The sequence below is a fragment of the Triturus cristatus genome, chromosome 1_2, assembly GCF_964204655.1.
Source record: "Triturus cristatus chromosome 1_2, aTriCri1.1, whole genome shotgun sequence".
In the NCBI taxonomy this organism is placed as follows: domain Eukaryota; kingdom Metazoa; phylum Chordata; class Amphibia; order Caudata; family Salamandridae; genus Triturus; species Triturus cristatus.
In genome coordinates, this window is record NC_140580.1 from 907,450,066 (window position 1) to 907,594,244 (window position 144,179).

Genomic DNA, 144,179 nt, shown 5'->3' on the forward strand with positions numbered 1-144,179 from the left:
GCACGGGTCCCCAAGCGCAGACGCTTCCCTTTCACCGCCGCAGCCGAGTTAGGGCTGTTGTCGGGTGTTGGTCGCCATATTGGTGGAGGAGTGGGTCGGCAGACTAGTGTTCGCCCCTCCCGCCAATAATCAGTATAAATGGACACACCCCTTAGGAAGCGCAGCGGTCGAGCGCAGCGGGCGCGCTGACAGCGCGCCGAAGGTGCGCCTAAGGTAAGCCCGTCTGCGCCCGTCCGCACCAGACCGGGCCCAGGGCCTAGGATGCCGGTATTTTCCATTCTCACACCAATTAGCTATTCGCGAAAGAGCCTTCTCCAACTTAGGAAGCCCACTTTGGACCCATGCCTCCACTCGATTTCCCCAACAGAACGACACACAAGCTGCCACCACTGTCTGTTCAGCTTGAAACTCCCCACTCCCCCCAAAAAACTTTGGGCTAAGATGGCTCTACTCAATTGTAGATCCCTCCCCAGACATAGCGCTGAAATTAACCTACTCCTGTTGGAGACAGACCTGGAGGTTCTGTTCCTTACAGAGACTTGGATCAACACTACCTCGGATCCTGATATAGTACAAGCACTGCCACCGGGATATCTAATCAAACATCATGATAGACTATCCGGGATAGGGGGGGGGAGTTGCCATCATTTTTAAATCACATATATTCTGTCATTTTCGAGACAGCCCGATTCAGGATTGCGAAAATATCCACTTTTCTATCCACCTTTCCCCACTCAAAACACTGTCAGGCATCCTTATCTATCGGCCGCCGGGACCGCAAGGTCAGTTTGCCAATTCTTTGGTGGAAACCATTACGTCTCTAGCTTGTCTCGCCCCTAACTTCACGGTTCTAGGAGATCTCAATGTCCATTTTGATGACCTGGAAGACAAACTAGCGATTGACCTCAAGGAAGATTTAATCTCCCTTAATTTTACCTTGAAAAATCTTCACCCTACTCACATCAAGGGACACCTCCTGGACCCCATTTTTTCAAACATCCCTGATTTGATTGCAACCGAGTCCTTACCGATCCCTTGGTCAGATCATTACTTGATCCCCTTCAAGTATCTGATCTCCATGGAACCCACTAATAGACCCCCCCTCAGGCCCCATCCCGCCCCTGGTCTAAACTGGATACAGACGTCTGGATCGATATATTACTATCCACCACTCCTCTCCTCGACCCAGACCCATCTGTCGCAGACCATCAACTCCGCTCCTGGATCGTTAAATCCCTCGACGCAGCTCTTCCCAACAAATTGCTTCCCAGTAAAAAGGAAAAATTAAATCTCCATGGTTTACACCTGAGCTGCGCGAATTAAGAAAGAGCTGCAAAAAACTCGAGCGCCTCTGGAGAAAGGACTGGGAAACAAAGAGCAAAGGAGAGTATAAATCAGCTATGAAGCACTATAAAACCTGCCTAAAAAACACCCAGGCCTCCTATTACGAAGGTAAAATACAAGCCGCAGCCAATTCCTCTAAGGAAACCTACCGGATCATCCGCTCCTTGATGAAAGCCCCAGTTCCCCCGCTCACCACTGATCTCTCAGGCTCTAGATGTAATCAATTAGCCGAGTTTTTTTCCTCCAAAATCACAAAATTTTTAAAAACACTCCCTTCTCAGACCACTCCGTTGGACCCATTATGTTCTTCCATTTGCCCTGATGCTCCTTGCCTCAACTCTTTTTCTCCAGTATCCACAGAGACATTACTTACCACCTTTACCTCAATAAAAAGTGGAGCTCCCACAGATCCAGCTCCCATGAATAAATTAAAATTGGTTGCCCCCATTATTTCTCCTCTACTTACCAACCTCATCAACGCTTCCCTTATCCAAGGTATCGTCCCTACCACATGGAAAAGAGCCATAGTCCGTGCCCTTTTAAAAAAGCCCCTTCTAGACTCCTCCGATCTGGCGAACTTTAGGCCAATCTCTCTCCTTCCAGACATTAGTAAGGTGGCGGAAATAACAACCTCCTCCGTCACTCCCAGACAGGGTTTAGACCAGGGCAGGGTACCGACACCGCCCTTCTAGCCGTGACCGAAGAAGCAAGAACTATCCTGGATTCAGGAGGATCAGTGGCAGTGATCCTCCTGGACCTAAGTGCTGCATTCGATACGGTGGACCACACCATCCTGGTCCACCGTCTCTCCAGGGCAGGAGTCACTGGCTCCGCACTGGACTGGCTTAAATCCTTCCTGGAACACAGGACCTTCGAGGTGGCTGACGGAAATGTATACTCTAGACCGCTTCCTCTTCAGTGTGGGGTTCCTCAGGGCTCCTCCCTGAGCCCCACACTCTCCGTGTACATGTCCCCCCTTGAAGATATCGTGGCACCTTTTGGAATAAAGGTAGTCAAGTACGCAGACGACACTCAATTGGTCGTCTCATTAAATCAGTCAGCCCACTGTATGGAGAACTTGGCCTCTTGCCTTCAGAGCATATCCACATGGATGTGTGACTCTCGCCTTAAACTTAACGGAGAGAAATCTGAGATACTGTTACTTGGCGATTCTCGTAAACTTCCCATCTCCCTCTCATGGCCGCCCTGTATGGGGGTCCCTCCCACGCCAAAAAAGGAAATTAAGAGCTTGGGCATTTGGCTGGACCAAGATCTCAACTTCAAAGCCCAAGCAAGAAATACAGCCGGTACCTGTTTCGGCCTTATGCGGACAGCGAGGAAGATCTTTCCCCTAATCCCTCCTCAGTCCAGAAAGCTTTTGATTCAAGGCTTGATCATCTCAAGACTGGACTATGGAAACGCCCTGTATCTAGGTGCCCCAATCTCAGTTATCAATAAATTGCAGCATGTCCAGAATGCAACCGCCAGGCTCCTTACTGGGACAAAATCTAGATGCTCCGCAAAACCTGCCCTCAAATATCTTCACTGGCTTCCAATTCAGGAACGAATTGCCTTTAAAACCCTCTGCATTACACACAAAATATTCCATGGCAGAGGCCCACCCATATTGAGACCTCTCATTAAGCCCTATCAATCCATTAGGCAGCTGAGGTCAAATACTCTTTCCCTGGCCAGTTCCCCTAGAATAGGAAGAGCACGCTCAGGAGGCCGTCTTTTTGCATTTAACGCTCCTAAACTATGGAACGCCCTTCCCCTTTCCATTCGAACGGAAACGGACTTGCTGTCCTTCCGCAAGCGCTTGAAAACCTGGTTATTTCCCTAATTGTACTCTTTTTCCTGACACTCTGACCTTCCCCACCCCCTCCCCTCTATTGGATCTGACAGGTTAAGTTTCAGCGCTGGGACGCCCTCGGGTAGCTACGCGCTTTATAAATCCAGAAAATAAATAAAAATAAATTAAATAAAATAAATCATAAAGTCTTCACTGTAGGGTCACTCTAGTGCTTGAACCTTTACATTGGTGATACTGGTTCTCATTATAAAGTCTTCACTGTAGGGTCACTCTAGTGCATGAACCTTCACATTGGTGATGCCGGTTCTCATTATAAAGTCTTCACTATAGGGTCACTCTAGTGCTTGAACCTTCACATTGGTGATGCCGGTTCTCATTATAAAGTCTTCACTGTAGGGTCACTCTAGTGCATGAACCTTCACATTGGTGATGCCGGTTCTCATTATAAAGTCTTCAATGTAGGGTCACTCTAGTGCTTGAATCTTCACATTGGTGATACCGGTTCTCATTATAAAGTCTTCACTGTAGGGTCACTCTAGTGCTTGAACCTTCACATTGGTGATACCGGTTCTCATTATAAAGTATTCGCTGTAAGAACACTCCACTTCTTGAACCTTTGCTTTGAAGTTCTCATTATAATGTCTTCACTGTAAGGACACTCTGTTCAGATTCAAGATTCGTGCTGAGCGTTCTCTAGAGTCGGATTTGAGAATGAGGATATCTTGGTGCGACTGTCACATTTGACTCTTTATGGCCGAATCAGACTTTACCCAGAAAGTGGGTAGCAGTTAATCGGGTAATAGTAGTTGTGTTTAAATGACAATTCAGTTAGTAGGGTGCAAATAGTCGCTACAATAAAATACAATATGTATTATTATCCCGCACTTAATCCAGGTCGGTTGCTTTGAAGTGTGAGATGAACAATCTTCTGAAAATTGCAAAAAGATAATTCATATTATTTTTCATCTCTATTCATCTCCCCTTTTGATCTTTTTGGCTTTTCAAGCTTGGCTAATCCTGTTGTGTTCAATGAATGTATTTAAAAACTGCCGTTTGATTCAGCAAAAGTGTCTCAGGCGGATCACAGGTGTCCCCGTCTAACTATAGAGCTGAGTTGAACTACAATTCTTCCAAATTACTGCGAGCCGGGAACTTGCTAAATGGAGCAAATATTGAAAAATGCAAAAAGCAAATTCCTCCTTCAGGATTTATGGAATACTCAGTGGTACTAATGTAACATTAGCCAAGAAAGTGTACATACAGAGGAATTTCACTGACTGATCTAGGCACAGGTGCTCCAAAGTTACATAACAACATCATAAACTAAAAGTACTGTCTCTTTGACTGGGATCTGTGAGCAAAATATTAACACCTCTCAAAGATGTTCAGGGATCACTGACATGGTCTCTCCTGTATGTTTTCACATTGATCATTTTGAATTGTGAAAACTGACACCAATTTGAGTAAGAACATATGTGCAATAGAAAAAATGCATTTCCTACACATGTGTATACCTGTTCTGTATTTATCACAGAGTTTCAACTCTGGATCTGAAACGTGGGAATTATAATAAGTGGTTTGATTTCTCTACAGGGCGTCGTTTTATATTTGTAGGGACGTGGTACACTAATTTAATAGCATCACAGCAGTTATTACCATTTAGGAACCATGTCTTAGTGAGGAAATGAGGCGACTTCCATCAAGTAAAATTAATATTTTGCGCACAAATTAACCTAAAGTCCTTGTCTTTGTCAGAAAAGCAAATTTCCCAGGTAGAAACAGGAGAGAATATATATTCTATTGAAAACCTGAACTACAGGAACCAGGGTGCATTGCGTTACATTATCATACCACCGTGTCTCATCAGTCGACTTAGCATACCTCTGTAGCTCGTTTCAACTACCTATTTACCGGGACTTAAACTTATGCTAAATCACCTTGATTATTGATAAACTTTGCAACTGCCCCGAAATCTAATTTAAATGACTGAAATTAACTACACTTTACCTGGAGACAATGCCAACAATAAGTACCTGATTATGGGTAACTTGTTATATTCTGGCCTGTGCATAAACCCTTGTTTACGCACAGGTTTGCAACACGTGTCATAAGGTATTTAATGCATCTGATAACTATTGGATGCATTAAATACCTCAAGCTTCGTTACATTTCGGCAGATCAAACCTGCCTGAATTTGACAGGGAAAAAGTGTACGTATTTTCCACATTATGCATATTTTGGTATGTTAAACACCAAAATATGCATGTTATTCCCACACATACTCATGATAGGTGTTATTCATCGCATCCGATAAATAATGAACCCCGTGGTATCGTTATTTATCAGGGGTTATAAATAGCGTCTCAATTCACAAACAGGCCTTAACCCCTTCAGTGCCCCGCCCTTTCCCCCTCCTGTGCCGGGCGTTACATTAGCGGGCGGGGTTCATGACGAGATAGTCTCGTCATGGGCACAGCGCAACCGTGCTCCATGACGAGACTATCTCGTCATGGGCACAGAAGAGGTTAACTCATTATAGTTGTGATTTATCCCACCTATTAAATAACGAGCCACGCGGTATTGTTATTTATCAGGGGCAATAAATAACGCCTCAACTCGTAATCAGGCCCTAAGAAAATTGTGTTTCGGCCTGAACTAATATTACAGAAGCCGGGGCTGTCCAGCTCTTCCTACAAGTGATTTTCAAACACTGGCCCTTCGGTTGGACTGACTCAAGCCTGGTGACTTGCATTCATTCAAAACTGTAGAGGCAGAACGGGCTACAGGATAGTCATTGAGGCTGTGCAGGGGAAGAGACAGTCACGTACCAGGCCAGGGACATGACTGACTCCTCCCCAGCCCAGCAAGCCCTTTAGAGGCTCTGCCAAGCAAGAAATGTGCCAAACAGCCCTACCAATGGATAATTGTGGACTCTGTTTTAAGGAAAGATCCTCGCCAGGCATGGTTCTAGAGGGTGAGCAAGGCCCTCCCAAAATAGCTCCGTGGCCCACCCAAGGCCCATTCTCAAGTAGAAAACAATCCTTTGTTCTTTGACCTAATGAAAAAGTAACACAGGACTGCAGCCTCGTATCAAAGCCTAATTGTGCAGCTTTTATGTATGATGTCAATGCCTTGGGCTACTATGAGTGCCGGGGACAGGGGTGAGGCCAGGGGGGTGTTTGCTATTACTGTGCAGGTGTAAATAGAAGGAGCATCAGAGAGACAGTAATTAAGAGATGAAAACAGATTTATGGCAGAAACAGTGGGAACGATGTAGCCATTTCAAGAAAAGTAAAAAAACATCTGCAAACAAGCAGGATATATAACTTTATTTTCTTTCTGCTGTGACATTACATTATTCCTAATTGTTGGCTAGGGACACTCTAATTATGCGGGGAAAACCGGATTACACTGCAGGAGTGACTAAATTATGTGGCAAGAAAAGGCAAATTGTGCTGCATAATGCGGCCCCATCTTGTGATAGTATTACTTCACTGTTGTAAAATGTTTATACGTTAACACTGTCTTGGCAAAGGTTACAGTTCGTTAGTACCAGTTTAACACTAAAATACAGCAATAGCAACTAAAAAGTGATTAGTCAACCTTTGTGAAGAAACTTCCACTGCACAGCAACACGTCACTGCATTTTAGGAACTTGTGATTTGTTTGAGCTAGATTTTTTTTTTTGTTAAACTGTAGATTATGCAGCCGATGACGGATTATGTGACAAACGTGGCAAATCCGTAATCATGAGGAATGCACTGCAGCCACAGATCTGCTAAATTCCAATGGCCCTGCTTATGGCACCATATTAAGCAACCAAAATACTGACAATGGCAAGGTTTTGACTCATCTTAAGTGAAAAGACTTGTCAAGTTTCACTAATACAACACTGATAGGGAATGGGAAGGAGCAGTGCAAGTGTCTTCTGCAAAGAAAAGTACAAGCAACAATTGCAGCACTGCCAACATATGTTGCCACATTCCTGCCTTGTCTCAGTATCCTGAGGTGCTCACAGAAGGCGGAGCTCGCTAATATAATTAGAACAGACATCCCATTTTGGGGTGCCAGTGACTGTGCACATATTTTCTCTCAACAAATTCTCTAATTTTGACCCATAGACAAAAATGGGCTATAGTGAGGGCCACTGGAATTATGCAATTCTGAAGTTGCAGCGTTTTAAGCGTAATTATGGATTTGTCACGTTTGCCACACAATCCATCATCAGCTGCATAATTTGCACATTTTAACAAAAAGCCATCTAAAATGGATCTAAAGTTCCTAAAACTGCAGTCACGTGTTGCTGCGCAGTGGAAGGCCCTTCGCAAAGTTTTACTCGTCACCTTTCAGCTGCTTATTGCTGTACTTGCGATATAAACTGGCACCAATGAAGTAAAACCTTTTTTCAGACAGTGTTAACGTGTAAAAAATGACAAAATAATAAAGTAATTCTACCTCACATTACACTGCAAAATTGAGTCAACCCTGCTACATCCGTGCTACATATAATTCCAGCCGCCCTGATTATAGTGCTGCTGTTACTCACTAAGTCCTAAACTGAAAAGATATAGAATGAGGGTGAGCAAGGGTGAAGGACAGAGAAGAGGGTGAGGGACAGAGAAGAGGGCGAGGGACAGAGAAGAGGGTGAGGGACAGAGAAGAGGGTGAGAACGACAGAGAAGGGTGAGGTGGAGAGGAGAAAAGGATGCAGTGGAACTAGAAAGGTGATGTTGAGCAAGAGTAAGTTGATGCACATGGTGAGGTCAGGAGAGAGAAAGTAGGATAATGCTGCAAGAGAGGATGGGTGAGGTGGGAGAAAAATTAAGGTGAATTGGATAAAGAGATGGGCATAGCATGGAAATAGGTGGATAAGGTGGAGAGAGAGTAGGATGATGTCAAGAGAGTGAGGTGGAAGGAAGTAGAGGGTGAGGACAGCGGAATAGCAAGGTGAAGAGGACAGAAAGAAAGAAAGGTGAAGTTGGGAAAGCGGAAGGTGAGACAGAAAGGAGGATGAGGTGGGGAGTGCAGAAAAGATTAAGGCCATAGGTTTAAAACTAGAAATATACAGTCTAAACTTGTAGACAGATCTTGCAGTAGGTATGGCATGCAGCTCACACCCCTACAAGACCATCCAGCATGCCTAGACCCAGCTCTCAGGCGCCTGGGAGTCTCTGGACAGCCCCATTCACCGTTATGGCCCACCCATGCTTCTCCGTGACCCTCCCTATCTCAAATCCTAGGACCAGACTTCTTCCCCTCACACCTGCAGATCTATCCATTCGTGCACCTCCCCCGAAGTGAAGAATCCCCGAGCCACTGGCGTGGGCGGCCCTGGATGTTTCTTGTCAGTCAGTCGTGTTTACGCTAAGTACTGCTCCTGGCTGAGAGGAGGTGAAGTGAGAAATGAGGAAACACCAGCTCTTCAACCCGTCACTGCCTCGGGTGAGGACTGAGCCTCTCCCGGGGACACAAACTTAACCTGTTCCCCTGCATGCACGCGAGGCGGGCCGTCCCGCCCAACATGGCTCCGAAGCAACCCAGAAGAGCTGGCGAGGCCAGCCCTCTCTTGTTCCCGTAATCGGCGAACCTCGCCGGCACGTCGGACTGGTGGAGCCGGTTCCAGGCGGCCCGGCGCGGTGCCAGGGCGCCTCTTCCGGCTGCCCCCAACTGCAGTCTGTTTTCGACAGAAGAGTTTCAGAGCAGCGTCAAGTCTGGGCAGGTTCCCACCGAGAACGTTTGAGCGGGAATCCCAAGGGGAGAGATGTTGGGGATTAGCGCGATGAATCAGCGAGGCTGCTGAGGGCGAGAAGAAAGGAGGAGGGCGGTGGGGGGAGGGCGAGACAAAGAGCTGAAGAGCAAACAGGCCCCGCTGGAAGCTGCGTGACTCACCTGCGGCCTTTAGCCAGCACCAAGCCGATGCTTGGTGCATGGGTGGACAGGGCGTCACCGAGGCCGACAGAGGGGCAAGCACTTTAAAAACAGCAACTGATAAAAGGCACTCAATTTATAAATCTGAAGTTGTTGGAAAATGGGTAACAAAGAGCAAACCACCCAGTTTCTTGAATCTCCAAGGCAACATAGTTTGGGGTGGTGGTAATAAAGGAAATTCAGAGGCGAACCATTTTTTGGGAAACTGCGGGAGACAGCTGGTCCCTCTGAAGTCTAAGGCCTGTGAGTTGAGGATTTCCATTTCCTTACAACTATAGTAGGGTCATGTGTGTCTGATTGTCAGCTCCCACTCATGTAATGAAATGGCCTTGGGTAACAATAACGGAAAGTGTCTACATGCGCCTGCGGAGAGCACCATCTTCTGCACTGCGTGCAAGACCTGTGCCGCTTAATTTGAGGGTGACCAATGAGCATGTTGTTTACAAGAAATATACATGCACAAGCACACAGGTCCACGGCCGAGAGGAGCAGGGGTTACCAGGGATTCCACTTCTCCCACGGCAGGTGTGCGGAAGATTATCCTGAATTACTTTTCCTTCATGTATTCAGGTCGAATTTGCATGGAAATTTCATTTGTGGCCACTGATGGGAGAAACAGATCTGTGTGTCACAGGTAGTAAGACATGCCAGGGGTCATTAAAAGTTACCGTTGTTGTGGCTTGTTTGAACTTCAAGGTCACCTTCAGAATTATTTAGTATGCCACACTGCCTCGCAGTTAATATTCTTTTTCCTGGCTGTTTCATAGGGTTTGGGCGTTTTTTTTCCGTTGCCTAAAGGGTACTTGTTTAGTGTTTTTATTCATTATTCAATGTTTTGATATTTTTTTGTAAAACAAGAATCATCTGTCGGATCATTGTACTTCTATTTCCTGATTTAAAGTGTCTGATTGTAATGATTTTAAATCAAATAATACTTTTTACTTGGTGCATCTGCTTGCTTATTGTGCTCCACTGCAAACCGAGCTAGCAAGATAGTCCAGCATCATTCTATTGTCGGATTGTATCACATTTAATTTGTTTAGTGTAGGTCAAAATTATTTTAGAAGCGCAGTAGATGGCCCTCAGTTCCAGCATGTTTCTATCACACAATTACTCCTTATGGGAACCCTGTCTGGATTTTCAGGTCACCAGAGAAGCGTCCTCACCATAGTAGCAAGACATTTGTCACTATGATCTGAGGTGCAAGCGGCTTTTAGAGTAGCCGCAAATCATGTTTTCATTTTCCATCCACCATGGTAAAGCCTGCAAAGCTTTTACAGACAGCATCAATTTGGTTTCTATGCACTCTTGCTGAGGTTTGATATGTAGTCTCACATTGGGAAATGCAGAAATGAGTTGTGGGTGTATGTACATTTGTGGAACAACTTAATTTTTGGCTGAGGAGTGGGGAAGTTTGTGTTTTGGGAGATGTAGGTTTGTGTATGAAAAGCTGTTGAGTTTGCCTCTGAGTGTTTCATTGTTTTTGTTATGGAAACAAGTTTGTGTCTGGGGACTGAATGGGTAGTCAGGAATTAAGTAAATATTTGTGGAAAGATTCAGTTTGCGATTTGGAAGAGAGAATTTTTTGCATCAGGAAAGAAAACGGTTTTATTTGGGGAGTATATCACTGTGTTTGGGAAATGGGATATTTTTCCTGTGGAGTGGATAGGTTTGTGTTTGGGATTAGGTTTTGTGCTTGGGAAGAGTGTGTGTTTAAAGTACTGCTAAAATGGTGTTTGGGGAACTGGTATTTGGGGAGTGGTAAGTCTGTGACTGTCAAGTGGGTATGTTTGTCACGTCAAGAAAGCAAGCTGGTTCACCTCCACGCGTCAAGAGTCCAGATGCACTTGTAGACGGCTCAAGAAGACATGGAGGAACAAAACCCGGAAGCCCAGCCCGCTTTCAAAACAGCCACCACCGCACACCTCCACCTCATCAAAGCCACAAGGAAGAAGGCCTTCCAAGACAGAATCACCAACAACGTACACAATAGCAAGGAAGTCTTCAGTATCATCGAGGAGTTTGCCAAACCCAACAGCGACGCCATAGACGTCCCACCCTCCCAAGACCTCTGCAACAGACTCAGCACCTTCTTTAACCACAAGATCAAGACTATCTACGACAACTTCGACACCCAGGACCACTGCACCAGCAACCACCACAGCCGACCCTGACCCCGCCCAACTGACTCTGCACAGCTGGTCCCCACTCACCACCGATGACACCATAAGGACCATGAAAAGCTTCCACTCTGGAGCACCTTCGGACCCCTACCTACGCCATATCTTCCACATCAGACCCGACCTATGCCGAACCATCAACTGCTCCCCTGGGATCACCACCTTCCCCGACGACTGGAAACACGCCGAGATCAACCCCCTTCCCAAAAACCAGTCCATGGACCTCAAGAACTTCAGACCCATCTCCCTACTCCCCTCCCAACCAAAGTCATTGAAAAAGCCGTCAATGCCCAGCTTGCTGACTTTATCAAAACCAATCACGTCCTGGACATCTCCCAATCCGGGTTCCGAAGAATTCATAGCACCGAGACCGCCCTCCTCGCCACCACCGACGACATCTGCTCCCTTCAACCAGGGCGAAACCGCGGCCCTCGTTGTACTGGACCTCTCGCCATCCCTTCAACACCGTCTCCCACTGCATCCTAGCCACAAGACTCTACGACGCTGATATCCGAGACAAGGCCTTCAACTGAATCTGCTACTTGCTCGCCAGCAAAACACAACGGGTTAGACTCCCACCATACCTCTCGAAACTGACAGAGAACAGCTGCGGAGTACCCCAAGGCTCTTCCCTCAGCCTCAACCTCTTCAACATCTACTTGGCCCCCCTCACAGTCTTGTCAGGAACCACGAGCTCAACATAGTCTCCTACGCCAACGACACCCAGCTGATCCTCTCCCTCACTAAAGAACCCACTGTCACCAGGAGCAAATTCCATGAAGAAATGAATGCCGTCGCCGCCTGGCTGAAGGACAGCTGCCTTAAGCTCAACTCAGTCAAGACAGAAGTCCTCATCCTGGGAGCCTCCCCCTCAGTTTGTAACAACTCTTGGTGACCCCCTGCTCTAGAAAGTTCACCTACACCCACGAACCACGCAAAAAACCTCAGCATCGTACTGGACTCCTCGCTCACAATGAACCGCCAGATAAACACCGTCTCCTCGGCCTGCTTCAGCACACTCCGTCTGCTTCGAAAGACCTTCAGATGGATCCCTACCGAATCCAGGAAGACAGTCACCCATGCCCTCATCAGCAGCAGACTCGACTACGGCAACACAGTCTACGCTGGCATCACTCAGATACTCCTCCAAAGACTCCAGAATGTCCAGAACGCCGAAGCAAGACTAATCATCAACACCCCCCGTCGCAGCCACTTCACTCAACACCTCCGCGACCTCCACTGGCTCCCAGTCGACAGAAGAATAACCTTCAAACTCCTCACCCACACATATAAGGACCTTTAAAATGCCAGACCCAAACACCTGAATCACCGCCTCAAAATCCACGTACCCAACAGACACCTCCGCTCCGCCCGGCTTTCCCTGGCTACTGTCCCACGAATCCGCAAGACCAGAACCGGTGGACTGTCCTTCTCCTACCTCGCCTCCAAGACACGGAACACCCAGCCCATCCACCTCAGGAAATCACCCTCGCTGACGCTATTCAGGAAGGACCTCAAGACCTGGCTCTTTGGATGAACTCAGCATTTAGTCTGATACGCTTAGCCCCCGCTCCCCACAGCGCCTTGAGACCCTCATAGGTGAGTAGTCACGCTTTACAAACCCTGATTGATTTGTCTTTGGGGTTTCAATAAGAGTGCCTCTATAGAAAAGTCTTTTATGACAGTGAGCAACTTTGAGTCTTACTTAACTCAAACTTGCAAACAGCAGCATGCACTCAGACTGCCATGACGTGATGGTGGGGCAGAGGCTCAAAGCATTTTTACTTTGTGTCCCTCTGGAGATGGAAAGAGCAATGAAGCAATGAATCAAAATATACCAATATGAAGATGACATAAAGCTAGAGCTGAAAGTTTAACTCCAACTCAAAGAAGACAGCACACCATCAAACATGCACGTCCAGAGCCTGCCTTAAGCTAAAGTAGATGACATAATAATTATTTAATTGCTTATGACAGGAATCTCTCTCTTCATGATAGTTGCAGTCCACAGATCTCCAATGACGCCAAATCACTTGATTTGTCCTCGACACTGAACTCTTTTTCAGTACTTATTTAGCCTAGAAAACCCATTTAGCCAGATATTATGTACAATCCCATTGAAGATTCACTCTTTACTAGCCGACAAAGACTTCACTGTCAAATCTTTGTTCTTCTCCCACTTTGATTAAAGCAACAATACCTTACTCACCAGCATTCCTCATTCCACACTAGCTTCACTGATCAGTATCCTTTGTGTGCTAGATGGGTCAATCAAAAGTCTGGAAAAATGCTACCACCCCCCTAAATCTTAAAGATTAGAATGGCTACACCCTAAAATCTACAGCATCGCATAAAAGGTAGTAATGACTAGGAAATCACCACATCTGGAGGCCAACAACACATGTATCGATAATACCACCAGGCTTTAAAGTTATACACGTGAAAAAGAGAAAAACAGAAAACGAGCTATCTCCAGCTGGGCATCCAACATTTGCATCTTTACCGATGTTACAAACCCATACACACATATCAAACTTTCCGCATACCTCCTGCGTTTCAGAAAGGAATTTGACCTCTTCTTTCACTCCTTTGTTTCTTCTGCATTCTTCCGTATCTATCCCTTCTCAAATTTTCACTCATCTTTGCTCCATTTCTCCTTCTTTTCAGCCCTTAAATCCTTTATTTACCTCCATAACTCCCCTAGCCTCCTTTCTCTATTTCACTGTGCTCCTTTTTTCCCTTTCTTTTTCCCGTACAGTTCTTTATTTCCTTCAAGACTGCCACTGCCTACTTAAGGTCCGGCATGAGCCACAACCATTTTGAAAAAAAATAACAGAAAAAAATCTTTAAAAAATACATATGTGTATATTCATAACTAGAGCGGCTTTCAGAAAGCCTTCCTTCTCTACTGGTAAGTTGTAGTGTCATTCACAATTTTGTCCACTCACTATAGCCTACAGCACAGGGCAGTGGATCTACCCTTCACTCACTGGCTATCACTAGTACAACTGATGGCATGGCAGTGTTGCCCCCAAAAATTCACTTGTGGGACAGGACCTTCTTTATGGGTTTTTTCCCCTCACATATATATTTTTTGTTCATTTATTGTTGTGAGGGCACAGCAACTCCAAAAACACTCCTACTGGGCTCTCACTGCCACAGGTGTGTACTATATCCTGCGCGGCCACTAGCTAGTGAGGGCTGTCTTAAATTGGCATTTAAAAACCATTCCAGCATGGCCGTGAATAGGTGTGGACACAAGGGTGACTATCATAAAATAATTTGTGTTACATTTTATTACAAAAAAGCATTCCAAGATGTCTGCCTGTGCCTGTATATACATGTGGAGATATGGGTGGTCATCTTTTAATTTTTTAGTTGTGCTTTATGACAGAAAGCATTTCAAAACGGCACTTATGCACGGCAGCTTTGAATATTTTTGCCTACCTAGAACAAAAACCATTCCAAAATGGAACACCCTTGTGTCGCCAGCATGCGCAGCCATGGGAAGCTATCTTGTCTTTACCATACTGGTGCATTGTTAACCTTCCCAGTTGGCTTCCATCCAAGCATGTCAGCTATCTCGGAACGGTACAGTTACAATAAACAATGGCTAAGGAAACAAGAATCTACAGAGCCAATAGCTCTGCAACCAGCCCAAAACCTAGGTCTTTACCAATGCTGCTTTTTCTTGTCTTTAACTCGGTTTCTTCTTCTATATCTTTCACTCCATCCCACTTTCTACTTTGTTGCTCTATCTGCTCACCTTCACCTCTTAATTTGCTGCATTTACCATCATTTTTCACCTTTATCACTCCTTCATGTCCTCCATCTCTGGCCCCTGTCTCCTTCCTTTAGGTCATTGAGTCTCCATACACCATCAGTTTCTTCCTTCCCACACCTTCCTGCCTGCTTGACCCCTATCTCTCGTTTCACAATCTCCAACCCACCTGAGTGGCATCCTCCACCCCTACACCTTCTGTCTCTGCCTACACCATTTTCCTTATTGCTGCACACTGCAGAGATCCCTTAGTCGATGCGCCTTTTCCCTTGCCATCTCCATTTGTCAGGTGACCAAGGTCATTGCTCCACAGGCATGTCACCTACCTCATTTCCACGAGAGCCAGTCATCTCTCCCTTCTCCTCTTCCCTCTCTGAGGCTCCAGCCTTGGACTTGCTAACCATGTCCACCTCCTTTCTCAAGTACCTCTACCTCAGTTCTTCCCCTCCTCAGAATGGCAGTGCTTTCTCGTTCGACACTTGTGCTCTTTCTGCCCCACCCATCCCATCCCTTTACAGTCATTCCTTTCATGCCAACCAGCCTCTGTACACAGGTGAAGAGCGGATGGGTACAGGGTTATTCCCCATTACGGAATTAGAGGGCTTGAAAAGGACGTAGGGCTAGAACCCTTGCCCTTTTCTCTACATATTCCCTCCCTCTTAGCACTTCCTTTCATCCTCCTGATCTGGATATAGTCGCCACATTAGTCACATGCCTCCTAACCTTGGTCCTTGTATCACCTACTCCTGCAGGCAGAACCAACCTGCTCTCAGGTAGACCCAATGACAAATTCTGCATCCTTCAACCACTTTCTTACCGCAACACAAAGTCTGTTGCTCTCAACACCAATTCCCTCCAAATCTACACCTATATTCTGGGGTGCACCAGATACTCTTTATGGGTTTCATTCTATCACTTTAGGGGGGACTCCTCAGGTATTACACTCTGAGAGTTTGAAGCCACACTATCCTGTTGGATGCCTCTCTGTTGCTCCTAGTAGGCACTGTATTATTAAGTTCGTATTTAAAACATTGTAAATCATTACTAACCACCCTATTGTAGTCTTTGAGTGCTTTGAGGAATAGAGATATATAAGTGGGAGCACCGTTTTACATTGACAGGGACGCAGAAATAGTAAGCTAGTCAGACAAATGGTATAAAGCTGAATAGACTTAAGTACGAATGGATGGGATATGTTTCCAAATGACATCAAATCCAAGAAAAAAAGATGGCGTCCTGAGAAGCATGGGTGGAGAAGGCCTTGCTAAACCTAGGCATCATACTGGACTGGATGTAAGGACAGATGGGGCTGTAGAGAAAAAGACTACATTACCCAAATGTCAAAGTTAAAGAGTGGTCTGTGCAGATCTTCTGAATTTGAAACAGTCACTATCCAGATTCAACTGTAGAGGTAAGGCACTCAACATGAAGGAGCCCTGAACAAGGAAGGATTGACCTCCAAATGTATTATACGTAATTAATTGGGTAGGCAGAAGACACCAGTTAGCAGATGTAAGGCTTCTGGCAGGAAGGTAAGAGGCAATCACATTTATATAGTGATTTAGTGACCAACCAAGGAGTGCCTTGTCTATGGGGCAAAGAGTTTTAATGGATTTGCGTTTAAATGCACCCAGCAGCAGGATTTAAAGGCTGGGGTGATATGGCTGTTGTATTTCCGACCAAAGAACATTGTTTTGGATTCCCTGATTTTTTGAGAGAGATAGGTTTGGGATGCTAGTGAATTGGCTCTTGCAGTAGTCCAAATGGTACATGACCACAGCAAAGATCATCTTAATTTTCTCAGAGCAGTGGAGCTGTGACAGAACTCCTGTTAGTCACTGTGAATAGTGTGAAGATGTTTAGAGTTTGCTTTATTTTGGGGGTGGGGGAGGTGAGTGATAACTTCCTATTAAAGAAAGCAGCGGAAACTAAAAGAGACCCGTTGCTGCTATGTGGCTGAGGAGAGGATATGCATGATGTTGCTCTATGGTTGGAGACACAACAATATACATACATGCGGTTGCCCTATCTTTGAGAAAGAGGGAATAAGTGCCTTCACTCTATGGCTTAGGATTGAAAGAGATACACCTCATGACTAACTGCCTGCTGAATGAGATGCATGTATTTGCGCTATGGCTGCAGGCATAAGACTATGCAGGTTTTATGCTCTGTGGCTGAAAAATGAAAGGTGATGCATATTCTCACTCTGTGGCTAGGCTCTAAATAAAAGCATTGTCGTCACTGTATGGCCGGAACTGATAAATTTACAAGTTACTGCTCGGGAGCAGGGGTGTCCCAAGTAAGCTCAGTATCACCAGATCTTTAGAATTTCTAAATGTGTGTAAAGGGAACCTAAATTAAACTCACAGAGTCACCAGTTATACTGAAAGTCTAGCATGGATCTGATCTTTCCAAACCTACATCGGGCACTCATGTTATACAGGTATGGACTAAAGAAGGTATTTTGCCATGCGACGGGTGAAGACAGAGATAAATCTGGTCTTTCTATCACTGGTTACTCAGGGAATACCAGCTTTCGTAAGAGAATAGAAGGCGATACACATAGCCCGAGGCTCTCGTCTGACTGAAAAACACCCTGTAGTTGGAAAATACAAGAGCTATATTTCACTCTATGGATTTGAAAAGAAGGAGATGCATTTTGTAGGTTTATAACTCTGGATTCTTGTTGGCTTATGGTGAAAAACTGCAAGAGGTGTTGTAGGTCAACAGCTATAGACTCCAATACACAAGTCACTCACTCAGGAGGACTGAAAGAGGAAGTTTGTCATTCTCTACCTGTCAAATGAAAGAGATAGCTTGTGATTCTCCATCTGTCAGCTGAAAGAGATACAGTTTCGGTTCACGTCAATGAAGTGAAAGAGATACATTTTCTGTCCAAGTCTGTGAAACTGAAAGAGATACATGTGACCACTCCATGACTGAAGCCAGAAGGAGTGTATTGTCGATCATGTAATGGTCATTGAAGCAGATACATACTGTTGCATATGGATGCAGACTGAAGGAAATACCCAGATTTAGTACTACTGTGTTGATTATTGGAAACTAAGTTATGGGGTTATTTTTGCAATGTATGTATTTGTCATGTCCACAGATTTATGCGATCGATTTACAAAATGAACATATTTTGAACCTTAGAACCACTGTTTTAACTACCACAGTAGGTGTTCTGAGATTGAATCGCCAATTATAATCCAACAACTGTGAGGTTGGGGATGCTATTGCCCCCCAAACATCAGCTCTTTCAGCTCCTCTTGATGACCTGCTGTGGAAGCTCTCGCAAAGGCAGTGCTGCAGCAAAGGGGAATACAAACTTGCAAATGCCCCCAGTAACTATTCTTAATTTAATTAGAACATCCATTTTTCAGGATGGAATGTTCTAATAGTGTGTCTGTCTTTTATCAAGGTGGTCAATATACTCCCATTACAGGCTCCTATGGGCAGTCTATAAGAACCTGTGTAGCCATGGTCTGTCAGGTTCGTCCTTATGGGAACCTCTTTTTCTGACTCCGGTGCAGAGATGTTTCCCGGTTCCGAGTCTTGAAGGTTCTGGTCTGTCCGAGTCAGGAGTGACCCTTTCCGGTAGCCATGATGCTGCTGATAATGGAATACCAGGGCAGACAGTTCCCTCCAGAAGGAGACCCCAAGAGGAAAAATCTTGAAGGGAAAAACACCTCAGGCTGAAGTGGAGACTCCAGGAGTGAAAAGAAGACAACAGATAACCAGGGCACAGGACCAGGCAGAGGATAGATAACCAGCAAGGAGAGATCAAACCAGGAAATAGAGAAGAGTCCAACAGGAATCAAGGTCTAATGGAATTCCAAAATAAGAATGAGATGGGCCAACAGGAACGAAGATATACCAGCAGGAGTGAGGAGTGTTGAAACGCTAGGAAAGGAAAGATTCAGCCCCTTATATACCCATAAACAGGAAGTGATGTGACAGGAAGTTAGCAATCACCATCTTGGATTGGGAAATAGTGGTGAAAAAGATATGAAAGGTCGCCATGTTAGAATAGTGGACGACAACCCTTCCCAAGGCATTCTGGTAATAAGGCTGTGGAATCATGGGAAGAAGACATGCAGGAAAGTGGGCCAAGGGGCAGGATAATGTCTGCTTGAGACACTAGTATCTCTGCCCCAGGCAAGAGTATTGTGCATCTTAAAGGGATCTACGGTTCCAAAACTGGAACTGTAGCCTACCCGAGACTCTGTAAAAAGAATCACGGGCCGCGGCATGAGACAGCAGCGTGCCTGAGGGGTGGAAGGAGGTGCCGCAGGCCGAACCGCAGCCCGCAGCGGAACAGATGAAAGCTTAGCATGCCGAAAAAACAGCTTGCAGCGTAACAATCATCAATGGACAGATTGTACGTTAAAATAGTTCATGGTGTGGAGATGTCCGGGTGTGGTATCTTGTGGTACTTTTCACATCTTTTCATTACTGGATTTCAGTAATGCGTTTCATTTGCTTTCTTGAGACAGTCATTTTTTTGCCACTCCGCCGTGCTATCATTGCCCCTTTTCACACCTAACATAGGTCTGGTCCCCCAACCTCTTTTGACATTTCATGGGCACCTGCCCAACAGGACATTCCACCTATGGAGGTAGCGCAAGCAAACCTGGAAACCAACACATCTCTCTTGAGAAGTGCCGGTACACTCCCTTCAAAATGAAAAAAGTGCCGATACTCCGTACCGGACAGTACCGCAGACTTTGCAACTGGGGACCAGGTTGGAGTTTCTGCTTCAGCTCGACATTCTGTGATTCTGGTCAAATCACTTAGTCTCCCCATGTCTACAACCAAAATGAATTTGTTCTTGTGTGATGTAACCAATGCTCATGTAAAGCACTCCAATACCTGACAAGTCTGCACTATATAACACTGCAAAAACACAAAATAATAAGTGTTTTGCACACTTCTGTCATTGGGCTATATTTGGGCTACATCTGGGTGATTTTGGGCTACATTTGGGCTCTTTTGTCTCCGGTGCCATTTTGGGAGATTTATTTGTTATGAAGTTTCCTAATTTCCTCATGTACTGCAGTCTCCTCAGTAGGAAATGCTTTCAGTTTTTTACTTTGATTCCATCATGAAGGTATTCAGATATGTCACACATTTGCCATAAATTCTGAATGTTAGCACTCTAGTTGCTCATTAGATCACTGTAGTAAAACTACTGTTCACCATGGAAGTCTGCTCCTGGTATTAAAAGTGCATGTTTCAGTCTGCATGTCAGAAGTTTTTAATGAAATAGAAGAGGATTTGAGAAGTCACTCAAAATGTGCCCTCATTTTCTTTCTTCAGCATTAATCATAATTTCTATGGCAAAATGAACCCCCTCATTGTGTTCCTTTTTAAATTGAATGTTTTAAGTGTTACCAGTTTATTCCAATCAAGATGGCTTCAGGTGTGACATACTTTTGTCATAATGAAGACAGTAGGCGCTCTAGTTGTTTTTAACAACACTCTGGGACATTCTGTCATTGGGCTATACTTGGGCTACATCTGGGTGATATTTGGGCTACATTTGGGCTCTTTTGTCTCTAGTGGCCATCTTGGGAGACTTATTTGTTATGAAGTTTCCTAATTTCCTCATTTACTGCAGTCTCCTCAGTAGGAATTACTTTCAGTTTTTTACTTTGATTCCATCAAGAAGGCATTCAGATGTGTCACACATTTGCCATAAATTCAGAATTTTAGCACTCTTTTTGCTCATTAGATCACTGTAGTAAAGCTACTGCTCACCAGGGAAAACTGCTGCTGGTATTGAAAGTGCATGTTTCAGTCTGCATGTCAGAATTGTTTAATGAAATAGAAGAGGATTTGAGAAGTCACTCAAAATGTGCCCTAATTTTTCTTTCTGCAGCACTAATCATACTTTTTATGGAAAAATGAACCCCCTCATTTTGTTCCTTTTTAAATTAAATGTTTTAAGAGTTACCACTTTAATCCAAGCAAGATGGCTTCAGGTGTGCCATACGTTTATCATAAGTAGGACTGTTAGCGCTCTAGTTGTTCTTTGGAACACTCTGGGAAGCTGCAGTAGAACACAAAGGAATCAACTGACAGTCTCTGCCCTTGTTGGATGTACATGTTTTACTGAGAATGTCAGACTACATTCTCACATGACTGAGAAAGATAATGTGAATTTACAGAAAATATGCTCTCAGTTTAGCTTATAGATCACCTTCCAAACCTCTGTGGGAAAAGCATGAGAAAATATTTTTCTCTCAATCATGATATCCCAGCAGAAGGCTTTTTCACATGGTGAAATCACCTTAGAACATACCACAATTCCTAAAATTAGTATGGTACCATCAACAAATGATTTATAATGTAACTAAAGTCTTAAAACCTTCTATTAACTGCAATGCTTTTTAATGAGGTGCTATCATGTATATTGGTCCCAAGATGGCTGCCAACACTTCTTGGATGAAGTGCTGACAGCCAATCAGATCTCAGGATGAGATGTGTGGTTAGGCTCCGCCCACATATATATATGATTTTACTTTAGATTTTCTCAGGAACTACTGAACAGATTGACACCAGACCTGCAAAAGGCACTTCCCTGACCTGAGGACTACCTCTCTGCCAAATTTCAAGTAATTCTGTTCAGCCGTTCGGGCTGTACCTTGGACTAAAGGTCCCTATAGAAAAATGCATGGGGAAAACGTGTTTTGGGACCCCCCTTTTTTCTCGGCCCCCGCTTGACGAATCACCCCGAGACTTTCAGGGTAGGAGCGGAGCGGAGCGGAGCGCCCCACCTATTTTGAAAATTTTGCGAGGATTCGTCAACCGGCGCCAAAGTTATTCCAAATAGAATGTTGCGGATATCCTATGGTAACACGGTCCTAACTATAACTATCTACTGGAGACCGCCAGTAGATAATATATATATATATACAGTAGATAATATATATATATATATATATATATATATATATATATATTAAGGGTGGGCGTAGTGGGCGTAGTGGGGCTACGTGAAGCAGCACGTAGTGTGCCCAAATCTACGCACACTACGCGCTTCGCGTAGCCCCACTACGTGCCACCCACCTCCCGCCCGCCCTCCTTTTAAATAATATCAGCAATGTAAAATAAATTAAAGTAAAGAGACTTACCTTAAGCGCGGCGTCTCCGGGGCTCCCTCTTCTTTGTTTCTAATTTCTTCTGACAAATGCGCATGCGCGGACGCCCGCGCATGCGCATTTCTCGCAAGAAATGCGCATGCACGGGTGTCCGCGCATGCGCATTTGCCAAAAGAAATTAGAAACGAGAAAGAGGGAGCCCCGGAGACGCCGCGCTTAAGTTAAGTCGCTTTACTTTAATTTATTTTTCATTGCTGATATTATTTAAAAGGAGGGCAGGCGGGAGGTGGGTGGCGGGTGGCAGGCAGCTACGCTTCGCCCTCGGCGTGTGCGTAGCGCTGCCCTGCTTGGCCTACTTCGGAAAGTGCGAAGCAGGCAGCGCTACGTACACTACGTGGGCGAAGCGTAGTGCTACGCCCGGAGGTAATATATATATATAAATTCACTGAAAAAACCATAGGTTTCTGGGGTGTTATAGTTAGCTGGACATTTCCCTCGTACAAAACCCTAGAAATTCCCCCGTTATAGTTAGTTCAGCTAACTATAACTCGCGCCCCCTCAATGCACTGCTGATGATGTCACATATTACATCTCTCATGACATGGTCAGTGACACCACTGATGACATCACTGATGACATCTCAAATGACATCACTGATGACATCACTGATGATGTCATCCAGTGAGTGTGTGTTTCTGTAAAGTTTAAATATGTTTAATATATATAGGGAAAGGTCTATGGAAGAATGAGTGGGTGTATAAGTGTGTGAATGGATGATTTAGTAGGCGTGTGACTGACTCTATAAGTGAGTCATTAAACGTACCTTACTGCAGACTAGTGACTAAACTGTGTGAATTATGTATCTGTCTGTCTGTTGGTGTATAAGTGGCTGCCTGGTTTTGTGAATAGCTATATGAGTGTCTATATGGGTTATTGATTGGTTGTCTGAGTATCTGTATGGGTGCCTGAGTCTTTGTGTGGGTGGAGTGTGTGTGACTCTGTGCATAGATGTGTGAGTGGGTGATTGTATGGATGCATGGTTTTAAGAGTGCATCTGTGATGATTGTATGGTTGGGTGAGTGTATGTATGGGTGTGTTAGTGAGTGAATGTATATCTCAGTGGTACATGTGTGAGTAACTACATATGTGAAAGGCAGTATATATGTGTGTAAGAGTATATAACTGGCTATATGTGAGAGTGTGTGATTGTGAGAGTGGCTGTATGGATGACTGTGTGCTTGTATCAGTAATTGTATAAGAGCATAAGAATGTGGTAGTATTTTTATGAGTAAGTGAACTTGTGTGTGTATAACTGTATAGGTGAGTAAATGGGAGTGTGATTAATTATTTGCATGACTGACTAGGTGTGTGAGTACCTCTATGGATGATTGGTGGTGTGTGAGTGTCTATATAAACGCACCAGAATTGGTGGGCGCTCTTTTTCGTATCTGGCGCCCTCACTCTGGAATTCGCTTCCTATCCCTTTGCGTTCTGAAATGTGCTATCTTAAGTTCCGCAAAGGAGTGAAAACTTGGTTGTTCTCCTTATAACTCTCTCTTTGTATCCTCGCCTGCTCTTCATTGCTATGCTCCAGCGCCGGGAAACCTACGGGTAGCTGTGCGCTTAATAAATCTATATATATATATATATATATATATATATATATATAGGTATATAAATGCATATGATTGTCCTGTACTGAGTGACTGTAAGTATGAGTGACTGTACAGGTGAGTGAGCGGATGTGTGTGTAGACCTAAGAGTCAATGAGTGGGTATGTAGTTATTGGTATTGGAGTATCTATTGTTTTGAGAATGGCCATCTGAAATTTTGAGTGGATGTATCAAAGGTTATATTTGGGTGTGAGAAGATGCACTAATTTATCACATGGATGATGTCATCAGTGATGTCATTTGAGATGTCATCAGTGATGTCATCAGTGATGTCACTGACCATGTCATGAGTGATGTAATATGTGACATCATCAGCAGTGCATTGCGGGGATGCGAGTTATAGTTAGCTGAACTAACTATAACGGGGGAATTTCTAGGGTATTGTACGAGGGAAATGTCCAGCTAACTATAACGCCCCTGAAACCTATGGTTTTTTCAGTGAATTTCTAAGGTTTTTTAAATACCTATTCCTAACTATAACGTGCATGAAACCAAAGGTGTTTTCAGTGAATTCCAAAGTTTTTTTAAATGCTAATTCCTATCTATAACTTATCTCTAAAGCTATGATGTTTAATGATTTTCATTGGATTTCTAAATTTTTCTATTTCAGTGTGTCAATTCGTTTAATTATGTTTTTTTAAATACTTTTTTATCACCATTTTTGTAACTTATTTTTTCAATTAATTCTTTTAAAAATTAAAAAATATTTGTTTTCAATGTTTTTTTAAAATTGTAAATGTAAAAAAAAAAAAATTTTTTTTATATTTTTTAAAATATTTTGTAAACGATATTTTCAATACTTTATTATTTTTTCTCCAGTTTCTTGGGGATTCGCGCACTCTATGCGCACCGTTCTCGATCCCTGCGCGAAAGCATCGTCGTACGGTATGCGTTGGGTTTTTCAGTTTTTTTCCTTGGATCCGCGCACCCAACACGTTAGGAACCGCGCACCCAACACGAGAGAAACCATGCACGACTCCTAATTTTACCCTAAAAAAAAAATAGCCCCTATCACTAATTTTTATTATCCCCGGGGACCCCATCACCCGGGGTTTATTAAAAAATTTGGGGGACCGTGGGGGGAGCCCAACGCCCCCACGGTCCCAGCCGGCTCCCCGCGTCCTTCGGGAGCCGGCATTGCTTTTCTACATGGGTAGCTGCTAACATGCAGCTCCCCGTGTGGAAAAGCAATATTGTTTGTATTTCTCTTTCAATATCCAAACGAAGTTTGCTATGGGAGGGCGGGAGACTCCCGCCCTCTCATAGCAAACAACAGTGTCCTGGGGGTGGGCACCCCAGGACACTGTAGGAGCCGGCCCTGGGGGGTGGCGGTCCCCAGGGCCCTCAAGGGCTCCAGAAGGGGGGGCCACGCTGCCCCCCTCCCCCATTCATTTTTAAAGATTTTGCCCCCGGGATTTTGCCCCCCGGGGGCTACTTATTAACGAAGCGCGGAAGCCCACGGTTTGGGGTTTTTTTTTTTCTGGCCGGATCCGCGCAGTGTACGCGCATTTCTCCTTTAAAAAAAAAAAGGGGGGGGCCCTGGGGGTCCTTCTGGGACCCCCTAAGCAACACTAGAGGGTCAGAGTATTTCTACCCTGCCCCCTTTACATCTTTCACACACTTATTTCCCTTACTTAATCAACCTCGCTTCTACCAAGGCACAAAATGGCTGCCAACAGTTCCTGGTTTCGAATGTAGACAGACACTTGACAGCCAATTAGCATTCAGCGCGTGATCGGGAGGGTGCGCGCTCGGTTCGCAGAGGGTGCACTTAGGGTGCGCATAGGGGGCGCGGACCCTCCGAGGCCATAGATATATCTATCTTTTTTCCTCTAGTTTTCTCAGGAACTACTGAACAGATTTACACCATTTATGCAAAAGGCACGAGTCTGAACTGAGGACTACCTCTTTGCCAAATTTGGTGTAATTCCGTTTAGCAGTTCGGGCTGTAGCTGCGTCAACAGGTCCTATGGGAAATTTCTTGGCCCCGCTTTACGAATCACCACGAAACTTTCAGGATAGGAGCGGACCGGAGCTGGCCAAAAGTTTGGAAAATTTCGCGAAGATTCGTCAACCGGCGCCAGACTTTTTTTTTTTTTTTAAAAACCTTTATTTGTGCATAGCAAAAGAACAAATACGGGCCTACAACCATCAGGCCGGCCACAAAACAGTTAAGCACTGAGACAAACATTACATCCCCTGTGCATCAATGGTCAAGATTGGCAACGATTCAGGAGTTATACACTGGAAAGATCCTTGACACCAGGGGAAGGAGAAGTGAAGGTTAATTTTAAGGTTTTCAAAATAATTTTATCGAGGAAAAAGTCAGTAGAGGATAGAACCAAGGAGATTCGAGTCCGCAAGATGGCTCCATCACACGGGAGAGCAGCAGCATCATTAAAAACGGCCATAGAAATCTCAGACAGTGAGGCGATGCAGTTATATAACAGGATAGTCACATGAGTAAATACGCACCCCTCCAAAGCCGCCCCCACTCAATCCACCCCACACCCGGACCCCGAATCGGAAACAAGGACAGCGCAGAGACATAGAAGAAAAGGCCCATAGAACTAAAAAGAAACAGTAAATTACCCCCCCACCCTACACCAATGCGGAGGCTACGGCCTGCCCCCCCCCCCAGCATAGTGCCTGTCGCCCAATGAACCCGAAATATAGACAAGAGAGAAAGTAGGAATAAAGGAAAGAAAATAAGAAAACAAAGAAGAAAGCGGGGAGGAGCCCACGTAACCTCGGAGCGCCCGAAACCACCGGCCAACTACGCCTCCACACACTGAGAACCCACTACGCCCGAAGGCGGTCGTGTGAAGATCACTTGTCACAACAATATAATGAAGGCAGACAAATCGCGACGAGTGCGCACAACATATGCAGACAGTTCCAGTCCCAGTCCAGCCCATCCGTGAAACCATGGTGATAGAAATCAATCTAGCCCTGGCCCGATCGCGGGCGTAAGATTAGACTAGCCCCCACATGTAGGCCCCGCAGCCCGTGCAGACAAAGACAATATGGCCGCTTGGGAGAAGATGGAGAAGTAGAGTCACAAAATGGCCGCCGATCATCTATTGAGGACCCCTTGTGCACCATATAAAATCCAGACCTGGCCTGTAAAGTACAGGGGTTCCACATAAAAGAAGCCGTAGGCCACCGTGAACGGTTCCTCGAGGACGTCAGGTGTCGCTCAGCTGGATACTCTTGCGGGCGCGGTGAGGCAGGCAACAACAAAGCAGGCAGCAATGAACGGGGAAACAAAGTGTCTACAATTGAGCAGGAGATCGATTGATCCTGGGTGCCGGGAAAGCCAGATGCAGACACCAGTGTAGCACGATTATACCCAGTCGTTGCGTCCCCGCAAGAGGACAGAAGCACTGGCAGACCCACGTCTTGTTGAGAACCAACGGGGCGCTCACGACCCGCAGCCGACAGTATGGAGTCGAACCGCTCACTCAGCGTTTGCAAGCCAACACACAATTGCAGACGAAAGTCCTGCAGGGCAGCCAGAACGGAGCCGCATGTCAGCGGAAGCTGCGCCCCCACATCGGCAGCAATCCGGGACGGCACTGTGGAGCTGGAGTCTGGTAGAGGGAGGGCGAAGCGGGCAGCGGGCGAGACCGGAGCATCACCCCCCAGCAGCGAGCAGGCAATCAACGCCATGTTTTACCGCTGAACGGTACAGTGGCCAGGGGGGGGGTCGTAACAAGGAGGCAATTCCCCGCAGGTCTGCGCCGCAACAGGTGAAAGCCAGCAGTCGCTTCCCCTCCCTCGGACTCTCTTTGCAGCCGACTAGGCAATAGAAGAAGGGGGTCTGCAGCCTTCCACAGCGCGGGCCACAGAGCGGGGCAGGAGACCCGCCACACCGGGGCTTACCCTATAGCTCCAGCCCGTCAGGTGAAAGGTGAGGGAGGTGTCCGGGCGTCTCTCCCCCGGCTCGTCTGGCGACAGTCCGTGGTGTGAGGCGGGATCGGGGCCGCGGGGCTCAGATTTGCGCCGGGGGTCCAGTGACTGCGGAGCTTCCAGGGGGCCGGCCAAGGCCACAATGGAGCAGGGGTCCAGCGCGGAGAACAAAGGCACCAAGAGCTCCGGCATCCGGGCGGGCTTAGACTCCGGGAAAGCGCGGTCAGCGCGTCGTCGCGCACGTTGCACCTCGAAAATCGGAGAGGATAGGAATCAGGATGATAGTCCGAGGCCAAGGGCCGGCGGAGCCGGGCGCTCAAGCGTCTGCTCCGGTCGCCATCTTGGCTCCTCCCCAACCGGCGCCAGACTTATTGGGAATAGAATGTTGCGGATTTCCTATGGAAAATAGGTCCTAACTATAACTACCTACTGGCGACAGCCAGTAGGTAATATATATATATATATACACACACACACACACACCAAAGGTTACAGGGACAGTATAGTAAAGAAATTCATTGTAATGGGCCAAGTGCTGGCGTCCCCCCTGTTTGCTGCTTAGTTGACCCTGAGGTGCGATACCATGTCCACATGCTACAATATTTGATAAGTAGGGACCACCACATTACCATCATTTCATTGGCCTGCCTGCCTCCTCTTTCCCATCATAGCTCATAGACTCACCCTTGCTAATACCCATCAATACCAATACCTTAACAAATAGATAGTGGACATACCTCATGGTGGCTAGTTGATCACTCCGACAACATACATCAGAACAACACCCTGGGTAAGGGTGACCTCAAGCAGCTGAAACTCCTGGTCGAGATGGCCAGACAGTCAAGCAGGCATGACGCTACATCAGACGTGGAGGAGGAGGTGATTGGAGGCGCAGTGGAGGTCTGCTCAACTGGCAGAGTCATTATGGCAGAGCTGAGGGCTGGGTTCCACTCCATTGATGCAAGCTCTGACACTCTTGGATCATATGGGGGAAAGGATAGAGAAACAAGAAAAATAGGAGAAAAACGGAAAAAGAATCCGAGGTAATTAAGGCAGGTATATGGAAACCTCCAATGAGGAAAAAGTTCCCATCACCCACCGAAGGTGGTTTCTCATCATTTGGGAACTGGGGGCATACTCAGGAGTACCAATCACTCTGGGGATCGTAATGGTACCCTGGTAGTCCCAGGCAACCGTGCCAAATTGTTACCAACGGTGGGGTGAAGAAAGCAGTGCGAAAAAAATATGAAAAAAGCAACTGTGCGGTTAAAAATGACTACCAAGACACGGTATACTTTATTCTGGTGCTATCTCAGTGTCACATTAAAAACAGTGTGACAGTTTAAACAAATAACTGCCAGTTCTTGGGTCTACATGTTTCGGCTGAGGACATAAGAGTCCAAGCTCTCGTCAGGACCATGTAAACGCTACTGCAAAAACGTGATTAAATGAACACAAATAATGATTGTAAGACAATGGCCTGAATCAATGGTTAATATCCAGATACAACCTGATGAAGTCCTGTGGTTTATATAGGATCAGTTATAGGCATTGTCTGGTGATGAACCTTAGAATCAAAAACAAAAAAGTATTCTAATAAAGGTGTTCTCCATAATCATTGTTAATCAACAGTATTAATCTCTGATCAAGCAATGTAATATACACTGAATAGTGAATATGTAATTAAAGATATAAAAATATATCAATGTACTTAATGAGACACACAGTGTAATTAACACCCGTATTCATGTGCACTTACCCGACAAGGAGTGGGTACGCACCTCGCCTCACCTGGCATCCGCTCAGGCCTTTATGAGGCACCGCTCTAAAAAGGAAATTTCAAAACAAGGTATGTAATGCCTGTGAGCCAGGGGAACTCTCCTGACTAGGCTAGCGGAAGCGAAAATCCTTTGATTGGTACTAATGGGTACTAACGCTAAAACCATGGCAGAAGGAATAAAATAAACGACTCTAAAAGCATCAATCAGAGTCAAAAGTAGACAAGACAGGCTGTAGCGATCTAACACAGGTTGAGAAAGTAACAGGAAAACAGCTACGGTAAAGACCTGATGGATAGTGTAATACTATCTGAAAGCACGCTGACTTTTATCAGACTGAACTATAAATACTCAGCACATATTGTTATCCTAATGTTAAAGTCAAGAACCGCCAGAATGGCGGACAGCAGCAAAATTCGCTTACCTTTCCGTCGGTACCCCGCTTCGAACGCCGAAGCTGGAAGGGGAGGTATCCGGCGGGCGGAAATGGAGGAATTTTATTGGCTGTTGATGTGCATGTGCCCGTTTCTACAGCTACGGGTCGCGCTAATGGTCAAAAACCGGAACAATGTCAAAACCGGTTCCAAAGCTCCCTGGGACTCGTAGTCAAGACAGGTTTAATCAAATGTTCGTAATAGTATGAAAAAAGGGGCAATAACGGACCTGATGAATATGAATATAGCAAACTCATGAATGTGTGAAGAAATTGTGTAGTTCTAATCCGATTGTATGAAAGGAACCTCAAAATTGTTCAGCAATGAGGAGGCAGGGTAAGACCAAGAAAGGCAATAATGTCTAGTCCTACAGGGGTGCACAGAAGGGCTGCAAAGGGATGAAATCCTACAAGAAAGTCCACGGGATATCATCGTTAAGACCCTGTTGGTCACTCTTGAGTCTAAAAACCCATTTTTGTTCTTTGATGAACAGAAAGCGCTTGATGTCAGTCACATGAGTAGGAATAAAAGGTTGTTCCAAAACCAACCATTTAAGATCTTCAGGTTTGTGTTTCAGTTCCAAAAAATGGTTGGTGAGTTTCGTAGCCTGTCTATTACATCTGATGGTGCTTTTGTGCTCATTGATGCGCGTTTTGACCTTTCTAGTTGTCATGCCAACATAGCGCAGAGAGCAGGGGCATGTGATCAGGTAAATAACTTTCTCGGTATTACAATTGGTGTGTCTTTGCAGTATCCAAGGTGTACCTGTACCTATATCGACTGATTTCGTCATCTCAGTCTGTGGGCAGGCAGAACAATGGCCACACGGAAAGTGGCCTTGGACTGGCGGTAAATTCCATAAGGTGTTCGTCATACCAGAAGATCTGCTTCTTGGTCTGGTGTGTACGAGGTTATCGCGCAGATTAGACCCTCTCTTAAAAGCAAAAAGAGGGGGTGGAATAACCTCATTCCCTGTATTCAGTATGCGCCAATGCTTGCGCACCGTCTTTTGTACTTGATTAGACCATGTACAAAAAGTATTCACAAAAGTCATTCTGGACAGGGGGGGCTTAGGCATGGGAGGTTCCAGGAGAGCCTCCCTGTTGTTGTTCAATGCTCTCTTTAATGCCTGTTTCACCAGTCGTCTGGGATATTGTCTGTTACTCAGTTGTTTCGATAAATCCTCAGCGTGGTGATTGAAGGTGGTAAGATCCGAGCAGTTCCTACGAATACGTAAGAACTGGCCAACTGGAAGGTTTTCACGAAGGGATCTGGGATGATGACTTATAAAACTGAGTAAGGAATTTTTGGATAGTGGTTTCCTATACAGTTCACTCCCCAGTTTACCTTGATCAGGTACTATCAAGATGTCAAGAAATGGAAGGCGTTGTTTATCGAATGCAATAGTAAAACGCAAAAAAGCATTCTTGGTATTGAGCCATGTGTGGAATTCAAGTAGTGAGGTCAGAGATCCTCTCCACACCACCAAAATGTCATCAATGTACCTTTTCCACAAGGTAATTTGTTCTCTGAAAGGGTTTGTTTGGATTAGTACATTGTTCTGCTCGAAGAGGTGGACATACAAATTCGCCAGGCTGGGCGCAAAAATGCTGCCCATCGATGTACCTGAGATTTGTAAATAGATGGTGTCTTCGTACTTAAAGAAATTTTCCATCATAGCCAGTCTGGCACACTCCATGATGAAATGGACAGGTGTAATAGTGTCCAAATCTCTTGCATCTAAGAGGCTTCTGATGGCCTCTAGAGTTTCCATTTGTGGGATACAGGTGTAGAGAGATTCCACATCCAGACTGACCAAAAGGTCTGTTTCTGTATCGAAACTGATGTCAGGGAGCAGTCTGAGTACATCTTTGGTGTCCTGCAGGTAGCTGGGCATTTCCTTTACAAGTGGCCTCAGAAAGAAGTCCACGAAAGTAGAGAGCGGTTCTAGTAAAGAGCCAATGCCAGAGATGATCGGCCGCCCTGGAGGTGGTCTTTGGCTCTTATGGATTTTGGGCAAGACGTAAAAGTATGGCATAACAGGATGTAAAGTTATGAGAAATTGCGATTCTTGCTCAGTAATCCAGCCGGAGGATTTTGCCTCTTCCACAAGGTGGGTTATTTCCCTGGATAGCCGTGGAGTAGGGTCTGTGGTCAAGGGTTTGTATGCTGACCGGTCTTCTAGTTGTCGAAGACACTCTGTCCGGTAGGAAATCGTGTCCAGAATGACAATTGCGCCGCCCTTGTCAGCGGGTTTGATGGTTATAGTTTCATCGTTCGACAAGGCTTGTAAGGCTTTTTTCTCTCTGAGGGGCAGATTGTAGTATATTTTATTCGGTCTGGTACTGATGTTGGTAATGTCATGAATGACAGCTTGTTCAAAGACTCTCACTCGATCCGGTGTTAAATGGGCTGGGGGGTTGAAAGTAGATGGAACTTTCAGGCCCGTGTTTCTATCTGAAAGGGTTTCAAAGGAAGATGTCAAATCCTTGTCTTTGAAAAAGAAGTGCAGACGGATTTTTCTGAAAAATTTGGCTAGCTCGCAGCGCAGTTGGAAAGGGTCTCCCACATTGGTAGGGACAAAGCCTAGGCCTTTGTTGAGCACCGAGCATTCATCTGGTGTAAGGATTCTTGTGCTCAGGTTGACCACTAGCTCATTGTGTCCGTGCTTGTCCCTGCTTGGGGTTGTCCCTTCCTGCTGCGGGTGTTGGGTGGTGGTTGGTCTGCCAACCAGTGAACTTGAGGCTGTCCTCTTCTTCTGCCCCTGTTGCCCAAAATCCATAAGAGCCAAAGACCACCTCCAGGGCGGCCGATCATCTCTGGCATTGGCTCTTTACTAGAACCGCTCTCTACTTTCGTGGACTTCTTTCTGAGGCCACTTGTAAAGGAAATGCCCAGCTACCTGCAGGACACCAAAGATGTACTCAGACTGCTCCCTGACATCAGTTTCGATACAGAAACAGACCTTTTGGTCAGTCTGGATGTGGAATCTCTCTACACCTGTATCCCACAAATGGAAACTCTAGAGGCCATCAGAAGCCTCTTAGATGCAAGAGATTTGGACACTATTACACCTGTCCATTTCATCATGGAGTGTGCCAGACTGGCTATGATGGAAAATTTCTTTAAGTACGAAGACACCATCTATTTACAAATCTCAGGTACATCGATGGGCAGCATTTTTGCGCCCAGCCTGGCGAATTTGTATGTCCACCTCTTCGAGCAGAACAATGTACTAATCCAAACAAACCCTTTCAGAGAACAAATTACCTTGTGGAAAAGGTACATTGATGACATTTTGGTGGTGTGGAGAGGATCTCTGACCTCACTACTTGAATTCCACACATGGCTCAATACCAAGAATGCTTTTTTGCGTTTTACTATTGCATTCGATAAACAACGCCTTCCATTTCTTGACATCTTGATAGTACCTGATCAAGGTAAACTGGGGAGTGAACTGTATAGGAAACCACTATCCAAAAATTCCTTACTCAGTTTTATAAGTCATCATCCCAGATCCCTTCGTGAAAACCTTCCAGTTGGCCAGTTCTTACGTATTCGTAGGAACTGCTCGGATCTTACCACCTTCAATCACCACGCTGAGGATTTATCGAAACAACTGAGTAACAGACAATATCCCAGACGACTGGTGAAACAGGCATTAAAGAGAGCATTGAACAACAACAGGGAGGCTCTCCTGGAACCTCCCATGCCTAAGCCCCCCCTGTCCAGAATGACTTTTGTGAATACTTTTTGTACATGGTCTAATCAAGTACAAAAGACGGTGCGCAAGCATTGGCGCATACTGAATACAGGGAATGAGGTTATTCCACCCCCTCTTTTTGCTTTTAAGAGAGGGTCTAATCTGCGCGATAACCTCGTACACACCAGACCAAGAAGCAGATCTTCTGGTATGACGAACACCTTATGGAATTTACCGCCAGTCCAAGGCCACTTTCCGTGTGGCCATTGTTCTGCCTGCCCACAGACTGAGATGACGAAATCAGTCGATATAGGTACAGGTACACCTTGGATACTGCAAAGACACACCAATTGTAATACCGAGAAAGTTATTTACCTGATCACATGCCCCTGCTCTCTGCGCTATGTTGGCATGACAACTAGAAAGGTCAAAACGCGCATCAATGAGCACAAAAGCACCATCAGATGTAATAGACAGGCTACGAAACTCACCAACCATTTTTTGGAACTGAAACACAAACCTGAAGATCTTAAATGGTTGGTTTTGGAACAACCTTTTATTCCTACTCATGTGACTGACATCAAGCGCTTTCTGTTCATCAAAGAACAAAAATGGGTTTTTAGACTCAAGAGTGACCAACAGGGTCTTAACGATGATATCCCGTGGACTTTCTTGTAGGATTTCATCCCTTTGCAGCCCTTCTGTGCACCCCTGTAGGACTAGACATTATTGCCTTTCTTGGTCTTACCCTGCCTCCTCATTGCTGAACAATTTTGAGGTTCCTTTCATACAATCGGATTAGAACTACACAATTTCTTCACACATTCATGAGTTTGCTATATTCATATTCATCAGGTCCGTTATTGCCCCTTTTTTCATACTATTACGAACATTTGATTAAACCTGTCTTGACTACGAGTCCCAGGGAGCTTTGGAACCGGTTTTGACATTGTTCCGGTTTTTGACCATTAGCGCGACCCGTAGCTGTAGAAACGGGCACATGCACATCAACAGCCAATAAAATTCCTCCATTTCCGCCCGCCGGATACCTCCCCTTCCAGCTTCGGCGTTCGAAGCGGGGTACCGACGGAAAGGTAAGCGAATTTTGCTGCTGTCCGCCATTCTGGCGGTTCTTGACTTTAACATTAGGATAACAATATGTGCTGAGTATTTATAGTTCAGTCTGATAAAAGTCAGCGTGATTTCAGATAGTATTACACTATCCATCAGGTCTTTACCGTAGCTGTTTTCCTGTTACTTTCTCAACCTGTGTTAGATCGCTACAGCCTGTCTTGTCTACTTTTGACTCTGATTGATGCTTTTAGAGTCGTTTATTTTATTCCTTCTGCCATGGTTTTAGCGTTAGTACCCATTAGTACCAATCAAAGGATTTTCGCTTCCGCTAGCCTAGTCAGGAGAGTTCCCCTGGCTCACAGGCATTACATACCTTGTTTTGAAATTTCCTTTTTAGAGCGGTGCCTCATAAAGGCCTGAGCGGATGCCAGGTGAGGCGAGGTGCGTACCCACTCCTTGTCGGGTAAGTGCACATGAATACGGGTGTTAATTACACTGTGTGTCTCATTAAGTACATTGATATATTTTTATATCTTTAATTACATATTCACTATTCAGTGTATATTACATTGCTTGATCAGAGATTAATACTGTTGATTAACAATGATTATGGAGAACACCTTTATTAGAATACTTTTTTGTTTTTGATTCTAAGGTTCATCACCAGACAATGCCTATAACTGATCCTATATAAACCACAGGACTTCATCAGGTTGTATCTGGATATTAACCATTGATTCAGGCCATTGTCTTACAATCATTATTTGTGTTCATTTAATCACGTTTTTGCAGTAGCGTTTACATGGTCCTGACGAGAGCTTGGACTCTTATGTCCTCAGCCGAAACATGTAGACCCAAGAACTGGCAGTTATTTGTTTAAACTGTCACACTGTTTTTAATGTGACACTGAGATAGCACCAGAATAAAGTATACCGTGTCTTGGTAGTCATTTTTAACCGCACAGTTGCTTTTTTCATATTTTTTTCGCACTGCTTTCTTCACCCCACCGTTGGTAACAATTTGGCACGGTTGCCTGGGACTACCAGGGTACCATTACGATCCCCAGAGTGATTGGTACTCCTGAGTATGCCCCCAGTTCCCAAATGATGAGAAACCACCTTCGGTGGGTGATGGGAACTTTTTCCTCATTGGAGGTTTCCATATACCTGCCTTAATTACCTCGGATTCTTTTTCCGTTTTTCTCCTATTTTTCTTGTTTCTCCAGTATCTATTCTGATCTTAGTTCATTTCAGACCGACAGTATATTTTGTGAGTACAGTATTTGATTTGGGGATTTATACTGTGTAGGTCTTTAAATTGATCCCTTGGACCCTCTTATACTTTTGCTTGTTTGCCATATTTAGAGCAGCTACGGCTGCGGGTTCCCCCTTGTTTTTCTAGTCTCCCTCAAGTGGGTTGATTTTTTACACCGCCTCTACTTTTTGGTCAGCGGTGCTTTGCTTCACCATGGCAGAATTTACTGGTCTTTCTTTTGACGACAATGTCATACAATCTATTCTTAGTTCTAATCCAAGCATCATAGATACCCTACCTTCAGTCACAAATAACACACAGGATGATTGGCAATCCTTACTTAGCCTCAAGAATTCCCACTCTCGCACTTTCATTCATGGGGCTATCATGACTGAATACCTCAGAAGCAATAGTGCCCCTATGGGTCTGATTGTAACTAACTCTCCTAGACTTTTTCTCACAGATAAAGCCTTCATCAAGGACTGGTCACTAATCGCGTGGCGCTGCACACGCGATTGGTTGATCTTGATCATTAACACGGCGAAAAGGGTGGCAGATGCCATACTGGTAGAAATTCAAACTCTGGAAGGGCAAATTAAGACCACCATCTCTAGCACGGTATTTAAGAGAAACATGGAGGAAACGAACAAATCCAGCAAGGACCACAAAGATACAATTCTATTTACCAAAATTGAAAAATTTAAGAAGGATTTGTTACGTTTCTCCCTAGAGAAAGTCTACCCTTATACTAGTGAACAGTATGTCCCACCAGAATTCAATAAAAGAGGCAAAAGATACGGTTCCAGCTATTCCTCGTCAGGGTCAGATACCAACTCCACTGATTCAGACACACAGAACAATACATACCCACCTTCAAGAGGGAACGGACAACGATTCCGATCAAATCCTAGACGAGGTATGCCTAACCCATATCACCAAGGAGGCTCGTGGTGGCCCCCAGCCCCATGGGGCTACCCCTTTCCCCCTCCTTACATGCAGTCCCAACCACCCTTCGGCCAACAACCCCCTTTCTTTGGGCAGCCGCCTTTTTTAGGAGCAGGTCGTGGACGCAACAGGGGCAGAAGAAGAGGACAGCCTCAAGTTCACTGGTTGGCAGACCAACCACCACCCAACACCCGCAGCAGGAAGGGACAACCCCAAGCAGGGACAAGCACGGACACAATGAGCTAGTGGTCAACCTGAGCACAAGAATCCTTACACCAGATGAATGCTCGGTGCTCAACAAAGGCCTAGGCTTTGTCCCTACCAATGTGGGAGACCCTTTCCAACTGCGCTGCGAGCTAGCCAAATTTTTCAGAAAAATCCGTCTGCACTTCTTTTTCAAAGACAAGGATTTGACATCTTCCTTTGAAACCCTTTCAGATAGAAACACGGGCCTGAAAGTTCCATCTACTTTCAACCCCCCAGCCCATTTAACACCGGATCGAGTGAGAGTCTTTGAACAAGCTGTCATTCATGACATTACCAACATCAGTACCAGACCGAATAAAATATACTACAATCTGCCCCTCAGAGAGAAAAAAGCCTTACAAGCCTTGTCGAACGATGAAACTATAACCATCAAACCCGCTGACAAGGGCGGCGCAATTGTCATTCTGGACACGATTTCCTACCGGACAGAGTGTCTTCGACAACTAGAAGACCGGTCAGCATACAAACCCTTGACCACAGACCCTACTCCACGGCTATCCAGGGAAATAACCCACCTTGTGGAAGAGGCAAAATCCTCCGGCTGGATTACTGAGCAAGAATCGCAATTTCTCATAACTTTACATCCTGTTATGCCATACTTTTACGTCTTGCCCAAAATCCATAAGAGCCAAAGACCACCTCCAGGGCGGCCGATCATCTCTGGCATTGGCTCTTTACTAGAACCGCTCTCTACTTTCGTGGACTTCTTTCTGAGGCCACTTGTAAAGGAAATGCCCAGCTACCTGCAGGACACCAAAGATGTACTCAGACTGCTCCCTGACATCAGTTTCGATACAGAAACAGACCTTTTGGTCAGTCTGGATGTGGAATCTCTCTACACCTGTATCCCACAAATGGAAACTCTAGAGGCCATCAGAAGCCTCTTAGATGCAAGAGATTTGGACACTATTACACCTGTCCATTTCATCATGGAGTGTGCCAGACTGGCTATGATGGAAAATTTCTTTAAGTACGAAGACACCATCTATTTACAAATCTCAGGTACATCGATGGGCAGCATTTTTGCGCCCAGCCTGGCGAATTTGTATGTCCACCTCTTCGAGCAGAACAATGTACTAATCCAAACAAACCCTTTCAGAGAACAAATTACCTTGTGGAAAAGGTACATTGATGACATTTTGGTGGTGTGGAGAGGATCTCTGACCTCACTACTTGAATTCCACACATGGCTCAATACCAAGAATGCTTTTTTGCGTTTTACTATTGCATTCGATAAACAACGCCTTCCATTTCTTGACATCTTGATAGTACCTGATCAAGGTAAACTGGGGAGTGAACTGTATAGGAAACCACTATCCAAAAATTCCTTACTCAGTTTTATAAGTCATCATCCCAGATCCCTTCGTGAAAACCTTCCAGTTGGCCAGTTCTTACGTATTCGTAGGAACTGCTCGGATCTTACCACCTTCAATCACCACGCTGAGGATTTATCGAAACAACTGAGTAACAGACAATATCCCAGACGACTGGTGAAACAGGCATTAAAGAGAGCATTGAACAACAACAGGGAGGCTCTCCTGGAACCTCCCATGCCTAAGCCCCCCCTGTCCAGAATGACTTTTGTGAATACTTTTTGTACATGGTCTAATCAAGTACAAAAGACGGTGCGCAAGCATTGGCGCATACTGAATACAGGGAATGAGGTTATTCCACCCCCTCTTTTTGCTTTTAAGAGAGGGTCTAATCTGCGCGATAACCTCGTACACACCAGACCAAGAAGCAGATCTTCTGGTATGACGAACACCTTATGGAATTTACCGCCAGTCCAAGGCCACTTTCCGTGTGGCCATTGTTCTGCCTGCCCACAGACTGAGATGACGAAATCAGTCGATATAGGTACAGGTACACCTTGGATACTGCAAAGACACACCAATTGTAATACCGAGAAAGTTATTTACCTGATCACATGCCCCTGCTCTCTGCGCTATGTTGGCATGACAACTAGAAAGGTCAAAACGCGCATCAATGAGCACAAAAGCACCATCAGATGTAATAGACAGGCTACGAAACTCACCAACCATTTTTTGGAACTGAAACACAAACCTGAAGATCTTAAATGGTTGGTTTTGGAACAACCTTTTATTCCTACTCATGTGACTGACATCAAGCGCTTTCTGTTCATCAAAGAACAAAAATGGGTTTTTAGACTCAAGAGTGACCAACAGGGTCTTAACGATGATATCCCGTGGACTTTCTTGTAGGATTTCATCCCTTTGCAGCCCTTCTGTGCACCCCTGTAGGACTAGACATTATTGCCTTTCTTGGTCTTACCCTGCCTCCTCATTGCTGAACAATTTTGAGGTTCCTTTCATACAATCGGATTAGAACTACACAATTTCTTCACACATTCATGAGTTTGCTATATTCATATTCATCAGGTCCGTTATTGCCCCTTTTTTCATACTATTACGAACATTTGATTAAACCTGTCTTGACTACGAGTCCCAGGGAGCTTTGGAACCGGTTTTGACATTGTTCCGGTTTTTGACCATTAGTGCAACCCGTAGCTGTAGAAACGGGCACATGCACATCAACAGCCAATAAAATTCATCCATTTCCGCCCGCCGGATACCTCCCCTTCCAGCTTCGGCGTTCGAAGCGGGGTACCGACGGAAAGGTAAGCGAATTTTGCTGCTGTCCGCCATTCTGGCGGTTCTTGACTTTAACATTAGGATAACAATATGTGCTGAGTATTTATAGTTCAGTCTGATAAAAGTCAGCGTGCTTTCAGATAGTATTACACTATCCATCAGGTCTTTACCGTAGCTGTTTTCCTGTTACTTTCTCAACCTGTGTTAGATCGCTACAGCCTGTCTTGTCTACTTTTGACTCTGATTGATGCTTTTAGAGTCGTTTATTTTATTCCTTCTGCCATGGTTTTAGCGTTAGTACCCATTAGTACCAATCAAAGGATTTTCGCTTCCGCTAGCCTAGTCAGGAGAGTTCCCCTGGCTCACAGGCATTACATACCTTGTTTTGAAATTTCCTTTTTAGAGCGGTGCCTCATAAAGGCCTGAGCGGATGCCAGGTGAGGCGAGGTGCGTACCCACTCCTTGTCGGGTAAGTGCACATGAATACGGGTGTTAATTACACTGTGTGTCTCATTAAGTACATTGATATATTTTTATATCTTTAATTACATATTCACTATTCAGTGTATATTACATTGCTTGATCAGAGATTAATACTGTTGATTAACAATGATTATGGAGAACACCTTTATTAGAATACTTTTTTGTTTTTGATTCTAAGGTTCATCACCAGACAATGCCTATAACTGATCCTATATAAACCACAGGACTTCATCAGGTTGTATCTGGATATTAACCATTGATTCAGGCCATTGTCTTACAATCATTATTTGTGTTCATTTAATCACGTTTTTGCAGTAGCGTTTACATGGTCCTGACGAGAGCTTGGACTCTTATGTCCTCAGCCGAAACATGTAGACCCAAGAACTGGCAGTTATTTGTTTAAACTGTCACACTGTTTTTAATGTGACACTGAGATAGCACCAGAATAAAGTATACCGTGTCTTGGTAGTCATTTTTAACCGCACAGTTGCTTTTTTCATATTTTTTTCGCACTGCTTTCTTCACCCCACCGTTGGTAACAATTTGGCACGGTTGCCTGGGACTACCAGGGTACCATTACGATCCCCAGAGTGATTGGTACTCCTGAGTATGCCCCCAGTTCCCAAATGATGAGAAACCACCTTCGGTGGGTGATGGGAACTTTTTCCTCATTGGAGGTTTCCATATACCTGCCTTAATTACCTCGGATTCTTTTTCCGTTTTTCTCCTATTTTTCTTGTTTCTCCAGTATCTATTCTGATCTTAGTTCATTTCAGACCGACAGTATATTTTGTGAGTACAGTATTTGATTTGGGGATTTATACTGTGTAGGTCTTTAAATTGATCCCTTGGACCCTCTTATACTTTTGCTTGTTTGCCAGGAAAGGATAGAGAGACATGGGACCCGCCTGGATGGAGTGGAGGAGCGCATATCAGGTCTGCAGGATGGCGCCACTTCCATTACGAAATGCTTAGACAAGATGGAGAGACTCTTTAAGACTGTTGCGATTAAGAATAAAGATCTTGAAGCGTGGTCACGCAGAACAATATATGCATTACAAGAATTGCAGAGTCCACGCATATGGAACGTCCAGGCCACTTCGTAAAGCAACTCCTCACTGAGCTCTTTCAGCATTAATGTTTCACAGATAACTTCATTGTGGAAAGGGCACACAGGTCGTTAGGTTCCAGGCCACCGCCCAGAGCGACCACTCGTCCCATAATCGCGCCATAACCGAATTTCAGACAAAAGGGACACAGCACTTCGACAGGCTCGTGAACAGGAGTCCCTGCACTACTAGGGCTCCGCCATGCCTTTGTACCCCGATTTCACTCTGGTGGTGCAGGAAGCACATTACAAGGTGCTGCTCACGCAAGAAGGGTTTGAAATATGGGATGTTATATCCAGTCAGACTCAGGGTGGACTTTGAGGGCAAGACACAAAGCTTCAAATCTCCATCGGAAGCACTAGCCTTCTGAAGAATGCTAAAACCCTGTGTGAAGCAGTGTCCCCTTGGTCCTGTCCTGATTGTATGTCGTTTAACCTGCAGAACCCCCAAGACACAAACCATCTCCCAACTGGCTAATATTTCACCTTCAGACAAGTATCAAGGTCCTACTAGGACAGCCGCATGGGTATTACCTGCCTGTCATGCTTAGTTGCTCTGCTCCGGATAATTGACTCACTAACTGCCTGTATTCATTCTTATTACCATTGTACCTTCCTTTACATAAGGCCCGAAGACCGCAGTGTAGCCTCACCCCATGGTGTATACCAATATGTTAATTGGGGTGTATGTTGATTTCAGGGGTTCACAGGGCAAGCGTTGCTCTGTGTAGGTGGTGGGATCTGTTCCTGGTTGGGGCTCTTTGTCTTTATTTCTGTTCTCTTTTTTTGTTTCTTGAACCACACTCGGTCGCAATTGCATATATACACACAAATACAAACCCACAACCATGTTGTGACCCATGGCGGATGAAATGGCAAGATGGAGCCCAATAGCTGAGATCACTTCTTTAACATGGAATGTACGGGGTTTAAAAAACCCTTGTAAAAGCAAACAGGTACTGCCATATCTTCAAAGATACGGGGTAAAATGTGCTTTTCCCCAAGAGACACATCTATCATTGCAAGATTCCCCTTTACTTACCAAATCCTGGGGTTCACATAGGCGCTTCTCAGTCTTTAGTACTTATTCTAGGGTAGCTTGTATCCTTATCCATCACAGTATCCCCTTTCAACACCATGCAAGTCATCTAGATAGGGAGGGGAGGTATGTGATCATAGTCGGACGACTAGCGGACCACGAAATACTGCTTGTTAATGTATATGTCCCCAACATTGACAGCCCTAATTTCTTTCATGATCGCTCTTCGGCAATGGGCAGATTTGAATCCACCACTGTCTTGATGGGAGGAATTGGTACAGAACCCACAGCTGGATTCTACTGGAGCTCATACTGTTAGCAAACCACAAGCTTTTCAAATACTCTGTGACATTATGGCCACATATACGTGGAGGGATACATGGAGACATTTGTACCAGAACAAGTCAGCATACACCTTTCACTTTGCACTGCATGCTGTCAGGACACGCATTGACTACTGGTTCATGTTTATGGATACTTTCTTGTGGTTCTGGAATGTACGACATTTACCACACACACTCTCAGATCACTCTCCTGTACAACTCACTCTCAAAATTCCATTTGTTTGTGGACTCGAAACCAGATGGCACTTCCCCGGCACTGCTCTTATGAATGCGGAATTCCACTTGGAGCTTAGAGATGCCATATCTGAATATTTTGACTTGAACAGGGACGCGGTGTCGCATCGGGCCACCCTGTGGGATGCTTTTAAAGCATACATCGGAGAGCTATGTATCGCAAAACATGCGGGTGTCCTCTGTGACATTCGTAATAGTCTTAAACGCATAGAGGATGATCTTAGATAACATCCGCACACAACACCCAGGTGGTGCCAACCTACAACGCCAATCAGTACTAATGGACGAATGATGTGACTTGGCGCAGTGAGAAGTAAACTACCTGGGCAAATATGCCGGTTTCTGCTGTTACGGAGAGGGTGAGTGCCCAGGCCGTACACTGGCTTGCCTCCTCCGTCCACATCATGGTACTGCATACATACCAGAACTAACACTAGATAATAACTGCAGGGTTACCCACACCGTTGCAATTACTGATGCATTACTTAACTACTATGAATGATTATACTCCACCAAATTAACGGGGGATGACCATGCCAGAACAAATTACCTGAATAGGGTCACGATGGTGTAGATCACAGATGCACAGAGTCAATTTCTGAGTTAACCTTTCTCTGCTGAGGGGGCGGCGCAAGCCATAGATGCGCTGGATGGCTCCAAGGTTCCGGGCCTTGATGGCCTTACAGGTGTTTTCCATAAAACATATAAGACCATTTTGATCCCCCATCTTTTAGATATGTATGCAAAAGTCCTGGAGACCGGAGAAGAGCCGCCCACATTATGAGAAGCAGTGATTACGCTCTTACTTAAACCAGGTAAAGACCCCAAGTAAGGTGCGTCCTATAGACCTCTGTCCTTATTCCATGTTTATACAAAAAGTTTATACAAAATTATATCTATGATATCTATTATTTCCCCTGTCCAATCGGGGTTTGTCACACATAGATCTATCTCTCAAAATCTTCCTACAGTATTTGCCGTTTTCAATAGGGTTTCACCTGGGGTATCTGCGGCTGTTGCTTTGCTCGATTCCAAGAAGGCTTTCGATTCACTGGAGAGGCTATTGCTATGGGCGTCACAGCGTAAACTGGGGCTCCCTATGGGATTCATAGCACTCATCAAGCTCATATAATCCCATCCATTGGAGCGGCTCCAGGTGATTGGCTCAGTTACATATCAATTTCCTGTTGCCAGGGTTACGCGACAGGGATGCCCTGTCGCCATTACTCTTCATCATTGCCATGGATCCATTAGTACACCAGGAGAAGTATCTGCACCAGGCATCAGGTTTAGACTTCGCCCTCTCCTCATCTCCAAGTATGCAGATGATATTCTACTATTTCTTCGTAAACAGCTGATAATCTGGCCCCTGTTGTTCGGGAGGTTATTCAGTTAAGAAGCTTTTTCAGGCTATCAAATCAACTGGGCAAAATCAGAGCTGTTCCCGCTAACCAATTCCACTACTGCTGTCCTGTGCGAGTTTTCACTTCAATGGTGCGATGAGACAATTAAATATCACAGCATTACTCTCCACAGAAATAAGGAGCAAGTGGTTTACCTAAATTATGGGCCCGCTGTAGAGAAGCTTACGGTACAAGTTGAGAGATGGATTAGACACCCCTCTCCATGGTGGGTCGGATAGCAATAATTAAAATTTTAGTGTTTCCTTGCTTTTTGCATGTTTTTAAATATTCTGATCCCTTTTCCCAACTCATTCTTTGACACTCTCTGGGGACTTCTACTGCGATTAGTAACAGCAGACTGGTGCCCACGTATTCGATGGGACACACTTGTGCTCCCTTATGACTGGGGCAGTTTCGGTGTACCTGATTTTTTAGATTTACTATTTAGCAGCTCTGGGGCAGTTTGTCTCCCATTGGTTTCACCCAGATGCTAGGCTCTCATATTCCATACCGGAAAGAAACCAACCAGAGGATATTCCATTAGTAACCATCCTGCCTTTAGGACTTAAACTAAACCCTGAGATATTCAGACGCTTTCCACCACGTGCTGGGCATGGAAGAAACTTAACCGCCTATTAGGCACAGGCCCCCTTTATTCATCGCTACTCCCGGATGCAAATAACCCCTGGATTCAACCGACGCGTGAGCGAGTGGTTCAACGCATGCTCAGTAAATTTCACTTGCTCACACAAGGCAATTTCTTCCCAAATGGACATGCTTTGTCCCATACTGAAGATACACAATTCTCTCAGGCTACACAGATGGATCTCTTCTTCATGTGTGCATGCATTTTGCTCTTCGTGCCTGCAACTGTACAAATCCCCTAACCCCAGACGACTGTCCTTCCCTGACCCCGCTGATCTCAACCCCGGAGGGAGGGACACTGATTTCAAACTCTATAAAGCTTGCATGGCGCTACGGCCTGATCATGATGGGAGAACCAGGGAGCATTGGGAGAGGGACCTGGGTCGGGAGCTTACTGAAAGGAAGTGGCAGTACTGCTGGGCACAAATTGGGCTAGTCTCCTCAAATCATAAGACACAAATTGCTACAACTTAAATTCCAACACAGGGCCTATGAGACCCCCTGTACACTTGCTCAAATAGAACCTGCCAAGACCTCTCAATGCCTGAAATGCAACACTCATGAAGCTGACTTTGCACACCTCATGTAGTCTTGCCAGTATATTTGGGTCTATTGGAATGCGGTCTTTGAACGCCTCTTTAATAATGATTTATATTACATTGCATCCGGATCCTCTCCTGGCACTACTAGGCCACGTAGCCGCCATCCCCAAGCATGATTGTAGGTATACCGCAATAGCATTCTTATTGGCCAAAAGAGAAAAAGTGCTGCACTGGGGAAGCAAAACCCGCCCAACCGTTAAGGCATGGCTTAACAGCATGATCTACTGAGACTCTTCTAGTGAAGTCTATACTGTGCTACAACTTCCTTCCTCCTTGTTAAAAAAGTTTGGCCTGAACCCCGAGAAGTATAGGCAGAAGTTTCGTGGCAGCCATAAGCTGTCCACCCAGACATGGGTAGATTTTTTTGATTATGTGAGGAAGGCACTAGATGGTTGGGTGCGTGGCAGCGAGGTACAGGACTACCAAGGGTTGTACGATCTTTTTTTAAGGGAGCACCTCTTGGATAAGAGCTTTCCGGAGCTGCGCCAACATCTGGTGGACCGCAAGCTGAAGGATCCTCGAGAGCTTGCGGAGGAGGCAGATATTTGGGTGAGCACCCGGGTGTCTCACAAGGGCCCCGGGGGAGATGGCTCGAAAGGCGGACAGGGTTTCCCCCAGAAGAAAGAGGGGGGAGATAAAAGGGTGGAGTTCTCGAAAGGTCCCCAAAATAAGTTTGGGAAGGGAGTAGGAACCCCACCCCCATCCAATTCCACAAGACCCACTTACCCTGACAGGAGTCAGCAGCCAAGGATTGTGCGGTGCTACGAGTGTGGGGAGATTGGACACTACAGAGGAGATCCCAAGTGTCGCAAGCGACCACCAGCCCCATTGGGCGGGAAAAGTCCCGGGGTGAGTAGTATAGCGCTTGGGGTGGAGCTGCCCTTAGATAGGGAAGGGGAGTGGACAGGCCTGACACTGGTTTCACTCGGGGATAGAGAGGTGGTCCCCGTAGTGTCCCTGCCCCCGAACACTGCTAAATATCAGCAGAGGGTGAGAATTAATGGGGAGGAGGTGGAAGCTCTGAGGGACACAGGGGCCAGCATGACCACTGTCGTGCGGCGGCTGGTGTCCCCAGACCAAGTAGTCCCCGAGGAGTTCCATCCGGCCGTATTGGCTGACGGCAGTTTGAGTCACTATCCAGTGGCTCGTGTTCCATTCGAGTGGGGAGGAGTCAAAGGCCTACTGCGAGTTGCTGTGAGCCCTGCCTTGCCTGTGGGGTGTTTGCTAGGGAACGACCTGGAGCACACCAAATGGAAGGACGTTGAGTTTCACGCTCACACTGAGCTGCTGGGATTACCAGGGTGGACTTGCGTGAGCACGCGGTCCATGGCTGCCCGGCATGGAACTCACCCGGAGTTGGAGCCTGGAATCATGGCCCAACCCAAACCCAAACGTGGGAAGAAGAAGGTGGTAGAGGACATGCCCCGTGAGTCGGATGGGGAGGCCACAGAGGTGCCCCCGGAGTCCGCGGAGGTAGATGTCGTTCCTGTGGAGGACTTGCCGACCCTTGCTGACTGGCAAGTGGAAGGAGGGCCTACCCGGGAGGAGTTTTGTCAAGCACAAAGGACGTGCCCCACTCTTGAGGGTATGCGGCGGCAGGCCGAAGCTCAAGTGGCTAGTCAGGAACTGGGAGGTTATCATGTGTATTGGGAGGATGGTCTCCTATACAGTGAGCCCAGGGTGCCGGTACATGGATCTTCGAGGGCCATAGTGGTCCCCCAGTGTTACCGGGCCTTCCTGCTGGAGTTAGCGCACGAGATCCCCTTAGCTGGACACCTGGGCCAGGACAAAACCTTTGCACGGTTAGTCCCCCATTTATATTGGCCCAGGATGAGGATTGCCTCAGACGCCTTTTGCAAGACCTGCAAGTCTTGTCAGGCTAGTGGCAAGACAGGGACAAAGTTGAAAGTCCCGTTGGAACCGCTCCCCGTGGTCGGGACCCCTTTTGAGAGGGTCGGTATCGATATTGTTGGGCCATTGGACCCTCCGACCGCAGCGGGACACCGGTTCATCTTGGTTTTGGTGGACCACGCCACAAGGTACCCAGAGGCTATTCCTCTGAGGACCATCACTGCACCGGTGGTGGCGCGGGCACTGTTGGGAATTTTTACCCGAGTGGGATTCCCGAAGGTCGTGGTGTCGGACAGGGGCACAAATTTCATGTCGGCCTACATGGAGCATCTCAATGGTGCTCCATCGCCATTCCCGAGGGAGGAGTCTTCGAGATATGAAGGCCACAGGTTGGTCCTGGCCCTCGGTGTTGAGTTGCGAGAGCACCACACCTATGCCGTGTTCTGAGGCGTCGGTCTGTACAATAAATTCCTTGCTGAAATCGGGTGTTGCTAGTACTGGAGCTGTACACATCGCATTTTTCAGCGTATCCAAGGCTTCTTGGCATGCAGCTGTCCATATGACCTTGTGAGGTTGTTTCTTTGAGGTCAACTCCGTCAAGGGGGTCACGATGGTACCATATCCCTTGACGAACCGGCGGTAATACCCAGTGAGGCCGAGGAAAGCTCGGACCTCGGTTTGGGTCTTGGGGGGCTCCCAAGCCAAGATGGTTTCAATTTTGGCCTGGAGGGGTTGCACCTTACCTCCGCCCACCAGGTGTCCCAGGTACACGACAGATCCCTGTCCAATCTGGCACTTGCTGGCTTTAATGGTTAAACCAGCTCGTTGCAGCGCCTGCAATACCTCCTGGAGGTGTCGCAGATGGTCCTCCCAGCTGCTACTGAAGACAGCTATGTCATCCAAGTAGGCTGCTGAGAAGGACTCCAGGCCAGATAGTACCTGATTCACTAACCGCTGGAATGTGGCCGGATCATTTTTGAGCCCAAAGGGCATCACTCGAAATTGGTAGTGGCCCTCTGGGGTGGAGAACGCTGTCTTCTCCCGTGCTCCGTCGGCCATGGCAATCTGCCAATATCCGGACGTCAGGTCAATGGTGCTGAGGTACCGGGCTGCTCCCAGCCGGTCCACCAGCTCATCTGCACGTGGGATGGGGTGAGCATCTGTCTTCGTGACAGAGTTCAACCCCCGGTAGTCCACACAGAACCGGAGTTCTGGCGTCGTACCCGGTGGGGCCGCTTTCGGCACCAACACCACTGGACTAGCCCACGGGCTGCTGGAAGGTTCTATCACCCCCAGCTCCAGCATCTTTGCCACCTCACGCTGGATGCTATCCTTCACTCGGTCAGAGAGTCGGTAAGACTTGTTCTTCACCGGGGGGCTATCCCATGTGTCCACATCATGGGTACACAAATGAGTGATTCCAGGCGTGAGGGAGAACAACGAGGCGAACTGTCCCAGGACATGGCGACAGTCCCTCTGTTGCTCTGGGGTCAAGGATGGGGAGAGGACTACACCTTCCACCGAACCATCCTTCTCTTGTACCGCAAGAAGGTCAGGAAGAGCTTCACTCTCTTCCTCTTCGCTCCCATCCGTCACCATAAGGAGAGCAAGCTCCGATCGCTCATGGTGCGGCTTCTGGCGGTTGACGTGGAGCACCCTGAGGGGCTGACGGGGGGTTTTTACATCCACAACGTATGTGGTCGGGCCTCGCCGCTCCACAATGTCGAACGGGCCAGTCAACCGGTCCTGGAGGGCACAAAGCTCCCCAGGTTCCATAACCCACACCTTCTGTCCAACGTCCAACTCGACCGTCCGAGCGTTGCGGTCATACCACTCCTTCATCACGGTCTGGCTAGCCTCCAGGTTCTCTGTGGCTGCCTTCCACAGCTTGGCCATCTGGCTGCGGAACGCCAGCATGTAGCTGACAATGTCACGGGGAAGCTTCTGCGAAGTCTTCTCCCACCCCTCTTTCACTAAACTGAGGGGACCCCTAACGGGATGGCCATAGAGCAATTCAAACGGGCTGAACCCGACTCCCTTCTGCGGTACCTCCCGATAGGAGAATAACAAGCAGGGGAGGAGGACGTCCCACTTACGCCTCAAGCCTTCGGGAAGGCTTCGGATCATCCCCTTGAATGTCTTATTGAAGCGCTCTACAAGTCCGTTTGTCTGGGGGTGGTAAGGGGTGGAGAACCGGTAGGTCACTCCACACTCCTTCCACATGGCCTCCATGTAGGCCGACATGAAATTTGTGCCCCTGTCCGACACCACGACCTTCGGGAATCCCACTCGGGTAAAAATTCCCAACAGTGCCCGCGCCACCACCGGTGCAGTGATGGTCCTCAGAGGAATAGCCTCTGGGTACCTTGTGGCGTGGTCCACCAAAACCAAGATGAACCGGTGTCCCGCTGCGGTCGGAGGGTCCAATGGCCCAACAATATCGATACCGACCCTCTCAAAAGGGGTCCCGACCACGGGGAGCGGTTCCAACGGGACTTTCAACTTTGTCCCTGTCTTGCCACTAGCCTGACAAGACTTGCAGGTCTTGCAAAAGGCGTCTGAGGCAATCCTCATCCTGGGCCAATAAAAATGGGGGACTAACCGTGCAAAGGTTTTGTCCTGGCCCAGGTGTCCAGCTAAGTGGATCTCGTGCGCTAACTCCAGCAGGAAGGCCCGGTAACACTGGGGGACCACTATGGCCCTCGAAGATCCATGTACCGGCACCCTGGGCTCACTGTATAGGAGACCATCCTCCCAATACACATGATAACCTCCCAGTTCCTGACTAGCCACTTGAGCTTCGGCCTGCCGCCGCATACCCTCAAGAGTGGGGCACGTCCTTTGTGCTTGACAAAACTCCTCCCGGGTAGGCCCTCCTTCCACTTGCCAGTCAGCAAGGGTCGGCAAGTCCTCCACAGGAACGACATCTACCTCCGCGGACTCCGGGGGCACCTCTGTGGCCTCCCCATCCGACTCACGGGGCATGTCCTCTACCACCTTCTTCTTCCCACGTTTGGGTTTGGGTTGGGCCATGATTCCAGGCTCCAACTCCGGGTGAGTTCCATGCCGGGCAGCCATGGACCGCGTGCTCACGCAAGTCCACCCTGGTAATCCCAGCAGCTCAGTGTGAGCGTGAAACTCAACGTCCTTCCATTTGGTGTGCTCCAGGTCGTTCCCTAGCAAACACCCCACAGGCAAGGCAGGGCTCACAGCAACTCGCAGTAGGCCTTTGACTCCTCCCCACTCGAATGGAACACGAGCCACTGGATAGTGACTCAAACTGCCGTCAGCCAATACGGCCGGATGGAACTCCTCGGGGACTACTTGGTCTGGGGACACCAGCCGCCGCACGACAGTGGTCATGCTGGCCCCTGTGTCCCTCAGAGCTTCCACCTCCTCCCCATTAATTCTCACCCTCTGCTGATATTTAGCAGTGTTCGGGGGCAGGGACACTACGGGGACCACCTCTCTATCCCCGAGTGAAACCAGTGTCAGGCCTGTCCACTCCCCTTCCCTATCTAAGGGCAGCTCCACCCCAAGCGCTATACTACTCACCCCGGGACTTTTCCCGCCCAATGGGGCTGGTGGTCGCTTGCGACACTTGGGATCTCCTCTGTAGTGTCCAATCTCCCCACACTCGTAGCACCGCATAATCCTTGGCTGCTGACTCCTGTCAGGGTAAGTGGGTCTTGTGGAATTGGACGGGGGTGGAGTTCCTACTCCCTTCCCAAACTTATTTTGGGGACCTTTCGAGAACTCCACCTTTTTATCTCCCCCCTCTTTCTTCTGGGGGAAACCCTGTCCGCCTTTCGAGCCATCTCCCCCGGGGCCCTTGTGAGACACCCGGGTGCTCACCCAAATATCTGCCTCCTCCGCAAGCTCTCGAGGATCCTTCAGCTTGCGGTCCACCAGATGTTGGCGCAGCTCCGGAAAGCTCTTATCCAAGAGGTGCTCCCTTAAAAAAAGATCGTACAACCCTTGGTAGTCCTGTACCTCGCTGCCACGCACCCAACCATCTAGTGCCTTCCTCGCATAATCAAAAAAATCTACCCATGTCTGGGTGGACAGCTTATGGCTGCCACGAAACTTCTGCCTATACTTCTCGGGGTTCAGGCCAAACTTTTTTAACAAGGCCTCTTTCATGGGGGCGTACTTAACCTGATCCGCCTTGGCCAAATATAACAAGGTGTTCCTAACAGTGGGAGGTATATACCGGTAGAGACCACCTCCCCAGTTACTCTCGGGTACCCCATGGGCCGTTAAGGCTACCTCGTATGCCTCCAACCACTTCATGATGTCATCCCCTAGTGTATAATTGGCTATGACTTCTTTGGGTAGGTAGAATTTTGGTTCTTGAGGTTCCCTGGGTATGCTGCCACCATTGTCTTTGTTAGACGCGTTCAATTGGAGGGCGCGTAGCTCCAGCTCTTTTAACTGAAGCTCGTGCGCCAGCTTCTTCTCCTCCATTGCCTATTTCTTATTCTCCCTTTCCCTTTCTCTTTCCTGTTCCAGTTTGGCTAGTTCCCATCTTAATTGCCTCTCTTCCCTTCTGTCCTCATACTCCTTTGGAGACGCGCTCCTACTAGACCCTGTCCTACTACTGGCCCCAGAACGTCTCCCTGGGGGCACATTTTCAGACTCCTCTATGTTTACAATGTCTAGGACTTCTTGGGCGCTCTCCTCCTGAGGTGCATCTGGCGCCCCCTGTCCCTCATCCCCTCTCCCTTCTGGGTGGGCTTCTACCCATGCCCTAATGGCGGTACGGAGTTCCGGCGCTTTGGCCCTCCGCATCCCAGGCACCTCCAACTCCTGCGCGAACTCCCTTAGTTGCTTCACTGTGTACCCCTCGAGGTCAGCTAACCGGGATTCCATTCTGGCAGGTGGGGACCTAGACACTAAGGAGAAAATTCCTAGGGTATAGGCAACAGTTACCGGCTCACCAGGCTTCTTGCACTCTCAACCTGGACAGTGGAACTAACAATGCAGCAATCAATGTTTTTAGAGCTTTGGAACACAACAGGCGTTTAATTGTGGCGCCCTTCGCCTCACGGAAGGGTGCTGTATGGTCACAAGTCCCAAGGATCCCACCGCTCGCCAACAATGTAGGAACCTGGGTTCACCAGGCCCTAAGGGCGGTAACATGGCGCGAGCCGGTCAGGCAATCAGAGGGCTATGTGTTAAGCAACCATACACCACACGCTTCTCATGGACTAGAGTCACACACAATAAGGGACGCCACACCGTTTAAATTATGCAAATACTTCAAGTTTATCCAAGTATAGCTGGTCAGTTGCAGTTCAGGAAATAACAAGGTAATACATGAATCATAATACCATCGTTCAGTACATGCGACACTCTTGGTGATATCTATGCAGTGCCTAACCTCGTTCATGTACCCCCGCCCGCTGGTTAAATGCGGGAGATTCTAGCGCTGTGCGCGCTTATGTAAAGTCTTTCCCTGAACAGGCCGTCTAACACAGCGTACTACTTGTAAGGGGGAACATTGGGTTCATCAACATGGCGCCTGTCGAACTGAGCGCTCCTCGTGACCACTGGCCCCTAGTACTGTGAAGCAAGGCACATAAAACACAGCGCTACGCGCAATCAGTTGCATATCATTACCTTCGAGCAGAGCATATAACACAGTGCGCTACTCGCGTTCCTGGGCAGGCAATTACTTTCGAGCAGGGCATATAACACAGTGCGCTACTCGCGTTCCTGGGCAGGTAATTACTTTCGAGCAGGGCATATAACACAGTGCGCTACTCGCATTCCTTGGCATGTAATTTACTTTCGAGCAGAGCATATAACACAGTGCGCTACTCGCATTCCTTGGCATGTAATTTACTTTCGAGCAGAGCATATGACACAGTGCGCTACTCGCATTCCTTGGCATGTAATTTACTTTCGAGCAGAGCATATAACACAGTGCGCTACTCGCATTCCTTGGCATGTAATTTACTTTCGAGCAGAGCATATAACACAGTGGGTTACTCGCAGTCCCGGTCTCTCCGGCTGGGGAAGCAGGGTCGGTGGCGTGAAGCGCCACACGAGGGTAATGTCAGTCAGTTCTTTGGGCGGCTTCCAGCGGGGAGGGTGACCGGACTTGAGGAGCGGGTCCCTATGCTCCGGTGCAGTTCACAGAGCACCGCGCTCAGTATTACAAAAGGGGGGACACGGACAGGATCCCTCGGCGGTGTCTCTCCGTCGCGCAGGCAGGGGAGGGGACTCCCACGGAGGGGACAACCCGGGCCAAGTGCGGTGTGGTTTCCAGACCAGCAGGGGGCGCACCAGGGGGGATCTCGGCCTCCGGGCTTACCTCCGTCTCGGCGTCAGCAGGCGTCCGTCCTCACGACGTTGGGGGAACTCGGCCCCGACCTTGCGCACCTCCTCACACGGCTGCGACGGCAGCGACGGGGCCCCGGGCTTCGCCTGGGCCTCGCGACACAGCAGGGCACTCCTCCAGGCCTCCAGGCCGCGGCGGTGAGCGTGCTGGCTTCGTCGTCGCAGGGGCGGGGCTCAAATTAAGGATGGGGTAAAGTGCTCAGCGGAGCACGCTGCCAGGGGTCCCAGACCAGGGCAGGGAGCACGGGGGTCACAGCGCTAGTACCTGGTCGATCCCCGGTGGCTTGGCAATCGGTTTAGTAATTAGTTCAATAGGTTAGCTTGGACACGCAGTCTCAGCTCTGGCATTCAAGGCTTACAGCTCGCTCTTGTCATGCAGTCTCAGTTCTTAAAGTTAGGTTTCAGTTCTCAGTTGACAGATAAAGTCTTTTGGCGCAGATGTATCTGGCGCCCTTAAGGGGTTCTGTTACAGGGGTAGGGATGGAGAGGGCGACTAGGTCCTTCCTAGTCAGGCTGGCAGAGAGTCTCTGGGTCCTCCTACTACTGGGCAAGATCAGTGGGATTCACAGGGCACCTCACTCACTTAAGAGGCAGTACCTCAATCCTGTCACTCTCAGAGGCATAAGTCCCTGGCTAGGCCCTACCGCCTACACTCCTGGTGGATTCTTCCAGCTCTGCTTCACCCTAATGGCCAACTCACCACAAAAGTTTCCCTCCCACTCTTAAGTAGCCCTAGGTCAGGTGACCTCTAGCCAAGGCGGCAAAAGTAAAACCCCACCTCCCTTCTAGAAGGTTCCAGCTTCTTCCAGGAGCTTCCCCACTCTAACTATGGGACAAAAAGGCGGGCTGGTGTCGCAACATTGTTGTGGGTCCCAGCCAGCTCCTGGCAGCTAGGGTGCTACTATGAAAAACGACCACCCTGCAGTAGCAGGGGTCTGTGGCAGCCATCTTGGGAGAAGGGAGCACCTGCACCTTAACACTGCCTGGCAATGAAAAGGCGCCCGGAGACCTAGTCCAACATAAAAATGAGGGTGGAAAAAATGAGGCATGATACAAAAATAGAAGGGGAGACCACCCTAGGGCTGACAGTTCCAACATGCGTCCCCCCCAGCCGAAAGAGAGGAGAGCTACCCAACCTCTAGGGAGTTCTCTTCACTAAGGCGGAAAAACCTGGAGAGACCGACAGCATTGGCGTGGTCAACTCCGGGCCGATGTTCCACCCGAAAGTCCATTCCCTGTAGGGAAATGGACCACCTCAACAACTTGGGGTTTTCGCCTCTCATCTGCATGAGCCAGCGAAGGGGGCGGTGGTCCGTCTGGATAAGGAAGTGAGTGCCAAAGAGGTATGGCCTCAACTTCTTCAGAGCCCATACCACCGCGAAGGCTTCTCTCTCAATGGTGCTCCATCGCCATTCCCGAGGGAGGAGTCTTCGAGATATGAAGGCCACAGGTTGGTCCTGGCCCTCGGTGTTGAGTTGCGAGAGCATCACACCTATGCCGTGTTCTGAGGCGTCGGTCTGTACAATAAATTCCTTGCTGAAATCGGGTGTTGCTAGTACTGGAGCTGTACACATCGCATTTTTCAGCGTATCCAAGGCTTCTTGGCATGCAGCTGTCCATATGACCTTGCGAGGTTGTTTCTTTGAGGTCAACTCCGTCAAGGGGGTCACGATGGTACCATATCCCTTGACGAACCGGCGGTAATACCCAGTGAGGCCGAGGAAAGCTCGGACCTCGGTTTGGGTCTTGGGGGATCCCAAGCCAAGATGGTTTCAATTTTGGCCTGGAGGGGTTGCACCTTACCTCCGCCCACCAGGTGTCCCAGGTACACGACAGATCCCTGTCCAATCTGGCACTTGCTGGCTTTAATGGTTAAACCAGCGCGTTGCAGCGCCTGCAATACCTCCTGGAGGTGTCGCAGATGGTCCTCCCAGCTGCTACTGAAGACAGCTATGTCATCCAAGTAGGCTGCTGAGAAGGACTCCAGGCCAGATAGTACCTGATTCACTAACCGCTGGAATGTGGCCGGAGCATTTTTGAGCCCAAAGGGCATCACTCGAAATTGGTAGTGGCCCTCTGGGGTGGAGAACGCTGTCTTCTCCCGTGCTCCGTCGGCCATGGCAATCTGCCAATATCCGGACGTCAGGTCAATGGTGCTGAGGTACCGGGCTGCTCCCAGCCGGTCCACCAGCTCATCTGCACGTGGGATGGGGTGAGCATCTGTCTTCGTGACAGAGTTCAACCCCCGGTAGTCCACACAGAACCGGAGTTCTGGCGCCGTACCCGGTGGGGCCGCTTTCGGCACCAACACCACTGGACTAGCCCACGGGCTGCTTGAAGGTTCTATCACCCCCAGCTCCAGCATCTTTGCCACCGCACACTGGATGCTATCCTTCACTCGGTCAGAGAGTCGGTAAGACTTGTTCTTCACCGGGGGGCTATCCCCTGTGTCCATATCATGGGTACACAAATGAGTGATTCCAGGCGTGAGGGAGAACAACGAGGCGAACTGTCCCAGGACATGGCGACAGTCCCTCTGTTGCTCTGGGGTCAAGGATGGGGAGAGGACTACACCTTCCACCGAACCATCCTTCTCTTGTACCGCAAGAAGGTCAGGAAGAGCTTCACTCTCTTCCTCTTCGCTCCCATCCGTCACCATAAGGAGAGCAAGCTCCGATCGCTCATGGTGCGGCTTCAGGCGGTTGACGTGGAGCACCCTGAGGGGCTGACGGAGGGTTTTTACATCCACAACGTATGTGGTCGGGCCTCGCCGCTCCACAATGTCGAACGGGCCAGTCCACCGGTCCTGGAGGGCACAAAGCTCCCCAGGTTCCATAACCCACACCTTCTGTCCAACGTCCAACTCGACCGTCCGAGCGTTGCGGTCATACCACTCCTTCATCACGGTCTGGCTAGCCTCCAGGTTCTCTGTGGCTGCCTTCCACAGCTTGGCCATCTGGCTGCGGAACGCCAGCATGTAGCTGACAATGTCACGGGGAAGCTTCTGCGAAGTCTTCTCCCACCCCTCTTTCACTAAACTGAGGGGACCCCTAACGGGATGGCCATAGAGCAATTCAAACGGGCTGAACCCGACTCCCTTCTGCGGTACCTCCCGATAGGAGAATAACAAGCAGGGGAGGAGGACGTCCCACTTACGCCTCAAGCCTTCGGGAAGGCTTCGGATCATCCCCTTGAATGTCTTATTGAAGCGCTCTACAAGTCCGTTTGTCTGGGGGTGGTAAGGGGTGGAGAACCGGTAGGTCACTCCACACTCCTTCCACATGGCCTGCATGTAGGCCGACATGAAATTTGTGCCCCTGTCCGACACCACGACCTTCGGGAATCCCACTCGGGTAAAAATTCCCAACAGTGCCCGCGCCACCACCGGTGCAGTGATGGTCCTCAGAGGAATAGCCTCTGGGTACCTTGTGGCGTGGTCCACCAAAACCAAGATGAACCGGTGTCCCGCTGCGGTCGGAGGGTCCAATGGCCCAACAATATCGATACCGACCCTCTCAAAAGGGGTCCCGACCACGGGGAGCGGTTCCAACGGGACTTTCAACTTTGTCCCTGTCTTGCCACTAGCCTGACAAGACTTGCAGGTCTTGCAAAAGGCGTCTGAGGCAATCCTCATCCTGGGCCAATAAAAATGGGGGACTAACCGTGCAAAGGTTTTGTCCTGGCCCAGGTGTCCAGCTAAGGGGATCTTGTGCGCTAACTCCAGCAGGAAGGCCCGGTAACACTGGGGGACCACTATGGCCCTCGAAGATCCATGTACCGGCACCCTGGGCTCACTGTATAGGAGACCATCCTTCCAATACACATGATAACCTCCCAGTTCCTGACTAGCCACTTGAGCTTCGGCCTGCCGCCGCATACCCTCAAGAGTGGGGTACGTCCTTTGTGCTTGACAAAACTCCTCCCGGGTAGGCCCTCCTTCCACTTGCCAGTCAGCAAGGGTCGGCAAGTCCTCCACAGGAACGACATCTACCTCCGCGGACTCCGGGGGCACCTCTGCGGCCTCCCCATCCGACTCACGGGGCATGTCCTCTACCACCTTCTTCTTCCCACGTTTGGGTTTGGGTTGGGCCATGATTCCAGGCTCCAACTCCGGGTGAGTTCCATGCCGGGCAGCCATGGACCGCGTGCTCACGCAAGTCCACCCTGGTAATCCCAGCATCTCAGTGTGAGCGTGAAACTCGACGTCCTTCCATTTGGTGTGCTCCAGGTCGTTCCCTAGCAAACACCCCACAGGCAAGGCAGGGCTCACAGCAACTCGCAGTAGGCCTTTGACTCCTCCCCACTCGAATGGAACACGAGCCACTGGATAGTGACTCAAACTGCCGTCAGCCAATACGGCCGGATGGAACTCCTCGGGGACTACTTGGTCTGGGGACACCAGCCGCCGCACGACAGTGGTCATGCTGGCCCCTGTGTCCCTCAGAGCTTCCACCTCCTCCCCATTAATTCTCACCCTCTGCTGATATTTAGCAGTGTTCGGGGGCAGGGACACTACGGGGACCACCTCTCTATCCCCGAGTGAAACCAGTGTCAGGCCTGTCCACTCCCCTTCCCTATCTAAGGGCAGCTCCACCCCAAGCGCTATACTACTCACCCCGGGACTTTTCCCGCCCAATGGGGCTGGTGGTCGCTTGCGACACTTGGGATCTCCTCTGTAGTGTCCAATCTCCCCACACTCGTAGCACCGCATAATCCTTGGCTGCTGACTCCTGTCAGGGTAAGTGGGTCTTGTGGAATTGGACGGGGGTGGGGTTCCTACTCCCTTCCCAAACTTATTTTGGGGACCTTTCGAGAACTCCACCTTTTTATCTCCCCCCTCTTTCTTCTGGGGGAAACCCTGTCCGCCTTTCGAGCCATCTCCCCCGGGGCCCTTGTGAGACACCCGGGTGCTCACCCAAATATCTGCCTCCTCCGCAAGCTCTCGAGGATCCTTCAGCTTGCGGTCCACCAGATGTTGGCGCAGCTCCGGAAAGCTCTTATCCAAGAGGTGCTCCCTTAAAAAAAGATCGTACAACCCTTGGTAGTCCTGTACCTCGCTGCCACGCACCCAACCATCTAGTGCCTTCCTCGCATAATCAAAAAAATCTACCCATGTCTGGGTGGACAGCTTATGGCTGCCACAAAACTTCTGCCTATACTTCTCGGGGTTCAGGCCAAACTTTTTTAACAAGGCCTCTTTCATGGGGGCGTACTTAACCTGATCTGCCTTGGCCAAATATAACAAGGTGTCCCTAACAGTGGGAGGTATATACCGGTAGAGACCACCTCCCCAGTTACTCTCGGGTACCCCATGGGCCGTTAAGGCTACCTCGTATGCCTCCAACCACTTCATGATGTCATCCCCTAGTGTATAATTGGCTATGACTTCTTTGGGTAGGTAGAATTTTGGTTCTTGAGGTTCCCTGGGTATGCTGCCACCATTGTCTTTGTTAGACGCGTTCAATTGGAGGGCGCGTAGCTCCAGCTCTTTTAACTGAAGCTCGTGCGCCAGCTTCTTCTCCTCCATTGCCCATTTCTTATTCTCCCTTTCCCTTTCTCTTTCCTGTTCCAGTTTGGCTAGTTCCCATCTTAATTGCCTCTCTTCCCTTCTGTCCTCATACTCCTTTGGAGACGCGCTCCTACTAGACCCTGTCCTACTACTGGCCCCAGAACGTCTCCCTGGGGGCACATTTTCAGACTCCTCTATGTTCACAATGTCTAGGACTTCTTGGGCGCTCTCCTCCTGAGGTGCATCTGGCGCCCCCTGTCCCTCATCCCCTCTCCCTTCTGGGTGGGCTTCTACCCATGCCCTAATGGCGGTACGGAGTTCCGGCGCTTTGGCCCTCCGCATCCCAGGCACCCCCAACTCCTGCGCGAACTCCCTTAGTTGCTTCACTGTGTACCCCTCGAGGTCAGCTAACCGGGATTCCATTCTGGCAGGTGGGGACCTAGACACTAAGGAGAAAATTCCTAGGGTATAGGCAACAGTTACCGGCTCACCAGGCTTCTTGCACTCTCAACCTGGACAGTGGAACTAACAATGCAGCAATCAATGTTTTTAGAGCTTTGGAACACAACAGGCGTTTAATTGTGGCGCCCTTCGCCTCACGGAAGGGTGCTGTATGGTCACAAGTCCCAAGGATCCCACCGCTCGCCAACAATGTAGGAACCTGGGTTCACCAGGCCCTAAGGGCGGTAACGTGGCGCGAGCCGGTCAGGCAATCAGAGGGCTATGTGTTAAGCAACCATACACCACACGCTTCTCATGGACTAGAGTCACACACAATAAGGGACGCCACACCGTTTAAATTATGCAAATACTTCAAGTTTATCCAAGTATAGCTGGTCAGTTGCAGTTCAGGAAATAACAAGGTAATACATGAATCATAATACCATCGTTCAGTACATGCGACACTCTTGGTGATATCTATGCAGTGCCTAACCTCGTTCATGTACCCCCGCCCGCTGGTTAAATGCGGGAGATTCTAGCGCTGTGCGCGCTTATGTAAAGTCTTTCCCTGAACAGGCCGTCTTACACAGCGTACTACTTGTAAGGGGGAACATTGGGTTCATCAACATGGCGCCTGTCGAACTGAGCGCTCCTCGTGACCACTGGCCCCTAGTACTGTGAAGCAAGGCACATAAAACACAGCGCTACGCGCAATCAGTTGCATATCATTACCTTCGAGCAGAGCATATAACACAGTGCGCTACTCGCGTTCCTGGGCAGGCAATTACTTTCGAGCAGGGCATATAACACAGTGCGCTACTCACGTTCCTGGGCAGGTAATTACTTTCGAGCAGGGCATATAACACAGTGCGCTACTCGCATTCCTTGGCATGTAATTTACTTTCGAGCAGAGCATATAACACAGTGCGCTACTCGCATTCCTTGGCATGTAATTTACTTTCGAGCAGAGCATATGACACAGTGCGCTACTCGCATTCCTTGGCATGTAATTTACTTTCGAGCAGAGCATATAACACAGTGCGCTACTCGCATTCCTTGGCATGTAATTTACTTTCGAGCAGAGCATATAACACAGTGGGTTACTCGCAGTCCCGGTCTCTCCGGCTGGGGAAGCAGGGTCGGTGGCGTGAAGCGCCACACGAGGGTAATGTCAGTCAGTTCTTTGGGCGGCTTCCAGCGGGGAGGGTGACCGGACTTGAGGAGCGGGTCCCTATGCTCCGGTGCAGTTCACAGAGCACCGCGCTCAGTATTACAAAAGGGGGGACACGGACAGGATCCCTCGGCGGGGTCTCTCCGTCGCGCAGGCAGGGGAGGGGACTCCCACGGAGGGGACAACCCGGGCCAAGTGCGGTGTGGTTTCCAGACCAGCAGGGGGCGCACCAGGGGGGATCTCGGCCTCCGGGCTTACCTCCGTCTCGGCGTCAGCAGGCGTCCGTCCTCACGACGTTGGGGGAACTCGGCCCGACCTTGCGCACCTCCTCACACGGCTGCGACGGCAGCGACGGGGCCCCAGGCTTCGCCTGGGCCTCGCGACACAGCAGGGCACTCCTCCAGGCCTCCAGGCCGCGGCGGTGAGCGCGCTGGCTTCGTCGTCGCAGGGGGGGGCTCAAATTAAGGATGGGGTAAAGTGCTCAGCGGAGCACGCTGCCGGGGGTCCCAGACCAGGGCAGGGAGCGCGGGGGTCACAGCGCTAGTACCTGGTCGATCCCCGGTGGCTTGGCAATCGGTTTAGTAATTAGTTCAATAGGTTAGCTTGGACACGCAGTCTCAGCTCTGGCATTCAAGGCTTACAGCTCGCTCTTGTCATGCAGTCTCAGTTCTTAAAGTTAGGTTTCAGTTCTCAGTTGACAGATAAAGTCTTTTGGCGCAGATGTATCTGGCGCCCTTAAGGGGTTCTGTTACAGGGGCAGGGATGGAGAGGGCGACTAGGTCCTTCCTAGTCAGGCTGGCAGAGAGTCTCTGGGTCCTCCTACTACTGGGCAAGATCAGTGGGATTCACAGGGCACCTCACTCACTTAAGAGGCAGTACCTCAATTCTGTCACTCTCAGAGGCATAAGTCCCTGGCTAGGCCCTACCGCCTACACTCCTGGTGGATTCTTCCAGCTCTGCTTCACCCCAATGGCCAACTCACCACAAAAGTTTCCCTCCCACTCTTAAGTAGCCCTAGGTCAGGTGACCTCTAGCCAAGGCACCTGTAGCAGGGGTCTGTGGCAGCCATCTTGGGAGAAGGGAGCACCTGCACCTTAACACTGCCTGGCAATGAAAAGGCGCCCGGAGACCTAGTCCAACATAAAAATGAGGGTGGAAAAAATGAGGCATGATACAAAAATAGAAGGGGAGACCACCCTAGGGCTGACAGGTCCAACAGGCATCCTTACATTTCAATTGAAATGGAAGACATACTCATCATCAAAGTACATGAAAGAGCTCTGAAAATATCGTAATTACCAAAATCCAAAACAATAAATTCAATTCAGTTGAAAGACTTCTTCCCAAGAGATTTTACTATTAAGTTAAAGGGATTACTCAAATGGAATGTGAATTCATTTGAACTCTCATACCATACATGATCCATTGCTAACGGAGAGCTTCCCTGATTGAAAGTGTTATATTTTATCAAAAAGAAAACAATTTTATGCAATCTTAGCTAAGTAGCAATTATGCATACTGTTATGTATAATGCAAAAACAACAGTTGATGGACAGAATGCAGAACAATGTCATACATTCATCCCAGTACAGAGATCTGGGCCTAAATCCATCGTTTTTTTGCTCGCCATGCCATTCCAGTTTGAACCCAGCCATATGCAAATCAGTCTTGACCCTGTGCTTCATGGGAACAGTCCAGCCCGAACTGCCAAGCCAGGTCCTCCCTGGACTGGAAACAAGCATCCTAGGACCGGTTTCGGGGTATCACCCCTCTTCAGCCAGGATAGCTTGATTCCAGTGACATGGAGAGCACGGGACTCACGTCTGAGCATACCCGTCCCACTCGGGGTGACAAATGCAAAAACAACAGTTGATGGACAGACTGCAGAACAATGTCATACATTCACCTGAGTACAGAGATCTGGGCCTAAAACCATCGATTTTTTGCTCACCATGTCATTCCAGTTTGAACCCAGCCATATGCAAATCAGTCTTGACCCTGTGCCTCATGGGAACAGTCCAACCTAAACTGTCAAGCCAGGTCCTCCCTGGACTGGAAACAAGCATCCTAGGACCGATTTCGGGGTTTCACCCCTCTTCAGCCAGGATAGCTACCGTCCATCAATTGTGTGTCTTTTGCTTTCTCGTCCTAAGTGCGCCAGGTATGCTCAGACGTGAGTCCTGGGCTCACTGTGCCACTGGAATCAAGCTATCCTGGCTGAAGAGGGCTGAAACCCCGAAACCGGTCCTAGGATGCTTGTTTCCGGTCCAGGGAGGACCTGGCTTGGCAGTTCGGGCTGGACTGTTCCCATGAGGCACAGGGTCAAGACTGATTGCATATGGCCAGGTCGAAACTGGGGTGGCATGGTGAGCAAAAGAATGATGGATGTAACCCAGATCTCTTGACTGGTGGTGAATGTTTGATTTGTTCTGCATTCCGTCCATCAATTGTGTGTCTTTTACTGTTATGTATAAATCACATATTCTATTAATTTGATCACATCAAAGTATTATTTTAAGAGTACTGATTATTGATTGCACAATGATCAAGAGATAAAAGTGGAATACTTTTCACCATTAAATAATCTGAAGGTAAACATGATTTACGCACAATCTTAATCAACAGATGGGACATTTTAAAACATGATCCAATTTTGAAGAACAACATAAATGATTGCTATATGATTACCTACCAAAGAAATACCTCACTCAGGGACATTCTAGTACACAGTTTTTTAAAACATAAAAAAGGAACTTGGCTCCCAAGACCTAAAGGTTTTTAAATATGTAGTCATTGAAAGGCCTGCAGGTTTAATAATAACATTGAATTTGTAACACTGCAGTATACACAAAGAATATGGAAAATCAAAAAATGTATAACCTGCAGCACTGATTGTGTAGTATATGCCATTGTTTGTCATTGTGAAAAGTGTTTCATAGGGTCTACCATTTTCCCAATAAAGGAACGTATCCTCGAACATTGGCAAGCCATTACTAATAATGATGAAACATATAGCAGAGCAAAGCACTTTAACCAAAACCATGCAGGGGACTGGAGAGTTGGAAAATTCTTTGGTCTAGAACCAACACCTAAACATCGCAGAGGGAGAAATAGACAAGTTATCCGGAGGAGATTGGAATCACGTATCATTTTGGAGGAAGGCAATATGATTCAAGTGGGGATGAATGCAGATACAGAATTATCCGTACACTTATGAGATGAATTAGGTAGCTTCATACACCGGTTAACCTCAACAGAGTTATTTGTAACAGTAGCTCAATTTTTAATTAGTACAATTTAAGGTGATTTTTAAGGGCTTGTTTTTTCTAGTTTAAATTATTTTTGTTTATATTTTTTTTGTAGGAGATTCACGATTGTACCTTCTTCAAAGATATATAAGAAGCATGTGGGGATCGAAGTGGAGAAAACCATGAATGGAAAAATCAGCTACTACAGCTTCATTCATGATCATTATGCGATCAATAATTAGTACTCTTAGAATAATACTTAAATGTGATCAAATTATTAAAATATGTGATTTATACATAACAGTATAAGAAGATTTCATGACATTGTTTCCTGTTTCATAAAATGTAACACTTTGAATCAGGGAAGCTTCTCCGTTAGCAATTATTAATCTATAGCCGTGGTACTCATAGTACGGCCGTGGGCCGCCAGCGACGCCTTCACTGGCGGCCCGCGGACCTTGCCTTGCAGTTTCCACGTCCGGCAGTAAACACAGAAGATGGCCGCAGGAGCATATGTAGTGAATACGTATTAAATAGGTATTCACTACGTATGCTCCTGCAGCCATCTTCTGTGTTTACTGCCGGCCTCTGTGACGTCAGAGCACCTTCAGAAAGCTTCCCAAAAGGCCCTTTAAAAGTCAGCTGTAAGCGCTTTCCCAGCTGACTTTTAAAAGGGCGTTTTGGGAAGCTTCCTGTTTGGACAGAGACAGATAGAGACATAGAGACAGATAGAGGTGACAGATAGAGGCAGAGCGACAGATAGAGACACCGAGACACATAGAGACAGAAACAGACAGAGGCAGACAGAGATAGAGACAGGGACAGACAGAGATGGAGACAGGGACAGACAGAGACAGGGAAAGACAGAGACAGATAGAGACAGGGACAGACAGAGATAAAGACAGATAGAGATAGAGACAGGGAGAGACAGACAGTGGCAGGGAGAGGCAGATATAGGCAGAGACAGATAGAGACAGGCAGAGGCAGAGAAAGGTAGAGGCAGAGACAGAGACTGATAGAAGCAAAGACAGATAGAGACAGGGACAGACAGAGACAGAGACAGATAGCGAGAGACAGATAGAGACAGGCAGAGACAAGTAGCGGCAGAGACAGACAGAGAGACAGACAGACAGAAAGACATGGAAACGGAGGAAGACAGTGGGAGAGAGACAGAGGGAAAGAGAGAGAGAGGGAGGGAGACAGACAAAAGGAGACAGACAGAGGGAGGAGAGAGGGAGACAGAGGGAGGGAGACAGAGGGAGGGAGACAGACGGAGGGAGACAGACAGAGGGAGGAGGGCGAAAGACAGAGGGAGACGGACGCAGGGAGACAGAGGGAGGGAGACAGACAGAGGGAGACAGACAGAGGGGGAGACAGAGAGGGAGGGAGACAGAGAGAGAGGGAGGGAGACAGAGAGAGAGAGAGGGGGAGACAGAGAGAGAGAGAGGGAGACAGAGGGAGTGAGACAGAGAGGGAGGGAGAGAGAGAGGGAGGGAGACAGAGAGGAAGGAAGACAGAGGAAGGAAGACAGAGGGAGGGAGACAGAGGGAGGGAGACAGAGGGAGACAGACAGAGGGAGACAGACAGAGGGAGACAGACAGAGGGAGACAAACAGGGAGGGAGACAGGCAGAGAGAGAGCGGGAGGGAGGGAGGCACAGAGAGAGAGGGGGATAGAGAGAGAGAGAGGTGTGTATGCCGGGTCTGGTGGCTTAGTGGACGAATGTGTCCGCTGCAGGGGCCTGTGTTCAACCTCATGGCCCCAGTTTTTTTTTTTGCTCTAGCCCCGCCCCTTCCCCCACTGACCCCGCCCCCACCGGTGTGGCCCTTGGCCACAAACCACACTGTAAATTTGGCAACTGAGAGAAAGTTTGTGAGTATCCATGATCTATAGTATGAGAGTTCAAATGAATTCACATTCCATTTGAGTCATCCATTTAACTTAATGGTAAAATCTCCTAAGTAGAAGACTTTTTGGACCCCCCCCCTTTTCCCGGCCACTGCTTGACAAATCACCCCGAAACTTTCCAGTATCAGGAGCATTACTGCAACTAGGTTCACTGAACTGTTACTGGGCAGAGAGCACCTTTTCTTCAAATTAAAACCTGCAACTGAAAACACGGTGCTCTATCTCATGGAGTGACCCTAAGACTTGTACTTTAAATTCTATGGCAGGACCGGAGGCTTCTGATTATGTTGTCTCCATTTCTTTACTGAACTCCGCAGCCAATGAAAAATGAAACTACAACAAGTAAAAACATCACATCCCATGAGGCTTTGAACCACGCCTCCACATAACAGCCAATGGCAACATCTCAAAGTATACAAAGCAGAGAGACACTTTCTTGGCCTCCTCTTTCTTTGCTGCTCCGCAGTCAAGATAAGTGCCTCTCTACTTTGTATACTTCATTTCGACCCCTAAAGTTATGGAGCTTTTGCTGATATATGATATTTTGCATTGCCGATGTATCTAAGGTGCTATTGCTGTGTTTTGTTCATGTGCTATGCCCATCGTCTGTCTAACCGCGCGCCGTATTGTCAGGTGCGATTAGCGCTTACCGTAGGTTGCCTGTTTCCCTTCCCAGCGCGTGTTGCGCTGTAACTTTTTCTCCCGCATTGCCCCGTTTTATTTCCCTCAGCGCCGCTGCCTTTCTCGATCGCGGTCCACGATCGGAGGGATTTGGCCCCCCCTCGCAGGGAGCGAGACGCGCGCTGAGGCCAGACCGGTTTCCTGCGTGCACCTCGGGAGCGTGCGCGCGCGTGTGTGCGCGCACAGATCCCTTAATTTAACCGCCGGACCGACGCCCTGCCCCGGGCTGAATAGGGGAGAGACGCAGCAGGCATTCAGAGCCGAGTACGGGCCAATTTAGGCAAAATTAAGGCAGCGCTTGGTTCTTTTCCCTTACAAGGACAATAACCTTATCCTACAAGTCCTGAAGGACATAATTTTTGGAAGTTCTGCTCAGCCAGGCAGGTGGGAGTACTCCCTTCCCCATTAGTCCTGGGTTGATCAGTTTTCCTTTTTGTTGATACCCCTGTGGGTTTTTTTTCAGTAATCTTTGGCTCTTTTTGCCCTGGCATTGCTCCCAACTGACACCCTAACCTGTGGAAGGTAGGGTTGTAATAATTTTTGCTTCCCACTGGGGATCTGGTGATTGAATAAGCGCTTATTCACCCAAAGCATGGCAGACTGCGATTTCTACCAGGAGGAGGTGGCTGCGTGTGAGGATCAGGGGGATGATGAATATTATTATGACGATTCCATGGAGGACATAATAGATAGGAAGTTAGATGCTAAACTAGATAAGGCACTCTCCTCCGCCTTATTGCCGATTGCTCAGAAATTGGATCGTCTGGTTGCCCCGAGTCCTGCTCCCCCTGGCACTGGTCCGGTCCTGGTACCCCTCCCTTCCCCCGAGCCCCTCGGCATTCCCTGGCCGCATGCACACTCTTACTCTAAACTCTATAAGTCTAATGAACAGGCCCACGAGGGCACCCCGGCTCCCCCACCTATTCCTCCCTCTCCTACTCCTGTGCTGGACTCCACTACGGATCCCGACACTGACACAGATTCCTCACTTGAGTCCAAGCCTCGTAAATGCGCGAAGAAGCGCAAGCACTCTTCCTCTCCGGTCCAACCCTCCCCTTTCTTGTTTGATCCCTCTGATATTGTCCATCCTCGCTCCGCAGACTGGGTTCCACCCACGGCGGTGGCCGAATACATGCAGACTCACTTACGGAAGAGTTTTGATAAGGAGGTGAGGGCTCGCCTATAATCGGAATGCCAACGTCCTGATTTATCCCATAAGGTTGCTATTACCCCTGACATAGATTCCTCCATGTCCACTTTCCTTAAAAAATACAAGAAGGATCCAAAGAAAGGGATCGATCGCGCCCTACGGGCGTGTCAAGATAAGGTTCTTGACCTTGCTGGCCCCTTAGCAAAAATTCTCGAGTTAGCCCTACAGGCGCAAGAGACAGGAGCGGCCATTCACCCCGAGGTTTTGGCTGGATGGGCGCAACGAGCAATTTGCATGTTGGGTAATGCCAACTGTGCCTTGGCCTCTGAGCGTCGCAAGTCGGTCCTCTTGAGGATTGATCCGCAATTGGTGGAATTGGCAACGGCGGAACCGGGGCCGCTAGCTGAGGGTCAACTCTTTGGTGACAAGTTCGTAAAGGACATTGCCAAATTTGTGAACACTTTTGCCTCGCTCGACAAGTCACAATCCTCCTTGAAGAAGGTGTTTCATCAGGTCTCTGGTAGGGCCGGGCGTGGCAGAGGACGCTCGACCGGCCGCTACTCCAATCCCAGTCCTCAAAGAGGTTTCGCGCCCAGACGCAGGGGCTATACTCAAGAACCAGAGCAGGCGGGCTTCTACCCCTCCAGATCGCGTGGATACAGGGGCCGTTTCAACAGAGGTGTCAACCGAGGCTACAAAAACTTTGAATCCCAGTCTTCTGGTAAGTCCTATGTGCCCTGCGATCCCCCTGGGGGGCAGGTTATTGCATTTTGTTGTAAATTGGGCTCATCTCACCACAGATGCTTGGATCTTGCAGACAGTGCAGGGCTATCAGATAGAGCTACTGCAGCCCCCATGTCAAATTATTCCTCCTCGACCTTTCCTTTTTTCCCTTCTCGAACAGAATTTTATAGACTCCGAACTTCAAGAGCTTTTGGCCAAACAGGCTATTGCTGTAGGACCCTTCGTTCCCGGAGACTTGTGTTGAACCTTAGAGATTTCAATCCCTTTGTTGTCTACAGGCACTTCAAGATGGAGGGCATCCATCTTCTACGAGATCTCCTGCTGGAAAAAGACTGGATGGTCCGGTTGGACTTGAAAGATGCCTACCTCACGGTACCAATTTGTCCCGCTCATCAGAAATTTCTCCAATTTCAATGGAAGGGACAATGGTACCGGTATCAGACCCTTCCCTTTGGCCTATCGTCAGCCCCGTGGGTTTTCACAAAACTCTTGAAACCGGTGGTTTCCCGTCTTCGGGAAATGGGGTTGCGCATGATTATCTATCTCGACGACATGTTGCTCCTGGCTCAAGACCGGAACCTTCTGCTCATCCACTTGGAGTGGACGATGACCCTGTTACAGGATCTGGGGTTCGTCATCAACACCAAGAAGTCAATGATGGTTCCGAACCAACAGATAGAATTCTTGGGCTTCCAAATAAATTCAGTCTCTGCCCAGCTTCTCCTCCCTCGCCCCAAGATCAGGTCTATCAAACGAGAAATCAAATCCACCTTGTCCAAACAGATGATTTCCTTAAGGGCATTGGCGAGGACCGTGGGCCTACTGGCCTCCTCCATTCAGGCCATCTTCCCGGGCCCCCTACACTACCGGGCCCTTCAACTGCTCAAAATTCATTACATCCAGAAGAAGTTTCACTACGACCACCTCATTCCTTTATCTCCAGACGCTCGAGAGGAGCTTCTGTGGTGGCTGGAGCACATGTCAGCCTGGAACGGAAGGGCGATTTTCGGCGCGTCTCCGGACGTAATTATCGAATCCGACGCCAGTCGCTGGGGCTGGGGCGCTCGATGTCGCGACTTTGCCACAGGCGGACGCTGGTCTGCCGACGAGTTAAGGTTGCACATCAACTGCCTCGAGTTGTTAGCGGGCTCGTTTGCGATTCGATCGATATCTCCCCTGAGGAGCAATTGTTGCATCCTCCTCCGGATGGACAATGTGTCGGCGGTGAGATATATCAATCGGTTAGGAGGGACGAGGTCCCGGATGTTGGTCAACATTGTGAAGGAGTTTGGCACTTCTGTCTAAACCACAAGATTACGGTCGTAGCGGAATTTCTCCCGGGCAAACTCAACCAGGTAGCGGATTGGAACTCCAGACTCTTGAGGGATTACAGCGATTGGAAACTTCACCCCATGCTGTTTGCGGAGATCATGAGTATGCGAGGCCCTTGCAGGATAGACCTTTTTGCCTCTCGCCTCAATGCTCAGATTCCCTTGTTCTTCAGTTGGAGACCGGACCCAATAGCGATGGGAACGGACGCGTTCCTGCAGCATTGGGGCCCACAGAGGAATTATGCATTCCCTCCCTTTGCCTTGATCCCGAGAGTGGCGGCTTTTGTCCGCCGGCAGACAGCTTCAGTAGTGTTGGTGACACCCTTGTGGAAGACTCAGTCGTGGTTTCCCACACTATTGGAATTGTCTGTGGATCTTCCTTTTCAGCTCCCGACCTTCCCGACGATTCTCCAGGACCCAGTGGGAGATTGCCACCCGTTAGTCATGCAGAACCAACTACCTCTCATGGTGTGGACGCTCTCAGGAGACACAAGAGCATTGAAGGCCTTTCACAGGCAGCTGCCGGCTTTATACGACAAGCTTGGGCTCCGTCCACCCGGAAACGATATTCAGCTTCCTGGAAGCGATGGGTGGGTTGGTGCCTTCAACGGCAGGTGGATCCCGTGGGATCAGGTGTGACTGAGATTTTGAATTTCCTGTCAGAGTGTGCAGAATCAGGGCTGGCTTACAGGTCAGTTAATAACTTCAGATCAGCTATCTCTGCAGGTCACGACTCTATCGATGGTAAGCCGGTGGGGATGCACCCCCTGGTGTGTAAGCTACTTAAAGGGGTTAGAGTAGCCAATCCCCCTCGACCCAGGTATTCGACCTTATGGGACGTTTCTAAGGTACTCTCTCTATTGGAGTCTTGGCCGGAAAATCCAGAACTTTCCTTAAAACAATTATCGGCCAAGCTCACTATGCTGTTATGTCTGATTTCCTGCCGCAGAGTCTCGGATGTTCGAGCTCTGGATCTGGCGGGCAGAATGTTTTCTCCACAGGGCGTCTCTTTTATCATCACGAGGTGGACAAAGACAATGTCACGTTCGGTAGAGTATCCTGCTTTCGCTCACAATAATAAGTTATGTGTTTTGCATTGCCTGAAAACTTATGAGGAACGCACACTTGCCCACAGGTCTGAGCCTTTGGGGCAGTTGTTAATTGCTATTCAAAAACCTTATAGGCCAGTATCAGCTGCCACCTTGGCCAGGTGGGTTAGGTGGGTGATGTCTGAAGCGGGCATTGATGTCTCTGTGTATGGTGCTCATTCCACTAGAGGGGCTATGGCCTCTAAAGCGTATATGTTGGGCTCTCGGTTAGAGGATATCCTGAGAGCGGCTGATTGGTCTACGGATTCTATGTTCAAAATGTTTTATTACAAGCCTATATCACATGTTTCTTCTGTTGTTATTGACGAGCTTTGAACCAGCATAATCAGAAGCCACCGGTCCTGCCATAGAATACAAAATTTTCCAGCTGTCGCGACAAGAATTTTAGATTCTATTAAGGACACAGAGGCGAGGATTATCCCACCCGTTGGGATAGTTTTATCAACTATCATGTTGTAGTATAATGATATTCATAACAATTTATGGCCCACCCTAAGAAATCAGGTTTGTGGGTTCCCTGTTTTCAAACTTGTTTTTACTTTCAGGAAATGACTCTAAAAAGCAACTCTCAGGCTGGAGCTGGTTCTCCCCGGATGTCAGGAGCTTGACCTCAGGACTGAGAATTGAATCTATCAGGAACTGCCATATCACTCTGACTGAAGCTGGATCTCCCCTCGTGAGAAGAGGTTGATCGCAGGATTGGGTGACTATATTCTCCGTTGAGAATTCTAAAGGAACTGTTTATCTCTCCGTTGAGAGTCGAACTGGTGTAATGTTCGTTCGGACTTATGGACTGGTTTCGCAAAGAAAGAGGAGGCCAAGAAAGTGTCTCCCTGCTTTGTATACTTTGAGATGTTGCCATTGGCTGTTATGTGGAGGCGTGGTTCAAAGCCTCATGGGGTGTGATGTTTTTATTTGTTGTAGTTTCATTTTCATTGGCTGCTGAGTTCAGTAAAGAAATGGAGACAGCATAATCCTCGCCTCCGTGAACTTAATAGAATCTAAACTTCTTGTCGCGATAGCTGGAAGATTTTGTATTGTATAATAGGAAAAATAAAACTAAATGTCAATGAATACAAACACAGTTTATACAACATACATTACAAACTGAAATGCCTCCTGTTGCTTAGATATGAAGCGAAGTGACCTCATGTCATGAGACAGGCCTGGGCTTTTTGATGAAATAAGATTCTTATTTTTACTGGATGGATAGTACTGCCAATATAACGCAGTCCACATGGGCATTCAAGACAATAAACCACATAGGCGCTGTTACATGTGAGAAACTTACGTATAAATTTGGGCTTCTTGAGACCAATTACCTGATATGTGACGGGACTTCCTCATGCAAATAGAGAAACAGCAGTGGAATCCAGAATACAAACTAATTGTATTAGATATAACTAGTCTGTACACTCGGATCCAACATGAACATGGCCTGGAAGCAGTGGCACATTTCCTAAAAAAGAAACCATTAAAATTCACTTAACATAATGCAATGATTCTTCAGTTTACAGAATTCTGTTTGAAAAATAATATCTTTGTTTTTGGTGAGGACTTTTATCGCCAGATCTCTGGCACGGCGATGGGCACCTGCTTCGCCCCCAGATACGCAAATTTATTCGTGGGCTGGTGGGAGGAGCAGGTGTCCAGAACGTCAACCAATGCTAATATGGGTAGGGTGATTTCCTGGTATCGTTATATAGATGATCTCTGTATAATCTGGGATGGATCAGAACAATCAGCCCGAGAATTTATCATGGATTTGAACAGGAATACAGTAAATTTAGAGTTTAGTGGAGAAATTAGCTCAGAGTCAGTGAATTTCTTGGATCTTAATATTAGTATTGATAACAACAAAATATATGTGTCACTGTATCGCAAACCTACGGCCGGAAACTCGTTATTACACGCGGCAAGTAACCATCCATCAGGATTAATTAAGAGTATCCCCTATGGGGAATTTTTAAGACTGAAACGTAATAGCACTAGGGAAGTGGATTTTGAAAAAGCAGCACAAGCCAGTGCTACTAGATTTCTTATCAGAGGTTACAGTAGGGAACTTCTGGACATAACCCTTAATAAGGTTAGAAATATGTCCAGGGAAGATCTCCTTGCCGAAGGTAAGAGGAAGAAGAAAAGTGATGCATTGGGAACTAATAAATTCAGGATGATAACCACCTTTTCAAGTGATGCCAATGAACTAAGAACTATCATGAGAAAAAATTGGCATATCTAGAAAACGGATAGTGTCATAGGGTCAGATATTCCACCTACTCCCCTGTTAACCTTTAGAAAGGCCAGATCATTAAAAGATAGCCTTGTTCAAAGTCATCTGTACTCTAAACCTAACACAGGGGGAACCTTAAGGGTTTTTACCCTTGTGGAAAATGTAAGGCCTGTGTGAATAGTAGAAGGACTCTCACATATCAGGTAATTGGTCTCAAGAAGCCCAAATTTATAAATAAGTTTCTCACATGTAACAGCGCCTATGTGGTTTATTGTCTTGAATGCCCATGTGGACTGCGTTATATTGGCAGTACTATCCATCCAGTAAAAATAAGAATCTTAGAACACATGAGAGCAATAGCCAAGAATGATGCAACCTATTCAGTGGCTAGACATTTTGGTGAGAAACATGGAAACAACAGGGAGCTGTTGCGTTTTTATGGGCTAGACCAGGTCCCCATGAACATCAGGGGAGGTGACAGGATCAAACAATTACGTAGACTGGAATCTAGGTTTATTATTGATCTGGGCACAAAGATGCCAAAGGGAATGAACGTGGGGGAAGAACTGGCAGTGCATTTGGGTGATTAATCTCTGTATTGATGAACTTTATGATTGAGCTTTATAGTCAGATGTATGTACTCTTGATGATTTGATTTACGGGATGGTATACAATGCTACATGGGAATACAGTGTTTAAGCCGATACACGGCAGTATACGAGTGAACTGAACTCTGCATCTGGCCGATACACGGCGTGATTGATTTGTTTTGGACAAACAGGATTTAACTGTATGTAAGATATACTTTCCTACAATAATGTGATCTCACAATTTTTGTTTTACGCTGAAAATAATTCAGTAATGTTTGTCCTACACATCGGGCTTAATGGGGGATTATACTCTCCAACATGGCGCCTGCTTATGTGAGTTCAGTGGTCTCTTTTTGATTTCCATGTAAAACATATCATGTGACCATTGTCGTATTTTAAATGTGAGCGATTTTCTGGCGCGAAACTTTAAAACATTAGACTAAGGCGGTAGCCGAAACGCGTCATGTTTCAGAGCGGATGAATTAAAAGAAATTTGAAAGAAAACCCCCTGTGAGTGCTTTCCTTATACCAGCAAGGATAAAGGAGTGAGCGAGCATTGTTAACGCGGATGCACCTCCGCGTACGAAGCACCCGTCCATGAGTGCGCTGGCCTGAGGTGCAGTTGGAGCGATTATATATATATATATATATATATATATATATATATATATATATATATATATATATAAGCTCAAACATTTGCTAGCATATGCAATCGCCCGCTACCACCTTTGTTCAGCGAGGAATCTCAAATAAAAACCCTTGTTTGGCACCCGCTATTGCCTTTAGAACGGATGCTGGTCCTCAAAAGAGATCTCATGTTGTCTTTCTATCTGGCGTGAATCGTTCATTCAGTTCTGTTTGGTAGTTTGCCTTCTACAGCTCGCAATTTTGATTTTGCCCATTACTAATGCAGGACAAGTTTTGTAATAGAGTGGATGCATGTACCTTAATTTCACAATCTGGTGATATATTTTTTAATGCTTGTAATCAGTTAGCAACTTTCCCTTGTTCAACTTTTTTAGTTAGCAAGAAATCACTTGATCAACCAACACGTATAGCCCTATAAAGTGTCTCACAGGGCCTATGGCTATTTCAAAGCTAAAGGAGGGATTCTACACAGAGATTCTGATGTTCCACATTTTTTTAAATGTTTTTGATAACTTATTACGTGAATCAATCATATGGGGACAGTTACTACAGTCACTAAACAGGGTCATGAGTGATCAGTACTTTAAGAGCGGTGGTATAGGCCGAGTTCAGTACAGAGCATTGTTGGTTGCATAAACCTCACGTTGGTCAAAATTCAGATACTACAAGTATCTGGTTAGAAGAGGGGAATTGCAACATCAAAGTCTTGTGTAGAAGTGGATGGTACAATAAGTCGTTAAATCATGGTCTGGGTACGTCCAATGCATGCGACCAGACAGACTGGTGTTAGTTGATCAAGTGATTTCTTGTTCACTAAAAAGGTTGAACAAATGAAACTTGCTAACTGATTACCAGCATTAAAAAATATATCATCAGATTATTAAACATGAGATTGTTTTCTTTTGAATGCTTCCTATAACTGAATGCATAATGTACAAAGCATCTCTAAACTGTAATATTAAAGTATATGCATCTTCTGTATTACAAATATTGTCTATATCAATACTACACTATTATGGGGTACTACGTTAGTGTGATTATCTGATCAAAAGCCCTTTTCTTTTTACAGCAGGACAACTACTGCTAGACCCTAAAGAAGAAAACATGCATGTGTGTCGTTCTCCCATTTGACGTGGAGCAACCTGCTATCTCTCCCCCAAAAGATTTGTGGACACCTCAAAAGGCCCATACCTCTGAGAGGCAGCGTCATAAAGAGTCACGTCTCCTGAATTTGACTAGCATGTGACAATCTTTCACGGTCCACACATTCCCCTATTGCACATATCTGTCAAGAAGGAGGGAAACGACTTTCACTATTGTGACACCTGGATTATTGAGTTACTTTAACACATCGGATGTTAGCAATATTGTCCTTTATGTGGGAGCACACTCTCACTTTTGCCTTTTTTAATATGACAACTGTGTTCTCGGTTTCATAGTCCTATAAATACACGTTTACTGGGCTTTAGAGTACTTTAGGAACATTATTTTATATAATTTGAGGGCTTTTAGTGGAATAAAAGAAGTGGGGGGAGAGGTCTCTAAAAGGGGTATGGCCTAAAAAGTCTAACTAGGAATCCTGACCAAGAGGTGCGGCCTATGAAAAATATATGGTTTAAAACATTTAAACTAACACCCCATACTTTCTATAGTGTGCCACCAGACCAGTATTTTGGTGCCTGTGAGCTTTCTTTTATTGCATCCAGCCATATCACACAATAACGAACATGCACCTAAAACAAGCTAAACAATTGGCTTTGTCAGTACCTATTAGCCATCTCAGATAAATAAGTAACAGTGAATAATTAGATTTAAAAATATTTACAATTTTAAAATATGGGAGTGTGAATTAAACATTGCTAGGTCTGTAGCGGGGTTAGCGGTATTAGGAATGTCTCAATCATTCTCATTCTACCCTTTGTACCACTTTCCTCTACAGCCATGTGCTGTGTTGCACATGTGCATCCTTTTCTCCATATCTTTCTGAATCCTCCATCTGCCTATCTCAAACCTCATCTCATCAATTGCAGCACACTTCTTGTTCTGTGCGCTCTGCAGAGGCCAAGGAATGGATGAGCAAATGTTCTGAACACCTCATGACCCTCTAACAGACATCATGGGGAAAAAAGTGTCTTCGTCCTCAAATGTAGAGGTCTCGAACTTGAACACATACTTATAAACTACATGCTGCGAGAAAAAAAATCACGGAAACACATACTGAAACAAGCAAACATTCTTAGGAATGGAATATTAAGCAAAACGTGTAAAATTATGACATAACTACATTGCCTACATAGACCACCTTAAGGGGTTCTCATCTACATAATTACCTTAAGGGTTTCTCATCATTTGTCTGAAATCAAAAAAATGTCCTTGTAAAACTAGAAACATGAATATAGGGCCCAATAAAGACCTGTTTGGTCAAGTTTTATTTAATTAGTACTGGGTATGAGACCCGTCCGTGCCCACTTTAAAGCTATGTGACTACCTTTATGTGCCTTTGTGACTCTGCACCGTAAAGTCTAAATCCTTTCCGTGTGTACAGATTTTATACGTATGTTCCCTGACCAGGTGTTTTGAGGTCAATTCATGCAAGCTAGTAAGAGTACGAAAAGAGTATCAGAGGAATACCAATGTATGTACTCCAAAACGCCGGTGTAAATAGGCCTCTGTGTCTTTAATGCCTGAAAGGCTGCAGAAACAGTTGTCGATTGAAAGTTCTTTAACAGGAATATAAGTAAAGGACAAGCACTAGAATCCGGCTTCACAGGCGCAAATACGATATTTCTGTCTCAACCCGCCCTGCGTGTGTAGCCAGGCGGGGCCCGGATGTCTGATCTCCGCCCCGATCCGGAGTTGGCGTTCCACAATGACGTCAGCACGGTGACCCAGGACCTCCACGTGTAGCTCCTCCATTGGCTGTGAACACGGAAGGCGCGGTGACTTCTTCAACCTGGGCTCAAGAATTTCTGGCACGAGACCAGGCGCTTCCTGGAGCCATTAACCCTATGGTATGAAGTGTACACTTGATCGTGACAAGACGGTGCCGCGTTTGGGAGACAAAAAAGATCACATAGCTTGAGAAGTTAAATGAAGCGTGAAATACAGTGTGGTGGTTGTAATATCGAAAATGACTTAAAATACTCCTCCGGTCTTAAGTAGGTTATGCGAACCGCCCGTATATAGCTTGAGACACTGCAGTGCTTTTGTGCTTTACTGGTGCTCTGTAGGTGAATGAGCGGATAAGATGAGCCTGTCGTATTTGGGAGACGTAATTCTCAAAAAATCTTGATATAACGACATATACACTACAGTAGATCGGCTTTAGGGCGCTGCGACCGGTGCAGCCGCACCTGACTTTGATTGGGGCGCCTTGTTTAAAAATAACAATTGGTTTAAAAGCACATGAACTTCTTTGGGTGTCCAACAGTTTTCAGGCAACAGTAAAAATGTCAAGATAACTGATGAATTATGTTCCTTCTGGCGAGAGATTGGAATTTTGTCTAGTGGCAGTTGTGACTCATCCTAAAGTAGCGCAGAGGGTTAATGTGCTTGCTGCAAATAACGTATACCATGCAGATTGCGTGACTGAACTATGAGTAGCACTATAAAAATATGAAATGTATATTAGATAGAGGATATGGAGTGATGAGGTGCGCTGTTGGAAAGTGGTTGTGAGAGTATTCACGGAAAAGGGGGTAGTGGCATAAAAATTGTTGCACCGGGCGCCACCAGCGCTAAAACTTGTCCTGCGCTGCAATAACATGCAGAGAGCCCTATGCATGCTCAATATATTAACTCTATATTACATACCTGACAACTCGCAGGGTAAAACTGCGTGACACACAATATCGGCTCCCAACACACAGTCTCGCGGTGAGGAGCCAATATTACACGAGTGCATGGAAAACAAGTTTAAAACCACTGTAAATAGTGGTTGTCCAGGACGTTTTTCGATGCTTTGAACTGCTGACGTCCATTAAGGGGTATGAAAACACGCCAGGACATCAGCACCAGCCTCAGCAAGATTTTTTTTAGGAGGGAGGGAGCTTGGAGGTGGGTGGGGTTCAAAAGTGCCTCATAGGTACTTCTTTGCATGAGGCCCGCTCACTTCAAGGCCCACCCCTTCCTCACACACATTGTTCTTCAAGGTGGCAGGTAGGATATTGGTGGTTTAATTGGCACAAAACACGAACTAAAGTGCTAACTTTCACCAAGTAATAACTGTTTTATTGACTTACACAAGCTGAAAGATACAGAAGGCTTTGTTTTCTAGTTATGTACCTCAGCCGGCAGTGGGTGTTCAGCATACTCAGCAGTCTTACCTGCTGTTAGGAGAGACTCCCAAATGTGCAACAATGTGTTTCTACTTTGAAAATAAAAGCAAACGCATTTGCCCACCTAGAGGGGGGAGAGCCAACAAATTAATAGGGAGAGCCGAGCCAAGGGTTGGCTCTGGCTCTAAGAGCCAATGCATGTATCCAGTCTTGAAAATATTTTGCATGTTAGTCATACAACAAACATCATCTTAGTACATGATAAGGTGTCTTCAAATTTTTTTTTTAAAGTGTATTTATTTAACAGGCGGACGTGTTTCACCTCAATACATCAGATTATTTGATAGGTATTTATTGGAATTGAGAGTTTTTAAACATGAACTGAGAAACATTCCTGCCCTGATGACAATGTTATTAGTGCACTAATAGGTATGTCAGATGTCATATTACGATTCATATTATAGATGAAGCAACATATCAGCTATTAAATCAAATATGAGAGATTCTTGTGCAACGCAAAACCTGAACCCACATATTTGAAAGTGCTTTCATATACAACAATGAACAAAGAGGAGGATCGGTGATATAAATTATTTTCCTAGGATTACACATTTTGGTCAAGCAGGGAAACGGTATTGATCTCAGATTTTCAGGTTTCACCCCGTGCAATTCATTCACTAGATAGGTATCGCCTTCTGACAGAGGTTAATTAATGCATCCTGGAGGATAACATTAGCGTTTGCGTGACGGACAGAATCCACATTTTATTTTTGGCAGTTTTATATAGCATGAACCCTGTCTAAGGGCATAAGAGAGAATCCAAAGAAACAGGCTACGTTACACATTTTATTTTCTAAACCACGGGCAGATTTGTTTGAAATTATTGTATGCTGAGCTGAGGCCAGGACTCGAATCTGGCTCCCGAGGTTACATGGGTGGCAGCTATAACCACTAGGCCACATGCTTCCCTTGAAAGCTTGGCTTGTTTTACGTTCCAAGAGCACCTCAGGTTGAGCGAGATCCAGGCATCTGGCTTGAGTCTAGCTTGAGCTTTCAATGGATTGCCTACTTAAATGTCCACTGTATTTGATTTGAACGTCGGGGAAGCAGAAAGAGGGAGTTAAAAAAAAAAAAGAATTAGATTTATTTTCCCTTTTACTTGCATTGAAGCGGGGGCAGGTGGAAGCTAAATTAAAGCTATGTTTGGCTTTAAAAATCGGGAGTCTGCTGAATGAAGCAGGTCTGTTGGTATGTATGGTGAATGGTTGATTTGATGCATAGTTTTATTGCCTCAGGGCTTGATTCTGATTATGTCGGAAAAGGATGAGGTATTTACCACACCAGGTAAATACCATTGCACTAGGGCAAGATATTTACCAGGTACAGTAAATTCCTGAGTGCAAGTTTTTCTCTTAGGAATGAAACATACCATACCACTGGAGGAAAGAGTATAATGGAACGGAGAAAAATATTTATAAACAAAGCCTCATGATTTATTAACAGCTACTTCTCAAGACAAAGCAAGAGTTCTTTGTTATCGAATTAATTCAGCCAAAAATTCGGCCAGAGAGCTGTTTAAAACAGTAATTAGCCTGGAGCACTCTTGCTCAGCAAATATTCTAATGAGCCAGGGATTATATGAAGAAATCGTCAGGTGTTTTTGGGAAAAATGTTGAGGACATTTTTTTAACTTTTAAAGGTCCAACAACTGACGGGACAGTGGACTCTACAGAGGGACATAAGCTAGTTTACGGCCCCCAGCCTACTTTTGAGAAGTTCGCACCACTATCCATTATGGACACTCATAATCTTCTTATGTCGGCTAAATCAGGATCCCCTTATGATCCGTGTTCTGTCAGGGTGTTAAAACTGGCCCCTGAACCTATTGCCCTGATACTTACCTCTCTACTTAATGCAATGTTTTTAGAAGGGTATTTTTCCAAATCCTGGAAAATTGCTTCGATATTACCACTTCTTAAGAAGCCTAGTTTGGACCCCAAGTATCCGAACAGTTTTCGACCCATCTCACGTCTTCCACTTCCAGCAAAACTGGTTGAGAAAAGAATGAATGCACAATTGAGTGCTTATCTACAAGAAGCTCAAGTTCTGGATCCTACTCAATATGGGTTCAGAGAGGGGCACAGCACGGAGTCCGCGCTCCTAAAATTGACGGAAGAGATCAGGGTAGGCCTAGATTGGGGAGGCAAGGCTGCTATGAATATGTTGGACCTTTCCGCGGCCTTCAATAGGGTCCATCATGATTTGTTGATGGACCGGTTGCAGGAATGCAGAGTCCAGGGTAAAGCATGGAAACTCTTGAAGTCCTTCCTCTTGGACAGATTGCAAATTGTCTCACTAGGCGAATTGCCTCACCTCATACGCTGACGACACCCAAATCGTGGTGTCGCTGCTACCTGGGCAGGAAAATGGAATAGGAAAACGGTTCCATGATTGTATGGAAGCGGTGGGGAGGTGGCTGTCTCAAAACTGTCTAAAACTCAACTCAAGTAAAACGGAGGTTATCTTGTTTGGGAATGATCCCAACTTTTGGACCCCTAGCTGGTGGCCGGATACTTTGGGTTCTCTCCCGACACCCACAAGGAAAGTAAAAAACGTGGGAGTTTTAATAGACGACAGACTCAATTTTGGCGACCAAGTTAATGCAGTAGCCTCGGCCACGTCGTATGTGCTTAGAACATGTAAGAAAATACTGCCTTTTTTGCCGAGAGACAGTCAGCGAACGGTGATTACAGCACTAACTATGTCAAGGCTAGACTATTGTAATAGTCTGTACCTGAACATTCAGGCTCGTTTTCTGCATAAACTTCAACTTTTGCAGAACGTGGCTGCTAGACTGCTTACTGGCACATCTAAATTTTACCAGTCTCCAGTGAAATCAGAAGACTTCACTGGCTACTCGTTAAGAAACGAGTGCAGTTTAAATCCCTCTGTATGGTATATAAAGCCCTACACGGCACAGGACCTGACCACTTGAAGTGGTAATTTCAGTGGTATGTGCCCAAAAGACCATTCCGCTCTCTTGGAGCACAATTGGTGATAGTACCACCCACAAAAAAGCCAGGTGGGGAGGCAGAAGTTTTGTTGTTTGTGTGGCAAAGGCTTGGAATGACCTCCCTTTCCATCTGAGGAGTATTACTGATTTACTGGTATTCAGGAAGGCCTTAAAAACTTGGCTTTTTGATTTATAACCCGGTCTCAATTTATGCTTCACTCGGAGGATTGTAGCTAGTGCCAGGACACCCTAGGGTAACAGTTGCGCTTTACAAATGTCTATAACATAACATAACTGAATTCCACATGATGTGCCGTTTTTTTGCCTTTCCCCCAAAAGATTTCAGTAGATTTTACCTGCCGAACTTTGTCAGGAGAAAACAGTGGGCGTGCTATAATTATCAAACACCTTGGAATTGTGACCTTTGCATAAACATCTGTTTCCACAGGATTCAAATTTCAATTCCTTAATCATAATCACGGCCGAAGTCAAAAAATTGTAAATGGGTTAAGGAACCAGTTGCATGTATTAGTATATTAGAGAATAGAATCCGGACTGTATTAAGTCAGCATTTCCACTGTCCAAGGTCAGTAAAATGATTGCCAACGATTTGTGCAGCTCCAAGGTTTGCAATTTATAGTGATAAGAATCCACAGCAGGGGGGGGGGGCATGGCTAGCAGCCGAAGGGAATGGCCGCACGCTAACGTGGCTCCAGAGCCCTCGCTGTCTATCCTGTTCCTAATCCTATCAAAATCCTGCTAAATTCCCCCCTAGCAGAGGGGATCCCGACCCTAGGGTCTCGAGGCACTTAATGGGGGAGAGTTCCTGCCTGGGGTGGTTGAAAATCGACGGAAGACTCCCAGCGATGCTGGAGCTCCAATTCAACATGGCTGTGCATCCTCGCTCCACTGAGTGACTTTGTGGAAGCGGCGGGTGTCTCACATGAATACCGCACAGCGGGACCAGCCAGCAACAGAGGAAGACCCCAGAGGCAGCAGCCGACTGAGCACTGGGTTGGTCGGCACTCCTTGGAAACTCCGCTGCGTGCCTGTGACCAGTGAATGCAGGCCGCCGGGTGTGCTGTGAGCAGGCCGGCCACAGCAGTAACTGAGGGCCCCGCTTCGTGGGCCTGGTGGGCCGCGGCCTAATCAACACAAAAAGGAGCACAGGGGAAAAACCAAGTCAGGCCGCCCCCACTCAACACATTATCAACAACCAGGACCTGACTCAATGGACAGATACCCTCAACTTCCAGACACTAGAGGGGTCTATGATATTTTCTAACAACTCCCCCAACGGTGCGGTGTACTACCACTAATTCAAGTGTCTATATGTCCGATTTGTAACACAATGTCACTACACTGCAGCAAAAGAATTCCTACAAGTATTTGATTAGAAAAGATTAGAAAAAATGTGAGAATGGCGAGAAAGCACCTCACGGTGGTAACACCAAGGGGTGCTTGCTAGTTGGTACTCGCTAGCACACCCACTTATCATCATCGGTTGCTTTCTCACCATGAAAGAAAAATGTGTTCCAATGTGAATTTTCTCAAAAGTGAAGGAAAGAAACAGTGAAAGAAAAGAAGACTATGGACTGTAAGTGCTAATGTAACTCAAGTGCCCTGCTGGTCCCCGTGAGAAAAGAAATGAAATGCAATTCCCAACATTAAAAATGAGATCCTACTCACTGGCTAGATTTAGCTTTATTTAGTGCTGTGAGCGTCCTCAGTTAAAAAATGGTTTAACTCAGACCATTGTTACGTCCAAAGCGCCAACATGTTTTGTTGCTACCAATTTGCGCAAATTCATCAGGGCTAAGGGGATGACCAGTCTTCACTTCACTTAGAATTACCACTTGGTCGAGTCGTTGCCAATGTCTTTCGTACCTGCAACCAACTCGTCATGCGACACGCGATAATTGGTCACGTGTCCACAGAGTAACCACACAAAATTATGTCACTGCTACCGGGACCTGCTCTGTCCTAAGACAGCAGCCACCGGAGCTGGGATTCGGAGTGTCTTGGCGGTGAGTGTCGCACCGCTGAGTGTTCCATTTAATGGACCCCTGCCAGAGCCAGTGTGCTGCACTGATAACGGGCTGGCTGCGGGACTAATTGAGGCACCGGCTTCCTGGGCCTAGTGGGCCCGAACTCCGCTCTATCTTCATTGATCTATACCTGGGGCTACGATCACCACACGTCGGCGGTGAGCGCTGCGACGCTGTCCGAGTTCCCCTACGATCCCCTGGAGAGCCGGGTGTGGATGTGAGAGGCGGTGGTTCGCTTCTGCAAGTGGAAAGGCCCGAAAAGTGTGCGGTGCAGAGATGTCCTCCATGTGACTTCAACTGACCCCTGCTGGGACATTGCGGTTGGTGGAGACGGCGAGCCATTTTTCAGGAGGTGGAGGCGACCGGCCTGAACAGCAAGCGGGGTGCTCCAGTTTAGACTTGGGACTTGATGAACATGGCGTAGGGTGAGAGACATAGCCGGCCCTATTTTGTTGAGGGGTGCTTTGAAAGTCGAGCGGCATAACCAGTGCGAAGCCCTAGTTTGTTCCTGCCAAGTATCCAGCACTACCCCTGTATTAGGAGGAGAAGGGGGTTAGGGAGCGCAGTGGGCTACTAAAGACGTGCTCTACATAACTCGAATTCTGCGGTGACTAGAACTGCTCTGTTTCGTGCTCTGTCCCTGGTCCTCCCCCAGACTAGAGAAGGGTCAGTAGACCAGGAAACCCAAAAGGCTGGCAGGGGAGGATACTATCCCCTGGGTAGGCGGCGGCGAGTACTGGGGCTGATCTCTGGAAGCTCAGTCATAAACCGAACGCTTCAGCTTGAGAATGGCAAGCAGGAAAGGTACTAAAACACCTGCGCAAAGCAAACTAACCAAATTTGCCTGGTCGAAGGCAGGGGAAGATGAGGACGCAGCATCTCAAGGGGTTTCGGACGGCCAGCAACATCCACCGCAGCAACAGGACTTGACTCTCCAAGACATTATGGTGGCCATTACGGGAGTGCGGACCTCCCTAGAGACTCATATTGACACTGTGAATGTGGAGGTCTCCCTTATAAGAGCTGACCTAAGGAAAATGGACTCCAGGGTAAACAGTCTTGAAAACAGACACTGCCCTGATCAAACAGCAAGTATGCCAGTTACAAAACCGACAGACTAAAATGGAGGGGCTGCTTGATGAATATGAAGGTAGGGCACGTAGGAATAATATACGAATCCTGGGAGTTCCGGAGTGGGCAGAATGTCCTGCAGTAGACTTATTTGTTGAGTAGCTAATCCTGAAACAGCTACAACCAAAAAGATTATCAAGCTATTTCTACATTTGGACGCGCTCATCGTGTCCCCAAGGGTAGGCCTACACCAGGAGCCCCTCCGAGGCCGATTATAAAGCGAGTTTTCAACTTCAGGGATCGCAACATTATACTTCAGACTGCACGTGCAAACCCGCTGCTTAAATTTCAGGACAGTTTGGTCACCTTTTTTCCGGACTTCACCACAAAAGTCCAAGCTTAGCGGCGCAGTTTCATGGCGGTCAAGCGAGCATTGCACGATAAGGAAATAAAGTACGCCATGCTGTTCCCGGCGTAACTCTGTATTAAATCAGAGGGCAAGATGTGGTTCTTTTCCTCCCCTGAGGCGGCATGGGAGTGGCTGGAGGGCTGGCCGCCAGGTGGAAAAATAAAACAAAGACCAAAACGGAGGACCCTGCGCTAGCAGGCCTGACAACAACGCCAGGCAATGAAGCGAGACTGTCCGGAAAGAGACAAACTCAACATCATGCAGCTGAGAAGGCGGCGCTGGGAGTGCTGGTATAGACAAATTTAGCCACATAAAGGAACTCTGAGGTAGGACAGTGGCTCAAGTAGAAATAGGAGGGGTATTCTCCACTGCACCATAGCAGACATTTGTGACTTGGTTCTAATAAGCCTGGGGTAGAAAACCTGTTATATGACACTTCGGGACCATTGGCACAGGAAGGGGGCGGGATCTCTCCCCAGTATCTAGTATACAGTGAAACCATCCTTAAACTACCGCGGAGGGGGCAAAGCTGTAAACCAAGTACCTCTCGAATAGGAGGGGGGGGGGCGACAGGCACTATGCCTTGTTGGGGAGTGGGTAGTTTGAAATCCATTGGCAGGGGGACAGGGAGGGGGGAGATATGGGTGGGGAGTAGAGTAGTAGGGATTGTTTCATTTGTTCGTTCTCAATGCTCCCCTCCTTGGTCCATGCTGATCAATCAGGCTTTATGCCGGGGCGGAACACGGCACTGAATATCCGTTGCATTCACAATGTCCTGGGGCGTCAACAATATAAAGATGAAGATGCAGTGGTGCTCTCCCTTGATGCCTCCATGGCATCCGACTCTATAGAATGGCCTTAACTTTTCAAGGTGCTGAGACGCCTGGGGTTCGGCCCGCGGTTCCTGGGGTGGGTTAGGATACCCTACACAGAGATGCGGGGTCAAGTAAAGGTCAATAGCCGCACGTCCCATATATTTACATTAGGCAGACGCACTAGACAAGGTTGCCCCCTATTTCCCCTGCTTTTCTCCTTGATGCTGGAACCACTGGCGTCCTGGTGCGAGGGGACGTTGTACTCAGGGTTGAAATGGAAGGCAGGAAATAAAGATAGGATATCACTTTACGCGGACGACATTCTGATATATCTAGCGTCCCCTTATATTTCAGTACATAGACTTTTGAATATTTTTACGCATTTCGGCAAATACGCCGGCTATGCCATCAACTGAATTTAATTGAAGTGTAACTCTGAAAAGTCAGAGATTATCTTCTTCGGTCCGCGTCTGTATGAAGCTTGGCACATCTGGTGGCCGCAGGACATGTCCCCCCTCATCTTCAGTCACCATCATGAAAAATCTGGGGGTTAAATTGGATGCTGCCTTTCTATGAAGGCTCAAGTCCAAACGGTGGCAGGGGTTTGTTTCGGGGTGATGAGAATGCTGAGGAACTTTCTCCCCCTGCTCTCAGTCCCTTACAGGAAAATAGTGGTCCAGGCCCTGGTGGTGTCAAGACTGGACTATGTTAATTCCCTGTATCTGGGCCTCTCGGAGTACTTACTGGGCCGAATGCAGGTGATCCAGAATGTGGCGGCGAGGGCCATCTTTTTGACACGACCTAGGACTCACACAACTCAGCTTCTGTCCTCCCTACATTGGCTTCCGTTGCGGAAAAGAATCCATTTTAAAGCATTAGTCTTGGTTTTCAAAGCATTTCATAAGATTGGAGCCCCCTACCTTAGGGAAAGATGTTAACCTTATATACCACAGCGTACCTTGAGGTTCTCTGCTCAGCTTTTGATCTCAACTCCAAAGGTCCTGCTCTCCCGGGTAGGGGGAAGTTCTTTTCAAGCAGTGGCCTCTCGGCTGTGGATGGCCTACCCCTCTCTCTTAGACAGATATCGGACCGCCTTACTTTCAGGAGGAATCTGAAAACATGGCTCTTCCAGCTTTGATTTCTGTTGTAGGGGAATGTTCTGTATGCCGTTATGAAGTCTTTCTTCCTAGCGCCAGGACACTCCTGGGAGTAGCCATGCGCTTTATAAATACCAGATAACATAACATAACTGGGCTAAATCGGTGCTGTTTGTTCTTCGGGGCCCAATTACCAAGCTTCCTCCGGGATGCGAGATTGAAATAACCATTGACGGATTTCGCTACCTTGGAGTTTATATTACCCCAGACCCCCAACTCTTCTATGAGAAAAATCTAGCCGTCCCTTTAGATCGACTCCGTAATGATGTCAAACATTGGAGAGCGCTGCTGCTTTTGTTTCTAGGCCGAGCTGCCCTGTTTAAGATGCTTGCTCTCCGGCGATTTTTGTATATCCTCCAAAACTGTCCCTACACGATTCCAGACTCTTATTTTAAAAGTATTGAAAGCGAGGTCCCATCACTACTGTGGAGTGGAGGCGCGCCTTGCATAGCATTGCATAAACGGACCAAAGGGTGTTACGACGGGGGGATTGCACTTCCGGATATACAACTCTACTACTGGGCCGCGCAATTAGTGGCAATAAATCACTGGCTGTACCATTCTCCGACAGACCCAGCCTACATGTTAGACAGATATCAGGTGGGAAGAGAGGGGTGCTTGGGAGCCCTAAACACAAAGCCCCGGAAAGGGAGATATCTGGGCCCTAAGGCTCAGACGGTGGAAATTTGGCATCAGGCGACTAAACGTCTGGGTTGGACCGGTGTGCTGAGTCAGGCCACACCCCTGTGGTCCTCTCAAAAACTGGAGCTCCTGTATTATCAATCAGGGTTTGATCAATGGGACATTCAAATTCTCTACCATAGGCCAGTTAGTAAAACAGAGTAAAATCCTTATATTTAGTGAACTACAGGAAAAATAAGAGCTGATTCAGGGAGAGATTTTTCGTTATTTGCAGATCCGCCATGCACTCACAGTAGCACTTCCAGACATGGGTAATTTGCCAGAATCCTCCCCCTTGGGTTGCAAGCTGACATCGGACACATCGACAACGAAGACTGGCAAACAGCACTGATGTCCCCAAGGGAAGCAGCTATAACTCTTAGTTTCCGACTGAGCCAATAAAAAATCCTACATAGAACGTACCTTACGGGGGTTACTTTAGCTAGAATGGGAACTAGACAAGATACGCTATCTTTGTGCGGGTGTCACCAAGAGGCAACCTTCTATCATACTATATGGGACTGCCCACACATATGACCCATATGGGACAGGGCTACAACACAAATGCAAGACGCTATAGGGAAACAGATAGCTCTGACACCACCGCTGGGGCTTCTTAATATTTGGGAAGCAACCGATCTCACAGAAGTGGATTAGCAACTAGCCACTCTGGTGGTACATTTTAGTAAAACGAGCAATTGCAATGAAATGGGGGGCAACGGAAAGACCTTCGACTAAGGCTTGGGCAGCTGAATTTGACAAGTCTATGGTTGCAGAAAAAGAAGTCTTTAAATCTAGAGGATGTCCCAAGAAATGGGCTAAAAAGTGGAGCGGGTGGTACGCGCATAAAGGGGGCTTATGTATATCCCTAACCGTAGAGATGGAAATGTCCAGAAATAATAGAGACTCACCTGTAATGATTGCTTGATTTACTGTGCACTGCTATACTGTATGAACCCGCTATAACCTGACTGAAATATATGCCTACCAATGTTTGTGATACTTTGAATGTGAAACCAATAAAGAAATCTTTAAAAAAAATAATAATAATCCACAGCAATGCAACGGCAAGCTCAGTATAAAACTATGTTATTGACATTGAACAAGGAACACTTTTCCCACGTCATACCCTGTAGATTATTGTGAAAACTGAGCATGCATGGTCCTTCAAAGATAAAGTATAAACTCTAAATGTGATATTTGTGCCCTATGATTTAAGAGAACAGGCTGCAGAGCCTTCTCAGGTATCGAACTGAAGATTTGGAATTCATTACCACCAGCTGTTCGCAGGATCCATTCCTCCTCCTTCAAAAAAGAATTGAAAATGCTTCTAATGAACAAATTCACATCCTAAGACTTTAAGTCTCACGTTACTGGTTCTCAACATATGTTATCTTACCTACCACAGTCTACCTGTTAATTGAATGTATGTATAATACCCTCTACCTTCTAATGTATCTGAACGATGTTATGTAAAGCGCTCGGATACCATCTTGGGTCATGTTCGGACTATATAAAACTTTATAAATAAATAAATATGATAATGCACAGTGTTCTGACACAATACGTGGTTTTCACCCTATCTAAATATAAAGACGCATACTAAATATTTATTAAAGTATGTCAGTTTTGGTATTCTGTGTTTTAAAACTCCGCAGCTAATGATTTAGACACCCAGGGCCGAATTCATAAAGGTAAATATACATGTGTATATTTACTGAGGTGCAGATCTTCGGCTGCATTTAAGTGTATCTCTCAACATTTTTGCTTTTCATCATGTCCAGGTGGAGTTTTACACCTACGAGCAGACTCACATGTCTCTTCTCTATTGAATGAGGTGGTTGAGCCTTCTACAACAGAATTTACGCGTGGAGTGCTCTGTATTGAAAAGGATAGCAACAATTATTAAAGTTTATTATTAAAAAAATAATTAAAAATATTTGAATGTATAATATAAATAGAAAATAGAGTAAAATAAATGATAGTAAGCTGGAACTAAAAATTTACATTTTACAGGAAGTTAACTGTTCAAATGAAATGCCTATTCAATAATAAAATTATTGTAATATATTAGAGCTATAGTAACTTTATTAGTGTATTTTGGGAGTTGCATTGGTCTTGGACGGGTGAGGCCAGCATTCCATTTCGATCTCACGCTGTTAGGACAGCAATCTACCTATCACTTCGTCTGTCACTACTGCATGTGCAGGGTGCCATTCTGTTTGGGGTGTGAGCCACGACCCATCTAGTTTTTGCCGGTCTGTTGCTCGGCCACCCTTGAAAGCTTGGCCATGTGAACCTGTTCTCTAAATATTGTCTTCCTTCGGCCTAGCAGGAGCAGGTGGTATCAGTGCTTTTTAAAAGTTTTTATAGTTTCAGCTCAGTTTTCCAGCCTTGATTGCTCTAACCCTTCTTTTCTCCTTCATACTGTGCTCCTCCTTTAAACATGATGAGAATGGTATACTTCTAACTGACATATTTATCTTACCTATAAGTTCCTAGTAAATGGTACAAAGTGTACTCCGGGGCTGTAAGTTAAATGTCACTAGTGGACTGAAGCCTTAAATCAGAAAAGGAGAAGGGGACGGAAGAGCCTATCTTTAGAGAGGTCCCACTCCTGTGCTTCTCCAGGGACTAACATCAGAATTGTCAGATATGAGAAGTAGTTCCTCTGCTAGACAGATGCACGTATTTGTGCTATTTGGCCGGAGTATGTGTCACTGAGAGATCTATAATTCAGATCATAATGCCCTCACACACCTGTTGGGGTGTCATGCTTCACCATTGTGCGCTCCTCGTTAGGCCGGCGCTCCAATGCCTGATGGGCCTGGTGGCTGCTTTAGCAGAGTTCTTTTGATCTGAGGACGCCGTAAATGATGAGTGCAGGTGGGTAGTATGAGTGGTGAGTTGTAGTGTATAAAAAGTGACTTAAAATAGGCACAGGAGCCCATAGGCAAACTATTTAATCAGATATGGGCCCCAGGACTAAGTAAAAACAGTGGTGCTATCTTATGGTCCTTAGGTACCAGGATAGCGTTAGTAACAAGTGGTCAACATGTTTCTTGCCATCTACGCCCAACCGTTGGGCGGCACTTCTTCAGGACCTTAGTGATCAGTGATGCCCCCTATTGGGGCGGGTGGTCTCCCCGCTACTCGAGGATGGCCTAATTATATGTGACGGTATCCCATAGTTGGAAGCCTGTGAGGTTTTCCACCTCAAATTAAGGTGTCTAATTCTTCATAGGACGACCGGAGGTTCCTGATCACGCTGGGGGACACTTGGTTTGTAGATCGGACACTCCCCTCTCACCTACCCTGCTCCATCCAGCCTGAATAGTGGACTGCAAACACAATAAGATGATGGACGGAGTGCTGAAACATTTCAACCACTCCCACCCAGTCAAGACTTCTGGGTTGAATCCATCGTTCTTTTGCTCACCGTGCCACCCCAGTTTGTACACAGCCATATAGAAATCAGTCTTGACCCTGCTCTTTACGGGAACAGTTCAGTCTGAACTGCCAAGTCCTTCCTGTACCAGAAACAATCATTCTGGGATTGGTTTCGGGGTATCACCCCTCATCAGCCAGGCTAGTTTGAATCCAGTGGCACAGCGAGCAAGCGACCAAGGGGCATACCCTTGGCCACTTAGGCCGAACATAGTAAACAAAAGGTGATAGATGGAGTGCCGAAATATTTCAACCACTCATGCCCTGTCATAAGATCTGGGTAGAATAAATAATGATAATAAAGAAGTTTATATAGCGCATGGTTATACTACCTAGTATGTCCCCGCGCTGCGGTACAAATGGCAGATCAGAAAAGGCATTTATCAGTCTAGCCATAGAGAGGAGACCAGCTATTGTATCCTAAACAACCAGGTATTCAAGTTCTTCCGGAATATGCTTTCGGACTGCTCCAGGCGAAGTTCCACAGGTAGAGTGTTCCACTGTTTAGCCGCAAGGTGACGGAAGGAACGACCCCCCATTCTTGCTTTTTTTATGACAGGAATGAGAATGCGCCCTGTACCTGAGGACCTCAGGGTCCTGGGAGGAGAGTAGGGGGACAGCAAGTCACTGAGATAGGATGGAGCTCTTCCATGGAGGATTCGATGGCATATGCAAAGGGCCTTAAAGGAGACTCGTTCCTTTACTGGCAACCAGTGTAAAGTGGTGAGGGCATATTTTGTTGAAGTCCTCCTAGGCAGCATTAGGACCAGTCGGGCCGCAGCGTTCTGGATATATTGCAGCCTTTGCGTGCTTTTTTTGTTAGCGCCCAAGTAGAGGACATTCCCATAGTCCAAGCGTGAGGTGACAAGTGCGTGGACTAGGGTTTTCCTGGCCGCTACAGGGAGCACATCTAGAACTTTCCGGAGGCTCTTCATAATGCCGAAGCACCTACCAGCAACTATCCTGGATTGGTGGTCAAAAGACAGTTTAGGGTCCAACCAAACACCCAGATTCTTCACTTGCTCCCTAGGGGTAGGAGTAGGGCCAAGGGTCTGAGGCCACCACTTGGGAGACCATAGGTTGGCGTTTCTACCTACAATCATTACCTCGGTCTTATCACCGTTCAATTTGAGGCAGTTGTTAGCCATCCAACTGGCCAGTTCTTGAAGGCACAGTGAAAAGTTGGAGGCGTCCTCATCACGGGATTGGGACAGAGCTACAACAAGCTGTGTGTCATCTGCATAAGACACGATATTGACACCAAACTTTTTAATACTCTCCGTCATGGGAGCAAGATAAAGATTAAAGAGCGTAAGGCTCAGAATGGATACCTGAGCTACTTGGAAACTCCTATCTCGAAGGAAGGAGCCAAGCCATTCCAGAGCCAAGTTAGTCACTCCGCCTTCCTTAAGACGCTGCAGCAAGATGGTATGGGCTACAGTGTCGAAGGCAGCACTGAGGTCTAGTAGGATCAGGGCAACGGACTGACCCGCGTCGACCAAACTGCGGATGGTTTCCGTGGAGTAAAGCAGAGCCGACTCAGTGGAATAGGTAGCCCGGAAACCTGACTGCGTGGGGTGCAGCAGATTGTTCAGATTAATATGACTCACCAGTTGTTCATTAACCACTTTTTCTGCGAGTTTAGCAATAAATGGTAACAGCGAGATTGGCCGCAGGTTTTCCAGCAGACTAGGCTTCAATCCGGGTTTCTTCTTGATAGGCACAACCACAGCCTGTTTCCATTCCTGTGGGACAACTCCGGTGTTAAATGAGAGTTGGATGAGGTGTCTAAAATAAGGTGCCAGCGTGACCATAACATCCTTCATGTTCTTAGGTTTCATAGGATCTTTAGGGGAACCTGACTTAATGCTTAGAGCAAGGGCATGAAAGTTCGCCATAAAAGGAAGGCTAAAGTTTGGAAGACCGGAGACCACAGTCGAGCTTTCATCACTTGTGGAAGTGAATTTCCCATTGCGAGCTGCCTCCGGAAAGGTAGAATACATTTTCTCCACCTTCTCGGAGAAAAACTCAGCAATCCTGTCGCAGGCCTCAACTGAGTCCCTATTAGGGGGTGGCATTCTGTCCAGTGTAGACAGTTCTTTAAAAATCCGGAACAGTTCCCTAGAGGAGTTCTCAGCGGACTCAATCTTAGTGTTGTAGTAGGCAGCTCGTGTCTTTTTTATAAGAGAGTGGTATTTCTTGAGACCGGATTTATAGGACAGCTTCCTATCCTTGGAAAAGTCCAATCTCCAGCTAAGTTCTAGGCGTTTACATGCGGATCTAGCGACCTTCAGTTCTTCGCTGAACCAGGGGGCAGTTTTACTCTGTCTCCTTAGGGCACAGGAGGCCCAGGGGGCTACCTTATCAAGCGCCTCATTGATGCGGTGAGTCAGGGCACTACAGGCCGTTTCTACATCACTCCCTCCCGGGGGCCCTCCTGACAGTAGGGCCTGGTTAAACCTGGAGGCCGAGAAATTGGCCCATTTCCTCTGAGGTTTATTAGATAAGATCACCGTCTGAGGTTTAAAGATCGTAAAACTGAAGGAGACCAGATAGTGGTCAGACCACAGAACCGGAATCGGGGCATCAACCCGGATGCCTTCCCAGTTGGCAAATATGGGGTCTAGCAGGTGTCCCAACTGATGGGTAGGGAGAGAGGATTGGAGCGTTAAGTTAAGTGAGGCCATCTCCTGACAGAAATCTTGAGCAGAGACATTATCTCCATCATCAAGATGAAGATTGAGGTCGCCCAACACCATCACTTTAGCATACCGTAGCGCTAGATGAATAACCGATTCTCTAAGATTATTAGTGAATTGAAGGATGGGGCCAGGCGGACGGTATATTAGAAGGCCTTTAATAATGTAGGCGCTATCAGCCCCAATAGTAAAAACACCTGCCTCACATGCCTCCATGTCCGCCCTTTCCAATGCACATTCAATAGATATTTTATGGATCAGCGCGATCCCGCCCCCTCTACTTATTGGACGATCCAGCCTCAAAATTCCATAATTGGGGGGAAGTGCGACAAGGATGTCCGGGACCGAGTCCTCTGACAGCCAAGTCTCAGTCAGCATCATGATGTCAGGTTGGCTGACTGAGAGGAGGTCATACAAATCAAGTTGGTGTTTAGTTAGGGATCTACAATTCATAAGCATTATCTGAAAATTACGAGCTTGTTTAGCGGCATCCTGAGTATTAGCCAGATCGAAGGAACAATACTTACACTTCTGAATCTTGACAGCAGGTTGTAAGCTGTGCATGCAAGCAGCCGAGGTAGGGGGACGCAGCCCATAGAGAGCTTCAGGGGTATAGCTGATGGATAATGTGGGTGGAGCAGGGGTTCTGGCCCCAGGTCCCGTCCGGGCGCAGACGAGCTTGCCTTTGGCGTGCCCGCTGCACGCGTCCGCTGCGCATCCTCCCCAGCATACAGCTATATAGGCCCCGCCCACTGCACAACTAGACCGTCAACCCGCTGATTAACCGGAATACCGGAAGTGCTCCTACCTACTTCCTGCCCTCCGTACAATCGGCACAGGTGAGCCGCGACGGACCGGGGCAAGGAAGGACAGAAACTTGCACAGCTTAGGTAAATTTATTTGTTAAAAAATTAGAACACAGTTTTAAAAGCAGCAACTACAATATACATAAAATACGCCTTAGATGAGGCCCGAGGTAAAGCACACACAGTGTTTTTAGGAAAACAGTAGAGTGTCTCGATCTCTCCACTCAAATACCGCTATGCCCTGGGAGAAGCGGTAGCTGCAGACTCTGCCACCGTCTACATTCAGACCGCTGCACGTCCTCCCCAGCATACAGCTATATAGGCCCCGCCCACTGCACAACTAGACCGTCAACCCGCTGATTAACCGGAATACCGGAAGTGCTCCTACCTACTTCCTGCCCTCCGTACAATCGGCACAGGTGAGCCGCGACGGACCGGGGCAAGGAAGGACAGAAACTTGCACAGCTTAGGTAAATTTAGTTGTTAAAAAATTAGAACACAGTTTTAAAAGCAGCAACTACAATATACATAAAATACGCCTTAGATGAGGCCCGAGGTAAAGCACACACAGTGTTTTTAGGAAAACAGTAGAGTGTCTCGATCTCTCCACTCAAATACCGCTATGCCCTGGGAGAAGCGGTAGCTGCAGACTCTGCCACCGTCTACATTCAGACCGCTGCGCGTCCTCCCCAGCATACAGCTATATAGGCCCCGCCCGCTGCACAACTAGACCGTCAACCCGCTGATTAAGCGGAATACCGGAAGTGCTCCTACCTACTTCCTGCCCTCCGTACAATCGGCACAGGTGAGCCGCGACGGACCGGGGCAAGGAAGGACAGAAACTTGCACAGCTTAGGTAAATTTAGTTGTTAAAAAATTAGAACACAGTTTTAAAAGCAGCAACTACAATATACATAAAATACGCCTTAGATGAGGCCCGAGGTAAAGCACACACAGTGTTTTTAGGAAAACAGTAGAGTGTCTCGATCTCTCCACCCAAATACCGCTATGCCCTGGGAGAAGCGGTAGCTGCAGACTCTGCCGCCGTCTACATTCAGACCGCCATCGTTGTTTTACTCACCATGCCACCCCAGTTTGGACCCACCCATATGCAAATGAGCCTTGACTCTGCTCCTCATGGGAACAGTCCAGCCTTAACTGTCAGGTTCTCCTTGGACAGGAAACAAGCATCCTGGGACTGGTTCCAAGTTATCACCCCTCATCAGCCAGGCTAGCTTGAATTCAGTGGCACAGAAAACAAGGGATCCACGTCTGGGCATACCCATGGCCACTTAGGGCGTACATAGCAAACACAAGAAGATAATGGACGAAGTGCTGAAACTTTTCAACCACTCACCCCCAGTCAAATAATCTGGGTTGAATCCATTGTTCTTTTGCTGACCATACCACCCCAGTTGGCATGCTGAAGGTAATGCGGGTTCACTTGAGTAGCTGAATGTTAAAGGCTGGTCTCTTTGTTATGATGAACTTTAGTCGGTTTGTGTGCTGTACTAGAGTAATTAGTCCAGCTTATTCATATAGTTCAATAGAATCTTCCCTCTGAGGACAATGTTCTTGGAGGTAGGTGCTGAGCTATTCATCTCTTACAGATTATGATGGAAATGTTTAAGAGTCAGAATTGGTCAATCTGAGATATGCTTAGGGACCTGGGCCACAACATTTGGCACTTAGCTGCAGGCCAGCAACATCCAGGCAAAATCAAACAAGTTATATCTCCTTCCTGGAGCACAACAAACTCCAGGCCATCACAAGTCTGTAGATAATCCAGTTGCAGACCCTCCTGCCCTAATGATTCCTCTTGCCCATTTCCCAGAGTCAGACCAGCGTAGTATGGCTCCAAATCCAGAGCCCCAGTAGTTATACCCACAATGGCCTTTGAAGATATCATCAGTTCAAAAGGCCACCTTTGAAATGCACTGGCCCGCTTTTAATTTTGTCCTGTCTGCCATCCTCCCCCAGGAGGTTGGGTCACTATCTTTAGTGGGACCAAGACCCCATGTGTGGAATGCAGGTGCCAATTCCACCCCTACGTAACCCTCCCAGAAAGGCCCCTCAGAGTCAGATGTCTACAGTTGCCCTTGAGCCCCTAGTTTAGGGCCTTCTATCAAGAATGCACAGATGTAGCTGTCCCCCCAGCACCCAGACGTGAATTGGAGACAGGAGCCATAAGCATCGAAATGCCCTCTTTCCCAAATTGACATTTCTACGTTAGTAATGTCAAATCCACTTGCACTACCTGAGAGGATTCACCATTAATAACTCATCATTATCAAACACTATACTGCCACTTTTCTGCATGTAGAAAATGCAGCTCAATAGCCTTTCCCTACATTCCCCCATGCTATTCCAATGCGAGAAGCAGACCCCATCATACCAAACACCTCATCCGGTGCCATTCACGACCCTTGCATGTAACTCACACGTGCACATGCCCTACCTCTTCCCAACACCGTTCTCTGTCCTCAGGGATATAGCAAGAGACCTGCAGAACCTCAGCAAGTAGCTTTTTAAATGGCAAGCCGAGTATTATTAACCTGCCCACACAGCCCCCACCAGGGTAAACCTATGGCATGATCAATGAGCTACCTCAGTGGATGGCACAACCAGTGCAGCAAGCACACGGAGGAGCTTTCGAGGTGCATACCCTGGGTATATGTCTTTGCCCTAGACAAGGGACTTACAGCTAACTTGAATCAGCCAATCATGTATACACCAATCACCAGTATGTTTATGAAAAGCACAGAGCTCTAGCCCTGAATGGCAGTGTCACAAGCGCTGAAATGCCTAAGCCAGCAAAACAAGGTCCAAACATGAGTTTGGCAGCCAGAAAGGTCAGGGGAGACCACGCCAAAAGATGCCAGGTCTAACACTAGTACTCCCATTGGACTACACGGGAGGGCCGTGCTGGGTCCCACAAGAGTGGCACAGCACAAATTTAATTTTGCCTCATCGTGGGGCCCCTCTAGGACCATCCTTGAGAGCCAAGGGCTCAGGGTACTCCTGCGCTGCTCCCTTACAATATTTTGTTTTTCGTAACTTCAAGACAAAGGGACTAAGTACATGTGTCTTGTAATGGCAGCTGCAACATTTGTGTTGGTGTTGGGCCAGTCATTCAGGTTGCTCAGTACTGGTCTTACGGTACCAAGTAGCCAATGAAGAAAAATGTCTTCCCACCAATTACAGCTTTTTAAATTTGCGGTGGACCAACAGTGCAGATATCACTAACTTTTTAACCTTAATTTCTTATAAATTGCTGAACAGATTACATCACATACAGCGCACCTTCTGAGTAAAGATTTCTGCGGGATCACACAGGAGGATAGTGCAGGGTCCCACGAAAGCTCTGTTGTACCACACGGGCCCTCTCTGGGTCCTGTGGGAGTACTATAAGGGAAAAGCTCTTTCAGGACCTATATAATTTTGTTTGAGACTACAAGGAGTTCTCACCTGCCAACAGCGAAAGAATTAAACAGAAAGATACATATATTTATTAACAGTTTTTATTTATATTTTTTTAAATTTTTTAAGTATTAAGTTTCTCTATTGTTCTCATTGCTTGGTCACATATATATTCTCATTTGATAATATCCAAAAAACCCTAACACATGATCCCGTGGCTAATCATATAAAAAAACACAAATCATACTCTCACACATACCTCAGTCATACTCATATTAAAATATAGCACTAAACATTTGGTTGTTTAACATAGTCTCCAGGACAAAGAAATAACAGCAAATACAGTTATATCAGGAGATGAGTATGACTGAGGTATGTGTGAGAGTATGATTTGTGTTTTTTTATATGATTAGCCACGGGATCATGTGTTAGGGTTTTTTGGATATTATCAAATGAGAATATATATGTGACCAAGCAATGAGAACAATAGAGAAATCCTTTTAATGAATACTTAAAAAATTTAAAAAAATATAAATAAAAACTGTTAATAAATATATGTATCTTTCTGTTTAATTCTTTCGCTGTTGGCAGGTGAGAACTCCTTGTAGTCTCAAACAAAATTATATAGGTCCTGAAAGAGCTTTTCCCTTATTGTTTAGTCCTTCCCCCTTTCTCTTGGACCTCAAAGTATACTAAGGGGGGCCTTGTGTTTAGATTTATTCCTGTGGGAGTACTGCAAGACCAGCAGCCCAATTTATGTTTTTAACCCCTTCAGCGCTGCGCGGATTCCCCCGCGGTGCTGAAGGGTTCGAGCGCGGGCGGGGCCATGACGGAACGGTTCCGTCATGAGCACAGCGCAACCGATGCTCATGACGGAACCGTTCCGTCATGAGCATGGAAGGGGTTAATTTGTCCTCAGCATCCACCCTTACAAGGTCCAGTGCGTCTGGGTACCCCTATCCTGCCCTATTATACCTTTTCTTCTAAACTTCAGGACATAAGGACCGAGTCTACGTAACCTGTAATGGCAGCTGCAACATTTCTGTTGATGTTGGGTCAGCCATTCAGGTTGCTCGGTCATGCGGCACTGACAAGGCTGATGGGGGAAAAAAGCACTCGGGGTGTGGCTAGGCTGTCCAACATGGTGGACGTACTCTAGCGATTCTACCGTAGCCGTACAGAAATCCAACATTTATCCTGCCCTATCAGCTCTTACTTTTGCTCTCCTGGTCACCCACGCTTGCTGGCTCGGTCCCACTGCCGCCTGGAGTCCTTTTCGTAGTCGTCAGACGGGGTGATGGGGGTGGCTTGAGACAAAGGCGGCACCTAGGCCTGGTGATCCCCGGCACCAAGGGAGAGAGCGTGCCGTAGTGGGCGGCACGCCGCTGAATGGAGCTGCGGCGTTTTGGGAGAGGCGACACTGCTACCGTAGGTCTCCACAGAAGAATAAGCATCTAGCAGAGGAAAGAGCAGCTGGGTAGACTGGGGGCGCGAGAGGCTGGTGTTCAGGTCGCTGTTCCGCTCTCGAACTTCGGCATTCATACTGGGCCGCAGGGCTGCTGTCTCAGGCCCGTGATATTGGGAGTGGCCGAGATGGCGCTCTGATCTCTGGCCGGGGGCTTGTCTGCGGTGTGGCCCCCTGACGAGCAGAATCCTGTGCCTGTGATGGGCAGTGAGCAGGTGGGCCTGAGGCAAGATTGTCATCTGCGCTGAGCGATGCCCTACATTACTCGGCAGCCATATCGGGCCGTGGTGGCACAGCTGCCGGCGGGCCTGCATCGCCTCAGACGGCCAGGGTTGACTCCTGATTGGGATTAACCAGGTGAGGGCTCGTTCGGGGTGTAGTCCAGACCCAGCGAAAGCTACAGATTGGCACAGGCGGATAAACACGGTCAGGCCTTGACGACAGCGAACCCGGCGAGGGGCCCCTCTCTTTCACCCCCCTTCTCCTATTGCTCCTATGGTGGTTGAAATCGGGCTGGGCGGCCTTCAGACAGGGCCCTGATTTTCACAGCGCGGGGTCTGGCTGCTTTGAGGGGCAGTCATAGAATTGGATATATATTTCCCCCCCTCCAACATACTACTTCAGTCATGCGGCCCTGGGAACAGTGATTAACAATTGAAGGGCAACGGACACAGCTTGCCCCAAGTCACAACAGCGAGTTGGATATGAGTGCTGTGTGACCCTACATAGCCTGAATTACCGAGGCCACCACTGTAATCTATAGCTTCTATTTGGTCGTACGGGGAGCCAGACCAACACCGGAGAGCGACAGGGACCCCTCAACAAGTAATCAACTAATTGCATATGCAACAGCGTGTTCCACGTGCCCTGGCCATACACTGCCCAACTTACTGGAGTCGCCGAAAGAGTGCCCCCTGACTGACAGCGACTGGGGGTGTGGAGACACCTGCTTGGGGGAGCCGGTGCACCTACTTGCGGTGGTGACCGAGCTGGGCCTTGGTGCGGCTTGTGAGCGTGGGGGCCCCTCCTCCCTAATATTACATGTTGCCAACTCATCAACCTGGTCCAGTGAGACTTACCTGCCCCATCACAGCCTTTGAACTACAATCTGGCACGCACCCAGCGGCGGCCCCTATACCAACCTGCAAAATGACTAAAGACAAACTCCCCGGTGCCGCCTCCAAGCAGAGCACTATGGACAAATACACTGGCGCCACACCCCAGGCACCTAATCCAGGAAACCCGGTGGCGCCCATGCCAGATAATGCCACCATACTAGCAGCTATTACGCATTCTAGAGATAAGCTGGAAGCCAAAATTGGACCAGTTGGCTCTGATGTTATGCTACTCAGACAAGATCTCCGTAATGCAGTGCAGCGTATTACGGAATCATCAGAGACCAGAATCCCGACGGTGGAAGACATAGTAATCACTCTTCAAAAGAAAGTATCCACGTTGGAAACACTAACGAAGGGCCTAGCAACACGAGTGGAGGATGCGGAGGGAAGGGCCCGTAGAAACAACCTTCGCTTCATGGGATTCCCCGAGGGCTGTGAGGGTAATAACATGGAAGTCTTCCTTATTAAATTGCTACCGGACTGGCTCTTATTCAAGGTAATGTCCTCCTGCTTTATAATCGAGCGAACGCATCTGGCCCTCCTACAGAAGCCACCACCTGGAGCCCGTCTCAGGCCAATCATCGTTAGATTCCTAAATTACAAGGACGGAGATGTTATCCTACAAGAAGCCAGGCTAATGGAGGCTCTCACCTACGCCTCACACCGTATAATGATCTTTCGGGACTACACTAGGCTGATCCAACAACGCCGGCAATCCTTTGTGGAAGCCAAAACCCGCTTGCAGAATCTTAAAATCCAATACTCCCTGTTGTTCCCGGCCTACTTGAGGGTGTCTTATCAATCACAGACACATTTCTTTCAAAAACTAGAAGAGGTGTTCAACTGGACAGATGAAATGGTAAAACTTAAATACCACACTCCAACAAGGATAGACTCTGATTCTTTGTCCGGGGGTCCCAGCCTTAATCGCCCCAAAGTTATTGACAAACAACGCTGTAGATCACGCTCCAAGAGTCGCAGCAAATCCCATATGTGGCTGCAGGTGGAGCTGACATTATTCTGACCAACATCCACAGTGATATTTGATGTTTATAATATGCCAGGCGGCAATATTATCTGGGCTACTTAGGGATGTTTATTTGGGATCCCTTGGCAGGGAGTAGTCCCTGGCCCCCGTTGGGGTTGGGACTCTTATAGTGCAGCAACAGATGCTTTAAGGTTCATGAGGTATTGGGGTGGCAGGGAGGTGAGGGTAGCTAGCGGAAAGTTATTGTTACATATGCAGTTTCCCATCAGATCATGTCATACACACGTCATCCCACATTTATATGCACCACCGCCAAACATGCCACCAACTATGACCGATGCTACTAGGAGGAGGCTCCATGTTGTTAGTTGGAATGTCTGTGGTCTCTTTGGATAGAATAAAGCAGGGAGCCACACTGTGACAGGCTAAATGCTACAAATCGGACGTCCTTCTCTTACAAGAAACCCTTCCGCTGGGCAATAGGGCACTGTGCTTAGCACGATTTGGTTAAACCCAGATTTTTATTTCTGGTTTTGTTAGAGGATCCCGGGGTGTGGCGATCTTAATCCACTGCAGAATCCCCTACATACATGATAAGACATGGACAGATCCCAAGGGCAGATACATTATAGCATGGGGTACACTATACGGTGAGCAACTCATTTTGGTTAGTATATATGCCCCCCCCCACCATTAGCATTGAGCCTGGTGGAGCACTTGACAACACTGTGGGTTGAGATCCCACTGGGTCTAACGATCGTTGGGGGTGACTGGAATGATGTTCTTTGCTCGCATAGAGATAGATGGTGCAGCGTTGGGAGGCCGACGGGCACACAGGAGTCAGGTTGTGGTCGCTGACACGGGGGTGGGGGTGGGTGGACACTTGGAGGAGACTCCACCCAACTGACTAAGAATTCACATATTTCTCCAGTGTCCATGAGTCATCCTCACGTCTTGACTACATTTTCATTCCCGCAGCTCACATCCATAGACTAGAGACTGTAAAAATTCTACCTAGGGGCCTTTCTGACCACTCCCCCTTATTGGTGACATTGCAACTGGACCCAGATGCTCCCCATTCCGACGGCGGCTCTCGACATGGCATCTACAAGATGAGCAATACAAACTCCATATGCATACCATTTCAGACTATTTCTCGTATAATACGGGGACAGTAGAGTCCCCTGAAACTCTGTGGGAAGCCATGAAACAGACTTTTAGGGGCATAGATATTGCATCCTGCACAACATAGCGTAAACAGTACAGCGAAAAACTTGTACAGACGGAGGCCCAACTCATTGACTTAAAGCGTAGAAGTAAAGGCGAAAATGCGAGCGTGGCACGTTGACAACTGCTCCAGATGCAACAAATATATGCCAGTGAACGGTTAAATTAGGCTAAATGGCATGGTTGGTGACCCACGGTAGGATATGTCAATGGGGGGACAAATCCAGTGCCCTCCTCCACCGCCTCGATCAGCAGACACTTAGTCCCTTAACCATCCCTTCGATTAGTGGTCCTACTGGAGTGATATGTAATGTAATGTAATGTAAAATGTAATGTAATGTAAAAATTATTTGTAAAGCGCGACATTCACCGGACGGTTTCTTGGCGCTATTCACTTAAATCAACGAGAGGCAGAAGCAAAAGCAGGGAGAAAGAGATTTATGAATAGATACCGAGAAAGAGGTGGGTTTTTAGGAGGGACCTGAAGTGAAGATAAGAGGAGGAGAGTCTCAATTCCAGCGGTAGAGAGTTCCAGAAGGAGGGTGCCAGAAAGGAGAACCTAAGACCGCCGTGTTTTTTGCGCTTGAAGCGGGGAGTCTGAAGGAGCGCAAGATGAGAGGAGCGGAGATTCCTAGAGGGGGTATAGGGGTGCAAAAGGGAGGAAATGAAGGAAGGGCCGGTGCCTGCCAGAGATTTGTGGATTAGGCAACCAAGTTTAAACTTGCAGCGCTCCGAAATAGGAAGCCAATGGAGGGCCTTGAGGAGGGGACGGACGTGGTGGTGTTTCGGTTGGTGGTAAATAAGGCGAGCTGCTTGGTTCTGAATGAGTTGTAGTCTGTTGATTTGATATTGAGGGATGCCAACGTATAGGGCGTTGGCGTAGTCGATTCGGGAGATGACTAATGCCAGTAGTACCAAGGTGAGGGCTTCAGTGGTCAGAAAATGGGCTATTTTACGAATCTTCCGGAGCTGGAAGAAGCAAGAGGACACGGTGGCACTGACCTGATGCTGCATTGAGAGGTCTTGGGAGATGAAAACCCTAAGGCTTTTCACTTTGTCAGCAGGGTGGGGGGAAGGGCCGAGGGAGGAGGGCCAGAAGGAGGAATTCCAGGGATTGGAAGGGCCTCCGACAAGAACGAGCTCCGTCTTGTCGGGGTTGAGTTTGAGATGGTGTGTGCCCATCCAATTACTGATGTGACAGAGGGTGGACTGGAAATCTAGAGCCGCTTCGTCCGAGGAGTCGAGATTGAAGACGAGCTGAATGTCATCTGCATAATTAAATGCTGTGACATTCCTACCGCGGAGGGAGCGGATCAAGGGGGTGAGGTAGAGGTTGAAGAGAAGGGGTGACAGGGAAGAACCCTGCGGGACACCGCAGGTGACTCTCGTCTGATTTGCCGTGAACTGAGAGAGACGGACCGAATGATGGCGGTCTGCAAGGAAGGAACGAACCCAATTAAGGGCCGTCCCGCTAATGCCTGCCTCTTCGACACGGTCGACTAAGATGGAATGATCGACCGTGTCGAAGGCTGCTGACAGGTCTAGAAGCACCAGGGCTTGACTGGTGTTGGAGTCGGCGCCTCTACGGAGTTCCTCCATAACAGAGAGGATAACAGACTCTGTCGAGTAGGCAGGTCTAAACCCAGCTTGCTGAGAGTCTAAGAAGTTGGAGTCCTCGATGAAGGAACTGAGGACTGTGGTCACTCACTGATCCAGAACAAATTGCTGCAAGTTTGACCGACTATTTTGGAGACCTATATGCCCCCAGGGTGACTCTTCCAGCGGCTACTATCTGCCAGTTCAAGACGATCTGCCTCCGCGGGCCCTGACGGACTCAGTGAGGGAGGACCTGGATGCTGCGCTGAGGGTGGAGGAGCTTCAGAGTGCCCTATCAGATATGAGAGTGCCCTATTGGATATGCGCTCAGGCACGGCACCGGGCCCTAATGGCTTTCTGTGTGGATTCCACAAAAAGTATCAATCTCTACTGACGGTCCCCTATTTAGCTACACTTAATGCTGCTGTAGATAAAGGATGCCTTCCACAAGATTGGCGACATACAGCGATAGTAGTCTTCCTAAAACCGTGTCGACCCCTGAACTCCATACTTCCAATCGCCCAATATCGCTTCTTAATGTAGAGGCAAAGCTCCTTGCCAAGTTTATCGCCAATCGCATCGTACCACATATCACAAACTTTTTCATCCCGATCAGGTTGGCTTTATGCTGGGCTGTGCCACACGACACAATATACGTCGCATCCATAATGCCATTGCGATGGTTGATGCCTTGAAGGGCCGGCGGCGCTCCTCCTGGCAGACATCGACAAGGCCTAAGATTCGCTTAGCTGGACATATGTATTCGGACTCTTGAGTCGATTGAATATTGGCCCAGTCTCCTTACTTATATTCACTTTCTCTACACTGACATTACTGCTTCCGTCTGTGTAGCAGATTCAACCTCGCAGACCTTTTCCATTGGGCGAGGAACCCACCAGGGTTGTCCCCTCTCGCCTTATCTTTTTGCACTAGCTATGGAACCTCATGCAGCCTGGGTGAGGATTTACGCACAGGTCCGTGGCTTCGAGTGGAAGAGTGACGTTTCCGACCGTATAACGCTGTATGTGGACAATGTCCTTTTCTTTCTGACACACCCTAACAGATCGAGTCTGAGACTACTTAGGATAATGGAGATTTTTGGAGAGACCTCGGGCTATATTTGAACGCTCGTAAGTCCTTCCTATGGCCATTGCGGGGTGGATGCCAACTGGGTGAATGGACACGTGAGGTGACGTTGGTCCCGAACGGGTTTAAATACCTTGGGGTGTTTCTATCGGCCTCCCAGTATGCTTCATGGGAAAATAATTTAGCCCCACTATGGATGCAGACTAATGAGCAGGTGCGCACTTGGATACGCCTACCGCTTTACCTGTTTGGCAGATCTGCCATCTTTAAGATGGTGTCCCTGCCCGCCTTCTCTATCAACTCCAAATCCACTGATATCCAATATCCCCCATCTGGTTTCGACAACTAAATACAACTCTTAGCCATTTCCTCTGGGGTTGGAGCTCGACTCGAGTAACCCTGAGAACTTGTTTTCAATCTACATACTGGGAGATGGGAAGCCATCGGTATATCTACAGTGGGAGATGTACTCCATGGTCAGACACTAAAGTCATTTCAGGAGCTACAAAAAGAATACAATATGCCCCACTCACAGTTTTACAAATACCTCCAGTTTCGACATGTCTTTTCCCCATACATCAAACACTTAGACAATATACCCCCAAATTTAATCCTATGGAGGCCAAAGTCCTCATGGGGGAACTAAGTGACCATAAGATCACCAAAATCTACTGAACACTCGTGACCAGTGGCCTTACCACACTGGACACAACAACCGATGCCTGGCAAAAAGACCTAGGTCCCATCGATGACGATGATTGAGCCGAGGCGTTAGAGTTCCCGCAGGGGGCCGCTATTGCAGCATGCCTACGACTCATACAATTAAAATACTTTCATACGGTCTACTTCATGAGACACTGGCTTAGGAGGGCCGGACTAGTTGACTCTCCTCTCTGCTTGCGCTGTCAAATCACAGATGGCACTCTTATACACACTGTGTGGCAATGTACAGCGCTTTTGAAGTTCTGGCGCCGGTGATCATGTGCCTTTCGGAAGTATTGCGATGGGACATCCCTTATTCACCAAGACTGGCCATACTCCATATCACTGATTGTATTGGTGGCAACATATACAAGCGTTGTTTATTACTTCTTGGCCTTACACTGGCGAAGCGCGACATTACGAGGGCATGGAAAAACACATCTCCAACACTGGTTGGGGTGTGGAAGTAGGGACTCGATTTTTGCATTGGGTTCGAGATACCAGTATTCAAGGCAAGGAGGTGCACACCAGAAACACTACATGATTTGGAGGAGGTGGGCGGATTACCGGGAATTGTATTTGGAACCCATTCCAGGTGTATCGACAAGTGGCGAATCGGTGCAATGACACGACAATGATAAATGAATTCAGTGGTAATTGCATAATTATTAGATTGAGATGGCTGAGAAGTGCATGCGCTAGAATACATATTAGATGTATGGCTCTGCTGTTTACTGTTGATGTAATGGTTTTGATGTTATTAGCTTTTAAACTTTTCTGTTTTTATATTGCAAATGTAGACATCAATTCTGCTATGATGTATGCTGTATCAGTGGGAATCCTGGATGCTCCAGGACAACTAAGGATGTTGGCAAAAGAAATATGTGGTGAAAAAAAGCACTCTTGGCTGATCAGATCACTCAATTGTTTGAGTATGCTGTACTGCTGGAGCACTACAGTACTCTGGGGGTATCAACCGTCCAGTTATCCCTAACATTGAACCTTAATTTCTCAAAAACGACTGAACAAATTTACACTATAAGCCTGCCTTTTGAGTAAAGACATAGCTTTCTGCCAAATTGGGTGTAATTGTGTTCAGCTGTATTTTCTAAAATGTTTCTTAAAATTCCAATGGGAAGATGGCCACCGGGCTTTAAATCTCCTGACGCCACTGTGTTACTTGATGGATTTTCGGCGACCTCACCTCTCCCTAATTTTTGGTGGGCTGTGGCAGTGTAGGAACATTGGGTGAAAATATCAGTGATGTCATTTGAGATGCCATCAGTGACGTCACTGACCAGGTCATGAGTGATGTAATATGTGAGGTCATAAGCAGTGCATTGCGGGGAACGCGAGTTATAGTTAGCTCAGCTAATTATAACAGCTGAATTTGACTGGTTTTGTTCAAGTGAAACCTGAGCCCAACATTCCTATAACCTTTGGTTTTTCTTGAGAATTTTTTGTGTTGAAATATTTTATTCTATTTTGGTAAAAGAAATACAGTTTCAAAGCAACAGCTATACATAAATGTCAGAAATTGATGTATACAAATAGGGAGTTAAAAAGTAGCAAAAGGGTTACATGACAGGCAATACCTGAACTGGGATGAAAGTGATAGAAAATTATCATATACAAATGATCATGTAATTATCATGACAGATAACAGGTATTTCAAACTCATCGAATTGTAATTATAATCCCAAGAAAGGTGGGTCAGATGAAAGATCATCATATGGCGCAGTAAAGTCATGTATGACAGAATGTGTATCGCTTAGTAAATAGAATACCTCAGCAAGGGGAAATAAATAAGAAGGGAAAGAGAAAGAAGAGGAGGAAAGGATATTAGAGGAAGGAGAGTGCAATGGGACATCTGCCACACACATAATGGTTAAATAAGGAGAGGGGCCCAAAATGATGTTGAGCTATTAAACCATGAGTAGACAAATCCATATAATTAACCAAAGAGTGCCATACATTCCTAGCGATTGGAGGCGTATATTGTTTTCTTTCAAAAAGAGTAGGAGCTCCATGAAGATATGACACCCAAGCCCACCAAGTATGGATGATAAAAGATGAAAAGATTTCCATTCTGTGAGTATAATTTCGATAATGGATAAGAGCAAATATAATAACTCCAAATCTGTATCATCAAGAGGTAAAGGGGTAACTACAGCCCATGGACACCGCATAATCATAGGAAGGGAAAGAGTTATAGGTGTATTAAAGAATAAAGCAAATGTTTCTGAATGGAACCCCAAAAGGAGTCCAATAGTGTGCATTCAAAGAACATATGTTGATGGGTGCCTGGTTCTGAATTGCAATTCCAACATAGATCACTGTCTCGTATTTTCAGTATGTGTAAGTGAGCAGGAGTTTTTCAGTGATTTTTTTTTTTTTAAATTCCATTTCCTAACCATAACATCCCTGTAACCTTTGTTTTTTTCAGTGAATTTTTATGTTTTTAAAGCAGTAATGCTGTTTGCAGAGTGGTGGTGAAAGGGGACGGGCCTCTGTTCAGCTCTCAGGAATCCTGCTGGTTAGGACGTACAGAAAGTACCATGAGGGCTTGTTGGCCCCCATGGTCCCTCAGCATCCAGGAGGCAAGGGGACTTAATCCTCCAACCAGCAGCATACCAAGAGGCGCGTTTGCAGAGTGGTGGAGAAAGGAGGCGTGACCTTCAAAGACCTCTAAACAATCCCACTGTATGGGACTTTCTGGAGGTAACATGAGGGCTTTTTGGCTCTCAAAGACCCTCTGAATCCAAGAGGACTTAATACCACAACCGGCAGTGCACCAGGAGGCATTGCTTTTACACATAGGAGGCTCCTAACATGTAGCTCCCAGTGTGTAAAAGCAATTCTGCTCCGCTTCTAGTAAGCGGAAGCATTTTCTGCTCTCGCTTACTAGAAGCGGGTCAGCGTTCTATGGCTTGGTGGGAACAGTGCTCCTGCCAAGCCATAGCAAATAGCAATGTCCTGGTGGTGGGCTCCCTGGGACATTGCAGGAGCTGGTTCTAATTTGCCCCGGGGACGTGGTGGTCCATGGGGCCGGGGGTCCACAACAAACCCTCTGCATATATATTATTTGAATCCCAGGGAGGTGGTGGTCCCCGGGACTGTGAGGGGGCTGCCGCCTCCCCCACTCCCACTGTATTAATTAAAGCCCCGGGGAGGTGATTGGCAGTCCCAAGCCTGCAGGGGCAGCAGCGAAGCACCCTGCATTTATTTTGCACTAAGTCCTGGGGAGGTGGTGGTCCCTGGGGCTGCGGGGAGGCCATAAGGGCCTCTCCCGCATCAGTTTTCTTGGTTGCTCCGGGGAGGTGGCAGTCTCCAGGGCATGGGGGGTGCTGCATGGGCACCCCGACATTATTATTAAACATGCCCCCGGGATTTGGCCCACCTAGGGGCTTACTGAAAAAGACAAGTGGAAGCCTGCAGGTCTTTTCATAATTTTAACGCAGATTTGTGGGTCCAGCCTGAAATTTGGAGCACATTTAAAAAAAAAAAATGCTTTTTAACCCCAGCAGGGATACTTTGGGACTCTCCCACCATATCTGGGTGGTAAGAGTATTCCTTAATTGTGAGTGTATTTAAGGGTGTATGAGTGGATATATCAGTGGCTGTATTGATGAATGACTGCGTTTATGAGTGACTGCATGGGTTAGTGGGTGGATGTGTGTGTAGACGTATGAATCACTGAGCGGGTATGTACTAACTGCTTTTGGTCTGTCTATGGTTTCGATATTGGTAGTCTGTAGTTTAGAGTGGGTGTAGGAAAGGTTTAATTAGGGTGTGAGGAGGTGCATCAGATGATCACGTGGATAATGTCATCAGTGATGTCATCAGTGATGTCACTGAGCATTTCATGAGTGATGTAATATGTTATGTCATCAGCAGTGCATTGCAGGGGCGCAAGTTATAGTTAGCTCTATGATTTGCAGATAAAGTCCTTCTTCCTTGTAGACATCAGAATGGCTGTAAAACCACCGGACCTACTCCCACCGTGATGGAGGCCAAGTTCTACTAGCAGTCATCCCAGAGATCTATAAGACTTCCTTTAAATTTTTCTATATGTGACAGGAAAAAGACAGCCAGGTTCTTTGATCTGCCTAATGGCCATCTTGAGACCTTCTATAAGAGAATTGGACGACATCACTTGGTGGGGTTAACTATACCCCAAAGGCTGACATGTCCATTTCTGTATGCAAAGTACCTTTTCAATTTCTCGTTCTTTTGAGATTGTATTATAATTGCACTTATGTAGTGCTTTTTGCCCTTGACAAGTTGCTAAAGCGCTTAAATGTTACATGTAACACTTATCAGAAAAATAACCAACTTCCTCCTCTGAGCTTATAGACATCCATCACTGCACAGTTCACTTAGGCATACCCAGCCAATTTCAGAAAAGCAGCTGAAAAATCTTTGTGGCAAGTGACTTAGCACATATTGTGTGAACTACCGCCGGAGGTTCCGCGTTATCAGGCGCAATGAGGTTACTGACTGGTAGTGCAAGCCCAGGCTGGTTAAAGGGTAATCATATTTATTTTGCTTGGGCAAACAGAGCCAGTTCCTCACGCCTTTCCCGATCTGTTGGGGTTAATCGGCCAAGCTCCATTTATAATTTTAACAGAATGTGTACTGTGCACAGAAAAATGCAGAATAAGACGGAGTGGTTGGGGGAGGTGTGAAAAACATATACAGGATCCCTCCGTTTTCTTAATGCCAGCTCCAAAGTAGCAGATCTATTAGGCGAGCAAATGTGACCCTTTGTAGAGGCATCTTGTGTTTCAGCATTATTTGGCCTGGGAATGGCAGAGTCATTGATCTCCGTGCCTGTCAGCCAATTACTTCCAGATCTTGGGCATACTCGAGAAAGGCAAGGTGGAGGGAGAGGAAGACACTGACTTAAAGTGAAGAAGTACATGCATGGGAGCCAGCTTCAACAAATTCTTGATGGGTCCCAGGCAGGGTCACTGGAATTATGCGATTCTGAATCTGCTGGGTTTTCTGTTTTTACCACATAATCCATCATCTGCTGCTTAATTTGATGATTTTACCCCAGAAAATTGTTTCCAGCTCAAATGGATGAAAAATTACTAAAAACATGGCAACATGTGTTGGCACACAGTGGAAGGACCTTTGCAAAAGTTAACTGGTCACCTTTCAATTGCCTATTGCTGTATTTGGACGTTAAACTGTTACTAGGTGCAACCTTTACCCGGACAGTGTAGTAAAGAGGACAAAATAATGGAGTAATACTGTCACAAAAAGGGGTGCTTTATGCGGCATAATTTACCTTTTCTTGACACATAATTGAGTCAATCCTGCAGTATAATTTGATCCTCCTCCGTTGCATAATTCCAGTGGCCCTGGCCCCAGGTCATAAAATCAGCTTGATAGAGGTGAGATGCAGAGTGTGTCCTGCGGGGAGCGCTATCTTTCACGGTCGCTGGACCATGGAAGAGACCCGGAAATGAAGGAAACTTGCCCCGCTCAAAGTCCAGAACTATGAATAAAACACTCATTTACTCAGTTTGCATAGTGCCAACCAAGCAGAGCTGCCCTACCTTGAAGCATGGAATAAGTCTTAAAGCAAAGTTGAGAACTAATCAGCACATACCATGTGCAATAATGCCTCTTTGTCATAGAAAGGGCTGTCAGAGCTGTAACTCCCTCTTTTGCATACAGAGCTGGGGTGAAAACTTGTATGGCCCGATTCGCGAAGGTACTTATTGTAATTGCATTTGTATAGTGCTTACTACCCTTGATGAGGCGTTGAAGTGCTTTCTCAGCAAATAACACGCTACTTCTGAACCCAAAAAGGATTAGTGGTCAATTAGTATAGGGAAATATGAAATTAATTTGAGTGGTGGACATGTTAGTCTGTTTTTTGGATTGAAAAGGATATTGGAGGGATAGAGAAGGGTTTGCATTTATATAGATCTTGCTACCCCTGATGAGTTGTTGAATCAATTTTCGGCAAGTAGCATGCTACTCTGGAATCTAAAAAGGATTAGTGGTGAATTAGTATAGGGAAATACAAAGTTAATTTGAGGGGTGGACATGTTAGTCTGTTATTTGAATTGAAAAGGATAGTGGTGGAATTGTAGAGGTAAGGGTTTGCATTTGTATAGCGCTTGCTACCCCTGATGAGGTGTTGAAATGCTTTTCAGCAGGAAGCACACTACTCCAGAACCCAAACAGGATTAGTGAGGAATTAGCATAGGGGAATATCAAATTAATTTGAGCGGTGTACATGTTAGTTATTTGGATTGAAAAAGAATTGAAGAGGGAAGAGTCTAGAAAATATTGTTTTTGGGAGTCCATAGCAGTAGGAGGAGGTTTGGGTTGAGTAAAGTGGAGGTGGAAGAGTCAGAGGGAAGAGTTTAGAAAGGCTTGTTTGGGGGATCTGAATAGCAAAAGAGGGATGAGATGATGCACGTGTGTGGAGTCTCTGCACTTGTGACGGAATCTCTGCACTCAGGGTGGAATTTCCCCACAGAGTACTGCAGAGAGTGCACTGTGCTGAGATTCCGCCCCGAGTGCTAGACTCCGCACTTGTAACTTTACTACACGTAAGTACCTTTGTGAATCGGGCCCAAAATATATAATAAATGTGCATCTAAAAATGATTTTCAGCATATGTTTTATATGCAAATCACATGCAGGAAGCTCATTGTGTCCATGCTTTGTTTTTATCTGTGCCCGGACGAGGCCTCCTGACTGAGAACTATAAAAACAGAAATAAACAAAATATTATCGGAAATGGGAAAAGAATATTTAAAACTCGCATTGCCTATTGTTAATCACATGCACATTTTACACTTATTGAGGGGTAGCTGACCTATAACTGACTCAAAAATGGCAAATTTGTAAAAAAAAATGAGGTTAGCCTTATTTGTCGATTTCAAAATGACAATTTTCAAGGAGTAAATTAAATGTTCTGCTCCTAAATGTTACAATTCCTGGGCGCTAAGTATCTGATAAGTAAGAGATGGCATGGCCAGGAGGGTCAGGCACACATAAGGGAACTCCCTGGTCTTTCCAAAGTTCATTCAGAAGAACAGTGTCCTTTAACGTTAGTTTTTATTAATGTTTTACGTGTGCCTCCCCCTCTCCTCTGTGCCTATCACTTCACTACCATGAGAGCTGAGGTAGAAGCACTTTGTTGCTGCAGCAAATTCCATGCTTTCTTTAGCTCTCACAGGGATGGGGTACTCTCAATGTCAGGGAGGGGCAGATTCTGCCAGGTCAGACTTTAATCTGTACACAAGCAGTTTATAGAGTTGCCTCTTTTTTCATAGAAAAATTGAAGCAGTTGAGATTCTGGAAGGACCACGAGCTGGTGCCGCAAAATAACGTGTCACATTTTCTGGGTTATTTTTAAACCTGCCAATTCTCTCTGTTCGGTTTATAGGTTCTTGAGGAATAGTATGGGCTAAGCACTTTTGAAGTGATTTGTTCAGGTGTGTGCTGTTTTAACGTTATGTCACGAAGCATAAAAAAATATAGGCTGCTTTTTGTTTTCCTGTTTACCTTCCAAGCCTAGACATGAAAATACATGCCAGGCCAGTCATGTACTGGCAAGCTGGCAACCTATCCATTGATGGTTAATGATGAAACAGGTAGTGTCTCTGAAAGGTTGGTGGGGCCGGTCAGAGTCAATCACATGTCTCAGAAAACCTTGATTATGTTACTTGACATGTCATTTAATCTCTCCGAGCCTTTACCCCTCATTTAAAGGCAGGACCCTCCTTATTTCTAAGGGTGATTTAAAATAATCCTCTTTTCTACATTTTTCCTAAAACACTATCATTCACAGATTCCCTCTACTGCATCAAATGCTTTAAATGCTCATCGTCTTTTTGGTAAGTAATTACTGGAAAGAAACTACAAGCCTCCTGTAAAATAGTGTTTAATTCTTATCCTTAAGTTGTGTTGCTGGCTCAGGATGCATTAAAATGTACCATTCACAGATGTTCCACAAATTTCTTGAGAGGAAAACTGATCTCCTCCATAACTGAAAACAATATTGTGTTCTGTACTACAGGGATGTGGAATTCCTTTAGCCCCGTTTGGGGTCAAGGGCAACAGGTTCCATGTGTATTTTGTCCTTGGGACAAGTAGGCCCAAACCCCTGCTGCCCAAACCCTTTGGCTGCCAGTTTGCAGTACCACATTATGGATCAGGGAAGGGCACTGTCTGCAGATAAGGTAATATGTGTCTCCGTATGTTAATGCTGTTCAAATTTGTATTTATGATTCATTCATTGAAATCCTTTATTATTAGGAGGAGTGCTCTAAGTAAATTTTGTAAACTCTGACTGAATTATTGACAGGGGTTCCAGTGTAAAAATGTGTACACACCTTTTCAAAGTTTAGCAATATGAGGCTATGTATAATGTTCCTAGAATGCTTTCTGATTTGATGCAAATATTTGCAGAAGCTTGAAAGCAAGATTGATGATTCTCTGCTTTCAAAATCAAATTTTCATAAAAAAATGGAAGCAGGAATTTTTTTTTGCTAAACTACTATCAAATTTCAGGTACCATTTCTTTGCAGCATTATTTAGTAACGTGTTGATGCATGCTAATATTTCCCAGAAATATTCATAATTGAAAATCAACGTAACCAGTTTCAATAAGATTATGGGAAACAAAAATAAACAAGCATTGGCAAAGCGAGTAGGTCTGAAATTGGTGGTCAGCGTTTTAGTTTTGTCAATGTGTGACATGTTTTGACGTAGTTTTTGTAAAACCTTATTCGTGTGGGAGCTGCCGAGCCCTCACCATTATAACAAACATTGGCAAGAGCAAAAATTGTTTTTTGATCTCAAAAAGCACACACTGCCGCTGTAGTTACAGGCACTAAACAAAACTACTTAGTGGGCTGATATGCTCCTTGTGAAAGAGCAGAATGCTGTCACTCACAGCGAAGCCAGTCGATACAGAGACAGAATTTTGATAAACACAAAAGGTCACGGTCAATTCCAGACCAAATTAGGAGCCCACTTATTAAAGAAAGTATCAAAAGCGCATCAATTATATATGTCCTTGCGTTAAGTGCAGCTATATGGCGTTCGTGAATTACCAAGAATTTACGGAAGTAGGACAAGAAATAGTACTCCTAGAAAATATTTGTGAACATGCAAAAATCTGAGTGTTAGCAAGTTCACTTTCCCATCCAACCACTTTTTTTTCCAACTCTGGAAGAATTTTTACATCTGCCATAGTCAGGAGTACATTTCCAACTTTCTCAGTAGGGGAAAAGATTAGAGAAGAGTTGTTGAAAACGTTTAAAACATACAAGTTAGTAGGTTTGCACAGATCCAAAAGGGCATTCTAACCCTCAAACTATTGCTTATCACTACCTTCAGCCCCAGCATGTAGATCTGCGGAAACGTGGCAACATAAAGGGATTGCAAGCATTCAAACACTACTATGGTATGAGCCCTGGCATAATCAGAGAGGCTTATAATTAGATTGTTGCCATAATTTGTCGCTGCACTACATAGCACCAAAGGGGTAAGTGGATTTTATTTATGAAGCAACCCGTCCCATGGACAAGTAGATATTTTATTAAATTCCACACACCTGGTTCTGAGCAGTGTTACAGTCCACATTTTAAAAAAATTGGAAGCTTTCCTGGTCCCACAAAAATGGGAAACTGATCAGTTTGATGCACTGATTTATGAACTCCGAAGTGACAACTGATGTAGGCCATATTCCAGTGATGGTCTTAAAAGCGTTCTCCCTCGCCACCAGGGACCACCATGACCTAAGTTACAACAGTTGTAGAAAGTGGTCCTAGCGATGTTTCGCCACCAAAGGAAATTGGCTTTATTAGTTTCAGCTTAGAGACACAAGGAAAAAGCAAAATCTACAAGGTCTGAGAGACAGATTCTTCTGCAGCTTAGTGCAGGAGTGGGTAGTGGACACTAGCTCAACATATTTTCTTTGAGCATAACCAATTCTAGTCAGTATGAGTTATCTTATAGATGTATTGTCAGTGCGTTTTTAAATACATAATGTTCCAATCCAGCATATCTAATGATGTTAGTATGTAAGCATGTAAACGAAGTGAATATGGGAGAAGCCCTCAAACCAAGCAACTCCAAACAAAAGCAGAGATCTTAGTATGGCAGTCTTTGGATGTCTACTTTAGTGCCAGGTCGGGACAAAGCAAGCTTATTTCCCATGGTTTGCTTGGTTAGGCTAAACTCCAATCTAATTTGCTCTTGTGAGGTGGAGTTAATTAACCTGAATAAGTTCTTATCAGTTCCATCAAATGTGGTTTAGAAATCGATAAAACAAGCACACAGTAGTTCCCTAGCATTAACATATTTCTGGATGATTATAGGCATTGCTAGAATTGTGTCTGTTGTACCATTCATTCCCTGTGACTCAACTTCTGAGAGGCTGACTTTGGCGGTCCTCCGCAGAAGGCGATTGCTCCCTGGCATTGGACAGGAGTGCGGCTGACTACAGCGGCCTTTTTAAAAATCACACACAAGATGATTCTTCCCTTGTCTTCTTACTGTGGATGAAATTCAACACTACGGATTGTCGTATATGTTTTATCTTTAATTCTATGAAGTATGGACGTATACCCACAATACGCCATAAGGACTATCAGCTCCCATTCCCCTCACAGGGTGCCTGGCTGGGTCCTATGTGAGTACCCCTTCTCAGTATACTCTGTCTAGAGCCACTGCCTCTTGGTGTGCACCTTACCACTCTGACAGTTGATTCATATTCACTCAGGTGTCCCTTACTGCTAGGTCCTGAAGAGACCCCCTATTGATGGTGGGGTTGAAACACCATTGACACGCATTTAAAACAAACCATCCTCCAGCCCCTACTATTGTGTTAGAAGGCTGTTCATAACTATTGCATATCTATTTTATGGTCGTTTTTGTACAAAATTAAAACCTATTTGATGTCACAAACTGTCACCTTTGATATGTAGGTGCTATGCTCACTCTGGACACCACACACACTTTTTTGATTAACTTGATGACCTAAGTTACATAAATAGCAAATAACCTTGATTTTCTTGATGTGTATAGTTTTATTTCTCTCTTCGACATATTTGTAACCATGAGTATATTGCCATTGAGCTAAACTATTATCATATATTATATACATTGTCCACAGGAACCACTGTTCCTTGCTATATACCGTTGTACCATTCACAGCAGCCTATTTGAAAGTATGGCAAAAGACTTTGAAGTGTAACCCAGGTTTCTAGTTCATGTACTAAGATTTTTGTGTAATATTTGGCTTCAACGTCAAGTAGTGCAATTAGTCGGCAGTTTTATGGGTATGTGCGGGGCCTTTTTAGGTTGTGCCTACCAGACAAGGCTGTCTGGTTGCGAAAGAAATATTGTGTGCTTAACAAGAATGTACAGGGGCTTGCAGCCTGCCCATGGCTTACAGTTGATTGACTTTACTGTCACTCATATTGGCTTACTTTTTATTGGATGGCTTTCCTTGTTTCACCTTGTCCTTCTTGTGTTTGTCCCTTCTATGGCGCATAGCCTCTTTACCCTCTCTCTGATTGGCTAGCTTCTATGCTTTCTCTGTTTGTTTTTAGGGACCTACATTTTACTGTTTGTGTAAGCACTTCATGAGAGTGCATGTGTTTTCCAGCTGTCTCCCTCATATGCTTTTCTCCAGACCTTCATGTTGCTCTCTCTCACCCAACTTCTTCTCCAGCGCCCGCCGTGTTGCAACTTTCACGGCCACTGTGTTGCAGCTCTCCCGCCCACCATGTTACTACACTCCACACCACCTCCCCAACTCCCTCATCAGTTTTAATATTTTTTAGCTTTCATGCTACTTTTATAAAAGCACTTTTTCTTGTATGTACTGAGCCACCTTGAATCGGTAAATAACAGAGAAAAAAGCCAGTGTCCTTTTGTAGGCGTGTATGCATGTTGTATACATGCGTGCACCTATGAAATGATGTGCCAGACACATCATCATGGCTTATTTTTCACCATGCTGTACAGCAAGGCTCAACAACATTGATAAAACTGATAGGCCTCATAGGCGAGACCTATTGGATTTGCCAATGCTTGTTTGTGTAGCAGTCACAATAATGACCCCCTCCTTTGTATTAGGTATATCTTTGTTGATTTTTGTCTGAATCCCCCATGTATCTTTCTGGCCCACCTGGATGTTTTCAGTTTTCTTTCAGATACTGTAGCCGACCCTGAATTATATATCCGACCCTTCACTGCTCACTTTAGATATGCCAATCACTCTTTGTCATATCCTGTCTTTCTGAAAGCAGATGCTGGGTGATGCACAAACTGCAAAGGTCTGGCCAGTAAACAATGTGAAGGATCCCGGCCTAACCTTGGGCTTTTTACCTAAATCATTGGGTGGGCCCAAATCTCACAAGCCATAATATTCTGGCGCCTATGCCTACACAGGATGGGACACTGCAGGAAGCTCTACAGTCTGCCTGGATCTCTGATGACCAGGCCCTTCCCACGGTGGAAGTGTGTGCATAACTGGACTGGGTCTTGGAGCCCAGAGAGATCTATTCAATGAGGTGAGTAGCCCTGGAACAATTCTCAGAGAGGGGGTGCAACCATCAATGTTACATCACTGAAGTCATAGGGATTGTGAAAAACCCAAGCGTCACTCAAAGACCAAGGGCCATATGTAGATAATTTCTATTTACCGATTCATAAATACCGAATTTTACCGATTCGGTATTTATGAATCGGTAAATAGAATGTAGGTAAACATTCGGTAATTATTACCGAATCGGTAATATTCGGTATTACTGATTCGGTATTTACCGAATCGGTAATAATGCATCCCTTCCAATTCATTCCTATGGGCCTGGAGGCCCATAGGAATGAATGGGAAGCCATTCACTATTACCGATTCGGTAAATACCGAATTGGTAATAGGGGGAGCATATTCATGGGTGGCAGGGTGTCACATTGACACCCTGTTGCACCCCTGAATCGTGCATGTGTGCACATGTGGCGCACATACATGCCCTAAGGGCATGTATATCTGCCACATGGCACTTTTCAAAAAGCACAAAATTCCTTTTTAAAAGGTATTCGTTATTTACCATCAACTTGTAGTTGGTGGTAAATAACGAATCCAGAAACTAAAAATCCACTCACTTGAGTGCCCCCTACATAGGATTTCAGGATTCGGTAATTTACCGAATCGGTATTTTACCGATTTCTTAAAATTCCGATTCGGTAAATTACCGAATCCTGAAATACAGCCACCTACATCTCAATTGCCTAAATACCGGTCGGTAACGGGATATTTACCGATTTTCGGCCGTTACCGACCGGTATTTAGGTACCTACATATGGCCCCAAGTGTTGTAAATGTATCCAGCAGGAGAGCAGTATGGGTGTAGTGTATAGCTGGTGGTGCATTTTTTAGAACACTGTTGCAAATATAACTAACTTCCAAAGCATTGTGTGGTAGCGCAATGTCATTTACAAACAGCACATTTTCCATTGTCATTGCCACTAAAATTGCACAAATGTACTGTTTTATTGATAAAACGATACAGCACATAAGCGATAATATGAGGAAATTGAGTTTCAGGGAATATAAAGTGGTCCTAGCGATGTTTCGCCACCAAAGGAAATTGGCTTTATTAGTTTCAGCTTAGAGACACAAGGAAAAAGCAAAATCTACAAGGTCTGAGAGGAAGGAGTTTGCTCAACTAGGTGCAGCAGCAACACCATTATGCCCAGAACTAAAAGGCAGAAAAAGTAAATGGTAAGATTATAAATTCATCTTGGAGCTTAAATGGCTCAAACATATTCAATTAAAGACTGTGAGTAATAAATATATATGATTGTGAGTATTAAATATTTGCAGTTGCAACATAAAAGCTTGGCAGCACCAGACCTCATCAACGAACCAATAACTAATCATTGGTCATGCCTAGTCTGCAATAAATATTAAGAAGCAGTACTCGTCAACTCAATGGGCTTCCATTGCATCCTGGATTTCAATATTGCATCAGTAAATTTCACAATATCACTTGTTAGTCAAGGGTCTTGGCAACCTAAGCAAAGCATTACTACAAAAGCTCATTTCTGTATACCCAGTCCAGTGAAGGGAGATTTTAGATACCTATTTCAGCTGTTTGAGAGCGTGGGCAACAACAAGTTACATACATAAGAAATGCTGAATCTAGAGCGACCAGCAAGGTTTTGTTTCTGCACACTTGGCATTGTTCCCCGATGAGAAAAGCCCAAACTTTAATCATAAAAACCTATTTTTGACAAAAGGTAGGAAGCAGGTCCAACAGATACTTCTGCAGCTTAGTGCAGGAGTGGGTAGTGGACACTAGCTCAACATATTTTCTTTGAGCATAACCAATTCTAGTCAGTATGAGTTATCTTATAGATGTATTGTCAGTGCGTTTTTAAATACATAATGTTCCAATCCAGCATATCTAATGATGTTAGTATGTAAGCATGTAAACGAAGTGAATATGGGAGAAGCCCTCAAACCAAGCAACTCCAAACAAAAGCAGAGATCTTAGTATGGCAGTCTTTGGATGTCTACTTTAGTGCCAGGTCGGGACAAAGCAAGCTTATTTCCCATGGTTTGCTTGGTTAGGCTAAACTCCAATCTAATTTGCTCTTGTGAGGTGGAGTTAATTAACCTGAATAAGTTCTTATCAGTTCCATCAAATGTGGTTTAGAAATCGATAAAACAAGCACACAGTAGTTCCCTAGCATTAACATATTTCTGGATGATTATAGGCATTGCTAGAATTGTGTCTGTTGTACCATTCATTCCCTGTGACTCAACTTCTGAGAGGCTGACTTTGGCGGTCCTCCGCAGAAGGCGATTGCTCCCTGGCATTGGACAGGAGTGCGGCTGACTACAGCGGCCTTTTTAAAAATCACACACAAGATGATTCTTCCCTTGTCTTCTTACTGTGGATGAAATTCAACACTACGGATTGTCGTATATGTTTTATCTTTAATTCTATGAAGTATGGACGTATACCCACAATACGCCATAAGGACTATCAGCTCCCATTCCCCTCACAGGGTGCCTGGCTGGGTCCTATGTGAGTACCCCTTCTCAGTATACTCTGTCTAGAGCCACTGCCTCTTGGTGTGCACCTTACCACTCTGACAGTTGATTCATATTCACTCAGGTGTCCCTTACTGCTAGGTCCTGAAGAGACCCCCTATTGATGGTGGGGTTAAAACACCATTGACACGCATTTAAAACAAACCATCCTCCAGCCCCTACTATTGTGTTAGAAGGCTGTTCATAACTATTGCATATCTATTTTATGGTCGTTTTTGTACAAAATTTAAACCTATTTGATGTCACAAACTGTCACCTTTGATATGTAGGTGCTATGCTCACTCTGGACACCACACACCCTTTTTTGATTAACTTGATGACCTAAGTTACATAAATAGCAAATAACCTTGATTTTCTTGATGTGTATAGTTTTATTTCTCTCTTCGACATATTTGTAACCATGAGTATATTGCCATTGAGCTAAACTATTATCATATATTATATACATTGTCCACAGGAACCACTGTTCCTTGCTATATACCGTTGTACCATTCACAGCAGCCTATTTGAAAGAATGGCAAAAGACTTTGAAGTGTAACCCAGGTTTCTAGTTCATGTACTAAGATTTTTGTGTAATATTTGGCTTCAACGTCAAGTAGTGCAATTAGTCGGCAGTTTTATGGGTATGTGCGGGGCCTTTTTAGGTTGTGCCTACCAGACAAGGCTGTCTGGTTGCGAAAGAAATATTGTGTGCTTAACAAGAATGTACAGGGGCTTGCAGCCTGCCCATGGCTTACAGTTGATTGACTTTACTGTCACTCATATTGGCTTACTTTTTATTGGATGGCTTTCCTTGTTTCACCTTGTCCTTCTTGTGTTTGTCCCTTCTATGGCGCATAGCCTCTTTACCCTCTCTCTGATTGGCTAGCTTCTATGCTTTCTCTGTTTGTTTTTAGGGACCTACATTTTACTGTTTGTGTAAGCACTTCATGAGAGTGCATGTGTTTTCCAGCTGTCTCCCTCATATGCTTTTCTCCAGACCTTCATGTTGCTCTCTCTCACCCAACTTCTTCTCCAGCGCCCGCCGTGTTGCAACTTTCACGGCCACTGTGTTGCAGCTCTCCCGCCCACCATGTTACTACACTCCACACCACCTCCCCAACTCCCTCATCAGTTTTAATATTTTTTAGCTTTCATGCTACTTTTATAAAAGCACTTTTTCTTGTATGTACTGAGCCACCTTGAATCGGTAAATAACAGAGAAAAAAGCCAGTGTCCTTTTGTAGGCGTGTATGCATGTTGTATACATGCATGCACCTATGAAATGATGTGCCAGACACATCATCATGGCTTATTTTTCACCATGCTGTACAGCAAGGCTCAACAACATTGATAAAACTGATAGGCCTCATAGGCGAGACCTATTGGATTTGCCAATGCTTGTTTGTGTAGCAGTCACAATAATGACCCCCTCCTTTGTATTAGGTATATCTTTGTTGATTTTTGTCTGAATCCCCCATGTATCTTTCTGGCCCACCTGGATGTTTTCAGTTTTCTTTCAGATACTGTAGCCGACCCTGAATTATATATCCGACCCTTCACTGCTCACTTTAGATATGCCAATCACTCTTTGTCATATCCTGTCTTTCTGAAAGCAGATGCTGGGTGATGCACAAACTGCAAAGGTCTGGCCAGTAAACAATGTGAAGGATCCCGGCCTAACCTTGGGCTTTTTACCTAAATCATTGGGTGGGCCCAAATCTCACAAGCCATAATATTCTGGCGCCTATGCCTACACAGGATGGGACACTGCAGGAAGCTCTACAGTCTGCCTGGATCTCTGATGACCAGGCCCTTCCCACTGTGGAAGTGTGTGCATAACTGTACTGGGTCTTGGAGCCCAGAGCGATCTATTCAATGAGGTGAGTAGCCCTGGAACAATTCTCAGAGAGGGGGTGCAACCATCAATGTTACATCACTGAAGTCATAGGGATTGTGAAAAACCCAAGCGTCACTCAAAGACCAAGGGCCATATGTAGATAATTTCTATTTACCGATTCATAAATACCGAATTTTACCGATTCGGTATTTATGAATCGGTAAATAGAATGTAGGTAAACATTCGGTAATTATTACCGAATCGGTAATATTCGGTATTACTGATTCGGTATTTACCGAATCGGTAATAATGCATCCCTTCCAATTCATTCCTATGGGCCTGGAGGCCCATAGGAATGAATGGGAAGCCATTCACTATTACCGATTCGGTAAATACCGAATTGGTAATAGGGGGAGCATATTCATGGGTGGCAGGGTGTCACATTGACACCCTGTTGCACCCCTGAATCGTGCATGTGTGCACATGTGGCGCACATACATGCCCTAAGGGCATGTATATCTGCCACATGGCACTTTTCAAAAAGCACAAAATTCCTTTTTAAAAGGTATTCGTTATTTACCATCAACTTGTAGTTGGTGGTAAATAACGAATCCAGAAACTAAAAATCCACTCACTTGAGTGCCCCCTACATAGGATTTCAGGATTCGGTAATTTACCGAATCGGTATTTTACCGATTTCTTAAAATTCCGATTCGGTAAATTACCGAATCCTGAAATACAGCCACCTACATCTCAATTGCCTAAATACCGGTCGGTAACGGGATATTTACCGATTTTCGGCCGTTACTGACCGGTATTTAGGTACCTACATATGGCCCCAAGTGTTGTAAATGTATCCAGCAGGAGAGCAGTATGGGTGTAGTGTATAGCTGGTGGTGCATTTTTAGCACACTGTTGCAAATATAACTAACTTCCAAAGCATTGTGTGGTAGCGCAATGTCATTTACAGACAGCACATTTTCCATTGTCATTGCCACTAAAATTGCACAAATGTACTGTTTTATTGATCAAACGATACAGCACATAAGCGATAATATGAGGAAATTGAGTTTCAGGGAATATTTATCATTTGCGCATCACCAAGTAAAGTGTCATGATTTGTTTCTTATGTTATTGAAATCTTTGTTTCCATCGCTCTTCAAAATTACAAAAAATGTGCTCCATTGGTGCTTTACTAACTGCTGACATATTCTGAAACATATGTACAGTTCATTTACAGGTATTTAAATACTGTAATGGGTGCAAACAAAGTTACATTTTACGGCCTTTCTTTCATACTCCCTGTATCCCAGCAAGATTGTCGGATAGTTCACTTTGCAAAATCCTCTCACTTTGCACCCAGAGAAAGTCAACACCAATTTCCATTTTAAAAGAATTGGCAGCAATTTGTCAGAATATGTAACCAGACATTTGACCTATGTCTGGTCTGTGAGGTGCAGCAGAAGTAAGAATTAGAAACAGCATTTCTGAACTCCAGAAATTTTTATTTTTAAAAGGTTTAGCAGCACCTCCCGCACCCCAATCCTTGTGCGCCTGGGGTGAGCGAAATGAGTCAGCGTAGGACTGGGACAGAAAATAGGTCTAGGCACCAAATTAAAAGTGGAATCCATTATTGAACCAGATAGCTAAAAAGTGGCCCTCATTTGCACACCAGTGCTAGTTTTAAACTTGTAAAAACAAGTATAGGTGTTTTGCGAGGTATGGGAGACTCTAAGACGTGATTGCTGCAGGCAATGTTTGTAGTAATATCAGAGAAATCAACAGTAAAAATATTGGCTCACCAGATCAAAAAAAATCGGCCCACAAACAGGCAAGAACCAGCCCGTACACTGAACTGTCAGACCAGCCCTTCGGGCACTGCCTGACTGCAGTATAGGCCAGTCCGACCCTGCTTCTATCGCGGTTACATTGTCGGCGTCACCCATGTAGAAATCATTGCCTGTTTACTGTACAGTGCATCGGTGGCATCTTAACCTGATCACCCAAGCCACGAGTGACAGGTGCAGAACAGCCTGCTCTGGCAGGTTGTGCCTGACGTCAGGCTTCTGGCACTCGGACACACCCGGGAGGGAATCTAAATCTGTATATAGAGTCAACACTGCTTCCGTCACTTCCGGGAAACAGAGCAGTCGCTCGAAGAGGCGGCAACCTATTACAAGGGTGGTATCCTCTTATTTTGGCCAAAAATGTTCGCATTTCTAAACTGTTTTCCATTCTCCCTCTTACGATATCCCTTACTCCAACGCAAATCAGTGGGAAAAGGTGCCCTCCTTTCACAGAATTGCTGTTGGGAGTTTGGAGATGTCAGATTCTATTCTGGGGGCATTGCCGCCAGTTGTTTAACCACTGAAAATAAGGTTGTTTTCTTTTGTCTCTGCCGTTCGAAAAAAACACTCCTCAGTTTACCCTCGCTGGCTTTTCCGTACATACAATTTGGTATGTTTGTACTCGTAAGCAAAAATACGTGTACCAGAATGCAAAGTGATGTGAGGGTCAAGTACTGGATCCAGATTAAGAACATACATGTGTAACTAACCTTCTGCGTACCAAAGAGAATATGTTTTACTTAGTGCACCAGGGCACACAGCAGAATTATTTTGATGTAAAACGTCACATACGACATAAATGGAAGCACCAAGCGCGGCACATCACATCATGCACACTTTTTTGGGAGTGAGCGGAGAGGTCTAGAATAACGTAGCCTAATCACCTGCTGAAAATAAAGAGAAACAGCTGCAGAGCTGTGGACAGATGTCAAGAATAAAGCCATAGGTAGCTCCAACACGCGGATAGTTGTGTGCATTACCAGAGTTAGTCAAACGGATGCCAATCCGTAGCCACACATTGCTAAGGATGGCACCAGATGTACAGATAGATGCATGCCAAGTAGTGGGTATGGAGAGAAGGAATGTAAGGACAAAAGATCACAGGAACCGAAAGCCACTGAGCCTCAACGTTCTGAGCGGAAGACTTGGGTACCAGTCAATAGCCTCTATAAAAGGCGACATAATCTTGGAGCATGGGCCATGTAATACAGCATTAAGCCTATTTTCTAAAAGGACTAAAAGGCTATCCAACAGCTTGGCTCACCTGAGATCTATGTGGGTGTCTCAGCAGTTTCTACTTGAGTTCCAGCGAAAGTGGTGCCACGATGAGGCAGTGTGCATTCAGCGTACACGCCTGCGACATCAAGTACCGACAGTGGCTCTATGGCCTGTTGTGCTGAGGCGATGCCCTTGATGTGGGTTAGAGACTCTTCTCAAAAAGAGCTGCCCCTTCCCTGATGTTCCCCAGGTGTGGATAATGCGCCCCACCCCTTTCAAGTCACATCTCCCATGACTTCTGGGTAGGTAGTGTGGAGTCTAGCTGACCTCTTCTACCACCTGCACAGTATGTGATGCGCCTTTTCCCTGCGGTGTGTGGAGCTCGGGGTGAGAGGTTACTGCTCTCCTCTAAACCTTCTGCCAAGATACAGGGTAAAAGGTGCCACACTCACACCTCACGTACATCCATCTGTGGTTTCTATAATCAGAGCGCTCAGTTATCCATTATTTCTGGGCACTCGGCTACTTGACGTTGTTAAACTTCACAAAAATGAATGCTACTTACATGTTTTGGGCTATTTCCGACGCGCTGATTCTGTTCACGAGTTGCCCGAGTCTACCAGTTTACACAGACCGTCCATAGCAGTAAAGCTGCCGGTTTTGGGGCGAGAGTTTGCTCGGCTTCTGTCCCCGGATCCAGCTCGGCGCCCTGTCGGCAGCGCACAGATAGATTCCTCCAGCCAGCGGCTTCCAGCATCTGTTATCACAGCCTTGGCTGGGAGAGCCGGTGGGAATCTTCGCCTGGTACCATACAGGCCCCGCCACTTCACAGGCCAGGAATTTTACATTGAATAATTTTTAACTTCTGCTTTGGGAGGGTAACCAGGGTCTGCGGGCTTTTTTTTCTGTCAGGTCATGCGGAGGGAGATAAAAAAAAAAAAAAAAAGAATTCTCGAAAAGGGTAAAACAAAAGCCAAGGAAAGAAAATAATTGCCTAAGGGAGGATATGGCCGTGCCCTCGGTGATTTGTGTGGTTTGTTCATGAACTTTTTGCATTTTGAGTCTGGCTGTATAAGTCCTTGGGATGGCACGTGATTTACCTTGTAGTATTTAAGTTAAGGAATCAAACCTTCAAGGCACTAAGGCTCATATTTATGGCTAAGTCACGCAGTACAGCTTGCTGCACTGCACTGCGTGACAGAGAAAGGGCATGAATGTGCCATATTTAAGTCAATATGGCACCTTCCTGCCTTTTGCCTTGAGCAAGCGCCCTTTTGGCTGCCTAGCGCCAACATAGGCACCCTTGCACCATGGTGCAAAGGTGCCTGCGTTGGAAGGAGGATTTGTTTGTGCAGGAAGGAGAACCTTCCTGCACAAAACAATCCCCATAGGCATTTTACTCTTTCTATGTGTGCTTAAAAATGCAGCACACATAGAAAGAGAGAAAAAAAGAGGAGAAATAAAAATATTTCTCCTCGTTAATCCTCACCTGGGGAGACATAGGCCCCTGGCGCAGGGTAATGCAATGCAGCGATTTGTGCTGCGTTGCATTACTGAAGATTTCTGAAGCCGGTCAGGGGCATGCAAGGTGGCCTTGAGTGTCTTCATAAATCTCATTTTTAAGTTGCGTCACTCTTGTATCACGAAGCGTGTTGCAAGAACAACGCACAGGGGCTCATAAATATGCCCCTGGAAGTATTTCTCGTGTTGTGTTATTATGCATCATGTTATATGTATAAGCCGTTATTTAACAGCAAGAGAGAGCATGTGCACATAGTTTGATGTGTTAGAGGAAGAGTACGTGTTGTGAAGAAAAGCTGCATTATTTTATTTATACAGTAGATTATTATAGCGCCTTTATCCAAACCCTATGAATAACGTTAGATGTGCGCAAGGTGTTGATGTAGAAGGTGGGTGCATATAAGTGAGGAAGACGAGTGCTAGAGAATAGTGTGTCTGGGTGTGAAGAAGAGTGGAGACATTCACCAAACTTGCGTTGTCCACAAACCAAAACGGAAATCTTCCTAAATGTTCAAAGATCCACCTTTCCCCCCCAAAAAAATCTAAAGTTCCAAAAGAAATCTACAGGCACCTACAATTGTTCTTAAAACATTGCTACTTTTTAGGATATAAAAATGTTGTGACATATGTTACAAAAAAAAGTTCTGGAGGCCTGATTCAGCCTGAGTCAGGCTACACCAGGGCACAAGTCCTAAAAAAAGAAGTGGGGGGACGCTCCAAGTTAGGTGGTGTAACCGGAAGTGACCTCACAGCCGGAAGTGACGTCACGAGATGGAGTCCCCACTAATTAACAAAGGTTAGAAGGCGATGGGGGCAGGTTCAAAGGGCAAAGAAGAATGTTTACGTCGGAATTAGTCACCATATTGACACTCAAAGGAGCGGGGAAATTAAAGATGCGCTTGTTCGGTGCGTATTTATTGCCCACAGTAAATTTGCCGGTCTCCGTCTGAAATGCATAAACACATACTGACCTTTTCTAATATACGGCCACGAGCGCCCGTCTGTCATACTGAACGGCTCCATCAACGTGAAACAACTTAAAGAGCTCTGTTCGCCCTCTCTCGACAATAGAAGGTTAGGTTTGGTGAGTGCTGAGCGCGCGCGCAGGCTCGGGTACCGGCTCCATCTTTTGGGCAGGGTGGACGGCGTCCACCCGGTAAAAACCCGGTAAAATAAGTGGGGGGACGCCGTCCACCCGCGTGGTACCCCGACTCGAGCCCTGGGCTACACTGAATCAACCTTAAGGGAAATGATAAGGTCATTTTATCTTAGAAATGATTTCCTATCTACATATATGCTCTTATTGGTATCATTGTACACTGCACCCCTCAGACTCTATCGCGATTGCCCTAAATCTCACTGGCAGCTCTTTACAACACAAACCCACCACAGTCTCAGGGCCCTTTTGGAAGCTACACACTCCAAAATCCCAGGGCTTTCCACATATATTCTATAGCTTATTCACACTGCACCCATATGGCTTGTATCCTATAGCTTCAGCCTAATATATAGCTCTCTACATTACCGCCCCATGACTACACCTTTGGTCCAACGCAGTTAGATCTCTACACTGCATTTCAGGACACTGGCTCATATAAAGTAGTACAAAGACTCTCTAGAGCTCTGCTGATGCCTCTTTTTGGCATAGGGCTAGGCCCTCACTCCTGTTCATATTGTATACGTGTGAAAGTCTCTGCTATTGTATACGTGTGAAAGGCATGTATGAGAGAGTACAAAGGGCATTGGGATCCATTGGCCTAGAGATGGAAGGGAGGCTGGGTGCATTGGGGACACGTCACAACGTTTGTGCTCAGGGCAACCTATGGGATGATGGCACCAGTGATTAAATAGGTATCTCTCAAAACCACTAAGCAGCCAATTCATTTCCAGGACATACTCTGTGGTATTGTATTGTGTACGACTGAGGGTGCTGTCCCAGACTGCTAAGTAGTTTTATGTGCAGCAGTCCTTTTTCTTGGCAGAGGCTCCCTGTCGATGAAGTACCACCTCCTGGCAGTATGTCACACCACAAAAGAGCTGGAACCATCATGGTGGGTCGGCTAATGTTCTTCCTGATGTGTATCTGTCAACCATGTGAGGATTAGGATGCAGCCAGGCTTGACATCTCTAAAATGAAAACTGTCCGTGCTCCCAAGGACAAACCACACTAGTCTGAAAGTTACCATTCTACACCTCTGGACGTGAGGTGAAAGGCCTTATACTTTGGACCATCTTTTTTATAGTCTTAAACCTACTAAAGCACACAAGTGAGGGAACTGAGTTACCATATCATTTTATCACCCCTCCTTGATTAGGGAGAGGGGACCCTTGATAGCATGCCATTAAACTCTGTTTCAAATAGTAGAATGTGTGTGCAAGGAATGGGGTGATACTGCCCTGGGTTTCTGGGTTCTTTTTCAGCTGAAAGCAGATTTGAGTGTCATTAGTGTTAGGGTGGATGAAGTACCGGCCAAATTCCACCAACCACTGTGTGGTGAAGCTTTCTCTTACGTGTGGCGAGAATTGGCATTCCTTAGTGTGATTTTCTGATGCCAAAAGGGCACCCAGCTAGATTTTCCTAATGCGGGCGGTTGTGACCATTCGCGGTGAGAAAGCTGACGCTCAGGTAGAAAATCTACTCGAGCAGCAGCAGAACCAGCTCGAGAAGTAGCACCCTCTGGCGTGCCGTGTGGTGCCATTTGCGCTGATTTTTCAGCGTGAAACCAGCTCCCAGCACTGAAAATCAGTGCGAGCAGCATGATGTGCCGATTTCCTCCTGTTTGCAGGACTCCGCGCAACCGGGCAGCGTTTTCATGTAACTCTGTGGAATTCCACAGAGTGAAACTTTGTGAGCTCCACATACCCCTAATTATCATACATTTGAAAACTTACTAGGTGGTGTTCTAGGAGAGGTGTCGAAGCGTGCATATAGATGTTCAATGGCACGCAGGAGAAGGCTAAGCACGCAGGAGAAGGCAAAGCTCTGGTGTATTCCTTATAACACTGGTCGGGAGGATAATTCCACTGCACCAATTTTTATTTCTTTGACTGCGATTATAGAGAAAGTTTTGGATGCAAGCCAGGGTTGATTGAAATATCCCCAAGCCCATTTTCATGCCTTTCCACGATAATTACATGGTCCACCATGTCATAGATGCCTATAGTAATAAGACCAACTTTTCATTTTCATCCAAATAATAAAGAAAGGCTTCTCCGAGTTCGGTCCAGGCTCATTCGGTTCCTCTACCTTGTATGAATCTAGACTTGTGGTCATGTAGGAGGTAGTTCTGTAAAACGTATTTCTGGAGATGTCTTGAGCTTCCCTTTCTGTGAACTTGCTGATGTTTAGAAGGTTAGACATTAGTCAATAGTCTTATGAGGCCTAGTGTTTTTTTTTTCAGAAGTGGGTTAGTTATGGTCAGGAACTACTCCTTTCAGAAGAGAGGCATTTATCATATTCACGAAGTCTCGAACAATCAATAAGAGGAACTGTTTGAAGCATAAAGCTGAACGCCGATGGCTCTCTTATGGATCTGTAGTAGCCTCTTGTGCATCTTTTGCAGAGATGTTAATCATGGACAGCAATTCAGGGTCATTAGGGGTAGCAGCAGCCACACCTGGCTTGCTACCCTTAACGTCACAGGACAAGTAGGCAGCAGCTGGAAAAGAATGTAAACAAGTACTGAATACTTTCTGTATTTTTCACTCCTTGCTCCTTCCATAACCTCATAGAGGCAAATAGGAGGCTGGTGATGAGCTAAGCATGAGACAAGAGGCCAACTCTGTGATGTCATTGTGTTCATAATGGCATTTCCACTACCCTTCACATTGTAGTGAAACAACATCCTTGGGTGTTTATCTTCATTGTGAAATATTCACGCCACTTGCGCTCCAAGTTGCGACTGATCCATTTCAGTTCAGGTAGTGCCCCAATGAACCACTTATTGGCTGATTCGATACCCTTACTAGGTGTAACTCCCATAAAAAACTATAATCAAGGCCTGCCACCATCAAGTACAAAACAGCAAAAGATAAAATTGATATCTTTATGCCTACAAATGTTTAAGTAAGCACTGGCAATGACAACATGAATTAAAGCACTTTTTAAATTATGATGGGTTTAGGCACTCAAATCGTCGTATATGCACCCTGGCACTCATCTTTGAACTCATGCATCCATCCACTTACTCATTCTTCCATTCACCGTTTGACACATCCGCAACAAAACACTTACAAACTCAACAACATATGCATGATAAATTAAAAGAATACAAGTAGAAAAAAAGAAAACTTGTGCCATGCAAACATGGTGGACATAGGCTTGCAATAGTGCAAGTAAACATAGTTTGCGGTGTCAGTCTTGCACAGGTATTGTATATAGTTGATCGCAGTTTTAAAGTAGCAGCATAGCCACCATATTTAGAACCAACATGTTGGCCATTTTGGAACGGAAAAACAAAGATACACATTGGACAATAGCATTCCATAATGGTCCTCTACTTTACAGGAAGTGGCCAAGTGGGATGCTGCACACTGCAGATGTAATGAGCTGCAAGCAAGCGACTTTTTAGTGCTGCCTGGAGAATTATAGTATTCTCTTATGAAAAATTCAAATAAAAAGAGGAACTGCAAAGAAATGAAACTGGAAGAAAACTAAGGGAGCCAGCCAGCCTTGACACGGAACAGCATTCATTTTCTGGTACATGCACACGCAATCAGAAACTGACATCATCCACAGAGCAAGAAAACCACTGACTGAAATGGACTGAACCATCGCCCCTGCAGTATGCTGTCATAGATAAAAGCACAGTGTAGATGAAACTCAGACAGACCAATGGCAGAAGAGAGCTCACCCAAAGGCCTTCTTTGTATCTATATGTGTATATATATATATATATATATATATATATATATATATATATTACCTACTGGCGGTCGCCAATAGGTAGTTATAGTTAGGACCACGTTTCCATAGGAAAACCTCAACATTCTATTTTGAATAACTTTGGCGCCGGTCGACGAATCCTCGCGAATTTCTCAAAATAGGTGGGGCGCTACGCTCCGCTCCTACCCTGAAAGTCTCGGGGGGATCCGTCAAGCGGGGGCTGAGATAAAAGGGGGGTCCCAAAACGCGTTTTTCCCATGCATTTTTCCATAGGACCTTTAGAACGAGCTACAGCCCGAACGGCTGAACAGAATTACTCAAAATTTGGCAGAGAGGTAGTCCCTAGGTCAAGGAAGTGCCTTTTGTAGGTTTGGTGTAAATCTGTTCAGTAGATTCTGAGAAAATAGCCTTTAAATCAATATATATATCTGAGCCCGCTTACGGTACGCTTACCGTACGCTTACGGTAAGCGTACGGTGGCGTGCGCGAGCGCGATTCTGATTGGCTCTTAGATCTTAGTAAACATTCGAATCGTCCGAAACCAGGAAGCGGCGGCCGCCATTTTCTGTGTTTCACTCTGAAAAAAAAAGAGTGAAAACAAGAAAAGGGGGCAATGAGGAGAGTTACAGACCCCCTTACATTTGTGAGGGGGTCAAAGAAGGACTGTAAAGTACAAAACAAACATTTATTGATTTTTAAAAAAAATCACGGGGTACGCGTACGGTAAGCTTACGGTAAGCGTACGGAAGAAACATGGCGTGCGCGAGCGCGATTCTGATTGGCTCTTAGATCTTAGTAAACATTCGAATCGGCCGAAACCAGGAAGCGGCGGCCGCCATTTTGTGTGTTTCACTCAGAAAAAAAACAGAGAAAACAAGGAAAGGGGGCAATGAGGAGAGTTACAGACCCCCTAACATTTGTAAGGGGGTCAAAGAAGGACAGAAAAGTACAAAAAAAACATTTATTGATTTTAAAAAAAATCACGGGGTACGCGTACCGTAAGCTTACGGTAAGCGTACGGTAAAAAAAATAAAAAAAAATAAATGAAAAGCAGATTTAAGAGTTTGCTCATCATATGTCCTCCATGTGCGCACGGTGCGCGAAGCGCATCGTGCGTTCATGGCCCATCTAGCGTAATGTGGGCACGCGGTGCGCGAAGCGCACCGCGTGCTCACTTTGTGTGCACGGTGCGCGAAGCGCATCGTGCGTTCATGGCCCATCTAGCGTAATGTGGGCACGCGGTGCGCGAAGCGCACCGCATGCTCACTGTGCGCGCACGGTGCGCGAAGCGCACCGTGCGCGCATGGAACGAACTGCGTTAAGTGGGCGCGCACGCCACAAATGGCGTAAAGTAACTTAGCATTTAAAAAACCGTACAAATTCACTGAAAAAACCATAGGTTTCACACATGTTATAGTTAGCTGGAAATTTTACTGATAAAAAACCAATGAAATTCCCCCGTTATAGTTACTGTAGGCAACTATAACTCACGCGACCGTAATCCTCTGCTGATGACATATGTGTCTTTATGAAAAAAAAATATTTGTAATATATGTATAGCTAAAATTTAATGGAAGAAGACATGGGCAAATAAGTGTCTAAATACAGTATTAGCATCAGCAGAGGATTACGGTCGCGTGAGTTATAGTTGCCTACAGTAACTATAACGGGGGAATTTCATTGGTTTTTTATCAGTAAAATTTCCAGCTAACTATAACATGTGTGAAACCTATGGTTTTTTCAGTGAATATATATATATATATATATATATATATATATTGGATTATGTAATATTTAATTGTTTCTTTTATTACAAGTTTCTGACAGAGCTAAGCCTGTCATGCCTTCCTAAGAACTTTTTAGCAAGAATTATTACAATACAAATCTTCGACACTTAAGGGTGTCAGAGGCAGCAACCATCACCAAAATCCGTCCCTATAAAGGTAATCTCTAACAATACATCTGTCCTGGGGAGCAGGAGAGTGAGGTGGATTCCCTCAAAATGAGTGCTGTTTTGCCACTGCACCAACCTGAGGTTAGCAGTGCAGAGAACTAGGAACAGTCATCCCAGCTAGAAGGGGCAGGGTCTTCTGGAGTGCCGGGAGAAAAGAAGACAGAAGGAGCAAGATGCCAGGAGGAAAACAAGACCTGACTGGGACCCGTCCGGACAACACTCTAATGCACCAGCTGGACGAATGCTGGTGGAGTGGAGGCAGAACCTGTGACAGAAACTAGAGGAATCAAGGCCAGGAGATGCTTGACAGTGTGCACGCACAGATGCCAGTTTGAGGATGGTGCTGTTGTCTAGTATGCCACGGATCAGAACGGCTGTGGTCTCAGGCAAGTGTTGCAGCCGTATTCCTTTCAGTGGGCTGGATGGTGGTAACTGGTGATGGGCCTGGTGTATTTTCTCACCAACAGTGAACTCACTGCTCAGTTAAGCTGGGAGAGGGAACCTGATTTATGCATGTTACTTTGGTTGACCCGAGGTGCAGGTGGTGGGTACCAAAACCATTACCAAGTTCTTTATTTGTTCGCTCGAGTCAACCAGAATTCAGACTTTTGGGAGACTGGGAAACAGAGATCCAAGGATCCCAATAACACCCTGTGAAAATCTTACATGGATTATGTTTTAAGCCCTAAGACATACAATAAAGTATCTTTAAACTGTACTGACTCTGGCATGATATTTGGATCCACTACACCACCCTTAAATGACCATTGACTTAGGTTTGAATCCATTTTTATTAGATTTCCAACACGTTTTCAAGAACAAGAAAACACAACTTTTACTCTCCATATCCTCCTGCTCCCTCTCTCTCCTGGATTCACTCCCAGGGTACCCCCCCCCCCACCCCCACCCACTGCCGCTCCACCACCCGCATGTAGCATTGTCAATAGCTGTGGCTTCGCCTGTCCACCTTTCATCAGCGTACTCGTATAGTCATTCACTACCTTGAATGGAACTATAAAATGAATCAATTTTAAAATGTTCCAGTATACGTAGGGCCCTTAATCTTTTCCAGCACTTCAGTTCCTTGAGGTCTTTTTGAAAGTACTGTAATAGTGGCTCCCACTGAAAATCTTTCATTTCCCCTCTCGCTCCTTTAGCCAGCTTTCCCATCCCCAGCAGCCATCATAAGCCTTCAATCAATTTTACCCCATAATTCCAGTATTGTTTGTCTGGCAGAGAATAGCAATAGGGATAGCAGTCGTCTTTTCCTACCCTCCCCCAGTGGGTAGGAGTCAATGTCTGAGCAGCCCATGAGTATAACCTATGTACAACGGGTTAACTCCAAACCCGTTATCTGGTGTATGCTGAGAGGATCTTGTTTCAGTACCCTTGGATCTTCAGGCATGACCACAAGATACAAGTCAGTGACCTCTCTTCCTCACAGCATCTCCAGCATTCTGCGCTTCAGTTTTTATTTATCTGAGCTAGATGCTGTGGTGTGTAGTGTCAATAATATAGTAGTTTAAAAGTTGTTTTCCTTCCGGCCATATGTGCGGCTCTATTAGTCACACTCTGAAGAATCTGGTGCATTGATCAGTGTAAAGGGTGAAGTGTAATTCCACCATGCGCTGAAAAGTGGGTTTATCCATGTCCTGTCGTGATCAGCATGTAGTATATTTTGGAAATTGCACATGTGTCCATGGGGTCAGTGATAAGATGTTTCTCAAAGGGAGTCAAAGGTCTGGTTGCTCCCTGTTTGATCGCCGGTTGGAGGACCCAGTGGTGGAGGGGCCAGTGTTGGTATCTCTCCACCCCTGGGGGTCCATATTCATGCCATCTGCCAGTCAGAGATTTAACCTGTCCCCTTCAAACATGTCTCGAAATCTTTTACATCCACCCGCCCGCCCGATTTCCCAAGTTTCTCTGTTTTTCCCTGGTGAAAAATCTGAGTTGCCCCATGGTGGGTAAGGGGCGAGGGGAAGGTCGTAAATCCCTCTTTCCCTGCCCGTCTGTCCCAGATCTACATTTGTGAATGACTCCTGAGAAGTATTGTAGGAGGAAATATTTAGAACTCAGGCATGTCCATTCATGTCGCAGAAGGTGGGTCTCCTGAAGCAATGCTATATCCTCTTGGAGACTAACCAGATCCTGGAACACATACCTCCTCTTGAGGGGGTTAAGACCTGTCAAATTATATGTGGTTATGAGGGTTGCTTGTGTTGAATGTTGAAGCGAGTCCCTTTCCTCCCCCTCCAACCGTCTCCAGCAGAGCATAAGAAAACCAAACCAACTGGAGAACTAATACCCCCCTCCAACTCGAAACAACCAGTTAAGTTCATCTCCATGCCACAGGTGGGTCGGAGCACCTCCATTTGTGTTGGGCTCTTAAGGCCTCTGGAAACTCTGGCAGCGCCACCTCTCCCCCTCCCCCTGAAGCGGGTTCATGTGTCTGAACTGTAGATGAAGAGTCCCCCCTTTGGAAGATTCTTTCCTACATCCATCCACTGTGGTGCTGCTCCAATTGAGGGGCCAAAGGGGTGTTCTGTTGTATCACTTCTGTGATTGAATGGGATGGCCATTGGGCGAGTCCAAGTAAAAGGGGACGCCGCTCACTCTCTGTACCAGCGCGAAGGATGCTTTGCATTTAGCCAGGCGTACTTCCCTGCTTGGGGACAGCTGTTACCTTTTGTTTCGTTTCTACTTCCAAGTTGGGCTACGAGGTTGCGGGAGCTCCTCTGAGCTGCTTTGACTATCTTCTGGCTGGGGAGTTCAAGGATTCAGCAGGCCTCGTTGAGTGATTTAGTTTCCCATCGCTGGCCCCTCTGTCAAAGTGTAGATGAAAAGGGTGTACCCACCTATAACATATTTTGTGGTCCTTGAGAAAGGTGGTGATGGGGCAAAAGGCCCTGTGCTTAGCCAGAGTAATTTAGGAAACATCCTTGAAAATTTGGAGGGAGTCACCATTGTAACTTATAAGGACATCTTTCCTTGCCACTACCAGGAGCGCATCTTTGTCCATATAGTGGTGAAGGCAGACCAGGATGTCAAAGCCAAACCATGAATTCTGGGATAGTGGACCCGCTCTATGTACTCGATTGATGCAGAGAGGCTCCGAGTCGTGGTCATTTAACAGCAGTTCCAAAAAACCTTGAATGTATTGCCTGATGTCCTTCCCTTCTCTCCCAGGTGGGACTCCCAGTATCCATAAGTTAGAGCACCATGATCAGTCTTCTAGATCCTCCTGTTTCTCCTGCACCTGGATCACTTGATCTTCCAAATCTATTAAGCGAGCTCTGTATTCCTAGAATTCCAAGCAATGCTCGCCTTGAACTGCTTCTAAGGAGTTGACTCTTTGGCCCAAATCGTAATGTCTCTGTGGACATCCTATAGGGCAGCTTCAGATCTGTCCACACATATTTCTGGCATCAAGTCTGCAAACATCTGGGTCATAAAGGTTTTGGTGAACTTCTCATCTTCACTGGGTATGGTGTCAGAGCGGTCCTGGTGTCATCAGAGTGCAGTTTGGGCGCTTTCGCCCCGCATCCATCACGTATGGTTGAGGAGAACTGGAGGAGCTCTTTGATCTGCCATCCCCATTTTGTCTGGCGGAGGTCATGGGGCTATGTGTCAGGCAAGCCAACACCACCTAGCAGGGGAGAGCGAGAGTTTATAATCATTGTGACTATGCTGCCAACATAGGTGGGTGCTGGACGGTGGGAGTACAGCCCCAGTTTACCCCACTGTTGCTTGGAGGGTAGAGGGGATCTCCGGCTGTCCCAGGATGGGGTGTGTGCTCACCCTATCATTGCCTGCTAAGAGAAACAAAGGTCCCTTACGATTGGATTAAGACATAATATCACAATTTTGGTAATAAAAATTGGAAAGTAATAATATATCAATGAAATATTTAATGAATAGAGAAATTGAACGGAGAAATTTCAAAAAAGAGTAAGTAAGCAAACGTGACAGGGCATCTCCAACTCTACACTAAAATGTGTATCAAAATGTGGAGTATGAGATGTTAAATAGATTGTGACTTTCTGTTTATTCACATGCTCGCTTATTGAAAAGTCACCTTTTTAAGTCACTTGCCTGTGGTAAGGAAATCGGCCGATTTCCCTCTGCGGTTTGCTCACTCACTCTTTTTTAAAATTTCTCCGTTCAATTTATCTATTCATTAAAATATTTCATTGATATATTATTACTTTCCAATTTTTATTACCAAAATTGTGACGTTATGTCTTAATCCAATTGTAAGGGACCTTTGTTTCTCTTAACATACATTTACCCTTGGACCCTTCAGACTTCTAGGGTCTCCTTGTTCTTTTTTGCACCCTATCATTGCCAGCAAAGACACATATCGTGTGCGTTCAGCCTAGACCTCCACCAGCAAGGACATTCGCCAGCAGCTTCACTTGCTTCCCTCCGCACTAGCCAGTGCTATTCCGGACTTTTACCGTCACGGTGTTTCACACTTCTCCTGCTGTGGTCTCTACATTGTTTCCAGTGGCTCCGGGGTAGGCATGTGGCATTTTCTGGTCCATGCACCCTCATGGTCGAGTATCCCTAGAAGGCGGGCTGCCGTCTGTTCTGTGGTACCAACCCTAGCCTGGGGGCTCAGGGCTCAGATGAGGCCTGCAATTCTCCTCCGTCCTGTAGGTCTTGAAGTGCCTGACTTTAAGATGGCTGCCACGGGGGACCCACCGTGTCTCACACAGGATCAGTTGCTCCTCACCGGCAGAGGATTCTCTCTACCTGCCTCTCCCCCGGGCCCAGATTGCCTGCAACTGCTCTTTGGGTGGGAGCTGACTGCCTCTCTAGTGGCCCTGCAGCCCCACTTGTTCTTCACCTGAGTCCGCGCACAGCCCTGGCGGCATTCCCTTGCAATTCAGGCCCCCTCTGACTTTTGCCGGTGAATATCACAGACATCCAGAGCACATCAATGGGTCTAAATGCCCCTGCAAACAGCTAGGGGGGTGCCAGAACCCACATCGGAGCTAGAGCTCTGGGGCTGCACCACTGTCACCATCTTGGGCTTGGGCAAGCTCCCTCGACCATTGACTTTTACCTATGCTTTTCATAATCAATATGTCATATCCACTACCTTTATCGTAACTTTTCAAACTAAACAGACCAACCCTATGGCATTTGATTTTTTTTTCCTTGTCAACCAATTAGTCCTCTAGCTGTTATCATTGGTGTGCGGTGCAAGGTGGGGCCTCCAGGTGCACGGATTCTAGGAATTGCCTCAAATAATAAGACCAAATAGATTGCAAGGGACCTGTCTCATTAATATTCATAAGCAGGTTGCAATTTGCGACCCATTGGGAATGGCTGGCACTCACGGGGATGATGGCCTGATGGGGTAAGCAGACAATCACATTTGAGACAGAGAGATCCCAGAGACAGGTTGAGACCGAATGAACCTGTAGGCAGACTGAGGCAAAAAAAAAAAAACAGAGACAGCCTGAGATAGATCCCAGAGGCAGGCTGAGATCATCCCAGAGGCAGGCTGATATAGATCTCAGAGGTAGGCTGAGATAGATCTCAGAGGCAGGCTGAGATAGATCCCAGAGGCAGGCTGAGATAGATCTCAGAAGCAGGCTGAGATATATCCAAGATAAAGGCTGAGATGGATCTCAGAAGCAGGCTGAGATAGATTCCAGAAGCAGGCTGAGATAGGTCCCAGAGGCAGGCTGAGATCATCCCAGAGGCAGGCTGATATAGATCTCAGGGGTAGGCTGAGATAGATCTCAGAGGCAGGCTGAGATAGATCCCAGAGGCAGGCTGAGATAGATCTCAGAAGCAGGCTGAGATATATCCAAGATAAAGGCTGAGATGGATCTCAGAAGCAGGCTGAGATAGATCCCAGAAGCAGGCTGAGATAGGTCCCAGAGGCAGGCTGAGATAGATCTCAGAAGCAGGCTGAGATATATCCAAGATAAAGGCTGAGATGGATCTCAGAAGCAGGCTGAGATAGATCCCAGAAGCAGGCTGAGATAGGTCCCAGAGGCAGGCTGAGCTAGATCCCACAGACAAACTGAGATAGATCTCAGAAGCCATTCTGAGATAGAGAGGCAGGCTGAGCTAGATCCCAGGGGCAGGCTGAGATAGGTCCCAGAGGCAGGCTGAGATAGATCCCAGAGGCAGGCTGAGCTAGATCCCAGGGGCAGGATGAGCTAGATCCCAGAGGCAGGCTGAGACAGAGCCTTTACAGACTGGGACAGAGGGAGAATGTGAAGACAGGCTGAGACAGCTACAGGCCAGTCAGGTTGAGACTAAATTAGAGTGTAACCAGACTGTGGCAGAAAAGCCCAGAGACAGGCTGAGATAGATCCCAGTGGCAGGCTGCGATAGATCTCAGAGGCAGGCTGAGCTAGATCCCAGAGGCAGGCTGAGATAGGTCCCAGAGACATGCTGAGATAGATCCCAGAAGCAGGCTGAGATAGATCCCAGAAGCAGGTCAAGATAAATCCCAGAGACAGACTGAGATAGGTCCAGAGGCAGGCTGAGCTAGGTCCCACAGTCAGGCTGAGATAGATCCCAGAAGCAGGCTGAGATAGGTCCCAGAGGCAGGCTAAGATAGATCCCAGAAGCAGGCTGAGATAGGTCCCAGAGGCAGGCTGAGACAGATCCCAGGGGCAGGCTGAGATAGGTCCCAGAGACAGACTGAGATAGATCCCAGAAGCAGCTTGAGATAGATCCCAGAGGCAGGCTCAGCTAGGTCCTAGAGGCAGGCTGAGCTAGATCCCAGAGGCAGGCTGAGATAGGCCCCAGAGGCAGGCTTAGATAGATCCCAGAAGCAGACTGAGCTAGGTCCCGGATGCAGGCTGAGCTAGAGCCCAGAGGCAGGCTGAGACAGAGAGCCTTTACAGGCTGGGACAGAGGGAGAATGTGAAGAGAGGCTGAGACAGCTAGAGGCCAGCAGGGTTGTGACTGAATTAGACTGTAGGCAGACTGAGGCAGAAAAGCCCAGAGACAGGTTAGGACAGAGAGAGCCCAGAGACTGGCTGAGAAAGATAAGTAGACAGGCTGAGACAAAGCAACAAAAGACAAGCTGGGGTGAAGGAGAGAACCTTTTGCCAGACAGGCTAGAGTCTCGACAGACCAGATGCTCACAGCTAGGAGAAAAGTGGCGAAACACCTAACCTCCCACTCCCCACTGCCCCCTTCTCTCACTCGCAGATGAATAGCTGTCCAGAATGTCATTATATCACAGATATTCATTGCAGTTAGGGTCAATTGGGGGGTGGTAGGCTTAGGTGTGGGGGCCCTCTGTCAGGGCCCCCTGAAGGCTCCCCCCGCCTTTGCGCCCCGAAAGGAGGGGAGGGGGAAACAGGCTTGGCCTCTATTGATTGAGAAGTGTAAATACCTTTGACTAACCGGAACTGCATGCAGACAGTCCCCGGCACCTGTCATGCGGGGCGCGAGGACAGAGTCGAGTGAACGTGAGGCAGGGGCCCTGATACAGAGGGCACATCCTTAACACGTGACTGAGCTTTGTCTGCTAGCAAATGAATCATTTCCAGCCCTTGTCAGGTATGTGGAGGGCAGTAATAAATAACCAGAACGTGCGGTTTGTGCCCTTCCCAGCTCTGTGTTTGCTTCATGCAGCTGCACCCTGTTCCCAGGTGTGCCCCCATTCTGTTTTGTACATTTTTATGCACCTTCGCTCTCCCCTACAGATCCTGTTCCCAGTGTTTATCTATGCACTGTCTGAACTCCGTTACAGATCCTGTTCGCAGGTCTGCCTGTGTTTCGAGTCCTAATCCCCATATTTCGCTCCCAAGGCCCGTCTCTTTCACTGCACTGCAGGTCTAGTTCCCAGGCCTGTCTCTTTCTTAATCTTCAGATCTAGTTTCCTAGCCAGTCTCGTCGCCAGTCGCCAAGATCCTTTTCCACGGTCAGTGTCTGCCAAAATCACCACACTGCTCAGACCTGTCGCTGTTTAAGGCTAGAAGTACAAAACCTTTTAGTTTGTGAAAACAAAGTCATTTTCAAGCCCTAACTGCGATTTGGTAACCTGTTAACCGAATCGCAATTTGGGTTTGCGAATTAGTATTTGGAAGGGGCGTGTTCAGGGCGTCGCTTCCACATACCGATTCACATTGGTATATACGATTGTCTTTCGAATGAAATGTGGTCGCAAAACATTTGCACAGTACCACCAACTCAAAGTCGGTGGTAACCCATTCGCAAATGGGAAGGGGTCTCTAAGGGACCCCTGCCCCTTTGAGAATGGTTCAAGGACCACTGCCTGGTCTTAAAAAATAACACTTAAACGTTTCATTTTTTTTCTTTTTTAAATGCATCCCATTTTTTTTACGGAAAACGGGCTGTGTTTAAAAAAACCTGCCTCATTTTAAAGCAATCACAGACATGGTGGTGTGCCGACCCCAGGAGGCCACCAGCCCTGTGACGGCAGCGAATCTTAGTGGGTCACAAATTGTGGCCTACTTTATTAATATACATGAGATAGGTCTATTTGCGACCCACCAAGAATCCCTATTTGAGGAATAGGTGTTAAATAGCCCCTTTGTACATTAGTGATCGCGATTACCAAATAGCGATTCACAAAAAAACGCAAGTTGGCAATTGCTATTAGTATTTTTCATAGATGTAGCCCCTGGTTCCAAAGCCTGCTCCCCAGCTTGTGCCTGCCACTAATCTGCAGGCTGTGTTCATGGGCCTGCGTCGGCACAGTCCTCATATCTTGTTTCCAGCCTGTCTTCTTATTTTTTCAGTCCCATCTCTTCACCCTTGGGCGTTTCTTTTAGATCCTGTTCTTAGGTCTGTCTGTGCACTCTCCAGCTCCTACACTATAGATAGGGCCACTTCAAATGTGTGGCAATGGAAAACCAAATTATGTGGCATGGTTGACTAAATTAAACAAAAGTTCAATTATGCGACATAATACAGAATATTTTGTGACAGTTCTAATTCACTATTTGGTCATTTTAACAAACATACGTAATCTGGTAAACGTTTCATCTCAACATTGCGAGTTTAAGACCTTTGAAGCAGCAGTCAGTATCTAAAAGGTGACCAGTTAAACGTTGAATCTCACAACGGTATAGTTTTAATATACTTGTGTTTGAACAATTTTTTTATTGAAATATTCTAATTATGCAGCAGCTGATGAATTGTGTGGCAACTGCGTTAAATACATAATTATGTAGAA